The sequence below is a fragment of the Mesoplodon bidens genome (genome assembly GCF_964165515.1).
Source record: "Mesoplodon bidens genome assembly, chromosome: 7".
Lineage (NCBI taxonomy): Eukaryota > Metazoa > Chordata > Mammalia > Artiodactyla > Ziphiidae > Mesoplodon > Mesoplodon bidens.
In genome coordinates this window covers 62,857,224-63,001,402 of record NC_138164.1, presented here as the reverse complement: position 1 = coordinate 63,001,402, position 144,179 = coordinate 62,857,224, and the positions used below count along the sequence as shown (strand labels likewise).

Sequence of the window (144,179 nt, the reverse complement as noted above, 5' to 3'; positions counted from 1 at the left end):
CAGGTGACTGGCTCCGAGGCACCCGCAGAGGCAGCATTCTAACTGGGGCTCTGGGTTGCTTCTGGGAAGGGCTCCTGGATCTATTCTCAGAGCTCCCCAGGGACAGGGAGGGCCGCGTGATTCAGGTCTGCTCTGCTCTTGACACAGCTTCCTGACACGCAGTTGAGGGGCAGGTTCCTGGAGGGCGCGGCTTTCCACGCTCCACCCCCGCAGGCCCTCGACCCACAGGAGGGTCAAGGGAAGTGGGGTCTGACCCACGCCTGAATTATTCATCAAACAGCCCCAAAAAGCCAACAAGAGACGCCCACGTTAATAATAAAAATAACAATTCCTTAAATGTGATCAGAAGCGTGGGAGCTCAATCTGCACAGGCCTCCTCCCCGGGAGGTCACTCTCATTACCCTTCACACACAGACGAGGAAACTGAGACTCGGGGAGGGAAGTGGCTCCACTGAGGCCAATCGTACCCCCAAGGTCATCTGTGTGTACACCGTGGGGATGGGGGGTTGGGCAGAGCAGGGAAAGGACCCCTGCCCGGGGACAGTAACCCAGTGGGTTCCCCCAGCCTTGGGAGGGGCGAAGAGGGGTGTTGCTGGGCCCAGGGTCTCACACTGCTTTCCCCTCGGCAGGAGCAGTGAATTGGAACAACGTGCCGCAGGCGAGTCAGTAATATGGCAGTGAGACCCGGATGGGGTGGGCCAAGCTTGGTGTGGATGCAGTGGAGGCTTGCAGGGACCAGATGAGGGAGACGGGCTCTGAGTGGTGAGATGGGGGCAGGTCTCCTGGGCAGTCTGAGGGCGTTCCATGGGGAGACTGAGGTCCAGGGAAAAGGGGACTGTATCCCAGGCTAGATTAGAATATACCAGCCCAGGTCTGAAATGAGCTGCCTCTCCCCTGTGGCTCTGAAACCATCCCACGAGGGGTCCTGAAATGTGAGCATCCCAACCTCACCACTGGCATAAGCACAGTGACCTCCCAAGGGGACTGTTCCAGGGAGCGAGGTGCATTTGGAAGGATGCATCCTAGTTGTGCTGGTGACACCTCTGATATTCCACCTCACTCAAAAGACAGGGACCCTTCCCCCCACCCAAGGGTAGGGCCTGATTTGCCTGCTATCTGAGCACAGATTGTGAATAGACAGACTGACTTTTGAACCCCAGTCCCTGCTAGACCCAGCTCTCCCCTTTGACCGGCTGCTCTTCCCCTGGTCTGGCAGCCAGAGCCACGCCAGACAATGGTTGGTTGTTGGACCACTCCCAGGAGTGTCCAGATTTGGCCTGCCAGGCCTTTCAGGGCCAGAGGGGACCTTCCTGCATGGCTCTGACTAACAGGCCCCTGGTTCTGTGTAGCATCACAACAGAGTCTGTTGCCAGAGCGACCTCCAGACCTGGTAGTCTGGGACCTGGGGCTCTGGCCACCCCACACGCAGCTGACATGTGCAATTCCGGTGCAGCCCTCCCTGGGTCAGCTGGGCTGTATAGGACAAGGCAGGAGGAAGCCCTGTCTGGGTCTTTGGGGCTGGCTCAGCCTGCGGGGAGAGCAGCGAGGAAGTGGAGTCTCTCTCTCTCTCCCAAGGCCTTGGTCTTCTGATTTCTCCAGCAGGGACCCCACATGGTCACCTCATCACATGGACCAGGCAGCAGCATGGGTGCCTCTGGAGCTCTGTCACCCCCTCTTTTCATCTATTGCCACAAGCATTCTCCTCTCCCCATCCGCCCTGCCTTCAGCCCAAGGCCCAGCTCAGGCTCCCTCCTGAACCCAGTCTAGATCACAGTCCAACCTCCTATCTAGACGCCAGGCCTCACATTCCCAAAGTGGCCTCAGTGGATCCAGCCTTTACCTCCAGAATTCCTCCCTAGCTTCCCCATCACAGCCACAGATGAACCTCACCCTTCCATCAGTAAAAGCAAAGTTCATGCAACCTAACCAATATATGTATGCATTTATTTGTAAAGTATATACATATGCCACCATTCAAACATATTAGATAAGTTATAAAATATATACCAAAAAATAGAAACTGAAAAAAGAATGAAAGAGTAAACCAGTCATTTTATGTTTTGTTTTCTTTTTTTTTTAATGGTCTAAAATAATCTTCTTTCTCTGATTAAATATATTATTACTAAAAATTGTGCTTAAGTGTGGTTCATTTTTCATCGAGAACAGACTTGTGGTTGTCAAGGGGGAAAGGAGGTGGGGGGGATGGACTGGGAGTTTGGAGTTAGTAGATGCAAACTATTACATATAGAATGGATGGACAACAAGGTCCTACTGTACAGCACAGGGAACTATGCTCAATGTCCTGAGATAAACCATAATGGAAAAGAATATAAAAAAGAATATTTGTGTATAATTGTGTCACTTTGCTGTAATTAACAGAAATTAACCCAACATTGTAAATCAAGTATACTTCAATTAAAAACATAAATAAATAAGTGTGGTTTATTTTAAATAAAATCTTGGTTCAATGATGTGGTGCACGCATTGACTGAGAATCTGGTACTAAACTCCATTTATTTTGTCACTTGGTTTAATGCCTGTTGTAGTTGAAAAATATACATACTTCACAAAGAACAGAAGCTCCACGTGGAAGAAGAACGTTCCTGGCTGTGCTTACCAAATCACAAGGTGTGATTTTTTTTAATTCTGTGCAGAAGGTTTTGGGGTTTTTTTGCAACTTTGGTTAAACGATGTCAATCAGTTGTTGTTGGAAACTAAACAGAAGGTGTTATTTAAAAAATTTTTTTGACATATGAGTTCAAAACCTACTGAAACTCTTCACTTAGAAGATTTAAAATAGGTTATAAAATTCGATTATATTTTTAACGTGTAGATGCAACGGACAGATGATGCTCAGCAAAAAAGTCATTACAAAATGTCTGTCTGCAAAGTGCTCTCTCTGTAGCGTGAGTTCCTTTCCAAAAGTGGTTACTTTCTAAATCTTAAAACAACATCTTATCTATTTATTTGTTTTAGCATCTGCTGGATAGCATACCCTTGTCGTCAAAGAGCTGGCACAGGGCTTCCCTGGTGGTGCAGTGGTTGAGAGTCTGCCTGCCAATGCAGGGGACACGGGTTCATGCCCCGGTCCGGGAAGATCCCACATGCCGCGGAGCGGCTAGGCCCATGTGCCATGGCCGCTGAGCCTGTGCGTCCGGAGCCTGCGCGTCCGGAGCCTGTGCTCCACAACGGCAGAGGCCACAACAGTGAGAGGCCTGCGTACCGCAAAAAAAAAAAAAAAAAAAAAAAAAGAGCCGGCACATTTGGATCGTCTGTCTTTTTGTAAAAGAAAAAAACCTCATCTTTAAGGCGGTAACTCTTTTAATGACTTTGCTCTGAGACAACCAGCAAATTTCTGTATGGTACAGAAGATTTTTATGGCCCCTGCCTTTGTCAGTAAGATGTTTTGTAAGGATTCTATGATTTAAAGACTTTGCTTTTATAAAGTTAAGTGCCTGGATGAATCCTGTGGCAGGTTAACTGAAGGCATCACAGCGGGGTAGGGCACCATTGTCAGCCAAGCCTGTACGGTGGACCACACACCACTTTACTCAGGAGACTTGGGATATGGGACATGTGACCTAACAGGGTGTGGACAACGTGAGGGCACCAACGTCAGTCTATTTGGTTAATGTTAGTAGAGCTTAAGTTTTTCTTCCTTCTTTTCTAAAGGTAAAAATAAATATAGATAAAAGTTCTAGAATATTCTGTCTACATGAATGGGTCACCTTGTGGACACCATTTTGGACACCTCTGGGCTGCACAACAGGGTCCTTGGCCATGTTCACAGCCTCTCGGGATCTATTCCAATCTTCCTCCCACCTTGATTCCCACATAGAACTAGATCCAAGGCTCCTGAGTACGACATACATTTTTTGCAAGTCTTTTTGCCTGATATGCCCATCCCCCGTGGACTGGCTCAAAATCCTATCCTTCGTTCAAGAGCCCTCCATAAAGCCCATTCTGATTCTCTGGGCAGTCATTCATTCAGTTATTCAACAAATATTTATTGGTCACGTACTTTATGCCAGGCACTGATCTAGGGGCTGCTGGGCATATAGCAGTGAACAAAACAGACAAAAATCCCTCCTTCTGGGAACTTGCATTCTAGTAGGGTAGATGATGATGTTCAAGGTTCAGTCCACATGCCATTTATCCACAGGTCTTTGGCCATTTACAAGTTCGTCTCCCCAGGAAAGCATCTATCCCTAAGAGCAGGGACTTCTGAACCTGAGCTTCGAGCACAAGTCCTAGCCCCGAGTAGGGGCTCAATAGATAAGGTTGGAATTGACAAATAAGACTGGGGGTGATCAATGCCATGACCCCTGCCATAGACGGAGATCTGACACCAGATCCAGACTGAGGTCCTCCAGGTGCCTGAGCCGGGCACTCAGAACTGTCTCATAAACCTTGTTCCTGAGGGCCTCCTCCCAGCTTCTGGGAGAAGGAACTGTATGGCCCCCTGCAGCCGGCAGGAACCACTTCCACCTCCGAGTGTCCCTATATTTAGCTGTGTGCTGTGACCCTGCAGCCCTCTCTTCTCCATGGCCGGAGGGAATTACCAAGGCAGCTTTGATGGCCTGTTTTCCCAGGCCCTGCTCCTGCTTCCCAGACCTTCAGCATCCCTGCAGGAGGTGGAGCCCCAAGCCCAGTCCCCAAGCAACTGTCAGGTTCCGTATCCCAAAATAGCATTAGCACTTGGCAAGGAGAGATGGCCACCTGTAGGGACAGTGCTGCCTTGGGGAGGGGAGGAAGGGCAGGGCCAAGTGGGGGCGGGGGACACCCAGGTCGCACACTCCTGTGTTCCCTGATCTCTTCCGAGTGCTAAGTCCTCGGCCCCTAATTCTTCCCCTTGGCATAAGGCTAACTGCTGACAGCCAAGACAAGGCCGTGAGCTCACTTCCCACCACTCACCCCCCACCCCTACACACCCAATCTGGACACTAGCCACACTGTTCCTCATGGGTCCCCAGCTCTGAAACCCAGCTTAACCCGGTCCAACTCCACCCCCAGGAACGCCTTCGTTATCTGTTGAAATCCAGTCACTCTGTGAAGAGTCAGTTCGAGTGCCACCTGCGTCCTCGAGCTTCCCCCGGTGCCCTCGGACGGGCTCAGGGGCAGTGGTTACGCTTCAGTGTTCTCTGTCCCTGCTCGCCCCAGCCTGCCTGGCCTGTAACTTCTGCCTGGTTCAAAACCCCCAGACTGATGGCTGGAAGATGCAGGTTCTAGCCTCAGCTTGCTGTGTGATTTTAGGAGTGTGGCTCCTCTGTCTGGCCCTCAGTTTCCCCAATTGCGAAATGTTGAAGTTGTATTACGTGATCTCTAGGGCCCTCCCAGCATTCTGAGCCTGTGATTCACCACCTGGGGGAATCAGATCAATTTGGTGGAGAGAATTCGCTCTCACCCTCGAGCTACTGGAGGTGTGGTTTCCTCCTCCCCACTCCTCACCCTCCGCCACAAGGCCAGGTGTGGGCTCCCGAGGGGGCTTCTCCGGCTGCTGCCAGTGGGATGGGGCGGGTGGCAAGGCAGCCTCCCACGCCAAGAGGCCTCCCTCTCCCCGTCCATCTGGTTCAGGTTTCTCTGTTTTGTCTCAGCTGGAGCACTCAGCCCACAGGTCTTGTCAACTGGAATGAAACATCCCAACCACAGCATTTCCACGTTGTTTACTTCAGCAGGGCACAGGCCAAGGGGTTCTGTGCAGACCACCGGGATCCCGGCGGGACAATAGGAAATCCCAGCAGAGCTGCTCCGGAACTTAGCGAGAGAGCCAGTTCTTGCTGGGATTCCAGTGAGGCAAAGAAAAGTCCAGAGGATGTTTAGGTCTCACCAGGTTGGTGAACCCCAATGAATTCTCAGGTGTGCCTACTCTCCTTTCAGTAGAGAATGAAGGCAGCTTCCAGGAACTTCATCATTTAAAGAGAACTGTAAGAAGCCATCTAAACCAGACTCTACGTCCCACCAGGGCAAGGAGGGTGATTATTCAATGGAATCTATTCAGTAAATGTCTACTGTGTGCCAAGCACTATTCGAGGCACTGGGGTACAACAGAGAGTAAAACGGACACAGTCCCTGCCTTCATGCAACTGACATTCTAGTGGAGGGAAATAGACAAATAAATATATAATATTCTGGGCAAGTGGAAATAAGTGCTATGAGGGAAAATAAAATGAGGCAAGGGGACTACAGGCTCGTCTGGAAGGCCTCTCTCTGGAAGTTGACATTTAAGACCTGGAAGAAGTGAGAGGGAGCCATGGGGACTCTGGGGGAGGAATGTTCCAGATAGAACAGCCAGCGCAAAGGCCCTGAGGCAGGAGTGTGCCAGGAGTGATGCAGGAACAATGAGAAAGTCAGCGAGGCTGCAGCAGAGTGAGCAAGGGAGAAAGGGAAGAGAGAAAGTAAGCAGATAGCAGGGGCTGGGGAGCAGGGCACGCTGAGCAGTCTTTTATCTTTTGTTGATTATAACCCACAGTAAGAAATAAATTCTATATTGCAATCCAGTATAAACACACATAATACAAAAATACCACTGAAGCAAACATTTCATAAAATATACCTTTACTATATATATGCACTCTTATATATTTTATTTTATTCTATTTCATCTAAGAAGATAACGCTGGTCACGATCTTTAAATTGATTTCCCAACTTACTAAAAAGGTCGTAGCCCACAGTTTGAAAGACGCTGATATTGGGCCTTACGGAACATTGTAGAGTAAGTTGGGAGCCACTGGACAAGTCTGTGCAGAGCAGTGACATGACCTGATTTGCCTTTTTGTTCCATTTTTCAAATTAACACATAATTTACATATGGTGAAATACACCCTTTCTCATGCTAGCTCTTGCTCCTCTGCCTTTGGCTGCTCCTGGTGTCTATGCCCTGGGCGCCTGGCACTACCCACTGTGCCTCGAAGAAGCGGTTTGGCAGCTGCAAGACTCTGGGTCTTTGCTCTTTGCTCTTGGGCTGATCAGGGCTCCCCAGGGGCTCCTGATCCCTTACCCAAAGTGGCCAGTTTCTTGAGGAATCTGTCGCCATCTGGTCCCCATGTGATGCCTGTAGGTCTTTCTGGGGCACTGGAGGATTCCATTCCAGCCAGGGTAACTGTTACCAGAGGTGGGTAAGACTGGGTTGCAGGGCGTGGCACTGCCCAGAGCAGCCAGCAGGGCCTTTGGTGACTTGAAAAGGGGGAGCGTGAGACAGAGACAGAGAGAAAATCAGAGACTGGAGGTGACAGAGAGAGAGACAGAGGGAGACAACAAGACAGAGCAGGGCAAGACAGGGAATGCGTTAAAGCAGACGGGGACCGACGGAGGTGGAAGTGACAGAAGGGGACAGAGTCAGGTGGTGTGACAGGGACAGAGCCAGAGGGGAGAGAAAGCCATCAAGAGGTGGACCTCAGAGGGAGGCAGAGAGGCCAACATCCAAGGAGAGACCAACAGAGAGGAAGGAGAGACCGAAAGAGAGAAAAGAAAGGTAGAGGGGGAGGAGAAAGATGGCAGTAAGGGGCAAAAGAACAAGGCTGAGAAAATGCCGGGCCACGGGAGCTGGTGAGGATGGCGGCTCGAAGGAGGAACGTTTCTGAGCAACCGGAGCTCCCAAGCCCAGGTCGTGCCCATGCCCCCCGGTCCCAGGGCAGCCATGGTCACGCCGGGAGAGGTTGGCTCTTGCCCACTGGCCTCTCAGAGCCCGGTCCCTACCCTGTACAACCCATCCAAGGACCCCAACGCCTCCCTCCTGGGCCCAGGGCCTGCCACCAAAGTCACTTTCCCACTTGGCTCTAGGAAACCCCTTCTCCTCTGAGGGTGGTTTGGGAGGTGGGAAGAGCCCTGGAACATGAGCCTTGGTCCCGTCCCTGCCGCTATTCACCACACAACCTCTTGCGTCCTCCCTCCCTCCCTCCCTGTGCCTCAGTTTTTCCATCTGTAGAAAGGGCTGGGCTTGCCCATCCAGCTCTGTGCTCTGAGCCCGCAGCAAAACTGAGCTCCGTAGGCGGTGGACTGCCCATCGCATGGCCTCGCCTCACACCCCCTCGCTCACTCGGTCACTCGTCCTTTCATTCACTCCTCCCCTCTGCCAGCCCCTCTCCTTTAGCCTGCCGTCTTTTCCTTCCTCCTTCCCTCTGTCCCTTCTTCCCTTCATCCCTTCCTCTTCGTCTCTCTTTGTCTTCCCTCCCTCCCTTCCTTCCTTCCTCTTTCTTGTCTCCAAGTGCCCGCTTTGTGTCAACCTTGGACTGGGCACTGATGCTTCAGAGGTGGATCTTACAGGATCCCTGGGTCTGGTGGGCTCAGCCCAGGACTGAGGCGGAAGGGATGGGGCCAGTAGGGGCAGATCAGACTCCAGACTCCACGCCCCTACCCCAGGCCTGCTGGCCGTCACTCATGTCACTTGGCCCAAGCCCCATGTCTACACAGCTCTGCTTTAGGAGTTCAGCCCTGGACACTGACCCCAAGATGCACTAAATTGTTAGAGGCTAACACTGGCATAATCAAACATGTCCCACGTTAGACTTAGGGGTGGCCAGAGAGCCCAGAGAGGGGACAGGGACTTGCCCAAGGTAACACAGCCAATCATAGCCTGATTCACTTCCTCCTTTGCCTTCGTCTGTCCTGGGGGGCTGGAGGTTGTACAAATCCCACACCTGGGGTGAGGGCAGCCTCAGCCAGCCCTCTGCCAGGCCAGGGAAAATCGGGCGATGGCCAGTCAGAGTGAGGTCACTGATGGGATCCATGTGTTCAGGCCCTGTCCCACCACAGCCCTTCCCACCCAGCTCCAGGAGGCCCTGGGCAGTAAGGGGGAGAGGGCTGCGGTATATCAGTCAGGCACTGAGCCCAGAGATGATGAATGCTGAGGTCAAGGCCGAAAAACAGGAGAGAAAGTGGTCCCCACCCTGCCACCTTACATCTCCTGATAGGGGAAAGGGGTGAACAGGTAGGGGCTCTGGAAGGATCAAGCCTCAGACTGGAGTGGTATCAGCCTGATGTTGCTGGGTGCGTATAGTCTCCATGGCCTCAGGCAAGCCTAGACGCAGTCCTTCGAAGTTGCCTAGCCAGTCCCCAAACTCTATAAGCCAGTTCCTAGCAATAAGTCTCATAATGTGTATCTCCTACCGGTTCTGCTTCCCTGATGGAGCCCTGACCATCCATGGTGGAGACAAGGTGCATGCACCATTTTTAAGTAACATTCCTTCCCAAATGCTTTTCCATGTTGCAACCATGTTTTCGTTTTTGGCTGCAGAATACTCGTTTTCGTTTTTGGCTGCAGAATATTCTGTCTTGTGAATGCACCGTAATTTACTAAGCCAATCCCCTCTTGCTGGACATTTATGTTACTTCTAAATATCTATATCTATATCTATCTATATCTAAATATATTTCTAAATATTCTCTCTCTCTCTCTCTCTCTCTACCTCTCTATTTTTTTTTTTTTAACTTTCATGAACATCGTTGTATAGTTTAAAAGTTTTTCTCAGGAGGAATTTCCAGGCATGGGGCTCTGGCTGTGTGGACTCCCCGCCCATATCAGCCCAGCTTCAGCCTCTCTCTACTCCAGGGCTTCCTCCAGTGCCAAGGGAGCCTGTGCAGGGAAATGCCAGAGACTCCATATCCCCCATCCTCAATCGTGAGGGGTGGAAGCTGGATCAACACTCAGCCTTCAGCTCCCCATTTGAAAAATCTGGTGTGTGTTCTATACACCCGCTCAATAGGCACCCGGTGGGATTGAGCTCACGTGCCCACAGCAGTGACCTGCTCATCAGATGCACTTTCCTGGGCTCTCTCCCTCCTCGGTCTTGTTTCTCTGTCCCTCACTGTGTTTCCTGGCCTCACCTCCTGAAGGAACTACCTGTACCTGTGTTCTTGGCGCCTAGTCTACTTTAGGGGAACCCGCTTCAGGATGGGAATTTTGGACACTTTTAAAAGACCCAGTGGGAAAGGGGCCATATCAGCTCAAGTTTCTTCTCAAACTATCTTGAATCCACTTGCACCACACACCATTCTCAGACTTTGGGATGCAGTGTAGGAGAGAGAGCCTGGGCTTGGAGCCAGGCAGCCCCAATGACAGCCCCAAGTGCCATCCTTGGGCAAGTCACTTCACCTCTGTGAGCCTCGATTTCCTCATCTGAAAATGGGTCAGCAGGGCTGTTATGTCAGGCCACCTATAGCTCAAGGTCTAAAAGGAACTATAGTCCCACTGCCTCCTTCCCACCCCTGGCCCTGCTTCCTCTTCGTGGCTGGCTGAGTGAAGCTGTGGCCAAAAGCCACATCCTTAACCCTTTCCTGTCCTTGAACAACTACCACTTACGATAACCCAGGCGCTGTGCTAGGGCCACACATTGACAATGTCGTTTAATCCCCAACAACCCCATTAAAGCAGGTACAATGACTGTGCCCATTTCGTAAATGAGAAAACTGAGGTGTAGAGAAGAGGGGACTTGCCCAGCCATGCGGTTGGTGCGAGGCAGAACCCTGATTCACATCCAGATCTCTCTGACTCCTGAGTCCATATTCTTGAGCATCACACAGCCTGCCTCTCACCCTCATCCTCTGGAAAGGAGAGGGGATGCCTTGGAGCTGACTCAGGGCCCAGGGCAAGGAAGCCACATCCCTGGGGGCTGCTGGGAGGGAGAAAGTGATGCCGGGCAAATTCCCACACAGCGTCGAGGTTCTAGGCAGCTAGACAGCTGGGGTTTGGAGGGAGGGTCTGCAGGCTTTGCTGCCACATTTGGATCGTTGGCAGGGTCGAAGCTGCCTGGGAGGCTGCATGACGCATGGGGAATTGGGGAGAAGTGAGTGAGGCCACCCTGAGTGGGTTCTGGAACCCAAGGGCTGCCTGGGAAGCAGACATTCTTCAGTGGCTGAGGTTGAGTGGAATTCAGTGGGAATTCTAAAAGCTGCTTTTCCTGGGAGCCTCCAGGAAGATGCCCTGGAAATGGCCTTTCCAAGTAGTAGAGCAGCGTCACCCGATAAAATGTAGTGCGAGCTACATATGTAATTAAATTTCTCTAGTAGGCACATTGTGAAAGTAAAAAGAAACAAGTGAGCTTAATTTTAATAATAATATATTTGATTTAACCTAATATATCCAAACTATTGGTCATTTCAGCATGCAGTTAATATTAATTAAAAGTAAAAATCATTGATATATTTACATTTTCATATTGTCTTTGAAACTTAGTGTAAAATAATAATAATATACAGCACATCTTGATTCAGACAAGATATCATTTCAAATGCTGAATAGCTGCAGGTGGCTAGTGGCTACGAAGGTAGAGAGCATGGTTATAGAGCCCAGGGATGATCTGAGGTTGCTGGCTTTCCACGTAGGAGTGAAGAGGGCCAACGATGGTGCCAGGTGCCGGCCAGGCTGGAAACCCAGAGCTAACAATAAGAATCTAAGTACTGGTTATATATCATTTGCTCCTCTCAACAACCTTGTGAGTTTGTACTATTAGCCTCGTGAGCTAGATGAGGAAGCCAGCTCAGAGAAGTCAAGTGACTCGCACAAGGTCACACGGCAGGCTAGGGATTTAGTCACCCCTCAGAACTGAGAGGCTGTTGGAGCCCACCCCACCCCAGGGGCACAGAAAAGCAAAGGAAAACTCCCCACCCCAGAACTGATGAACTCACTGATCTTCTCGCTGGCTCACCAAGTGAGGGACAGGCACACCCAGGGAGAGCCCTTCAGTCACCCTTCCTTCATATGGAAGTGGGGAAACCCAGAGACAGTTGGGCAGCAACAGCTTTTTCTCCTTCATCTTGCCCTGTCAAAGGCTGCTATGGGTGGTGCCAGGTGGACCCACCGAGGATGCCGCTTTTCTCCTTCTTTTCCCACTCTCCTACACACAGGCACACACATAGGCACGAACACAGCAGAGCAAAGGGTGCCATTCAACCTGAATAGGGGACTAGGTGGGCAGCTCCATTCAGCAGAGGCACATGGTGAGCGAATCACATAAGATCCAAAGTCCACTGACCATCTCCCAACCTCAGATACATAGCTTCTGTCTTCTGGGCATCCAGCCCGCTTCAAGCCCCGTATGGGTCCCAAACGTGGAATCTGGCCAGTCTGCCCTTCCCTCCCATCCCCCAGGACCTCTGCTGCTCCGGCCTGGACCTCAGAAAGGGAGGCTTGGTCCAATGGTGCAGTTTGAGGAACATGTCCCTTTTATGTCCCACCAAGCCTCCAGCATCCCCGCAAAGTCCCTGGAAATTCTAGGATCCAAGATATCAGTTGATCCTACCCCACCTTATTATTCACGTGTGGGAAGAGACCTGCCCGCTGCACAGTGTGTCCCCCCCGCCCCCGAGGCAGGGGGTGTATTTGCCACAACTTTCCTGCAGATGTCAGTAGGAGGGGAGAGGCCTGGAGAGGAAACTGAGGGTGGGAGAGCATCGTGTGAGGATTGGGTTAGCTCAGATCACTCTGCTCCTGCCAGGGCCACAGATGCTACCTTCTGGCTTGTCCACGTTGGTACATACAGCTTCCCACCTCATCCTCTTCTCACCCTGACCTAACCATGGGTACACACTGTTCAGAGCAATGCTATTCACATCCATTGGTTCAGCCAAGATTACCGGAGAGGTTAACGCTGCAGGGATTTGTGCCCGTTATACAGATGGGGAGACCGAGGCCCAGAAAGGGAAGGGACTTGGTTCCCTGATCACTACAGGATGTTGGTCTTGGGAGTCTGTCCTCGGCCTCCTACTAGCACTCACTGGACAAGTCATGGAAGTCCCCACCCCGCCCCCCACCAAGAGGGATGCAGCATTTGGTGGGCACAGAAGAGGAGGCAGATTTACAGAGCTCAGGGCCCAACCGTGGGCTCTGAGGCTGAAGCCACCAATGGTGGTGGACACAGTGTCTGCACGGGTGATTAGACTGGCGCTGGGTCCACCATTAGCAGCAACTTCCCTCCTCCCCAAGCTGGGGTGTTCTGCCTAAGCTGAAGGGGAGCTGAGCCAGTGACTTCAGCACCTGTGGAGGGAGCACCTCCAGCTCCCAGGGTCAGATGGGGTGAGGGGGCAAGAGGGTGGGGAGACGTAGTTGGCTTCGAGGTTTCTGATTTGAGCAGCTGAGTGTGGATGTTGGTGCCCTTTGCTGGGATGTGCTTGTGGCAGTGCACAAGGTAGGGAAGCTGAGCTTGGGTCGGGCAGCATGAGTCCCAGGGGAGATGCCCAGTAGGGAGCATGAACTGGGCAGGATCTGGGAGGCATCTCTCTGGAGGGGGCTGCAGCCTGGGCGGGTGCAATGGTGCCAGGAGTGTCACCTTCCCGGTGAGCCTTCCCCAAGGACCTGTTCAAACCGCCCCCCTCCATACCTCCTATGCCCCTTCCCTGCCTCATTTTTCCCCATGGCCCTTAGACCATGCAACACACTATCAACTTATATTTCACTTACCTTGTTTACTGTCTGTTCCCCACGGTGGGTGGAAGTAGAGAGGGGGTTGTCTCTGTTTGTGTGTTTGTTTGTATATTTGTTTGTCTCTCTGCTGGGACCCTGTGCTTAGAACATTGCGTGCCTCAAAGATGCATGAATGGATGAACTCCTGAAGGGCTGAGGGCTCAGGACTGGGGTGTATTGGGGATTGGCATTTAAGAGGTGCAGAGAAATAAGTACCAGTCAACAAGGTCCACCGCACCCAGGTAACCTCCAGAAAGTCACTTCGTATCTTGGTTTTGCTCATCTGTAAAACAGAGATGGGTTAGTTTGCTGGGGCTGCCGTACCAAAGTGCCAGAAACTGAGTGGCTTCAACAACATATGTGTATTCTCTCACAGTTCTGGAGGCTAGAAGTCCAAGATCAAGGTGGTGGCAGGATTGGATCCTTCTGAGGGCTGTGAGGGAGAATCTGCTCCTTGCCTCTCCCCCAGCTTCTGGTGGTTTGCTGGCATCCTTGGCAGTCCTTGGCTTGTAGAAGTATCACCCTGATCTCTGCCTTCACCCTCACATGGCGTTTTCCCTGTGCAGCTCTATTTCCAAGTTTCCCCTTTATATAAGGACACCAGTCATACTGGATTAGGGCCCACCCTAATGACCTCATTTTACCTTGCCTACCTCTGTAAAGGCTGCATCTCCAAAGAAGGTTATATTCTGAGAGCCTGGAGGTTAAGACTTCATATGAATTTGCGGGCGGGGGGCAGTGGAGGGGGACAAAATTCAACCTGTAACATGAGATAATAATAATATAAACTTGTTGGAGGCGAGGTTTGAAGCTCAATGCAAATTACTGTTCAGGCTAAGCCCCCCTGCCTGACCATGAGGACCACATTACAGCCCACTGAGACAGACCTGGCTGCACCTGGATTCCCATAAGGAATTTTCATAAAATGCCAATGCCTAGGCCACACCTGGAGATTCTGGTGTAACTGGTCTGGGGTGGGGTCCCGGCTTGGGGATTTTTTATAAGCTCCCAGGTGATGCTGACAGGCAGGTGGGATGTGTACTGAATCTGTGGATCCGTGGGCCTTGCTGCCTCGTCAACAAACCCACGTTTGGTTGGCATAGCTGCCAGAGCCCTCCCCAAGCCCGGGCTGCTCAGGCAGGGCCAGTGGAGGCAGACAATGGAACAAAGAGGCTTTGTTCTGGCCCACACCCCAGGGTGGAGCCTGTGTACCTGGGCCTGTGAGCCAGACCTTGGCTGTGGGAGAAGTGGGAATTACAAAGTTATCGCTTTCCCGCAGAAGGCCCCCAGGAAGTCCCTATTGGGAGGTCCGTGACAGGAAAGGAGATGGAGCCTTCCGGGCCTTGTGATTTTAAGGTGAAACCTGGAGGAGGTCAGAGCAGGGGATGGTGAAAGGGGAGGAGGGGAGGCCAGACCCCCAGAAGGGGAGAGAGAAAGACTGTGTGAGGCACCAGGGCGTGGTGTGGCATCCGAATCCCGGCCTCACCACCTACCAGCAGTGCGATCTTTCACGAGTGGATAACTTTTCTAAGCCTCAGCTTTCACATCTGTAAGATGGGGATTGTAGATATAATAACTAAACCGCGCGTGTGTGTGTGTGTGTGTGTGTGTGGTGGTGGTGCTATTATGAGAAGAAACATCAGAACTGGCCAAAACAGTCCTTTACCTTAGTTTCAATCCTATCCTCTGTCCACGAGTTGAGTTCATCTCTCTGCTCAGCACCGCCCCACCCCCACTGGGGACATGGGCCTGGGGTCCCGCCGTCCACCCTGCAAGGAGCAGGTCGCTTGTGGTTTCACACCTGGCTTCTCCCCACAAGACCGAGGACCTAGAGGGAGGGGCCTGGGGCTTGTGCTTCTGTGTCCTGGACCGAAGGCTTATGCTCACCAACAGCAGGTCCCTTCTGAGAACCCCAGCTCCGTGGAGATAAGCATCTCTGTAGGTTCTCAAGAAGCACCACACAGAAGCGACAGCCCATGTTGTGTGATGTCTGCCACACACTGTTCCACCAGGTGCTGGGAGGGTTTGGCTGAGGGACGGACAGACGGACATAGGAGCAGCATTTCCCGGCAGGGCCGCCCCACCATGGTCTCTGTTTACACAAGACCCTGTTCACCGAGCAGCTGTGCTCTTCTTTCCACGTGCACTCCCCTCCTCGGCTCGCCACAAAAACCTTCTGGGGCGGCTGCTTTGCAGATGAGGAGACAGAGCTTGTAGGAGGCGGGCACTCGTCCCAGCATGTCTATACCGCAGGCCACTCCCGCCCTACCCTCTGCCGGGCACAGGGCCCCAGGAATACCATCCTGTCCCTGCAGGCCCAGCACTGTACCACCCTGTCTGGGCCTGGCTCTGACCTCCCACCAGACTGGGAGCCTGTGGAAGGAGGACCTGGTTCCACACAGCCAGCCCGGCACAGGGCCTGACACAGACAAAGGTTCATTAAGCACAGGAGTGAATGGATGAATGGATGAGAGAAAGCTAGGACCTCTGTCCTCGAGGGGCCTGTGGCCTGGTGGACGAGCACGCAAGATGCTCAGGGAGCAGAGGACCTTGGGAAGCACCGGCTTCCCCTCCGCACACATAGGGAACTGCTCACCCAGCCTCCTGGTCCAGGTGAGGGGAAGCCAGAGGTTGATAACAGAGAAGAAGGGGCTTTCGGTGCCACGAAAGTGCCCTGCTGTGCACTCCTTCTGTACAAGCAGGAAGCGGAGTCCAGGAGGGGCAGGGACGTGGCCAAGGGCACAGCTAATCAATGGCATAGAATTTTCAGGGTCCAGTTTCCCGGCTCCCCGTTGGCTGGCGTCCTCTCCTTCATGCCTCATTGCCGTGGTTGTACCATAATTATCGTAATCATTACATGCAACCTAGCCCTTTAGGAAGTGTCCTTGAGGGGCTGGCCTGTGTCAATGTGGGAACAATACCAGCCACTCCTGGGTACACCCCACTTGACCCAGGAAGCGTGACCCACACCCACCTCCTTTACTCTCACAGCAAGCAGTGAGACACAGCGTGCTTCCTGGTGTGTGAATGAGCAGCTGAAGCTCAGAGGCAGGGCGCTTATGCTCCTGGGGGCACATGGCCAAGAAAAAGAAAGAACAGCCAAGAGTTTGGGATGACTGAAAAGTCCTGGAGAGGGAGGGTGGTGATGGTGGCACAGCAGTGTGGATGTACTTAATGCCTCTGAGTTGTGGCTAAAAAGGGTTAAAATGGTAAATTCTATATTATGTATATTTTACTGCAATTTGAAAAAAAATGGCCAAGGTGGGGTTTGCACCTGGGTCCATGGGGCACCACACTTGGGGTCCTTTCCCTTCTGCAGGGTGGGGAAATTTCACCCACTCAGGACACTCTGGTAACCCAGGCTGCGCTTTACCCCTTCCCTCTTCAGCAAATCTTTTCCTGGTGTTCCACTCCGTGCCGGGGCCCTGGTTGGGGGCTGGTGACACAGGGAAGAGGCCCAGCCCTCCAAGAGCTCAGCACAGAGGCCAAGCCAGGACACAGAGCAGCGCAGCCAGGGGCAGGATGGGGACTACCATGCATCTGCAGGCCTCCAGGCTGGGCTGGGAACAAAAGATGAACCCATCAGGGTAAATAAGATGTTCAAAAATGCAGCAGTACACAGCCAGGCCAGGGAGGACCACTCAGTTGGCCCCAGGGCCAGGACTCCGAGAAAGGAGATGAGGCCTGGGGTGAGGTCCCCAACCTCAGTGCAAGACAAGGCGCCTGAGCACAGGGGCCGGCAAACCTAGATCTGAGCCCAGCTCTGCCCCTCACCTGTGGCAGGTCATTTCCACTCCGAGCCTCAATTTCCTCAGGGTGAGACCTGCTTCATCTGAGTCTGTGAGCAATGTACTCGTGCACGTACATTGCCCAACTCTAAACTGAATCTTTCCGCCCTCCTCTGCCCCTCACCCTAACCCGCACCCTCTGTCTTAGCTTTGAGACCCCCTGAGCAGAAGACAGCAGGGGGCTTTGAGCAGCTCTGGCTCCGGTCCCCTGTTCCAGGACTAGTTATGGGCGCCCCCCACCCGGCCCCACCTTAGCTGCTCATATGTGCCAGGGGGCCTTCCCTGATGTGCATTTATTTCATCCTCTAGTGAGGTGGGGATTATTAACATCTATTCTACAGAAAAGGAAACTGGGGCTCAGAGAGCAACTTCCTCAGTGTGTCAGGGTTGCCTGACTCCCAAACCCTGACCTTCTCCGTCCCCACCTGTTTGGGTCACCTGCAGTGGACCCTGGGCCCCGAGGGCCACTGCCCTCCATCCTTCTGCCACATTTCGTTCTGGGAGATGGACTCAGCCGTGCAGCTCGGCCTGCTGTCCAGGCTTTTACCTGCACAAATTTCCCACAGCCCTCCTGTGTGGCTGTACTAACCAAGCACACCTGCAGAGGCCCCAGCTCACATGGACGGACACCACTGGTGACTGGGTGCTGCTGGGTCCTTAACTGCCCCCTCTGGTGAGTGAATCTCAAGGGGAGGGACTTGGTCCGTCCTTGCCATGCCGTTTCCTGAGTGTATGGCATGGACTCTGGGCTCCATAAACGTTTGAGTGAATAAAGGATGAATGACCCAGTGCAATATCCCTGGCGCCTACAGCCAACACTGTCTGTGCGGGACCACGCCACCCCCAGAGCCAGAGCCAGGGCCCTGCCCCAGAGGAGCGACCAGGACAGTGTCTGCAGCTGGGTTCCCCATGTGGGGGAGAAAGTGGAGGCCTGGAGCAGGTTCGGAGGAAGGGCAGGAGGCTGAGGTGAAACCACAAAGAGGGAGGATGATTAGAAGAGGTGGGGTGGCAGGGTGTGATCCTGGAGAGGACTCCAGAGGGCCCATTCATCCATTCATTCATTCACTAGTGTTTGTTCAACAAACTTTCCTGAGCAGTCTCCCCAGCCACACTGTGCCGGACTCTGGAGCACAGAGAGGAAGCCAACCCATGCCCGCCCCAGGGAACTCCCAGAGCCCTCCCAACATGGCTGTGCGTGGAGCCTGGGCTGGGGCCCTGGAGACTAGACCAACTCGTCTGGCTGACAGGCTACAGGGATTGGGCAGGGGGCCCAGTGATGCCCTTGATTAGGATTAAGCAGCCAGTGGATGGTGACAGCCCCACAGAGCTGGGGAACACGAGGAAGAACATGGGCCAAGGCAAGAGGTCTGCGTGGGACACATGGAATCTGAGGTGCCGTTCAGGCATCAGGGGGCCTTCAAAGAGGACGAGAGAGGTGGTCAGGAGACCCACGGAGGGCTCCAGGCCAGGAGCAGAGCCTTGGGGACTGTTGGGGTAGAGCGGGCTCTGATGCCCCCTTGCAGATGAGGGGTCGAGCGAGTGTGGGGAGAAGAGTTGACAACCCTGCCTGGGAGGAAGCCCCTCCCCCAGGGGAGCCCAGGCCACTTCCTCCCTCCGCCTGGAGCGTGGTGGATAAGGGCCGGCCTCCAGCCTTGAGGCAGTGGGGCCTTCCTGCTCAGCAGCATGTGAAGGAAATAACTTTATTAGCTCGTGGATGAAAAACAGGAAACGTATGCTGTGACTCGGGCACCAGCCGAGTTTCACTCGCATCTAGTTTCTAGGAAACAGTTATGTGGCCTCAGACTAGTGGGGTTTTCTCAGCCAAGTCTTTCTGGAAACGCCATGCTTTTCTCAGGAAAAACCATGTCCTGTAGGCCCCCCAGACTGAGGGGTAATAGCGAGAAGAGACCTCATTTCCCTTCCCAGTCCCCTACCCCCAGCAGGCCTTGAGAGACCTGAGGTTGACAATGGCTGGCTTCCTGAACACCTACTATGTGCTATACGGTAGAAATAAGTTGACTACATCAGTCATCACAATAGCAAGATGAAGATTGTTAAAGTAAGTTAAAAAAATAGCTGTAAGAACACAGAAAATTCAAAGGATGGAAGAGATAAATATTAACTAAAAGATATCTGGTGTAGCCACATTAATATCTGAGTAAACAGACTTCAAGACAGAAACATTACGAGAGATAAAGTGGGCCATCACAAAATGATTGAAGTTTCAATTAACCAGGAAGATATAAAACTCTTTAATTCATACACACATAAAAACATGGCTTCAAAAAAGGACATATATAGTGGGAGATCTATCAGGATTTGTTAGATCATGTAAAAAAAAAAAAAAATCATGAGTAAGACTTTAGTGACCTAATGCTTGCACTTAGAATCCTGCATCCAATGACTGGACAATAAACCCAATTTTAAAGCACATATAGACCACTTTTGCCTACTGATAATAGACTGGGCTATAAAACAAGTATCAATAAGTTCCAAAGAATCACATAAGCCATGTCCTCTGACCACAGTGTTCAACATTAGAAAAATCTATAAATGAATTGCTTTTATTAACAGATTAAAGGAAAAATTAGAATTATATCAATAAATATATAGAAAACATTTATAAAAGTCAACATCCATTCACGGTTAAAATAAAACTCTTAGCAATTAGTAACATAAACTTTCTAAACCTGATATCTACCCCAAAAACCTACAGAAAACATTTTACTAAATTCTGAAACATTAGAAGTATTTCTTTTAAAAACAAGAATAAGATAAAAAAGAGTTCTTATTGCCGTTTCTATTCAACATTGCACTAAAAGTTCCAGAAAACACAATAAGACAAAAGACAAAAAAAATTATAAGGATCAAAAAGGAAGAAACGAAACTGTGTTATGATTTAATATGATTTTCTACCTAGAAAAGCAAAATAATCTAGAGTCAAATTATTAGACTTAATAAGAGAGTTTAGCAATTTGTCTGATGTAAAATCAATATACAAAAGTAAATTGCAAAAAAAAAAAAAAAAAAAAAAAAAAAAAAATCTTGGGGCTTCCTTGGTGGCGTAGTGGTTGAGCGTCCGCCTGCCGATGCGGGGGATGCAGGTTCGTGCCCCGGCCCGGGAAGATCCCACATGCCGTGGAGCGGCTGGATCCGTGAGCCATGGCCGCTGAGCCTGCGCGTCCAGAGCCTGTGCTCCGCAACGGGAGAGGCCACAACGGTGAGAGGCCCGCGTATCGCAAAAAAAAAAAAAAAAAAAAAGTAAATTGCATTTTTATATACTACCATTTTTTCATTTTCTCAGTTAGGAAATACACTTTAAAAAGGATATGGGGCTTCCCTGGTGGCGCAGTGGTTGAGAGTCCGCCTGCCGATGCAGGGGACACGGGTTCATGCCCCGGTCCGGGAAGATCCCACATGCCGCAGAGCGGCTGGGCCCGTGAGCCATGGCCGCTGAGCCTGCGCGTCTGGAGCCTATGCTCCGCAACGGGAGAGGCCACAACAGTGAGAGGCCCGCGTACCGCAAAAAAAAAGGATATGACTTGTACTCACAATGAAAATATGCAATAAAACTTCATTGAAAGACATTAGAGGAGACTTAAATAAACAGAGATGTACACCACATTTATAAATAAAAAGCCTCGCTATCTTGAAGATGTCAGTTCTCTCCAAATTGACCTGTAGATTCAATGCAATCCCAATCAAAATTCCCAGTAAACTTTTTCACTGGGAAAGAACTCAATTTGCTTGTATTTTCTCCTGTTTCCTCATGATTAGATGCATACAGAAAAATAAAGGTCCAAGACAGGCTCCCACTGACCAAATATGGGGACATCTGAACCTCATAATAATGATGCATCTATTGAAATACATAAAGATCAATAAGTTCATAATAATACTTGTACTTTTCATGACTAGACTTATCGTCATGATCAGTTTGAAATGTATAGAAATATTGAATCACTAGGTTGTGTAACAGGAACTAACGTAGTGTTGTAGGTCAGTTATACTTCAAAACCAAACAAACAAACTCACAGAAAAAGAGATCAGGGCTTCCCTGGTGGCTCAGTGGTTGAGAGTCCGCCTGCCGAGGCAGGGGACGCGGGTTCGTGCCCTGGTCCGGGAAGATCCCACATGCCGCGAAGCTGCTGGGCCCGTGAGCCATGGCCGCTGAGCCTGCGTGTCCGGAGCCTGTGCTCCGCAACAGGAGAGGCCACAACAGAGAGAGGCCCAAGTAACGCAAAAAAAAAAAAAAAAATAGAGATCAAATTTGTGGTAACCAGGAGTGAGGGATAGGGGGAGAAGGAGTTGGATGAAGGCAGTCAAAATGTACAAACTTCCAGTTACAGGATAAATAACACTAGGGATGTAATGTACAACACAATAAATAAAATTAACACTGCTCTATGTTATATATGAAGATTGTTACAGTAAATCTTTTTTTTTTGGCCTCACCCCGAGGCTTGTGGTATCTTAGTTTCCCAACCAGGGGTCAAACCCCGGCCCCGGCAGTGAAAGTACCGAGTTCTAACCACTGGACCACCAGGGAATTCCCTAGAGTAAATCTTAAGAGTTTTCATCACAAGAAAAAAATTTTTTTCTATTTCTTTAATTAGGTTTCTATATGAGATGATGACTATTCACTAAACTTATGGTGATAATCACTTCATGCTATATGTAAATCAAAACATTATGCTATATACCTTAAACCTTAGAAGAACTGTATGTCGATAAAACTGGAAGAAAAGAAGTCTTATTGATCACCTTTGGAGGATGCTAGAAAACGAACTCATTATTATGAAAGCTGACAAGTGAAGGGAAAGACTCATTTATCCTGACTTGCTATTTAAACTGTACCTCAAAGAAATGAACTCCTGTATCTGATGAAAAGGAAGGTTTTAGTTTTGTTTAGAATAAAGGAACTCTAGCTAATAAACAAAGAAAGAATAATAGAATTAGAATGTCACCGTTTTGCATTTCCTTAGAAAATGCCTGATTACAGGATAGGGACAGGAAAAGTACAAGATGTGCCTGGAAGATCTTGTTGTGCCAGAAAGTACGGAAGTATTCAAGAATGACAGCGACTTTTCAAAAGGATACACAACCCAGCTTGAAGGGACTGGTCAAGTTAGGGATAATTTGAGCACGAAACTAAATACTGATAGTAAGAATTATAGCCCATTGAATAAAACAGAAAACCATTAAGTCCATACTGATATAAACAAACAAATAAATTGAAAGTTTGATGAGGAATGAGACATTTGCACAGTTTCAAAGTATCTCTCTATAAAATCACAAAGGGGAAAGGAATAACTTCACCGTGGAGAAGACTGGCAGACATCACCTTAATCCTCATCAATAAAGGGGCCAGTCAAAATCACACGCCATCTGAAGACGCCATGAGAAAACCACAGTGTCGCTTCCGTGCTATTCTTGCTAACGATGAATAATCGCAAGGAAACGTCAGACAAATTCCTACTGAGGGAGATCTAGAAAATCACTCCCAAAATGTCAAGGTCTTAAAAGTCAAAAGTTGAGGAACTTTTCCAGATTGAAGGAGAGTAAAGAGACATGACAGCTAACTACAGCGCGTGTGTCTGAGCTGGGTCCTCGGTTATAAAAGACACTATTGGGGCAACTGGTCACTTGAATGAGGTCTGAGGAGTAAACGGTAGCAATGACTCCATTAACCTCCTGGTGTTGACGGTTGTACTGTAGCTACAGAGGAGATGGTCCTTGTTTGTAGAAAACATTACAGACTCGGGGGATGATGGGAAACCAGGTCCACAACTCACTCTCCAAACGTTCACGGGAAGGAAAGTTCTTTGTAACGTACTTGTCACTTTTCTGTTCCTGATTGTTTCAAAATTAAAAAGAAAAGTATAAGAGACAGAATCAAAGGCAATGTCTGGATCTTATTTTGGATCCTTATTCAAGCAAATATATATATTTAGAGAGAATATACATATACATGAATATACACATTGAATTTACATATTATATATTATATTTTATATATATGTACATAAGTATAATACATATGTAAAAAGACAACCAGTAAAGTTTGATACGTGAGTTACTTGATTATATTAGAAAATCATTAAGTTTTAAGGTGTGAAACTGTTTACCTTTTGGAAAGACTTGCTGAAGTAGCTACAGGTGAAATTATACGAGGTTTGGCGTCTGCTTCCGATTAACTTGGAGTCTAGATGGAGCACAGTGAGCCATGAATTGGTCATTGTTGAAGGTGGTTGGGGCTCATTATACCATTCATTCCACTTTTACATATGTGTGAAATGTCCTTAATTTCTTTTTAATTTCCAAAGAAAAGGTAATAAAAAACTCATGCAGTCAATATGGGACAAAGATGGGCGGTGGATCCACAGTGTCTGTTATGTTCTTTGCTCTATTTTTACTGTATCTGTCTAGTTCTCTTTTTGAAAACACCGTGTGCTGGTGACTGTGATCCCACAGTTGATGTGCCCCAGGGCTAGTAAGAATGTAAATGACTCTAATCTTCTTGGAGGGTAATTTGTTTAGTGAAGTAGAAATTTTTTCAATGATCTGTTGAAAACATCAATGTACCTCAAAGAATTGATTGACTAGATTAGAGTACTTCTCGAGGAAAATGGGGTACTCTGTGGGCATTTTTTAAAATGGGGCCATTCTATTTTTTGTTCTTTGTCTACCATTCTGACGATGACTGCTGGGTTCAGGTCCCCAGCTGGGGAATCGTGGCTGCAGCAATTGCAGCCACAGGCCTTCTTCTGCCGGAGTCAGCTGGTTGTCAGTTCTATATTTATGAAATATATAAAGTATATTCAAGTATATGTGAAAATATACTTGACATATTTCTAAGTGAAAAAGTCAAATGGCAGAATAGTATACGAAGAATGATTCCATCATAATGCAGACAAATACATTGTATGTATGTTGGTATCTACACTTAAAAAATTTTATAAGGATATATCCCAAACTCTCAAACTCTCACTATACAAATAGCTATGTAAATTTCTCTGTTATACAAATTTTAAAGTAAATCGTTCAGATTAATAGTGATACTAGTATTATTTTAAGAGAGCTTTAATACAAATGGGTGGGGCTAAGAATTTTTTAAATGACCTTTAAAAAGTACACCAAAATATAAAAAAGACATTTCAGAAGAAGAAGAAGATGTGGATGGGGAAGTTTTGCTCTACCAGATATTAAGACTTACCCTAAATCTCCAGCAATTAAGACTAAGATATTGCTGCAGAGGCAGATAAGAGACAGAGAGTACTACAGAGCAATAAAGGATGCTGAGCGGTTGCTTATCTATATTTTAAAAACAAAACTGTTTTGTTTTGTGCCCTACCTCACACCCTACACAGAAATCAATTTTAGATGAGTTAAAGATGCATATGGATAAACTTGACAACATTAAAACTAAGACCTTCTGTTCTTTAAAAGATACCATAAAGAATATGAAAAGACTAAGCCTCTAACTAGGAAACATATTTGCAAAATACATAACAAATTTATCAGTAGGCCAACCTATCTTTCTATTTTTATATCTATATAAACATTTATGACTTCCCTAAAAGCAATAAGAAAGAGACAAATATCTGCCCAGAATGTCCATCCACTCCTTCACATATACACCCTATGATGTGGCCCTCACTCCTTGGAAGCAGCCCCTCCTGAAGACTCACTCTGGCTGGGAGTTCTTGCCCTCGTAGAGCTGAGACTGGAGCTCTGCTCTCCCACAGGTTCCAGTCTGCCTGCTTCCTGAGGAGGCCAAGGGGGACACCAGGCAGACCTCAGCTATGGGAGAGTCTACCAGGGCCACCATAACAAAGGACCTCAAACCGGATGGCTTAAAACAACAGAAATGTATTATCTCACAGTTCCAGAGACTAGAACTATAAAATCTAGGTGCTGGCAGTCATGGTCCCTCCAAAGCCTCCAGAGGAGGAGCCTTCCTTGCCTCTCACAGCTTCTGGTAGCCCCAGGCATTCCTTGGCTTATGGCAGCATAACTCCAACCTCTGCCTTTGTCTTCATGTGGCAGTCTTCCCTCTTCTTACAGGGACACTAGTCATATTGGACTAGGGCCTACCCTAACCACCTCATCTTAACTTGTTTACATCTGTTAAGACCTTATTACCAAATAAGGTCACATTGGCAGGTATGAGGGTTACGACTTCAACAGATCTTTTGTGGGGACACAATTCAACCCATAACCATACCAGCCTCATTTCTGTCTTCCTGATCAGGTCTTGGTGTCCCAGGGCCTGGGGGTCCCACAGCCAGAGGAAGAAGGGGAGAGCTCTGTGCATGAGCGAGTCCAGAGCTCATGAAATCCACCCACCAGCCTCCCTGTGGGCCCTACCAGAGCCAGCATGATGCAAAGCATGGTCTTAGAGCCACGTAATGTACAATCCAGTCCTAGGTCTATCATTTGCTGGTCGTGAAACCTTGAACTGGTCATGCCTATTCTGAGCCTCAGTTTTTTCATCTGTAAAATGGGAAGTGACAACATACCCCTCAAAGGCTTATCGTGAGGGTCAAATGGGTTGACGTTTGTGGGAGTTCCTGCTATGTACCAGGCCCATGGTTGACTCTCAGTAAATATCAGTGCTCTTTCCCCCAGGTTCCAAGAACTCCTCAAGGAGAGGGGAAGCCCCGCCATACCACCCAGTGGCTTGTAAGCCATCGAAGGCAGAGTCATGTCATATACTTAAACCCCCCTAGCATGGTCTCTGCAGCCGTCCAGTAGTGTCACCATGTCTGGGGTGAGTGACCCCTGGGAAAGGGCAGTCCGACACCAAGAAAAAGCCAGTCACCGCTGGGAAAGTTGTGGGAGTCTCTACACTCATGTCACGAAGCAAAGTCTTGACCCTTAAGAAAGGAGCTAAAAGGAGAGAAACCCGACTTCTCAGTGGGCGGCCAGGCCTGTTCTCGTTCCCTTTCCCCCTCTTTGGAGTCTGGCCCCATTGAGATCTGGGAATGTTTATTTTTTTTTGGTGGGAAAACAGAGTAGGATAAAATATTTCCTTGCGTCTGGAGAGCTATTTTGAGCCGGGCCAGCCTGGTGATGCTCCTGGTGATGGACGCTGGCTGACCCAGGCTGGGCCCCGGCCTTCCGGCCTCTCTCCCTCCCAAGCCCCAGACTCCTGGCGGCAACACAGCTTATGGGAGCCTGGGTTCCAATTCCTGCCCAGTGACTCATCCCATGGTGGTCCTGGGGAAGCCTTTGGTACTGCTTTCACCTAATCTTCCAAAGGGGAGACTGAGACCTGTACTGCCCCCTCCTGGGGATTTTGACAGGGGAACTCAAGACTGTGGGTACAAACGTGCCATGGAAATATTTAGGGAGTAGACCAAAAGGACTGCCTCATAGCCTGTCCAACTCAAGATCCCAGAGGTAGAAGGGACCTCACTGGAGCCTCCTCGGACCTCCTCTGACCTCCACACATTTAGCCGTGCCCCTTCCACGTATCTCCACTCAGTGACCACACTGTACTTCGGGAGAGCCATTCCGATCTGGTCCCAAATTTGTCTAATTCTTACCAGCTCCCACTGTTCATAGAAAAAAGTCCCCCTCCATCTGAGGTCTGCAGGCCACACCGAGGCTGGACACCCCTCCTCCGCCTGCCCCAGCCTCTTCTTTCTTTGTGCTCTGAAACCAGGCTGGCCTCTATCCACTCTTCAAACTGCTGACAAGTCACCCAGGAGTTTCACAGGCTTCACCTTATTTCATCCTCACCATGACCTTCAGGCAAGTGTGCCTTTCAGGGCCAAGGGTTGGGAGGAAGAGATGTTTGCAAATATGCCTGCCACACAATAGGGCCTTAATAAATGTTGGGTTTCTTCCTTCCTTCTGAACACACACCCTCTGTTTTGTTTTTTGTTTTTTTTAACAAAACCCCAATGGCATCACATAAATCTCACTCCAGCAGCTGCTGCTGTTGGGCAGGCATGGGGGCAGGAAAGCCCAGGTGGGCCCACACCAGGGGCAGGCGCCAGGCCCCGGGACACGAGGATCCCAGGAGCCCTGCTCACTAATGCTTCCCGGCCTTCGCCGTAGAGCTGGGAAGCTGTGCAACGAGCTCTTCACATCCTCAGCAGAGACGGGGCTCTGTCTCCTACGAAAGCCTGGAGGAGGGTCTTCCTGAGGCAAGTCCCAGCGGGAGGGAGGAGCAAATTGAGACTTCTTGATCCTGAAGGTGAAGCAGGAGGGGGTGGAGAGGAGAGTCCCAGAGAAGGGAGGAAGCGCTCCCCAGGAGGAGTTTCAGGAACCTCTGGACAGCCCGGGGTCGGGGTGCTGGAGTGAAGGGAAGGAAGCATCTTGAAGCTCCAGCCACTTACCAAAGGCCAGAGCCGGAAGCCCTTAGGGCTCCTCCAGCCTCTTGTTCTTAAAAGGTGGTCCAAGGGCCAGCAGCATCAGCAGATTCTGGAAGCTTGTTAGAAACGCAGTCTCTCAGGCCCCGCCCCCGACCTGCTGAATCAGAATCTGCCTGTTAGCAAGATCCCAGTGATTCACAAGCACGTGAGAGTCTAAGAAGCACTGTTCTTGGTGATGACCCCATTTTACACTAAAGAATGGCCTTGGGACTTCCCTGGTGGCGCAGTGGTTAAGAATCCGCCTGCCAGTGCAGGGGACACGGGTTCGAGCCCTGTTCCGGGAAGATCCCACACGCGGAGCAACTAAGCCCATGCGCCACAACTACTGAGCCTGCGCCCTAGAGCCCGCGAGCCACAACTACTGAACCCACGTGCCACAACTACTGAAGCTCGCGCGCCTAGAGCCCGTGCTCTGCAACAAGAGAAACCACTGCAATGAGAAGCCCGCAGACAGCAACAAAAAGTAGCCCCCGCTCACCGAAACTAGAGAAAGCCCAAGCACAGCAACAAAGACCCAATGCAGCCAAAACTAACTAACTAACTAACTAACTAAATAAATAAATAAATTTATTAAAAAAAAAAAAAAAAGAATGGCCTTGAGAGGAGAAATCCTCTCCCAGTTTCCCACAGCAAGTCAGTGACAGCCTAAGCCTAGAGCCCAGCACTCCTGGCCTCATCCCAGGTCCTTGGACTAGTTCTGCCTCATCCTGGCCTCCCATGCAGGAAGCTGTCCTTCCTACCTGAGTGTGTTCAGGACAGAAAAGACTGAAACTGGGGTAGAAGAGCCCTGGTTGTGAAGACAGGGACCTGGAGTCTGATCCCGGCTCTGTTAACAGATCAAGGTGTAATCTGTGCTCTTGGGGCCTCAGTTTCCCCTGCGGTTCTCTGAGATGGGCTGGAGTAGGCAATTCAACCAGGTAGTACAAACAACCATATTCATTTTCTCACAGCTGCCTGGTGAGGCAGGCAGGGCAAGAAATACCATCCCTGTTCTACAGATGGGGAAACCGAGGGCCAGTAGGTAGTGGCTTCTCCGAGGCTGCCAGTCCTGACTGCCTTGCACCGTTCTGCCTAGCCCAGGCGACCCTGAAACATGCCCCTCGAGCCAGCCTTCCTCTCTAATGGTTCTTTCAGCTCCTGTCAGTTATCAGGAGCCCTGGCTCGGCTGACAGCCAGCGTGTCTGCTGCTGATGCTTGGATGCCCACATTCCTGGGCTGTGACAGGGAGCGCACCCGGAGCCCAGGCTGGGGGCACCCGGAGGGGTTCCACTTGGCTGCAAGCCCTGGGGCCCAGCTGTCTGGGGAGTGTCAGGAAGCAAAGAACTTTCTCTCCTTCTCACTGATGGGGGCAGGGGGAGATGTCTCTAGAGGCTGATATGGCAGGAGCTGGATGGGGTGCAGGCTCAGCCGGGCCCTGAGGCAACACCCGGCCCTACGGAGGACAGACGGAGTGGCAGGGGTGGGGGAGTGCAGAGGCAGGAAGTGTGAGGGGGCAGCAATGAGGCTAGGGGTCAGTGGCTGATCAAAGGAGAGCCATCTGAGCCGCAAGACTGAAAGACCTCAGGCTAGAAAGCCAGACCTAGCTGGATTTGTGTCCAAGCTCTGACATTTCTTAGCTGTGTGACTAGGGGTGAGGCTCCCACCACCTCTGACCCTCAGTTTCTTCATCCTTAAAGTCCTTAACACAGCCTGGTACATCCACAGCAAGCCTGCAGCGGAGCCCTTCTGAAGCCAGAGACACTCAAGAGTTCACTCTCAGACTGGAATTGCATTAAGTGCACCTAAACAGATAAAGCCAATAGAATAATATATCCTTTTTAAAAAAAAAGTCATTCTAAACATTATTCAGGTTTAATATAGAGGACAAACTAGTGGTTACCAGCGGGGAGAGGGAAGAGGGGAGGGGATTAAGAGGTTTAAACTATTATGTGTAAAATAAGCTACAAGGGAAAAAAATTAAAATAAAATAAAATAAAATAAGCTACAAGGATATATTGTACAACTCAGGGAATATAGTCAATATTTTATGATAACAAAAGAATTATTCAAGTTTATTAAACAAATTTTTAAGGTCTTATAAGATGTTCAACTTTCATCAGCTTCAAGGTTTATGTTGCTCCCAAATTTTGCATATAACTGAACTTCCGAATCTAACACTCACTGAATTGGTTGCAGTCTGGATGCTAAGGCATCAATTTCTTCTGGTAAATTTTTCTTTGCTTCTTCTAACACTTCTTGTGCTCACTGTTGAGAATCGCTAACGAAAACATCGCCAATTTTAAAGCATTTTGATATCATTAAACAGCCATCGCCTGCAAGCATGATATCCCCCCAAGCATCTTCCAGGTTTCGAAGTTGTTTCTTTTTTACTCCTATTTCTTCCTTCAGTTCTGGGATTCTACTTGTAGTCTGTGCAAATGTGTCTTTTGTTTGTCTTCAAAAGTAACGGTGACATCTTCTGCAGCCACCTTCTTCATAGTAGCCGCCACCTTGGTAGAATAATCCATTCTTTACTGGATTCTGTTGAAAAGAAAACTGAATCTAAAAACACCCCATGCAATGCTCTCAGAATCCATTTTCTTCTCCTGTCCACTTCTATCCTCTGTTTAGTTTGGCTGCTCTCACCTCAAAGGCCCTGAAAACTTCTCCAACCCCAAACTATTCAGCTCTTTCTCATTTCCCTCACCTCACCCCCAGTACTTTATTATGTGGATTAACTTGGCCTCTTGTCCAGCAATAGGGAAAATAAAGGGGAAAACTGCAGGATCCCTCATAGGATTCCCTTTGGCAGGATGGGATCCTGTGTAGTGACCCCCTGTCCCATTCCAATTACTACTATTATTTGAAGTTGTGACAGGACAAAAATGATTAACATATGAGTATTCAAGAGCTTGTCCTAACCCCTGCCCACTAAATAGACTACATTTTCCCTTAAGTTTCTGCCCATCCTCGCCTGTAAGGAGGGTCTTGCAATGCCAGGTAGAATCTTTTACTTTGGGAATGGAGAACAGAGTTGGAGGGAAAGCAGAGAGGAACCAGATCAGAGGGCAGCAGGGAGGGGGAGGGACTTGGCAAAAGAAGTTAAACCTATTTACTTTCTTAAGAATACAGGAGGGAGCTTTCACTACTGCCCAAGATGTAGAAAGCTGGAAGGAGTGGTGCCCCCATCCTCACAAGAAAAAGGCAGATAAACTACAGATAAGATTATAAAAAGGCAGCTTTGGGAGTGAGGATGTTCAGGAGAGGTAGTAGAGGAAAGGTACACAGTACTGTCCCCCTGCCAAGACCCTTCTCTCATCTGGAACAAAACCCTTAAGCTACTTGGGCAAAGGTAGCGAACATTTTTGTCCCCAGGGGCACAGGCAAGATCCCACTGCTGATGAGAGAAGGATAAAAGAAAACTCCCTCTACCCTGATAGAGGGCAGAAAACTGTCCCAGGCCCAGAAGCCTGAACTAATACCACTGCTAGAGGTCCCCTCCTGCTGCAGGAGGGCAGGAAATCCTATCCAGTGCAAGACTCACCACAAATATAAGGCAGAGATTGGCTTCTATGGGGAGGAGGGGCAGGAATGTTGAGAAAGCCCCACCTCTGAGGCCCAGGCACACAGGTCCAGCCTAAGACTCAGCCAGGAACATGACAAAGAGAACATCTCCCCACTCACTGATCCAGATGTTGGGACTATCAGAGGAGGACTTTAAAATACCTAAAAGTAATATATTGTAGAATCTAGTGGAAAAGGTGGACAACACACAAGAACAGATGGAAGAATTTCAGCAAAGAGATGGAAACTCAGATTGAGCCTAGTGGAAATCCTAGAAATAAAAATCACAGTATCAGAGATGACAAATTCCTTCAGTGGCTCATCAGTAGACTGAAAATGGCTGAGGGGTGATTCAGTGAAGATAGACCAATAGAAATTACCTAAACTAAAACAAAAAGCAAACAAGAGTGACAAAAAACAAACAAGCAAAACAGAGAACTCAAGAGCTGTGAGATAATATCCAACAGTCTAACGTAAGTGTAATTGGAGCCCCAGAAAGGGGAGAGAGAGTGAGAGCAAGAGCGAGGGTCCTTTTATTGTTCAAGAAGAGGGTAGGGCTTCCCTGGTGGCGCAGTGGTTGAGAGTCCGCCTGCCGACGCAGGGGACACGGGTTTGTGCCCCGGTCTGGGAAGATCCCACGTACCGCCAAGCGGCTGGGCCCGTGGGCCATGGCCGCTGGGCCTGCACGTCCGGAGCCTGTGCTCCGCAATGGGAGAGGTCGCAACAGTGAGAGGCCCGTGTACTGCAAAAAAAAAAAAAAAAAAGAGGAGGGTAAAGATATTAACTACATTGGATTTTGGTAAATTCATGATGCTCTTTTAATGTCTAAAGAAACCACTAAGAAGATAAAAACAGAGCATATATCTTGATATGACTGCAATTGTCTTAAATTTACTGAGGCTTGATTTGTGACCCAAGATGTGATCTATCCTGGAGAATGTTCTGTGTGCACTTGAGAAGAAAGTGTAATCTGCTGTTTTTTGATGGAATGTCCTATAAATATCAATTAAATCTATCTGGTCTATTGTGTCATTTAAAGCTTGTGTTTCCTTATTTATTTTCTGTTTGGATGATCTGTCCATTGGTGTAAGTGAGGTGTTAAAGTCCCCCACTATTATTGTGTTACTGACGATTTCCTCTTTTATAGCTGTTAGCAGTTGCCTTATGTATTGAGGTGCTCCTATGTTGGGTGCATATATATTTATAATTGTTATATCTTCTTCTTGGTTTGATCCCTTGATCATTATGTAGTGTTCTTCCTTGTCTCTTGTAACATTCTTTATTTTAAAGTCTATTTTATCTGATATGAGAATTGCTACTCCAGCTTTCTTTTGATTTCCATTTGCATGGAATACCTTTTTCCATCCCGTCACTTTCAGTCTGAATGTGTCCCTAGGTCTGAAGTGGGTCTCTTGTAGACAGCATATATATGGGTCTTGTTTTTGTATCCATTCAGCGAACCTGTGTCTTTTGGTTGGAGCATTTACTCCATTCACGTTTAAGGTAATTATCGATATGTATGTTCCTATTACCATTTTCTTAATTGTTTTGGGTTTGTTTTTGTAGGTCCTTTTCTTCTCTTGTGTTTCCCACTTAGAGAAGTTCCTTTAGCATTTGTTGGAGAGCTAGTTTGGTGGTGCTGAATTCTCTTAGCTTTTGCTTCTCTGTAAAGCTTTTGATTTCTCCATCGAATCTGAATGAGATCCTTGCCAGGTAGAGTAATCTTGGTTGTAGGTTCTTCCCTTTCATCACTTTAAGTATATCATGTTACTCCCTTCTGGCTTGTAGAGTTTCTGCTGAGAAATCAGCTGTTAACCTTATGGGAGTTCCCTTGTATGTTATTTGTCATTTTTCCCTTGATGCTTTCAATAATTTTTCTTTGCCTTTAATTTTTGCCAATTTGATTACTATGTGTCTTGGCGTGTTTCTCCTTGGGTTTATCCTATATGGGACTCTCTGCACTTCCTGGGGGTGGCTATTTCCTTTCCCATGTTAGGGACGTTTTCGACTATAATATCTTCAAATATTATCTCGGGTCCTTTCTCTCTCTCTTCTCCTTCTGGGACCCCTATAATGTGAATGTTGTTGCGTTTAATGTTGTCCCAGAGGTCTCTTAGGCTGTCTTCACTTCTTTTCATTCTTTTTTTTTATTCTGTTCCGCAGCAGTGAATTCCACCATTCTGTCTTCCAGGTCACTTATCCGTTCTTCTGCCTCAGTTATTCTGCTATTGATTCTTTCTAGTGTAGTTTTCATTTCATTTATTGTATTGTTCATCTCTGTTTGCTTGTTCTTTAATTCTTCTAGATCTTTGTTAAACATTTCTTGCATCTTCGTGATCTTTGCCTCCATTGTTTTTCCGAGGTCCTGGATCATCTTCACTATCATTATTCTGAATTCTTTTTCTGCAAGGTTGCCTATATCCACTTCATTTAGTTGTTTTTCTGGGGTTTTATCTTGTTCCTTCATCTGGTATATAGCCCTCTGCCTTTTCATCTTGTCTATCTTTTTCTGAATGTGGTTTTTGTTCCACAGGCTGCAGGACTGTAGTTCTTCTTGCTTCTGCTGTCTGCCCTCTGGTGGTTGAGGCTATCTAAGAGGCTTGTGCAAGTTTCCTGATGGGAGGGACTGGTGGTAAGTAGAGCTGGCTGTTGCTCAGAGCATATATCTTTCAGACTAGTAGAGGGGAAAATGGAATGGCACCAAATAATCAATCCAAATGAAGGTAAGAAAGGAGGGAAAAAGAAATAAAGTAAATAGAATAAATAGAAGCACAAGTAAATGATAGATATAAATCCAATATATCTGTATTTAAATCAAATATAAATAGAGTAAATGCTCTAGTTCAAATACAGAGGTTTTTCTGTTCATCAAAAGGCATGATAAAGAGTGAAAAGCAAGCCATAAAGTAAGGAAAAACATGTGCAATGCATTACACCAGAAAAGAAATTACACCCAGGATATATAAAGAAGTTCTAGGAAATAATGAGAAAAACATAAGAATCAAATTGAAAAATGAGCAAAAAAACTTGAACAAGCACTTCATAAAGAGAAAATTCAAATGTTCAATAAATATATGAAAATAAACTCAACTTTAATAATAATCAGAAAAATGAAAATTAAAAATATGATTACACTCAAAATAATTTGTCATTAGAGAAACACAAATTAAAACAATGACATTCTACTACACAATTATTAAAATGGCTAAAATCCAAAAACTGGACAATACCAAATGCTGATGAAGATGTGAAGTAACCGAACTCTCGTTCACTGCTGGTGGGAGTGAAAAAAAAATGTATATACACACACACACACACACATACTAGGCTTGGAAAAACTTGTACATATACAAAAATATTTCTAGCATAGCAAAAACTAAGAACCATCCACCTTTGTTAGACTGGAAAATAAATAATGGGATGTGCATTCAATGGAATACTATACAACAGTAACAATGAACAGCCACATCCATCAACATAGAAATAACTTACAAACATAATGTCGAGTGAAAGGAGTAAATCATAGAAGGATAAATTCAGTATAACTTCACTTATATAAAGTTCAAAAACTGAAAAATGTATTATTTAGTCATGTACAAGTAGATGATAAACTATTAAAAAAAACAAAATCAAGGACATGACTATAATGAAAATCAGGAGAGTGGTTTTGTCATGAGAAGAAAAAAGGAATGTGACAAGAAGAATCACAGACTTGGAGGGTGGCTGGCAGTGTCCTATTTCTTAACTTGGTTGGCTTCTACATGAATGTTTGATTTATAATTATCCTTTAAACTGTATAAAAATGTTATATACTCTTCTGTATAGATTATGTATTTCTAATTTTAAAAATTATTAATGAAGAGTATAGAACCATCTATTCCTACTGCATTAGCCTCTTTCTAGTGCTAGCACTTTAGCCTGCTAACTTGCAGAGAGCAGTCAACCTACCCCCTCAGGCCCTGCCACTGGTAGAGGCAAGGTTGGTATCACTTAGGCATGACCTTCACCCACTCCTGCTACACTTCATGCCTTGCTCCCTAGTGCTACTATTTCTACGACCAGTGCACACTTCTGGCAATTCTCTTTGGCCTGGGTAGCTCTTATGCAGTTAACAACTATGTGCCAGGTACTGCTCTATGAACTGTGGATATAGCAGGGAACAAGAAAGAAAACTTTTCCTCAACAAATTTACATTATATTCTAGTGCAGGCAGACACATATGTCAATAAACAAAGAAGGTGGTTTCAGGTACTAAGTTCCATGGAATAGATAAAATAGGGTAACATGGAGTCAGAAGTAGGCTTTTGCCAGGACAATGTGGGAAGGCCTTTTGGAAAAGATAATACTTGAGAGGAAACATGACTGACGAGAAGGAAGCAGTTCTGTAGAAAAGACTTCGAGACAAAAGTAACAGCAAGTGCAAAGGTCCTGAGACAGGAATCAGTTTGCCATGTCTAGGAACAGAGAGAAGGCTGCTATGGCTAGAGCATATGAATGAGGAGAAGGATGAGATGAGGCTGGAGAGGTAGGCAAGGGTCAGTCGCACCAGGGTTAGGGGAAGGGATGTCATCCTAAGTGCAGTGAGAAGCCATCGGGTGTTCGTTTGTTTGATATTTAACCCAAGGGTTAGTTACAAAATTTAAAACAACTCTTTAACAACAGCTTAACTGAGGTATAATTCACAAGCCACAGAATTCCCCTTTTTAAAGTGAAAATTCAATGGTTTTTACTGTATTCACAGTTGGACAATCATCTCCACAAACAACTTTAGAACATTTGCATCATATCAACATGAAAAAAAAAGATGAAAACCACATACCTATTAGCAGTCACTTCTTCTCACTCTGAAACCCAAGCTCTAGGCAAAGGATGATCTACTTTCTGTATGGATTTGCCTATTCTGTACATTTCATATACATGGAATTATACAATATGTGGAGTTTTGTGACTGGCTTCTTTCACTTGGCATAATATTTTTGTTTTGGGTCCTTTTTTCTTTTTCTTTTGGCTTTCTTAGTGTAAAAACTTTTTTTTCCTTTACTTCTTTTCTGTCTATTAATTAATAAGAAAGAGATGTTGAAGTCTCAACATAATTGTGATTTTGTCTATTTTTCCTTGCAATGCTAGCAGTTTTTCTATAATATACTTTGAAATTATTAGGTGCATATGCTTTTAGAATTATGTCCTTTTGATGAATTCACTCCTTTCTCATTAGGAAATGATATCCTTTATCCCTGATTATATTCTTTGCCCTGAAATCTACTTTATCTGACATTAATATAGTCACTCCAACTCTCTTTGTACTATTGATAGTATGGTATATATTTTTCAATCCTTAAAATTGAAGTATAGTTGATTTACAATATTATATTAATTTCAGGTGTACAACATAGTGATTCAATATTTTTTATAGATTATACTCCATTTAAAGTTATTATAAAATATTGGCTATATTCCCTGTTCTGTAGAATCGATCCTATAATCTTGTATTATTTTATATATAGCAGTTTGCACATCAGTCTATTTACTTTTAACCTACTTATGACTTTATTTTTCAAGTGAGTTTCTTGGAGGAAGCACGACGTTGAGTCTTGGTTTTATATTTAATCTAATGCTTTATACCTTTTAGTTGAAGGTATATAATTTACATTTAATGTGATTATTTATATGGTTAGGGTGAAATCTATCATCTTGCCATTAGATCTATCTCTTTGTTCCCATGTATGCTCACCAAGCTTCCCTTAAGGACAACATCCCACATAACCATAGTGGGTTGTCAAAAATCATCACCTTCATTTTTGAGACATTTTCAGTGGGTACAGAATTTTAGGTTGATAGTTCCTTCAGTACTTTAAAATATTGTCTCACTCTCTTCTTGTTTCTGAAGAGAAACCTGTTATTATCCTTATTTTTGTTCCTTCGTGTTGCAGTATGTCTTTTTCCTCGTGCTGGTGCTAAGGTTTTCTCTTCAACATTGATTTTGAGCAGTTGACTGTGAAGTGTCTAGGTACAGTCTTCCACGTTTCTTGTACTTGCAGTTCATTGAGCTTCCTGGATATATGGGAAGCTTCATCAAATTTGGGGAAACGTTGGTCATTATTTTCAGGTATTTTTCTGTCCCCCACTCCCTTTTGTTTCCCCAGGGTACCAAATTACACACATATTAGACTGCTTGAAGTTGTCTCACAGTTAACTGATGCTCTTGTTCATTTTTAAAAGTTTTCTTCTTACTCCCTGTGTTTCACTTTGAATAATTTCTATTATTGTCATTAAGTACCCTAATTTTTCTTCTGAAATGCCTAATCTGCTGCTAATCTCATTCACCATATATCTCAGATATTACAGTTTTCATCTCTAAAAGTTTCACTTGGCTCTTTATATCTTCTATGTCTCCATTTAAAATTTCAATACATATATGTAGTTATAAAAACATTTTAAAATGCTCTCCTCTGTTAGTTTTTACATCTGTGGTAATTCTGGGCCTGTTTTGATTATTTGATTTTTCTTATGGTAGGTTGTATTTTCCTGCTTATTTGCATTTCTGATCATTTTTATTCGATGCAAGTAATTGTGAATATTACCTTGTTGAGTGTTGGATATTTTTATATTTCTATAAATATTCTTGAACTTTGTTCTGGGGTGCACTTAAATTAGTTTGAAACAGTTTGATCCTCTTGGGGTATTTCTTTTAAGGTTTGTTGGGCAGGATGAGAACAGCAATTCATCCAGGGCTTATTATTCCCCACGACTAAGGCAAAACTCTTTTGAGCACTCTACCTGAAGCCTTGTGAAATACGTAGCTTTTCAGTCTGGCTGGTGGGAACCAACACTATTCCTGGCCCTGTATGGGTGCCAGCTACTATTTCCTCTAATCCTTCCAGGTGGTTCTTTCCCCAGTCCTTTGATAGTGTCTTCATACACATCCCATCAGCATTCTGCTGAACACATGAGGTGTCCCTCTGCAGATCTCAGGAGTTTCTCTGTGATTCGCTCCTTCCCTGTACTTTGTCCTGCACAGTCTATCTCCCTTAGTCTCTCTGGACTCTTAGTTCTCTCTTCTCAAGCACCAGCTCTTCCTGGGTTCTCCTGTTCTAGGGTCTGGAAACTCTCTCCTGTGTTTGGCTCCCACCTCTCAAGAATCACTGTCCTTTGGTGTTTGCTGTCTAGCGTCTTGAAAACCATTGTTTCATATATTTTGTTGGGTTGTTGTTTTTTCAGGCAGAAGAGAAATCTAGTCCCTGTTATTCCATTTTGGCCAGAATCAGAAGACCGTGGCCTGAGGTGTCCTATTGAGGCATGTTTGTAGGTTGGAATGATCTAGGAAAGGGAGAGAGGGAGAGAGAGAGAGATGGTGCTGCAGAGAAAGGAGATAATTGAAGGAGGGAAATCCTTAAGAAGCAGGAGGATGTCATCCAGATCCCTGGGAGAGGGTGTGATCTTACTAAGGAACTGGAATACTTTCTCCATTATGACTAGAGGGAAGGCAGGCATGTAGGTCCAGCTGTAAATAGATCAGTAGGAATAGTGGTTGGGAGAAGTGTCTTAATTTGGGTTCCCCCAGCGAACCATGAGACAAAGAGTTGCGTGTAAGTCATTCTTTAGGAGGGGATCCCTGGAAACACTATTACAGGAGTGGGGAAGTGAGGCAGGGAGGGGAAAGCAGCAAATAAAGGCAACATAACCAAGCAAGTTACCACTGTGGGTAAATGGAGCTTAGTGTGGGGAAAATGCCTCTGAGTTATCCCAAATTAAGAGGTGAGAGAGCTGGGTTATTTTGTTATCAGCTCCCATTGGTCCCTGGTTGACTGGAGGGCCATAAATTTCCCAGCATTTCAGCACCTGCATGGGGAACAACAGGTCCCTGTGCCAGAGAAAGCCCTTAGGCGGACAGAGAGGCCAAAGCTGGGAGATGGAGCCCAGCCAGCCGGCCCTGAAATGGAAACGCTTAAAGGGGCGATGAGTGGGGCGCCAACAGCATCTCAGCGTACGCTGCAGACGGTCACTGCCGCTTGTGAGTCCAGGGTTTAGTCTATACAATATGAGGCAAGGTCATTGTCTGAGGGGGAGATTTGAGGGATGAGGAAATGTCACTCTCAGTTGGGGTGTCCTAAGTGAGATTGCACAGGCCCGGGTGCTACAGCTGTTGATCAGCCCTTGATTTTAATACAGGCACACACGTGTGTGTGCACATGCAGCCATCTTCCTCAGAGCATCCCCACGGCGCTGAGTCCACAGGGCTGTGCAAGGCACACAGCACAGATGTGGCGGAGGGAGCAAGAAGCAGTGGAAAGAGCACTAAACGTGGAGCCATGAGCCCTGGTTCTTCCCTTTAGTGATCTGTGAGATGCCAGGAACTGGTTTCCCAGTCAGTAAAATGGCGCTAACTTACCTCCCAGGACTATTGTGAGAAAGAAGGGGAACAGGGCACGTGAGAGCGCTCCATAAACTTAGAGCACTGTGTGCATACTGCCAGAGGCCACCTGGTACTTGTAAGACGCCCCACAGAAAGACTCGCTAAAGAAAACCACACAAAATCACAAGCAAACCTCTGGTAGGTCAACAGAAGACTTGATATTGAAAGTGTGGTCTGTGGTTCAGCAGCACTTGGCATCATCTGAGATCTTGTTTAAAATGCAGAATTCAGATACCAGCCCAGAACTGAACCCAAATCTACTGTATCAGAATCTGCTTTTTAACAAATCCCCACGTAGTTCAAATGCACAAAGAAGCAGGAGACTCACTGGTCCTGTGGTCGGGTCAGGGCCTGCCTCTGTTCCCTCACTTACCCCTCTGACTTCTGGGGCAGCTCAGCTGCCTCCACCTTAGATTTTGGGCTCTGGTCTGGATCTGCTCCAGGGAGAGACTGAACCTGAATTATGCCCCCCTCTTACTCCTTTAGCAAGGCTGTGTATTCTCATTGCGGAGCTGAAAAATTATAACTATGTTCATAATAATGATTCTGAAGAAACAAGAGATGGCAGAATCATGTTCAGGATGGTAGGATAATGTATTTCTGAAATTTACCTTCTAAAGAGGTTAAAATTAACAACAACAACAACAATGTCCTGTTGCTTAATTTATTTGAACTGTGGCAATCCGGAAAAGTCGTCACTATGAAATGACTCATTCCCTGAGGGTTCTGAATAAGATTCTAAAATCACCACCCATGGTTTTCCTGCACTTTGAAGTGACAGAACAAATGACAGCAGAGATGGGCACTGTGCTCTGAGTCCAGAGTGGCTGATATACAAATATTTCACAACAGTAACATCCTCATCCAAAAACAGCCTGCAATAAGGATGTTATTTCTGGGATTTGCTTGTGCATTTTAATGTTAATAAGCATTTGTGCAACTGTGGGCAGAGCCCCAGGACCAGAATGGTCTGAGTTTTTTTAATACAGCCAATCAACAAATTTGTTGATGCCTCATCCACGCCAGGTCCTATTCTAGGGACATGAAGAGGAATCCGACTCTCAGAGCAAAACTTTCATGGAGCAAAAATTGGGAGCCATAATGAAAATATAGAAGAGCTACAATGGAGATATAGATGAGAGGCTCAGGGGGAAAAGGTTCGGGTAAGTATCTCTGGAAGTGACCTTGGAGATGCAGGGTGAGAAGTGATTTGGTCAGTAATCAGGGATAAGTGCAGTGTAGTAGGAACACAAGGCCCAGGAGGTGAAAGAACTTGTCAGGGTTCTTTTTCCAGCAGGATAACAATCTAATGCTATGGAGAAAAACTGAACATAAATAGCCCTTTCGATCATGTAACAAACCATGGATAACTCCATAAGACACTGACAGAATGCTTTGTTGGCCTCTGGGTGTGTAACAGCCTCCAGGGGACCGCTCTGAGCTCACTGCTCCCTAGTCACTCCACACTCAAGCCCAATTTCCCATCCCATCTTTGGGTTACCTGCCTATTCCATTCTCTTACCCTCTTGCCCATGGAAGATGTCTACCCTCCTTCCAGCATCAGCTCTGGTGTCGCTAATGAAACCAAGAATTAGAAGAAAAGGAGTTGATTTTTCTTGGTTTGGGACAACTTGAGGCTGAAGTACTTATAGGAAATCCAGTTGGGGATGTCTCAAGGCAGTTTGGTTTTGGCTCAGGGAAGAGATAATGTTGTAGATACAGATTTCTGTTGAGACTCAACAGAAAATTGAAGCAAATGTTACCCACCCACCTACCTGCTTCTGTTCCTGAATATCTTCTTTCTCTTCTGTTGTAATGGATGAACCCAGCACGTCCGCAAATCCCTTCCCTTCCCACTATTCAAGAACAGTGCACGAGGGCTTCCATGGTGGTGCAGTGGTTAAGAATCTGCCTGCCAATGCTGGGGACACAGGTTCGAGCCCTGGTCTGGGAAGATCCCACAGGCCACGGAGCAACTAAGCCTCTGCACCACAACTACTGAGCCTGCACTCTAGAGTCCGCGAGTCACAACTACTGAAACCCACGCGCCTAGAGCCCGTGCTCCGCAACAAGAGAAGCCACCGCAATGTGAAGCCCGCTCACCGCAACGTGAAGCCCACGCACCGCAATGAAAGGTAGCCCCCGCTCTCCGCAAATAAGAAAGCCCGCGCACAGCAACTTAGACCCGACGCAGCCAAAAATAAATAAATAAAACAAATAAATTTATATTATAAAAAAACAATAAAGAACAGTGCACGAGCAATTCTCCTCTCCTGAACTATAAACTTTCTCCTCTCCATCGGATCAATCCCATCAGGAATCCCATTTCCTTAAGTTACAAAACTAAAATAAAAAACAAACTTCTTGACCCCACTTGCCTTTCTAGAAACTGCTCTTTACAGCAACTCATTATCTATATTCTCAGTCACCAGTTTCCTACTCACATTCTCCTCTAGCTTTTGTCCCTATCTCCACCATAACTGCTCTTCCCAAAGTCACCAGTGACTTCAGATGGCTAACTCTGTGAGTTCTCATTTTATGACTTAGCAGCTTTCTTTAGCTGTTTCCGAGACACTACCACCTCAATCTCCAGCTTTACCTCCCATCCTTCTGGCCACTCCTTCTCAGTCTCTTTTCTGGTTCTGCCTCATCTTCCTGACCCCTGTGTGTTGGGCTGCCCAGGGATCAGCCCTTGGACCTCTTTTCTTCCCTACCTATCTACTTGACTTTTCCACTTGACGTCTAGCAGGTATCTTAAATTTAATTTATCCTAAACTGAGCCTTTGATATTCTCCTTCAAAATTAGATCTTCACAACATTTTAAAGCAACTATACTCCAATAAAACTTAATTTTTAAAAAATTAGATCTTCCCACAGTCTTTCCTACTTCAGTTAATGGCTATTCTACTCTTCCAAATAGCTCGTGACAAAATCTTGTGTTGATGATGCCAGCAAAATGGTGGAGTAGTCAGCTCCAAGCTCCCATCGTCCCACAGAAACATTGAAAAACAAGCAGAAACTGTCAGAACCAACTTTGTCAGACTCTGGAATATAGTCAAAGGTTTACAGCAATAACCAAATGCTGAATCAAGCAAAAGGCAACTTGAAAAGTGTAGGATGGTCACTAGGGGCTGGGGTGGGGGGGGGTAGGGCAGGAATACAAGTTATTATATAATGGGTACTGAGTTTCAGTTGGGGATGAGGAAGAAGTTCTTGAGACAGATAGTGGTAATGGTTGCACAACAATCTGAGTGTACATAATGCCAATGAACTATGCACTTAAAATGGTTAAAATGGTAAATTTTATGTTATGTATATTTTACCACAATAAAAAAAATGAGACAGAAAAAAACATAGGAAAGCTTTATCACATTTTACTAGCCTTCAGCCTATCCTCTCCCAGGCTTGGCAGTAGTCTTAAAGATGTCCATGTTATCAGTGTAGGACCCTGATTCTTGGTTCTGGAAGGAGCACAGCAAATCTTATTTGCCAATTATTGTGTACATCTGTTCTAACCTGCCTCAGGGCTATTTGAAGGACTGATGCAAGGCACTCGTTGCTGTTTCACTTAAATCAGAACTCACTCAGGCTGAAAAAGCAGCATACATTGGTTGAAAACATGGTAAGGCTGACAAACAAGCTGTAGACACCTGAAGCAAAAGATTATGGTTGAGACATCAATAAACCACCTAAGGACTGGGAAGAAAAGCTAGGGGAGTGTTTTTTTGGGGGTGTGTTTTTTTGTTGTTGTTGTCTTGTTTTGTATTTTTGAAATTAGGGCATTCAAAAGCGCCTGTATATAAGGAGAAATTTTGAAAGCCATGCATATACTTAGGAAAAAAAACTGAGAAGACCTCAAGCTTTCACCTCAGGATGGTCTCTAAGCTCAGTGGAAGTCTGGGTAAGTGTTGAAGGGCCACAGGACAAAGCCAATCTGCAAATACAAGGAGGTGTGTGTGTTTGCTTAGCTCCTGGGGTTCAAGGAAATCTGTCAAACACTAGTTGAATACATGCTGAGGAATAGAGACTTCAGTGACCACACATGAAAAGGAAAACAGTTTCTGAAAAAAAAATAGTTAGGAGAAGTCACTAGACAAGTGAACGATAGCTTTTAACAATCAAAATAAAAAACAAAAACAGGGGCTTCCTTGGTGGCACAGTGGTTGAGAGTCCGCCTGCCGACGCAGGGGACATGGGTTCGTGCCCCGGTCCGGGAGGATCCCACATGCCGCAGAATGGCTGGGCCCATGAGCCATGGCCGCTGGGCCTGTGCGTCTGGAGCCTGTGCTCCGCAACGGGAGAGGCCACAACAGTGAGAGGCCCGCATACCGCAAAACAAAAAAACAAAACAAAACAAACAAACAAAAAACCCTGCAAACCTCAGGGGGAAAGGGAAAATCTGATGTCCAGAGTTACCACATCATAATATTCAGATCTTCACTTTTCAACAAAAAAAATCACAAAGTATACAAATAAAAAACAGAGTACAACCCATTCAGAGGAACAAAATTAATTAACTGAAAGCCACCCAGAAAGCTCAGACATTGGACTTACTACACAAAGCCTTTAAAATAACGGTCTTAAATATGCTCAAAGAGCTGAAGGATAACATGGACAAAGAGCTAAGGAAAGTGATGTCTAAACAAAATGAGAATAACAATAAAGATAAATTATAAAAAGGAACCAAACAGAAATTCTGGAGATGAAATATACAATTATTAAAACGAAAACATCATGGAAAAAGTATAAAGGTTCCTAAAACATTAAAAATAAAGCTACCATATGGTCCAGCAATCCCACTTCTGGGTATATATCCAAAGGGAATAAAATCAGTATCTCTAAGAGATATTTGCACTCCATGTTCATTGCAGCATTATTCCCAATAGCTAAGACATTTGTCCATCAACAGATGAATGGATAAAGAAAATGTGTGTGTGTGTGTGTTGTACATATATACAATGGAATACTATTCAGCTTTTAAAAATAAGGAAATTCTGTCATTTTCAACAACATGGTTGAATCTGGAGGATGTTATACTAAGTGAAATAAGTAAGACACAGAAAGACAAACATTGCACGATCTCACTTATATGTGGAATCTAAAAAAGTAGAACTCATAAAAGCAGAGAGTAGAATGGTGGTTGCCAGGGGCTAGGAAAATGGGGGAGATGTTGGTAAATAAGTTTTTTAAAAACTTCACTAGAGGGGCTCAACAGCAAATTTGAGAATGCAGAAGATGGAATCAGTGAACTTGAAGGTAAGACAACTGAAATTATCCAGTCTGAGGAGCAGAAAGAGAAAAGAATGAAGAAAAATGAACAGAGCCTAAAAGGCCAGTGGAATACTAGCAAATAGATCAATATATGCATTATGGGAGTCCCAGAAGGAGAAGAAAGAGAGGAAAGGGCAGAAAGAATATTTGAATAAATAATAACTGAAAATTCCCCAAGTCTAATGACAAACACGTGAATCTACACATTCAAGAAGCTCAATGAACTCCAAGTAGATAAAGTTACAGATCCACACTAAAACACATCATAATCAAACTGTCAAAAGACAAAGAGACAATCTTGAAAGAAGCGAGAGGGCAGCAACTTGTCATGTACAAAGACTCTTCAATAAGATTACCAGCCAATTTCTCACCAGAAACCGTGGAGCACAGAAAGGCAGTGGGATGACATATTTAAAGTGCTGAAAGAAAAAAAAAAAAAAACTGTCAATCAAGAATTCAATATCTGGCAAAGCTGTCAAAAATAAGGGAGAAATTAAGACATTTCCAGACAAACAAAAGCTGAGGGACTTAATTACCACTAGTTCTTCCCTAAAAGAAATGCTAAAGGGAGTCCTTTGGGTTAAAACAAAAGGCCTCTCAACAGTAACTTGAAGCCATATGAAGAAATAAAGATATCCAGTAACTACATAGGCAAATACAAAAGCTATTATTATTATAATTTTGGTTTGCAACTCTACTTTTTACTTCTTACATAAAAGACAAATGCATTAAAAAATTATGTTATTGAGCACACAATGTATAAAGATGTAATTTGTGATTACAACATAAAGAAGGGATGAAGCTTTATAGGGGCAGAGTTTTGTCTATCAAAGTTAAATCAGTATCAATTCAAACTAGATTGCTATAATTTTAGGATATTCGATGTAATCCCCATGGTAACCACAAAGGAAATAATTAAATATCTAAAACATATACTCAAAGGAATTGAGAAGGGAATCAAAACATTTCACTACAAATAATGAACTAAACACAAAAGAAGGCTGTAATGGCGGATAAAAAAGGTATAAGACATATGGAAAACAAACACCATATGGCAGAAGTAAATCCTTCCTTATTAATAATTACATTAAATGTAAATGGATTAAAGTCTCCATTCAAAAATATTGGCAGATTGAATTTAAAAAAGATCAAATCTGCTATACACTAGAGACTCATTTTAGATCCAAAGACACAAATAGATTGTAAGTGAAAGGATAGAAAAATATACTCCATGCAAATGGTGACCAAAAGAGAGCTGAGGTGACTAAACTAAATATCAGACAAAATAGACTTTAAGTAAAAACTGTTAAGAGACAAAGAAGCACAATGTACACTGATAAAAGGGTTGATTCATCAAAAACACAAAACAATTATAAGGATATATACACCAAACAGAGCTCCAGAATACATGAGGCAAATATTAATAAAACTGAAGGGAGAAATAGTTCCACAATAGAGACTTGTGGAGACTTCAGTACACCACTTTCAATCCTGGATAGAACATCTATGGGAATGAAGATAGAAGTCAATAAAAGAAGTAAAACTGAAAAATTCACAAATATGTAGAAATTAAATAACAGTAGAAGAAATCACAAGAGAAACTAGAAAATATCTGAGATGAATGAAAAAAATAAATAACCCAACATACCAAAGTGTAGGGAAAATAGCAAAAGCAATGTGCAGGGAAATTTATAGCTGTAAATGCCTACATTAAAAAGAAACATCTCAAATCAATAACCTAACTTTACATCTTGAGGGACTAGAAAAAGAAGAAAAGCTAAGACCAAAGCTAACAAAAGAAAGGAAATAATAAAGAATAGAATGGAGATAAATTAAACAGAACAGAAAAACAATAGAATCAATGAAGCCAAAAGTCAGTTATTGGAAGAGAAAACTGGCAACGCGTTAAGTACTGACAAAAAAAAAAAAACCTATAAAGAAGATCCTTATGCAATACAAATTAGCTCACAGTAGGTAACTAATAATAAGTACTTAGTAAACATGTTTCTCCCAAAATGCTAGAAGAACCTAGCAGTGGGGGGGGGACGGGGGGGATGAATCCTCCTTGAAGAGATCTGGACAGTCCTAGTGAAGGAGGTGAAATTCAAGCTGGGCTTTGAGAAACGAGTGAGACTTTCTAATGCAGAGCATAATGTGTGTGCGGTGGGGGAGAGAGGCAGTAGGCCAGGGTAGTGTAATGAGTTATGAATCTAGAAATGTAGGTTGAAGCTTTGGCTAAGACCCTTGAATGCCAGATTCATACTACAGTGCCGGGGAACCACTGAAGATGTTAGAGAAAAAGGACATAGGAGATGAGACTAGCATCAGAAAATAAATGTTAAATATATTTTTCTGTTCCAATGGACCAACATAACTGCAAATATTTTGTAAATGTATTAATTCATTTTATCAGCTCTAATGGCTTAAAACCTTTTAATGACTTCTCATCGTTCTTAGAAAACAGACCCAAACCTTTGTAATAAGCTGCAAGATCCATACAGTTTGGTCCCCACCTTCCGCTCCCACCGTGCTCACTGCCCTTGCTCTCCACGCTGCTGTCACACTGGCCTAAGTTCCTCTTCCAGCACAAGGTTTTTTACCTGCTGTCCATCTACTGGACAGCTGTCACCCTCCTCTATGCCCAGTTCAATCCTCTTCCTTCAGAGTACACTTTCAACAATCCTTCCTGAGGGAAACTCCCCAACTTCTCATTTATATGCTATCATGGCACTATTTCTCTGTCATGGCATTTAGCATTGAATACATTTAGGCGTGATCTTTGATGAACATATCTCCTTTGCTAGGCTGAAGCTCCATGAGGACAGGGGCTTCTCCCCCTGGCTAACAATTGTATCCCCGATGTCAGCCCAAAGAAAGTACCCAGTAACTACTTATTTGAAGGAAGAGAAAGAAAAGTCAGAAAGAACCACTTGGGAGGAATATTACTCATCTGTCTTTTTTAAAAGTAGGAATTATAATTCATTCCATCTTCTGCTGTTTTAAGCCTCTTAGAGCTTGTCCAAACTCACATGGCTTGTAGGGTTCAAACCAAGGCTTGTTGGGTTTTTTGTTTTCAAAGCAAGCACATGTTTTCAGTTAGTGTATACATAAGCAAGGAAGAGAGAAAAAGGCAGAGTGAGCCTTCTCACAAGTACAAAACCTACAGTGTTTCTTTTTTCTATATATAGGTCGTCAAACCTCGCTTATTTAAAGGCTTACAAACCTGCAAGCAGAGGCAGAAGACTGTTTTTTCACTATCCTTTCTTGGAAAGGCCTTGCTTATATGGTGCTTTTTTACTCCACTTCCTCTTGTCAGGAGCTTGTGACACATAATTAAACTCAAACTGAATTGAGCACCTCTGTGTGAGGCACGTAAGGCTGGTGAAAAGATCACGTTATAGACCAACACCAAGTTCCTCTGTCCTTCCAAAGGCCAGTCCTGTGTCTGGTGGCACACACTCCTCTAGAGGAAGCAGCAACTTGTGTGACTTGGCATGATACCTATTAGCGCCTAATTTGTGAGTTTTGGTACATCATTTTTCTCCGAGCCCTCAGTTTTCTATTTATAGAGTAGGAGTGGTATAAATACTAGACTTAAAAAAATACAGTACGTAACTCTGTGCCTGGCACTTTTTTGAGATGAATCTGCTTTTTAAAAAATGCCTGACATTTTTACATAAACTATTTCATTTAGTCTTCACAATAATCCTATGGGGTCAGAAATATTCACTTTGTATTATGGGGAATATGACTTCCTCAAGTTCATATGACCAATAAACAGAGGAGCCTGGGACTCAGACCCAGACCACCTGACCACTATTTCCTTTGCACTATCCCAGGTGCTACTGAGGTCTCCTAGCCCAGCAGGCTATTGACAAAACCTCACAAAGAAATGTATTTAAAAGCATTTTCAACTATAAAGCTCTGTACAGTTTTAAGGATGTTAAGCAATTTGTTACATTAGAGAGGAAGAACGAAAACCTGATTAAGATTTTAAGGGTGATGAATTAATTTCCAGAAAACAGCTTACTTTTCTCTTAAGAGTAGTATTATTTCTGTACTTCTCAATTTAAATAATTGAGATCTCAAAGTTCTCAATTTAAATAATAAAATAGAAAATAATTCAATTGAGAAATTGGCAAAGGACATTTCTCCATAGATGAACAGCCAATAAGCACATGAAAAAAATGCTCATCATTAGCCATCAGGGAAATGTAAATCAGAACCACAATGAGGTACCACTTCATACACTAGCATGGCTATAATTAAAAAGGCGAATTATAGCAAGTGTTGGTTAAGATGCAGAGAAATTGGAACTCTCTTACACTGCTGGCAAGGAGGTAAAATGTGTAGTCACTGTGGAAAAGAGTTTGGCAGTTCCTCACATTGTTAAAAATACTTACCATATGACCCAGCAATTGCACTCCTAGATATTTACCCAAGAGTATTGAAAATTTATGTAAAACTTGTACACAATGTTCGTAATAGCATTATTCATAAGAGCACAAAAGTGGAAACAACCCAAATGCCCATCAACTGATGAATGGATAAAATGTGGTATATCCACACAATGGACTATTACTGGGCCATAAAAAGTAAGGGAGCACTGATACATGCTACAACATGAACCTTGAAAACACTATACTAAGTGAAAGCCAGTCACAAGAGACCACATATTGTATGATTCCATTTATATGGAATGTCCAGAATAGGCAAATCCATAGAGACAGAAATTAGTTTAGTGGATGCCTAGGGCTAGGGTGGTGGTGGTTTCAGGGGTACAGGGTTTCTTTTGGGGTTATGCAAATGCTCTAAAATTGACTGTTGTGATGACTGCCGAACTCTGTGAATATACTAAAAAACCACTGAACTGTAGACTTTAAATGGGTGAATTGTATGACATGTGAATTAATCTCAATAAAGCTGCTATGTTTTTTTTAAGTTCTCTAAGTTCACCATAAACTGCATCTGCAGTACGAAGTATTTATCAATGTTTACTTTAAACCAAATGGATTTTTCTTATCACTGTCTTTAACAGTTAGGGTTTATTAATTTTGTAGCATTTGCATTGTAATCTCTAAATATCTTTCACGTGGATGACTTAAATTTACATTTAACTTATGGACTTAAACATATGAAATACTAATAGATCTAATGCTAAGACTTTCAATAAAAGTATGCCTGGAGATCCATGTATGGCATCACCATCCATCTACTTAATCAAGAAATCTAAGAGCCACTCTTGTTACCTCTTTCCTTTAGCCTTCGTATCCATTTCATCAGCAGGTAACCTTGTTTATCAACTCCATTAGGGTAGGATTTTCTGTTTATTCACTACGGTATATTCCTGGTGCTTAGAATGGCACCTGGCACACAGAAGATGCTTAACTAATATTTGTCGAATAAACTGAAATTCATGCTCTCCTTGAAATTAACAATTTTAAAAGAAAAAAGATTATATCCCACACTTGATAGTTTGTTAAAATATATACTAATTTTTAAAAATGAAGACCATGGAAATTTCATTTGCCATTTCAGTTGCTGAAACATATTAAGGCTAAATTCTCAAAGGGACACAGGTATGCTATGGTGCCAGAATATGTAGAAGTAGAACATAATGACTTTATTCAAGTTTGCTCTTGTTACCTGATGCATGAATATTTAAAAGATATTTTATTTTATAAAAACTTACATCTGTAAGTAATGGACTGACCATAACAGAGGGCTTAACCTGGAATACATGGATAGGCTTAGGGGCCCATGAACCCCTAAAAATGTATGCAAAACCTAACATGTATATTGGCATGTGTATCTTTTTGGTGAGAGAGTTCATAGTATAATTGGATTTTCAAAGAAGTCTATGACCCAAGAGGTTAAAAAAAATTACTTAACTAGAAACAGTCACAAAGTCTTTTCAACGTGAATTTGTACAACAAAATAATAACCAACAGCTCCATCTATGGGTATAAGTCATTATCGCGTAGTAGAAATAATGACAACTACCAGAGATCAGTGCATCTTGTGAATGCTTGTGTTTAAATCTTCAGTGTCACTCCAGTGGGAATTTATTAACTACAGGATCACAGTTTTTTTTTTTTTCCAGATATAGATGTAAAAATTAGGAGACCATTGATGAATTCTACTTACAGTACTTCAGCACCAAAAAACTGGGCAGTTATGCTGATATATGTATGTACAGTTCAACATTTGTCAGTCTTAAAATGCTTATTTATAGTGAAATCTATATAAAACCGTTAAAAATTTTTCTATTTACATTTTAAAAAAATGAAAAGTATAGTTTCCTTTGCCACAACTTGTCAAAACTGACTCTTACCCTCCCACCCTCTTACCCCTCACTCTACTTGTGACAGACAGTGATCACAAGACCCAAACATATTGCTTTAACAAATCGTGTCCTAAAAAGGTAGAATGTTTAAAACCATTACATTTAGAACTGTAAATGAACTTTTTATACATTTCAAAGGGGGTTAAACAAAAGTATGTAAAAGTTATTTTCAAAGTCTCAGTCCAACATGAATGTGCAATTTCAATGTTAAGATAGCATCATATGAATAATTTGTTTTCCTGAACGTAACTGAACATTTCCTTTGGATCAGAAAATGTTTTTTTCCCTCTGTTTCACAATGAAACATTTTCTCATTAAGTTTTCTTAAAGGAGAAGGGGGAGGTTTGGAGATGGAAAAGGTAGGCAATCCCGGCTTACAGGAAATTTGTCAGAAGGAATATGGCCTGCTTTGAAATGTTTACATTTAAATAAATAGAAGGCAAGTGTGCTGCCTAGAGCACAAAGGAACAACAACACAATAAATTAGCATACAATTGGTGAGAATGTACAAGCCACCCAAAAAGTATTTCCCACGGGTTAGGGACCTGATATTTACCATCTAACAAGGATTCTTTAATGCCAGTATTAAAGAACTAGTTATTTTATAAAATATGAACTGAGCAGATGTAAAATGTTAACCAATTCAGCACTTGCAGGGATTTGCAAAAACATACAAGATTAAAAAAAAAAACTGTTCCTGACACACTGTTTCAAAATACAAACTATTCACATTCTCCTTTTTTGATGGTGCTTTGCTCAGTAGAAACCAGCTGAGGAACATTCACAGGAAAAGTCTCTTTCCACTGCAAGACAAACTTTTCCATTAGCCATGGTCCAACAGAGAAAGAATATCATGTTTCACGTCACTGTAGATGTGCATCTTTTTCTTTTTTCAAAAAAAAGTACATTCCCCTGTGAGTTTTATCTTGTTTTAAAATGCTACTCCTGCAGCAATTCTTGTTCAAACACTGCTGTTTCAGGGTCCACAGCCTAAGCATGGGCAAAGTGCTCTCTTTAGACATCAAAATACAAGGGCTTCCCTGGACACTTGGTAACCAAGTAGGTTTTAAAGTGCACTCCTGTGTCCAAAACACTAGGACCGTTCAGCAGAACTCTGAGAGGGGCTGGGTTCGGGTCCCTCTTCTGTGCTACTGTCTATGTCCTGCTCCATTGCCGTCTCATCGTCATCCAACTGCTGACTGGTGAAGTTGTTTAGCTCAAGGAGCCCGCTGGGCTCTACTACCACATTGGAGCTGGAGTGGCAAGGAATAGCATACTGGGGAATGGCCTGAAAGAGAAGACACAGGAGAGCTTTACGGTTTAAAAAAAAAAAAAAAAAAAAAGGTGACAGAAGGATTTCCTCAACAACAATAAGGAAGGAAAAAAGGAAACTGACATTAATTGGACAACTACTAGATGCCAGGCACTGTGCTAGACGCTTAATATTATTCCCATTTTACAAATGAGGAAATTAAGATAGTAAGCGACTTAATCAAGGTCACACAGTTGGTCAGCGTTAATGCCAGGATGCCAAGATTCAAATCCAAGTCCTCTACAACTCAAAGTGATCTTTCCACTCCTTGATGGTGCCTCTTCTAACAAAGGAGGCTGAAGTCTGGGCCTAATTCAAGAGACAGACTTTAAAGGACATTTTTATTTGGTCATTAAGCATATTTTAAATGTAAATGTAATCAGATTTTGCTTATTATTATCTGTAAGATGAATGATTAATCTGCTGATACCACAATATATTTTAAGCCCTTTGGTAGTTCAAAGGGGAAGTTATTTGTTTGGGTCACATAATAACAATCTTTATTGAAAATAAGACTAGGGAGGACAAAACTGTCTTTTGAACAATAAAAATGCCAATAGATAAACACATATTAGGCCATATTGCCTTGTCAGATTCTTTTTTCTCAACTTTATTATATACCTTCTTAAAAGGTATATCAGTTCATATCATACCCCTACTTAAAACTCTACAACTGTTTCCTATTGTACTTGCTATGAAATCAAAAGCCTTACCATGGATGGCTCCAGCCTTATGCCAAACTCACTTGTACCATAGGGTGTTTGCACTAGCTCTTCCCTTCTTCCTGGAATACTCCTCCTCCAAATCTTTACACGGCTGGTTCCATCTTGTCATCTGCATCTTAGCTCAAATGCTTAGAGTAAAAGGCTTTGAAAAGCCTTCCTTCTATGAAAGGAAACCAGAGTATTGGCTCGATCCCACCCCCCACTCCTATTATGTTCTGTTACATTTTCTTCACTGTATTTATCATCTCTTTGTTTTCTTCTCACCCTTAGAATGTAAGATCCAAGACAGTATGGACCAGAGCACAGAACTCGACTATCTTTTTCAATGTTAGATGCCCATAACTTTAAACAGGGCCTGGCACACATTAGATGCTCAATAAATACTTTTCAAATGAATAATGTATCTTTAACATAAAAAACCCCAGAGCAAAGCTGAATATCAGCACTTTGAAAATATACCTAACCAAAACAACCTTCTTCTGAGGGAAGATGCAAATTTAATTTTAATACTATCAAGAAAATAGTGTAAGATGCCTAGGCATTGATTCTAGAGTGCTGAAGTTCTTTTTGTTTGTCTTCCCTCACCCTCCTGCCCCTGTTCCATATAGCTAATCATTGTGAAAAAGTCTCAGGTAGGGTCAGAATCTTAGTTCAGCTCTGGCTCTGACTTGCTGTGGACCTCTGAAAAAGTCACTTCACTTCCTTGAGCTTTAGTTTAATCTTGTGTAAAATAAGATAATTAGAGAAGATATGCTCTAAAGATCATTGCAGTTCTAAAATTCTATCAATTCCACATATATAGACTCCTTCAGAACAGAAGATACATTCATTTTGTTTACTCCTCTATCCTCACACCTAGCACAGTGCCTGGAAAGACAGAGGTTAAATAATACATGTGGAATGAATGAATGAATGAATAAATGAAATACAGATTATCTGTCTACAAAGCATTTAATATTAAACATGCTGAAGTATTACAGAATAGTTTTTAAGGAATCAAAGAACTTCTGCAGACTTCCTTCACTCATGTCAATAGGTACTTTACTAAATCAGTAAAAATCAATACTTTGGGTCAAAGCTAAGCATAACTAGTGAGACCTGAAAATGTTCTAACAGTATATTAGTGATGATCATAATAACAGAAGCTATCCTTATTGAGTATTACTCTATATCAGACACTTAACCAGCTGCTTTATATACATTTTCTCAATCCTCAAAACAACCCTGTGAGTTAAGTGTTATTGTTTCCATTTCATCACAGGGACAGAGGTTAACTCTGTTGCTCCAAGCCACAATGTGGTTAAGGAGTACAGGTGAGATTCAAATCTAGGCATTTCTGACTCCAAAAGCTTGGTTCTTAATCACTATGCTGCTCTTCCCTCTGGCACAGCAACCCAGCATATGGTACATGCTAAAAGTTAGTTGATATTCTTGTAGAGAACCCACTCATTAGCAATCATCCTTGATACTTGAAGCAAATTACATTTTCACCCCTTTTCACAAAGTACAGAAAATAATTTCTAAATAAGTTATTCAAAATTATTTTCAATTTAGTGAGTATACCAATTTAAACTCCCAGGAGCCACAGTAAATTTTAGTAAAAATAGTAATAGCTACCATTTATTGGGCAATCACTACAAGCCAGGTACTGTGCTAGGTGCTTCATCTCAATTTTGTGTAATCCTTATGTCAATCGTGTAAAGTAGGCATTCCTTACTCCCAGTTTACTGATGAGGAAACGAAGGCACAGTGAGGTTAAGTAGTCTTGCCCAAAGTCACACAGTGAATGGCAAAGCCAGGAAACTTCCTTTTCCACCAAACCTTACCTCTTCAGGTGGAAAGAAAACGTAACAAATCCTTCGGTCAAGGATTATTTAGTTCACTAATATTTGTTCTGACAGGAAGGAACAAATTATTTGAATAATTTAATGGCCAGATCTATTTGCACTTAAGCATTTCCCCCATATTAAGTTAAATCATATTTGGATTAATATTGGTCAATTTGCATTCTCTCATGGCTTGGCATCGCAGGAAAGGCAAAATTTACTATAGGAACACCTAAGTCACACAATAGTGAGTCTACGGTAAATACTAGACTATCCACGTTTCAATAAATCCAAATTCTCAATTAACTAAAATGTGCTGCTCTGACACCTTCCAAGCAAAAATTATAAATGTCAAGAGAACAACCTGATACCTTGCAAGGAGAGAGGGAAATAAAACACAATTTCTAAAAGCTACTCTGGAGCCAGTGTAACTTTTCAGTCTGGATCTGTTATACAAGATGATAGATGAGTTTTAAAATGAAGGGAATGTGAGGTATAGTTAGATCTACTGTCAATGAATAATCCATCATGTTCACTAGCCTGTACTTACCAGGGCAGGACAGTAACCATAATAAGATTTTTCAATAACACAGTGATTGAAATAAAAAGCAAAGCTTTATGGTTAATCCCAAGTTAGACATAAAATTAAATTACTAAGAAACATTCTCTTACAACATGTTTCTCCAGACATTTCAGTTAATTAAGGTTTTATTGTCCTGAAAACCATAAATTTGGATCAAGAACTGTGTTTCTGCAAGGAAAGGGTCCCTGAAACTAACCTGAAATAGGAGTACCATCCAGTTATATCCCAGAAGTACAAACTACTTATATTCTTTGGGCAAAGACTGGGGAGCCCAAAGTTTGACCTGGGAAGTTGCTGATCTTGTAGGTTGACTTGCTGAGTCAACACTGGCAAGTGTGGCTTGCATCTATGAATCAAGCAGACACATGGGCTCAGGGCCCTTGACTGCCTCTAAGGTGTGCTGTTGTGACAATATCTATCAATTTTCTAGGACTTCGTTTCAGAAAATAAGTATAAATTTGTAAATTTGTAACAGGTAGTAAACCAAGTTTGTCATATGTCATCTCAAAGATAAATCTCTTTCCCGTTTTGGCTTGACTTTTCCTGTGACATCCCAAAACACACCAAACCCACAACCCCCAATATGCTCAAGATTTCTGGTGTTCCTTCCGATTCTTACCTGGATGATAATTTCTGCTGGGCTCTCTTCAGCTTTCTTTTGGACTACATTCTGAATACGCATGAACTGGCCTGTCGTAGGCACTCCTGGTGCATCGATTTTCCTTGTCGTTAGGGGAGGGCCAACAGCAGATGGACTTGAACAGGACTCTCTACATTTCTGTTGCTGGGGAGTGGAATTCGCCATCCCTGCCACCACCACATGGGTGGAGGGTAATGATCCTGCTTCACCAGTGAGCATACTAGTGGCAAGAGCCTTCTTTGGGGGATCCACTACCATATGCTCTACATTTGTATCAATCTGAGCTTCCATCAAAGACATTTTCAAAATGTCTGACACTGCTGTCTTCTCAGAGGCCTGAATGGGAGTTATGCTTGTAACTGGTGATGTCAACTTAGGCACAGAACTGCCACCAGTTATCTTTGTAACTGTGGGAGGCTGGCGCCCCTCAAAAGTTATCTTTGTAACAGAGGATCCTTGGGTTATAACTGGCTGCTCCACCTGAAAACAAATTGGGGTTGTGTGTGTTACAGCTACATATCTTTGAGAAAACCTATCAAACACCCCAGACAATATGGCAAAAGAAACATTCGTGCGGTATACTAGGAAGATATTTTGGAGCTCGGTGTTTTAAAAAGAGGGCTGATGGGAAAGTATCTGATTACTTGTCAGAAACCTAGTAAAAGAGGAGGGGTCAAAAGAACCTTTGTTCAGCCAGCCAAGGTTCATAACAGTAAAGGAAAAAAAAGTCACAGCAGCCTTGTTTTCCTTTGGGATTTACATCCCCACACAGTATACCTTCAACCGATCTCAAATTATTTCATATAATCTTCAGCTTTTTAAAATAAAAAGTAGGGGTTTTTTCCAATCTTCTGCTTCAAAATACATTTATACAAACATATTCTATATATATGTATTTATAATACACACATACATCACTTCAAAGCCACTGATTTTCCGTAATATAATTTTTTTTCAATATTCACAGATAATTCCTCCAAAATCTAGAAGATAAATCTAGAAGATAAATTTATTAACCAAATGGTGATGATGTAAAACTACAAAGGAAGACGGTCAATGAAGCTCCTTAAAAGACTATATTTTACTTAGCATTATTGCCACAGAAATAGAGTTTACAGGCATGGAAATAAATATTTTATACCTAAAAAATAAAAATAATTTAGGGATATCGCTTCTAGGCACTGTTGATCAATGCTGAAGTTATTTCATTAAAAACTGCCTGGAAAATCAAGTTCTGAGCGCTATGCTTTTTTTTCTTCCTATATTAACGCGTGCATTTCTTCCCTAATGTCAACCTTCTGATGGGGTAAAGTAATACCAGTGTAATGAGGCTTTTGAGCTTCCTCTTGCCAGGAGAATGCATTGCTAATCACGATAGGGCCGTGATGTTCTCATTTTTTCCGTGAACAGAGAAGTTTAACTTTGCATGCTATCAATATTCCGTTACCTGGCTTGCCGGCTGTTTCTCTGACGAGGCTGGGAGCGGCATTTGGCTCTGGGGGGTTTGGGGCTGCACGTAGATTTTTGGTTGGTTCGGAGCCTGCTGCAGTTTGGGGAGCTGCTGCGTGGTTTTCACTGCAAGCACCTGTACTACAGTTTGTGGGGGCTGTGCCATTAAGGTAGGAAGCTGCCTGTCTTTGGCCACCATGGGATGCTGTGTGTGCTGTACATCTGGCTTGGGCTGTGCTTGTTCTTGCTGGAGAGGGGTGAGTTTTTGATGCCTGATGGAAAGCTGGGGCATTTGCGGGAGTTTGTGCTGGAGCTGGTCTGCCTGCAGGTGGATGGTCTGCTTCTGTTTAGTCTGGAAGCACTGCAGAGTTTTCACTTGCAGCTGAGTCTGTTCCAGCTGTGGCTGGCTAAGTTTCTGCTGTTTAGCTGACTGTGACTGAGTCAGGGCAGATCGATAAAACAGACCTGTCTGAGGGTCTAAAGTGTCCATCTCTTCAACCTCGCCCTCCTCAGTTCCAAGTTCCTCGCTGTGTTTGGTAAAAGCAGTGTGACTGCTTAATGCCTAAGTAAAAAAGGCACAAAGTAAGAATGAAATAAGAAAAACACCTATATTGCTACATTTTCCTCAAATTGGAAAAGACTGGATTACAAGAATCATTCAAAAAAATTTCAGAAGGGAGAACCTAAAAAGACCAAAAAACCTCAAGGTTTCTAAACCTAAAGGGGGCCTTAGATTGACTCTTATAATTTCAACTCTTAGTACTTCAACATTAAGTACTGCAAAAACTGGCCAACTCACTGCAATAAGCAACGTCCTAGAGGGCCCAGAACTTATAGGTAAGAGAAATAAGGATGCCCTGCAAGCACAGCACGACACAGAAAAAGAAAAGGCTCCCTGGTTCAGGACACAGCTCTCCGGCCTGGTCATCAGAGCTCTTCACCTGTCCAAAGGAAGAACGCAGCAACCCAGGAGTGAGGCAACCAGAGAAAAGCCAAGGTTCAGAGAAGCCCACTTTGGCCGTGCGCCCATCCATCCAGCACGGTCCAGAAGGTAGGCGTTATCTGAAGGCCGTGCCCATCCCAGTCCCCACAGAGGGCCTCTCGGCTCCGAGTGGAGACGGTTCGTCAGGCTTCACACCAAGGTCTGCGTGAACTGCCCTCTGCCCCAGCCCTCCTCGCTCTTTGCTTGGGTTCCAGGCCCACCAGGCAATGGCTCCCCAGAGACCTGGCTCCCAGGAGGGAAGGAGACTGGGGAGGGGACAAGAGTGCTCCTGTCAGTAGAAAGGGAGATGGCCTGGTGTCAGTTATAATAGTGTTGGGAGGAGGCAGCGATCTTCAGTGACATGGTTAGGGCCAGCTGTCCGACCTCCCTGGGTGTCTTGAGAAAGGTCAATGTCAGGACAGCCAGATAAGGGCCAGACTCCAGGCTGAGAGCGGACACCCAGCAAAACCTCTGGCCATCTGGCTTCCCTCAGTGACAGAAGATCCACCCCAACCCCATCCTTCCCACTGCCTTGTCAAAGGCTACACATCTACTCTAAACTTTAAAACTTTGAGATTCAACTGAAACCCTCCCCTATCTCATAATGACCTTACGCATATAGGTTTTTAATTCAACAATTTCTTCACTGCCTTTCCAGTAGTTTGCCTGTAATTAGGGTCAACCTCTACCAGCTGAGTAATGATAATTTATGTGGCTACTAATAATAAGTCATGCTTAAATCTGATATTTATGACATAACTTTATAATAGAGGCAGGATGCTTTGGGTTTAAATCCTGGCTCTGCCACCCAGAATAGGTTATTTAATTTCTATGAGCATGAGTTTCCTCATTTGTAAGAGAGATAATTCACCCACCTTGCAGGATCATAGCAAGAATTAAACAAGTTAAAGTATTTAAAGCTCAAAGCACAGTATCTGGCACAAAATCAATGTCATCAATATATTTTTTCCTTTTCCCCATTACCCTTGGTACCAGATTTTCTGTTTCATATTAATTCATTCTCCTTCCTGTGAGTCTCTTCCTCAATTGATCACATACAGTAAAAGAAGTAAAATATTCAATAAATATGTTAAAAAAAGAACGAAGTCAAATATTTATTTACCTACTTATTCTTAATGTTTCCATAAGGATTCATTATAAAAGCAAAGAGTAGAACAAATGAAAAACCCAGCAACAGCAACAAACAGCTAAACAAGCCAACTTCTGTTTCATCTGAAAATCTTACCTCAGTGATAAATCCTTCCATAACAATAAAATACATAGAAACAGTGACCAATTCTGATGTCATAGATTTATCTAGATAGCCTCACCCTTCTGAAATGTTAAGAGTTCACAGAAGATCCAAGAACACTATTTCTTAATTACTTTCTGGTGTTAAGACTCAGTTCATTTCCCTTACTCCTCACAGATGAAAGAACTATATAAACACTCCTCAACTCAGTTATTTCCCCTCTTATAAAAGGAGATGAAACTAAACCTTATTTCAGGAAGGAGGCAGTTACAGAAGGTAGGAGGAAAAAGAAGAGATACAACCTGCTGCATGATGTGGGTGATTGCTCCAGGGGAAGATGCTGGGATGGACTTCACCACCACCGAAGTCTGTGTTGCGGTCTGTGACTGAGCCACGTGCTGGAGGAGGGTCCGCTGAGGCTGGGAGGGCTGTTGGGGCTGGGAGCGATGGCTGACTGAAAATAGAGGAGGTGATGATATTTCTCCAGAAATCACCACAGCATCTGTAACCAGTAGTCATTTGAAACAAATGTCTGTGAGATTGCATCACAGAGAGAAAGTGTGGTACTAGGAGGCAGAAGACCAGAGTCTGCCCACTTATGAGCTGTGTGACTCTGAAAAAGTCACTTATCTTCTCTGTGTCCTCATCTGTAAAGCGGGAATAACAGAGCTATTAGAAGGATGAGATGAGAAATGTATGTGGAAGCACTGTGAAAACTATTATCACAAAGGAGGAACAAATCCCTTAAAGTTATATCCTCTTGTGAGTTGTACTCTTTCTCCAGTGACCTTTACCCCATTAAGGTAACAAAACAACAATCAGTTTCTGCAATCAAATCCCAGACTATAAGGACAGTGAGACAGTACAAGTTCTTTAATCTCTTGGTCCCGGTTCCAGACACAATACAAAAACCAGAAGCATTCACTCCTTTATATACAAAGTGACACTGTCTCATATCCTAAAGATGTAAGAGGTCAAGGTGATACTGCAGAAAGAGAACTGGACCAAGAGTCACAACTGGATTCTGTCCCGCTCTGCCACCAACCAGCTATGTGAATTTGAAGAGGTCACTTAAACTCTATGTTATTAACCTCTAAAATTTAGAGGTTTTATTTTGTTTGTTTTATTTTTGTTTTTTTATTGGGATAAAAACTTATTTCTTAGAAGAGGACCAAATGAAGTATTGAATTGAAAATGGTCCTTAAATTGTTAAGTACTAAAATATAAAGTTAACAAAGTAACAGAAAAGTCAGTGTTCTTTCTTTCATCTATTCAAATTTAGCTCATCTGACACAAATGAGTGAGAGTATAGTTTAGGAAACAACCCCACCTCTTAGTCTCTTGCTACAAGGTCCCATGGAGTAAACTATACATTTATATTTACATTTATATACAGATGCAAAACTATACATCTACATTGATGCCAAACTACCATTTTTAATCAGCCTCAATTTCAACTTTTTTTTTCTTTTTTAAATGTATTTATTTATTTTTGGCTGCGTTGGGTCTTGGTTGCTGTGTGCAGGCTTTCTCTAGTTGTGGCGAGCGGGGGCTACTCTGTTGAAGTGCGTGGGCTTCTCATTGTAGTGGCTTCTCTTGTTACGGAGCACGGGCTCTAGGCGCGCAGGCTTCAGTAGTTGTGGCATGTGGGCTCAGTAGTTCCGGCACACGGGCTTAGTTGCTCCACGACGTGGGATCTTCCTGGTCCAGGGCTCAAACCCGTGTCCCTTGCATTGGCAGGCGGATTCTCAACCACTGTGCCACCAGGGAAGTCTTCTCAATTTCAACTTTTTAAACAGTATAAACAATCATCACTTCTTATTCTACAGACCTTTAAAAATGCTTATGGTCACTAGGAAGCCAACTTTTTGAATCAGGAACAGATTAAAACAAATCTGTAAAATTAGCTAAGGATTTTGAGAATATCAAAACTCTCTCAATAATCCGTGGTTCTAATTCTCATATATCTTGATCTACAATTTCAAGTAGTAGTGGTTCCATACTTAGAAAAGTCATAGTGGGGTGCCCAAGGGTAAGATGAACACTACAGAAATCAGTGTAAAAGTGCCATTTATGTGTTATAGTACAGAACTTTAAAACTAGCCAGTGAAATAAAAACAAGCTTTATTTTTATAACACATTCTATCTAAATTCACAAATGCAGTTTTTCTATTGTTGTTATACATATGCCTACATGTGATATGAGGTTATAGGTAGCACCAGCAGTACTCTTTTATAAATGTACTACAGTATCTTACTGTATTCCACAATATGCTTTATATGTACATTTTAAATTATATGTGTTAATAAAATCTTTCATATGTGCTCAACCAAACTGAAAAAAAGGTTTATATTAAAATAAGTATTGAATCATTTATAACTGAAAAAGAGAAAAAACAAATCATACTAATAATATTAAAATTGAGCAAGCAAATTAATGAAGTTTTTTACTGATGTAAGCATCATCAGAAATGAATGACATTTGAAAAATAAATAGTACATAAATATAATTTCTGATGAAATTATCAGATTATATGGCAGATTTCTGTTGCCCACACTAATTTTCATAATTATTACATTAAATTTATTAAGAAATGAAATGGATTTAATAGATGATCAACTAAAACCATTTAAAAATAATCCTCATTCAAGATACTATAAATCTCTTCATAGTAATTCCCCAGAGTGCAGAAAAGTTAGAGAAAAATAATATCCACTGCAGGATGATACAAGAGGCCAGGGCCAGGAAGCTGGCTTTGAAGTCAAAGAAAAAACTCAATGAGGCTGAGGATATGATGGGAGGAGATTATGGAAGGGAGGTCACAGAGTGCATATTTGGAAAACAGCTGAAGTGACCTTAACTGGGCCATGTAAACACCATAAAACAGTCACTTATTTCTTTAAACAACTCATTTTTCCAATGTCAAACTGCTCATTTCTGAGAAAGAATCCTAGTATTCTGCAAAAGGAAAGTCTCTCTCCCTTTCACTGAGTAGAGCTTACCTTTCCTCTACCAGATCAGAGTAGAGCGCATCCATTTAAGTGGTTCCCCCTCAAACAATCATATTTTACCTTAGGTTATACTACAAATGGATGCACACCACTTACCTAGAAGGGGAAAAGCAACCTCTGTCCCCTCATCAGTGCGTTCTGAAAAGGATAAGTAAGGGAAGAAATCATAGGTCTTTTCATCTATTTACTGTTTGATAATCTAGTCTATCCCCAGAGGTTATTATTGATTTCCCCAACATACTACGCTCTGCTTTTTGCTAAATAGCTCTAAAGAAAGATACTAGATGGCTTTCCATAATCTTTAATTGGATTTTTCCCTTTAGGCAATTTTAACCCATTAGTCTTAACAATATCTCCTAAAATGATGCCAAAGAATTCCTTTTCCACTTTGTTATTTACATCTTTCAAATATCAAATATTTGTAACTTTATGTTCTTTTTTAATCACTGCTAAAGAAAACGTAAGACAGGTATTCTTTACATGCTGCCCCATAAATTATCTCTCCTAACCCCTAGTTATTCACATTACTACTCTCTGAACTATTTCAAATCTCAAGGTAATGAAGTGTCGAAAACAGAAGGCAGTATTCCAGGTGTGGTCTCACCAGAATATGAAAGAATCTATTATCCTTCCTGCGCCACTTCTCTACATATGCCATCCAAAAACCTCATTAGTGTTTTGCTGCCAGGCCACATTTTAAACAAATACCTAATGTGCTTTCCACCAGAACTCCTAAGTATTTACAGGGATTTAAAATTTTCCACATTTTTTTCTTTACATTTTAAAAAAAGGGTTGGCTTTTATACCTTCTTTCTCCCTTGACCTACCTCCCCTTCCCCAAAACTAAAAAATCCAGATGCATATGAATATTTATTCTTATATAAAAGATATTCTATCCTCTCACTGCAACTATTGCCCTATGTTCACAGATGTTATTTATGGCCAACTTGCAGTTTTATATTACTAGCAAACTTTCTAACAACCTATTGATTTTTTTTCCCACTAGTCATTAAAGACAGGGTAAATCCCAAGGACAATGTGAATTTGCTCTCAGAGAAAACTGGAAGAGATCTAGAAATATAAAAAATATATTCTCCCCAAAACAACCATCTCATGAAATCCAGAAATGTAGCTCTCCTACCTTAATACTGCTTTTTAAGAGGACACCTACCAGTAGTGATGTATTCAGCAACTAGTTCGGACTCTACCACAGCAATTGATGGACTCTCAGGAGAATGTCTCTTTTCCTGGGTCATCTGAATAGGCACTGCCATTTGACTCAAGTCAATAGTGGGTTGTCTTGGTTTAGATTCCAATTTTTCCTTTACTGTATAAAAAAGTCAGGGGAAAAATTAACTTTTATTACAAACAAGTACTAAAACCAGAGTTGTCCTCAGGAAAAATGAACAAGACCTCTGGGGTGCCACATGGGCAGTGACTAAGGAGTCAGTGAATTGAAAACAAAAGAGCAGACTGCTATGTATGGCTGTAGAGTGCACAACTTGTGCAACCATACCCAGCAGCCTAGCAAGAACTCATATGCAATCAGACTAAAATCCCCCCCTATTATCACTAGGCCAAACAATTGCATCTGTTTCCCTTGTACATACTCCCCTTAGAACATTTCCTTTACCCTCCTTCAAGGCAGTACCTGGTATTGTGGAGTTCACCAACCTGAAAACAAAGGGTGAGTAAGCAGTACACAGCATGATTTGCTCTAGGGCACACCAGTATAATTTGATCTATTAAAAATTCAAGATAATCTCCAAAGAAATGTTACAATATTTTTAGTGACTCTTAAAGAATAAAAATTTTCAGTGTCAGGAAAATATGGCCTCTCTGTTCCTGCAAAAATGTCAATGGAATGGTCTAGAGTCAAGAATGGTTTCCATGGATAGAATAACTTTCTATATTATCACTTTTTCTACAAAATCATTTGGTTTCCACCCTCTATAAGGCTTTAATGGAAATAGCTGAGTATGTAAAAGATAAGGAGCTGAGGAAATGCCTAAAGCCAAAAATAACACCAATAGAAACATTAACCAAAGACTTACAATAAAAGCTAGTATTCTTTGGGTAGTGTAGAGTGGATGTTACAAACAAATAGTAACCAGTAATTAAGTACACTGAATGATCATTCAGATTATTCTCACCAAGCATATAATGTAACAAAATCAAGATAATCATTTAAACAAAGAAAGCAAAACAAAACCAAAGGAATACAAAAGTCACCCCACAAATAGAGAGGACATTGAACTAGGAATCAAAAGACATGGACTCTCACTCTGCCACTAACCAACTGGGTAACCTCTCTAGGTCTCGGTTTGTTTATCCATAATGAAAGGGTTGGATGAGATCATCGCTAAGGTCCCTTAAATACTCTGACAATATTTGACCTATTATAATAGAAAAGTCAGTATAACTAACACAGTTTTGTCTAGAGTTTATCAAAGATATTTAGTAACTAGAAATACTGATTGGATCTTGTTAAATAAGAATAGCTTTGCATGGAAGCTCAAGTTGTTAAATTACACAAAGAAGTATGAAGATAAAAAAAGAAATTAGAATGCTAGCAAGACCATTAATGGTGTTTTAGGACCACAAAACTGCCCCACCAATATCAAGGAGGATGGCAGGGGCCCTCCAATCTGCCTCCTACTATTCTTGAATAGAACTGGCAACTGTACTGCATTTATCTTCATGCTTAGAATTGATAGACCTACTCCTTTCTGGTGACAAAAGGCAACAGGATTGTCCATTTTAAGCAGGAGACAGAGAAGAAAGAGCTCTGCCATTTTTTTCTTCTTTCTACTGACTATAGTCTGTCTATCCTTCAGTACTCCTGTGAACATCTTAATGAACTGACAAGTAAACAGACTGCACCAATGATTATAGACAAGTCCAGAGGGGGGAAATGTGCTCAAATAATAACAAAGAAAATATAACAGTAGTAGTATTTTAGCACAACCCATCTCTAGAGAAAACATGCTTCATTCAGTTGAGCATGTGAATTCATACCTGTTGTCTGTTGGAGTTCTAACAGAGCTTTGATTGTTGAAGTAGCTGATTGTGATTCACTGGATACATCCTGATAAATTATGGTGGGGCTAGTCTCCATTGCAATCTCATGTTCTGACCAATCCTGACGCCGGGAAGCAATTACATGAACTACAGGCTGGGAATCTGTTTTATATTAGTTAAAAAAAAAAAACCCTATAAACAAAGTTTCTCTTAAAAAAAAACAATTTGTTTTTTTTTTAATCTTTGTTTTACTATAAACTTCATGCTTTATCTCCCCAAGAAGACTGTAAGCCCCCAGAGGGCATAATGTCTTTCATGTCTGTATTCACTTATTCATTCATTCACTGATTCAACGGACTAGGCACCTATGTGCGTGAGTCGACGTTTGGCACTGAGGATATAAAGGAGCTCACAGAATAATCAAAGGATGCTCAAGAAGCACACAATCTGGTTGGAGAGACAGACATGTAAAGAGACAAATTACAATTCAATGTTATGATTGCTATAATAAATAGGTGTGCGTTTGTGTGGGTGGGTGCATGTTTGTGTACAGTAAGAACAAAACGCTGTATGAGTCTTGTTTTCCCCAATGCACCTAAAAATGTGTTCTGTATTATAACCTGAGCATTCAGTGAACACTTATTGGATGGCTGAGTTACTGAAAGGAAATCCTGTCCATTGACAACAAGAATGGATAAATGACCTAGAAGCAGCATGATGTGGCACGTATAACATTTGGAGTTCAAAGGCTTATGTTACAGTCCTAGCTCTACCAATTATCAGCAAGTTAATTCTCTGGGTCTTAGTATCATTATTCCTAAAATGGCAACACTAAAATTACCTCTCTACCTCACAGGATTTCTGAGGATATAATGAAATGATGTACATAAAAGAGCCCTATAAACTATGAAGGACAATAGAAGTGTTTTATTTTGTTGTTGTTCTGGTTGTGGGCTGAAAAGTTCTAAGCCTTTTTGTTAGTTTCCAAATAAATTATAGCCCCAACTCAAGGCTCATTATATTCATGCTATATAAGTATGCATGTAAATACTAAATACACATCAAATCAAACAACAAATTATTTATTGAGTTTTCCATCTACAGAATAAGTAGGTTGTATTAGACTATTGTTAAGTTCCTAAACTCCTTGGTCCAAGATACCACACAGGAAATTATACAGGCTATAAAAGCATGACTCTTACTCCCAAATTTAGATTATAATAGAGGAGACATAAAATAAAGATATACATATAGCTTTGTATTTTGGGATAAAGTCAAATGATTAGGGCAAACAGGGCAACTATATAGAAAGAAAAAGACTACTGTGAATTGGAATGGTCAGTGAAAGCATCACAGAAAAGAATTCATGCAGCCCTAAAACCAAGAATAAATACAACTTAAGTTCAACCTTCTATGAACTTTGTATTTTTGAAAACCACAAAGTTGTCCAAAAAGGTGAAGCGGGGGGGAATGACTGTTAAAAAAACAAAAACAAAAAAACTGTCTTCCCAAAGAAAACAAAATCAATATACAAAACATCTGGAATTTTTATTTACCATTAACAAATTGTATTTCCGCTCCTCACCCTAGCCTCTAAACACTAGGTAGAGTATATGCTACACCAGGGATGTATAATTTCCATTAAACTTTCAAAAAAAATCTAGATGATTGAAGGACAATATCCTGTAGTAATATCAAATGCCACATGAGGCATATAACAGTTTTTCTTTACTCATTCTAAGTTTGATATATAGAATTTAAACTTAAGAGAACTGATTATATTAGGGAATCCTTAGTTTTATATAAACTAAGTTCTCAATTTTAAGAATTTCTCATGATGCTATAAGTACCCCTGGCTAGGTGAGAGGACCTATAGGCAAAGAATGACTTTGCAACCCAACTCTGTAAAATACACATACTGAATACCCAGAAGAAAGCAAAAACTGCACTGGTAGAGAGATAAGGTAGAATAAGACTGGAAAAGGAGAACAGATTTCCACATGGGACCACCTGTCAGAGACATCACCCCACATAACATCATCCCATAGGGACTGGGTAGATTGGTCTTTCTCTTTCTGCCCATACTCAGAAAGTGTAGCTGACCATACAAAGCACCAATGCAGCAACCCCAACTGCTGTGACACAGAATGAGGGTGTGAACCTAAATGTGAAAAACATTCCTTGAGTGATTTTCCTCTCTACTTTTGGCTTATGCTTAGACTAGATAAATCTACTGCCTACCAAGTCTGATGCTGGGGTCAGAGTGCAATGACTGAGACACCAGGAGCCTGATCTAACAGTTCCATTTGATTATGCAGTGTGCATCCATCTAGACTTTCCTATGTCTCTTGAGGATGATGGCCTACTGACCCTCAGATATCTTTCCCCACAGGTCATTTAACAAATATTTATCGGGCATCTACTACATGTTAGGTACTAGAGATAAACACTGTATTGCTATAGCCAAAGGCAGATTCAGGCATCTCTGTGGAAGAATGTCTCCTATGTCTTTACAATAAAAAGCCTATATCACATTTGCAAAGAATCATAAGATCTCTCAGCTAGAAAAGACAATCGAGAAGTATACTATCATCAATGATAGTATGATCATTGATAGATGATGATATCATCAACTATCATCAAGTAACACTATCATCAATCCTATGCTAAAATCTTCAAAATATCCCTAAAAATCTAGGAATCCAGCACCACAGAACTCACTGTTTTCTAAGACAGTTTCTTTCCATCTTTGCACTGTTAGGACAATTAGAAAATTTTCTTACATAGAGTGGACGCAGGTCTTCTGATTGCTACTCAATGGTTCTAGTTCTGTCCATGCACCTACCAAAGACCAATTCTTTTCCCTCTTCCATGTCACAGCCCTCAAGATAACTGGCAACAGTTCTGTGTCCCCCACAACCCCACCCAATTTTCATCTTCTCTTCTCCATGATAAATGTCCTTTCTCGACCTACCAATTCTTCATATAAAATGGTTCCCAGATGCCTTATGCATCTAAACCACCTTTTCTAAACTAAACCCAAGATGTCTATATCCCTTCCATGATGTAATAGGTACCTTCCCTCTGAAGTACTGTCATAAAGCCCAAGGCCTTCACAGTATTTAACTGCTTATACAGCTTTGCCCCACATGTTCCAGAGAACATTAATTCCTCAAGATGTTCTGCAAAAGGGACTTCCCTGGTGGTGCAGTGGTTAAGAATCCGCCTGCCAATGCAGGGGACACGGGTTCGAGCCCTGGTCCGGGAAGATCCCACATGCCGCAGAGCAACTAAGCCTGTGCACCACAACTACTGAGCCTGCACTCTTGAGCCCACGAGCCACAACTACTGAGCCCGCATGCCTACAGCCCGTACTTCGCAACAAGAAAAGCCACTACGATGAGAAGCGTGTGCACCACAATGAAGAGTAGCTCCCACTCGCCGCAACTAGAGAAAGCCCGTGCGCAGCAACGAAGACCCAACACAGCCAAAAGTAAATAAATAAATTTTTTTAAAAAAGATGTTCTGCAAAAGAAGGGCTCCATGGTCAAAAAAGTTGGGGGCATTTTACATTATATCCTTCATCTTTCCCAACATATATTAGTATATAATGGCTCTGAAAAGTTCTGCAACAAGTATGTTTTGCTTAACCTCGATTTATTCCTCACCCTCACCATGACCTACCAAGATCATGAAGCTTCTGGAAAAATCATCCTAGAAACCAAGTTGTGGCCTACTTAAAGCAATGTCTTTACAGGATGCATTTTTATATTTGCCTCATGCCATGTTCCATCTTAAATCCTTACCCTTGGTTTTGTCTCCTTTTTCTCTTCCATTTTACTTCACATAATCTTATATTCTAGCTAATCTACCTTAAAACCTTTTGGAAATAAAGAGAATATAAATAAAGAAAACTTTTAACATTTTTTCTTTCTTTTTTTAAAAAAATCTATAACCCAATAAGCCCAATAACCCTATTCCCAAGTGAGAAAGGGAAAATAAGAAGATCCAAATAGGAAGGAAAGCTCAGGAGCTATGGAAGGCATACGGTCCAATCTTCAGTAAGTGATCTAGGCAAGTATGACCTTGAACTATTAGGGTTGGTCATCTAGCTATCAGTATGTAAAAATACTTCAGGGGTATACAGCTTAAAAGGCCCCCCACTAGGTTAGGGGAAACGCCAAAAAGGAAAAAATGTTTTGGACTCAGGCAACAAAAATTAGTTTATAAGGCTGAAGTTTAACTCTGTACCACAGTTATTATGGTTGCTATTCTGCTGTTTGTTCATTCAGGGACTTTTACTGGTGTCTACTTAGAGCCAGCTAACCTCTTCGCTAAATATTGAATATATAGAGATGAATATGATCCTTGCCTTTGAGAAGCTAGTAGCCTAGTGGAAAGGAAAATAATTATATTAAACAAACAAAAAAAGTACAAAATAAAATGATCAATGATAAAATAGCTGGTACTACAAAGCAACTTCGGAAGCATAGTATATAGAAGGAGGGATGAACCTTCCTAGGGTGATCAAGGAAAGTGCCACAACAAGGTGAAGATGAAGGTCTCTATTCTAGCCTGTGAGGAGATAGTTCAGAAATAAGGTATAAGGCCTAAACTGCTCCTCCTTGTGGGTGGGGAATGGTGGGGAAAGTTTTGAAACCACAAGTAGAATCAAGAAATTCCTTGGCATAAAAGACATCCTTATTCTAAGACTTGTGTAAAGGAAGTCACCAGAAAAAGGATATGAAGTCAAGCAAAGTTGATTCATTATTACAGTAGAATGCCAACTATCAACTATATAACAAATAATGGGCTTTAGAAAATTATCAATGGATGCTTAAACTAGTAGATAAATGTTTTATGAGGAATATGATATTTATATAGTCTCAAAGCATCTCCCATAAATTACCATTAATCTCAGAGGGAAATATGGTAACTTCATAATGCAAAAAAAAAAACAGGAAGACATCACCTTAATTAACCAAGAGATCGACATTAACATCATCAATATTGGGACAAACTGACATCAGTGGCTCCTGATAAGACAAAGCTAAGGATATATCACATCTGTGGAATTCCTGCTGAATCAAATGATAAAGAAACATCAGACAATACCAAATTGAAGACTATTCTACAAAGTAACTGATTATTTCCTTCAAAAATGTCAAGATCAAGAAACACAAAGAAAGGCTAGAGGATTATCCAAATTTAAGGAAAATAAAGAGCCATGACAATTAAATGGAACTAAATGTAATGCATGATCCTAATTTGGATTGTGGACTGGTCGGGGGGGCGGGTGGTGGTAAAACTACAAAGAACATGACTGGACAGCTGATGACATTTGAGTGGATTGTAGATTACAGAACTGTAACTTCATATGTCTTGATTTTGATAACTGTATTTTAGTTATGAACAGACTAACCCTTAAGAAATATAAACCTACAAATGTAAGTATTTAGAGGTAAAGGACATAGTATCTACAACTTGCTCTCAACTGGTTAAAAAATTTAAAAATTATAGACACATGGGGGACCGAAAGAGAATCAACAACAAAGCAAATAGGGCAAAATATAAATAAGTGGTGAATCTAGGTAAAGAATATACACAGGAGTTCTTTTTAATCTTCTTGCAACTTTTTGTAAGTTTGAAATTACATTAAAAGTTACTAAAAAGAGGTGCGCTAAAAACTACAAAAGCAATATAAAGAAAGAATGGACTCTTATATAGTGCTTCTATTCCCCATTAAGTATGACCCTCTTATACCTTGAAAACCAAACATGAGTCTTAGACTGATCAAAACCTTTATCCCTTTCCCTGGCGGTCCAGTGGTTAAGATTCTGTATTTCCACTGCAGGGGGCGTGGGTTTGATCCCTGGTTGAGGAGCTAAGATCCCACATGCTCTGAGGTGTGGCCAAAAAAACCCCCAAAAACCCAAAAAAGCCCTTTTCTCTCTCTCTCTTTTTTTTTTATCCCTTTCTCTTAAATCATAGCACATATATATTCCCAGCCCCTTGTACTAAGGAACTATACAAGGGTATGGTGAAAGGAGTAAATGCGGATTATAAAAACTGGCTTTATAGGCAACTATATTACATATACCTACTTTGAATGGTGAATTTTTTCTGTATTACAGAATATCTTAAAAAGAAGTAATATGCAATGAAAGATAAACAACAAAAATAAATGATGCCATGTATAATAACAGATCAAAGAGCAGAAAACTTTACACTCAATCAGTTCCAAAAATAGCCAAATTTTTGTCCCTTTCTTAGAATGAAAATTGAAGGCTCACTAATAAAATGGCATGTTAGGGAAGTAATGATTGGCTTATAGCTCTCTTAGGAAAAAACTAGCAATTTCAAAAGATAACCTGAGATTATGTATACACAGACATCTACTGTTCGGGTCCCCATTTCAGCACCAATTCATAACCTAAACATTTTACCAGCCCACTATGAAAATATTTCTCAAGGGAAAAAAAAAAAGGCTGGTATTATTCAAATAACTACAGACTTAAAAATAAAAGAGGAAAAAAAAATCTGATGAGTTAAGCTAAGAATGGAATCTATACATATCAAAGCAGAAGGTCTAAAAGAAATAAGAGAATAAGCATCATCTTACTATAATTAGACATAAACTGATTCATAATCAATACAGAATGATAAATTAAATCTTAGCAAATTGATTCAGAAAATATTACTATTATTGATAATATGCAGAAGAAAATTATCCATTTTCTAAAATGAGTGCCATATTGTTTGTTAAAATCAACATTTTAATTTTTAATTGATGAGTTTTCAAAGACCATTTCAAATGCTACCTCCTTCATGAAGTTTTCTCATGAAGTTTAATATATAGTATAAACTAATAAATAAATGTCAAATTGAATTAATGGAATAATCAGCAATTTGAACCATTAGTAAGACTAACCTAGGAAGATTCCACTGAAGAGTTAAAATAATAATTCCTGTACAATATGAAGAAGCTGTATTGAAGGTGAAGGTGCTAAGAAAGCATTCCAGAGACAATAATGGAGAGGTGAGGAGAGGAAATGGAGTAAGTGAGGAATGATCAAGAAGATAAACAGTTTTGTTTGGATATATCAGAGCTTCTAAGTACAGGCATAAATATGCTACCTGACAATATGGGTGGTTAAGGTAACTGACAAACATGGGTACTAGATTTGTAGAAAGTCTCAAAGTTTATGATCATGAGTCTATTTCAAGTGACTTCCTAGAAAAACATAATTAAAATAGCACTAAGGATAATGATTTTCCCTATTATGGAGTCTGGCTTCATAGCACCTTCCTTATAGTTAGGACAACCGTATAATTATCATCTAAACTGGAACATTTTTGAGAGAGAAAGCGAATGCTATTAATAATTATTCTAGAACAGAAATAAACTAAGACTTGTCCCATGCAAACTGCAATGTATGATCACCCACTTACAGCCCACTTATGGCCCCATCTCTGACCACCTTGATCCTTTCTCAAGATTCAGCAACAACCATTTCAAAAGGTATATTCACTTTCTTGCATACTTCTACTTACTCAAAGCAAACAGAAGGAATCACAGCTCTATCCAGTTTGATAATACCTACCTGCCAAAATCATCATCTAAAATTTACCAATTACTTGATGAACATATACCAGGCAGGAAAGAATGGTAATAAGCCTTACCAAAAACAAAACTTCAGCTCACTGATTACATATCAAACAAAAGACAATAAAATCAAAAGAACTAACAAGTCAAAGCATACATGTTTGTTTGGGATCCCTAGGTTCAACTATTTTAGAACTAGGGCACTATGTCAGCAGTAATTACATAAATCAGAAGTAAAATGGATCTTACCTTGGGAACTTTGGGAGGACTCCGTAGAAGAGGAACTACTATCTGTATAACTCTGTGGTTCTTCTTTTCCCTCCTGAATAGATGAATTACCAGCCTCTGCCACCCTGGATGCTTGCTGTAATGTTTCCGTGACCAGCTGCCTTGTTTGTTCACTAACAACTGTGGCTTGAAACGTCACTGGTTTAGGTTTAATAAGAACCTAGAACACAAGCAAAAATACAACCAGTATAAATTTAGAGCATTTAAAAAATGCTTAACTTCTAGGTCACAATGAAACAAATATTTTCCTGACACAGAAAACGGTACTCTGTACATTTATTATACTTTGGGCACAGCACTGTTCATCAAAGACGAATTCAATCTATGAACAAATTATAGCAGGCCACATACAAAATTTCAAGCGGTACATGCTACATTACAACAGCTATGATTCTAACAAGAGCCTTTGACCCTGTTTTTTCTTGCCTGTAATGACTTCAGGAGTCATTTTACAGTCTGTAGGCTATACAGTAGAATGATAGTCACAAACTAAGGATGGCAGAACAGAAAGACACAAGGAGCCTAGATTCCCAGGGGAAATTTTGAGTCACAATAACAGTCCCAGGATTTCCTCCCTCTGAATATTTATCAACATAATAAAAATAAAACCCTAATTTGTTTAAGCCACTGTTCTTCAGGTTTCTTTTCTTTAGCAACCAAATGAAATTCCTAATTAACACAACTGCACAAAGTAAAATTGCTAAGGACTTAAGTCATCTTTGAAGAAATCCCCAGAGGAACACTAATTTAGACAACTATTAGAATCCATAAGGAACATGTGATAGATCAACTCTTGGCAAAGGTCAAAAACCACAGACACTACAACAAGTGAAATGGGAGAAAAGTTTCACAGTGAACCATTCCACTTCAAAATTTGGACTCTGGGAGTTAACTTCAATTGGGTGCATGGAATAAAAGTATTACTTCACCACAATTATTTTTTATTTCTCCCATATATAAGTTTCTAAACCTTTTCAGACTCTTTAAGTCACCATTTCTAAAACTTCAAGAATGAAAACATGGGTTATGACTTAGATGATGGAGTAAATGGAACTGTTACAGTTGAAATTTAAAGGCAATTTGAACTTATTAGAAAATCACAAAACTTATTGTTTAGATATGTAAACTATTTGGCTATAATACTGAGGGAACTGATTCTAAAGGCAAATTATTAGTTTATAGGTAAATTAGTATCTTTTACAAAAATTCTAGAATTTCTCAACCAAAGCTGACATCGATTCCTTTGATATTCTCAGAAAAGTAAAGTATCTGCAAAATAAACAGTAGCCCAGCAACACAGGATTAAATCCTGAGCCTCAATTTCCCAGACAAATCTCCAGAAAAGCTCCCTTATCATTTACTTGTCGAAAAATGAACAGATCTCCAGCTTCTCCAATATTTAGGTTTCAAGTAAATCAAATTTTATAATAACCAAAGTGCTTTCAAAGGCCATATAAGCTTATAAAAAATACTTTTCTTTGAGAGATTATGAATAACCATCATCCCTCAACCATCTTCTTCTCAAAAAACAATATATACCTTCAGGAAATTTTATTCCAAGGGGATTCTTTTTTTTTTTTTCAAAGATTTAATTTTATTTATTTTTTTGGCTGTGTTGCGTCTTGGTTGCTGTGCGCAGGCTTTCTCTAGTTGCGGCGAGCGGGGGCCACTCTTCGTTATGGTGCATGGGCTTCTCCTTGCAATGGCTTCTCTTGTTGTGGGGCACAGGCTTCAGTAGTTGTGGCTCACGGGCTCTAGAGCGCAGGCTCAGTAGTTGTGGTGCATGGGCTCTAGAGCACAGGCTCAGTAGTTGTGGCGCACGGGCTTAGCTGCTCCGCGGCCTGTGGGATCTTCCCAGACCAGGGATCAAACCCATTTCCCCTGCACTGGCAGGCGGATTCTTATCCACCGTGCCACCAGGGAAGTCCTCCAAGGGAATTCTGTTCTCTAACCTTTGCTCATGACATGACACAAATATTTAAGATATATATATTTTTAAGTACTGAAAAGTACTATTTTGAAAACAGATGATTATACACATTCAATCATAACTTTTAATAATCTGATTCTTTAAATATTACTGATCTTTTCTAGGAATTTGAAATATACCAGAGTCAAGAAAAATCACCATATCTTAGCATACCTGTGTTTTCCCTTGCTGCCCATAAACAATTTTTGTTGGGATGATTTTAGCTGCTGGTTGAACTGTGGAACCTATTCCTTTTGGCTGAGTTACAATCATTTTGGTGATGGGTCTTGTAGCAGTGATAATAGCTGGCTTTGCTCCTGTTGGTACCGTCTGAATAGTCTTTTCTCCCTAAATTGAAGTCAGTAAATATATGAGATTTATATGCATTTTTTCACTGAAAATCACAGCAAGGTTTTACCAGGATGATGGGCAGAGGGCTGTAAACTCTGCAACAAAGTACAATGTTTCCAGGTGATCAATAATCTTAGACCTAGTTGAAATGATCTCAGAAGTTCTCTGACCAACCTTCTGTCCTATGAAGGCATTAAATACTTCTTGGTGAGTGAATTTAAAAAATCACCTTATGTAAGAATACTTATTATACTGTCTCATTCACAGAATATGTATATAAAATAGAGTCAAAAATTATAGAAGAATATATACTAAAATGCTAACAATGGTTATCTCTAAGTGCTGGGACTATAGGTCTTGTGCCCCCAACATTCATCTTTATTGACAGTTTATCTGAAATGAACATTATGTGTAATAAAAAAATTACTGTGCATTTTACCAATAGCTAAATGTTCACATACAAAATAAACTGCCTCAGTTCCCCAAACATGAAATTATAAGGATATATAGCAGAATGCCTATGTGAAACAGTATGGGCAAGAGATGAAATCAGCAGAGATATTAACATTCTTTCTGAGGTTACATGGGAAAATACAAAGAAAAAACTTAGGACTTTTCCCACATCAGCATGTTACTAATATCACTTTAGTCTATTAACTAGATAGTTTAAGCCCATTAACTTTTCACCATTTTCATCTGCTTTATTCTTAAGTACCATTTCTAGTCATTTATGGAGTCAATACTTGAGCTAAACTAAATTAAATTCAAATATAGTCATTTTACTAAACTATTAAAATTTTAAAAATTAAGATCCATAAAATTAAAAAGCAAAGGATCTGAAATTTTTTCATCTTATCAGTTTTTCTTTTTAGTCATCATCACCTACATGTGTGGCCATCTAAACTTAGCAGCCAGTAAAAACAAAGCACCCAGGTGAGCTGGCAAAAAGCTAATCACTCTGTGAATTTAGAGCTAAATGATTACAAAATTCACGTTTAAATATCTGCCGCAGTTATCTAAGGGAAACATGGAGTGTCTGCCACTCATGTGATTACTTATTTTAATACATGTACACCCTTCACAGCAGCATCTCTGGAAAGAGCTCTAGTTCATTTGCCAAGAGCTGCTAGTGTGCAAGTGGGCTTGCCCTTCTATTAAGTAGCTCAATGGGCCCTGTCCAAGTATAATTAAAGACCATTCAAAACCAATCAAAACCAACTAGCAGGCTATTTTTTTGAAAAAGCTCTTCTGGTGTGTGTGTGTGTTTATACATGCACAGGTAAGCAAGTTATGAGTACAGGTACATGTACATATGTGGTTAAGCGGATGGTCTTATACTCTGATCTGCTTGTTTGACTATCATTTCCTGTGTCAAACTGTTACTATTAGATGTATATAGCAGCTAGTACTCACACACACTATTCTTAGATCTATGTGACCAGAGGACCTAGAGTACATGGCACTCCCCTCTTTTAATATCAAGTTCCATGAAATTACAAACCAAAAGATAAAGCATTCTGAAAATCTGAATTCTAATCCTGGCTTTACTTTTGGCTTACTATGTGAACTAAGGCTAGGAACAATCTATGTTTTCCCACGTGATGAAAAATCTAATACTAGACCCCTACCAACATTGTAAAGACTGTGATGCCTAGGAAGCTACTAGAGATCAACTACAATGAAGTATAGCATTTTTTTTTCTAGCAAGTAGGGACACTACCAAACCTAGACAGTTAAGTACAAAGAGTAATAACAGTAAGAAAAAAAAATTATGGAGGACTTCCTATGTGCCAGGCACTGTTCTAAGCACTTTCAACAGCTACCAGTTAGTTACTCAACAAATTCACTGGTAGAGATCATCATCCCCAACGTACAAATGAGGAAATTAAGGATGAGAGAAGTCGAATAAGTTAGCCAAAGTCAAACAATTATGATACCCAGAGACAAAGCCTAGGTTTGGCTAACTCCAAATCTCTTAACCTCTTAACAAATGCCTTCAGAACTATAAATGAATCTGTTATTTATTTGATTTTTTTTCACTAGCTCAAAGAAGTAAAAATGAAAGTAACAAATTGTTGTCATTAATTCAGTCTTAGTCCCAAATATTTCTCTTTGCCTAACCTAGGTGAACTACTAGATTGGTATCTATTGGCCAAAAGCAGGAATAAACTGTCCTCTGACAGAGGTCCCTCTGTAGTTAACCCAGTGGAATCTTCCATCTGGACTGAGCTAAGTATCTAAATCATGGTCATAAGCAACTTAGCTATGAACAACATGTTTTAGAAATTACTATAAAAAATGGCATCAGTAGGCGGTGTTTTTTAACAGTTATTACATCACAGCAGGGGTAAATCAAGCCATTCTGGCCATTGTGGGTTCTGAAGTCCTTAGACAAATATTTGTATAGCTGGTCTTTAAAATCCTTAGTGGACTGCTGAGTCTGCAGTTCAAGCTCTTACTTACTCCAGCATTTAGCAATGTTGTGACAACGTTTTTGCCCGGGAGGCCTTGAATGGTGGTTCCTTTTCCTGTAGTCTTTTGCACAACAATCACATTGGGCTTGGAAGTCATTGGGATTGTAGTGATTTTGGTAGTCGTTCCTTAGAGAAGGGGGGAGAAAAGGAGGCCCGAGTTAAGGACTAGTGATATTTGGTTACTTCTGTTTATGTTGTATACAATTAATACGTGTAGTTGATGTCATCCCTAGATGACGTGAAAGCTGTCATGAGGATGAAAATGAAGGCCTGGAATAATAAGTTACAAGTTGTCCTAGAATGAGAGAATATTAAGAATTGACTCTTACAGCATTCATCTTTTTGGAATCTGAGGGCCTACACACCAAACTCAGAATCTAAAAATATCACTATCTGCTTCCCCATCAATATTCCCCTCCTGACTAGTTAACTGAAACAAATTAGAAGCTCTATGCCATGACAAACATTTCTCCCAAACTCAATGGTATTACCTATGTGACTAGTGTGATAGGAAAACTCTTCAAAAAATAACATAAAAAAGAGGTAAATATGTATCAAAATTCTCATATAACACTAGACTATAGAGAAAATTGATGAAATGTCATTTATTTTTATGTGACAAGAAAAAGACAAAATAAACACACTCACAGACCAAGTCAGATGAAACGTATACTCATCACCTGCAACACTCTGAAAAGTCTGAGGATGAAACCCTAATTTATATACTTATATATATAAACTTATATTTTCCATCATTAACATCTATGTAGTAGATCTATATCTACTGATCCAAACATATTATTATCTTACCCTCTCCCCCACATCCTTCCACAAACTGCTGCTCTTCCACCTATCAAATCTATCTACCTATCAAATTTATATCCCATATTCTTCTAATTGTTCAAGTTGGAAATCCTGGTGTCAATCTTTGCTTCTTGCCTTGTCTTCACTCCATGAAAGCCCCTTAGCTCCACACTGTATCTTTTCACGCCACTGACTCCTCAGTGCTTAGCACACACCATACGGCAATTACTCAAGTAATCGTTCAACGAGTATGTGAATGAACTAAATTTGTCACCAACATATGTCTTCTTTCAAAATGTTATCAATGCCAGCTCAATAGACAGGCCCACATCACTTTTGGCTTCCCATATTTTCTCCCTATTTCAGGTTTCTCTATCATTCAAATAGCTCTGATGCATCCTGCCATAGCGAACATCCTAAAAAAACAAAAAAACAAAAAAAACCCTCATTCACCATATCAAGAACCAACAACATGTTAAATTGGTCAAAAACCTTCCAAATCCCCATTGTATTTAGTCCCAACTTCCTGTCTTGTGTTTCAGAATCCTTTATAATCTGGCCTTAAATCCACCAATTAGATCTTATTTGTTCCTACTCCAAAATACACACCATAAACTCTAGTTTAACAAGTAACTCCTTTTACTATGGCTTCCTATTACCTACCACACAAAGACCAAACTCCTCTGCTTAGCCCTCCAGGTTCCATCAGACCTTAATTTTCAGGATTATCCAATATATACCTCTCCTTCAATGTGCTGGTTTCCACACTGGTCCTTGAGCACACCAATCCCAGTGCTACTTCTGCACCTATAATTTTCTCTGCCTATGAAAACAGGCAAATCATATTTTTCTGCTATAGGCTTGTGTATCATTTATCAAATGACTAAGCACAGAATGGGTACACATTAAAAACACAACTGATTAATATACTCTCAAGAATAAAAGTTAAAATTTAATCTCTAAAACCTTAGCATTCCTTACTAGTTTTAGAAATAAGATTGCACAAGAATAAGAATATTCTAGTTATATGTCAGTTTTTGGCCATCTTGTTACAATATCTTTATAATACACTTGCCATCATCTAATGCCTCATCAGTCCAAGGTAACATGCTCAGGTAACATAAAAAGGCACTTTTATCCATGGGCCAGTTTCACAAATGTTTTTCCCTTTACCTGCAGTCTCTGAATAGTGAACTGTTAAGAGCCACAAAAACCAAGCTGCCTCTTATCCACTTACATCAACTTTAACTCTTAATTAACTCCAGTCCCTCATATGTGATTATGATGCCTCCTCTGACAATGCTCCCTCACCAAATAATTGGTTAATAAAAAAGTGTTCTTAGAAAGTAAGCATTAAAAACTATCTCAAGGAAATGTGAACCAAGATTTAACTCCATACCAAAGTACAAGGATCACTTTTTTGACAAAACTTGCTTAACAAATGAATTATATTTATAACTATGAAAATGTCAAATCCTTTCCATGACAGGTGTGTCAATTTATGAGACAGTTGCAAACCAAGTTCACCAGTTTAACAAAATGGGAGGTGGGGGCAATGTTAGAAAATAGAAGAAAAAGGCATAGCATAAGGAAAAGCAAGTACAGCATTATATTACAATTATGAATAAACTAAGAATACAATTTATGACTAGAATTATCAAATTATAGAAGTTTAAAATTTCAACAGCATGTTTCTATATCTCAGGTGACATCTACATTATATTGAAGAAAGAAGTATTACTCATTTAAAAAAATGTCTTCCCCGGACTTCCCTGGTGGCGCAGTGGTTAAGAATCAGCCTACCAATGCAGGGGACACGGGTTCAATCCCTGGTCCAGGAGGATCCTACATGCCACGGAGCACCTGAGCCCGTGCACCACAACTACTGAGCCTGTGCTCTAGACGCCGTAAGCCACAACTACTGAGCCCACGTGCCACAACTACTGAAGCCCACATGCCTAGAGCCCGCGCTCCACAACAAGAGGAGCCACTGCAATGAGAAGCCTGCGCACTGCAACGAAGAGTAGCCCCTGCTCACCCCAACTAAAGAAAGCCCACACGCAGCAACAAAGACCCAACACAGCCAAAAATAAACAAACAAATAAATAAATAAAATCTTCCTCTATGTTTTCATAGTATTCAGTGTATAGTTCTCATGTTACAAGAGACTATACAAGTTCACCTGTTTAGCATTCTTTAGGGCAGAGAATGCACCTCATGTACATCATGGTGTATCACAGCATCCGACCCCATATCTAGTTCATAGCGTATTAGAGAACTCACCTATACATAGTCTTTACTTATAAAGAGTCAAGATACAATGGGTGCAAGTAAATGTAAATCATATTTGGATCATGGGCCATGATACTGATGCATTCCAGAGATTCCTATTCAAAAATAAGATGCCTGTAAAAGTTTGAGCATTATGGTAGGTAGGCTTAAAGAACACAAATTTATTGGCCCAGATTTTACTATTCACAGATTCTTAAATCACTCTGACAATCTTGGTTTTTTGGATAATGTTTTATGTGTTACTTTGCTCAAAGAATGAGCAAACGAATGAACAAATGGACAAGTATATAGATGCAAGCCTTGCCTGGACATTGTACTAAAGATCAAGGGAATCAAAATCAAGTCCTGCCACTGTCAAAGGTTCTCATAATGTCTTTAGAGTCAAGATAATGAGTTTATCTCTGAAGGAACGCATCTTCTGCATAAAATAGGCATGATTTTTCAACCAACCTTCAACAAAGCTCTCCAAAAGACTTACGTATCTAATAGTTCTCTCTATATATACACATATAAGTAAATATTTGATTCCATAAGATATGAATTAAATAACTGCAAAAATAGTCATGCCTTCCACTTAATTGCTTATTCTAATAAAAACTTGACCTTTCTAGAAAGCAATTTGAAAGCATGAACTTGCCTTCCAAGATATTATACAAAGAAAATAAGAACTTCACCTAATAATTTATGTATAATGATGTTTGTCACAGGATTATTTATGACAAAAAAATTGTTAAGTAACCTAAAACATTCAACAATGAATAAACAGTTAAATCATGGTGCATCGTATGAGAGAACACTGTATAGTAATTAATCTGGGGCGGGGGTGGGGTGTCAAAATACATTTAATGGAATGGGAAAATGATATTATATGAAAAAAGATTAAAACTGATTGTATTAGATCTAAATTTAATTTTAAAAATATACATATATACACAAAAACATTTATACAAAAATCTAAATAGAAAAAGGAATAACAGAAATATATACACTTAAATTTTAACATATTTCTCTAGATGGCGAAAATTACAGGTTTTTAATTTTCTTTGTATACTTTTCTGTATTTTCCAAATTCCCCACAATAAAGGGGAAAATATCATTTTTTTAAAGCCTTCTATTCTTACAGCTAGGTGTTTGAGTATATTTTAAGAAAAGCATTTCTTTTTGGTTGTGGGGTGGTGGGGGCATGGACTCTAGTATCCAGTATCTGATCCTGGATGAAGGCAGAAAACTATCTAAATTCATCCAACCAGGCTTATCAGTATACTGTAAAAAGACAGGGATTGAAAACTACTAATAAACTAACCGATAATCCCAGTATCATGGAGCAACAAGAGTATTATAAAATAAGAAAACTATCTTTATAAAGAATATTGATATGTAACATAAGGATCAGTTTAAAGCAGTCAGAAATGAGAGAAGTTCTTTAGAATTAAAGTGTCAAATAGTGAAGCAAACAAAGGTTGAGGCAAAATGAGCTCCATGCAATGAATAAAGCTATTTCAGCTATGAGCCCAGTACATCCTATAGTGCTGAAAAAGTTTCAGAACTCTTCCTCTGTATACCCATACACTTGAAATAGCGACTAACCATGAGTTACTTCATATTTAAAAACAAGGGTGGATGAAATGTATACACGTGTAGGGTATATATCTCACCGCCTCTTTGCTTCTAGGGCAATGTGCTTGCCTGTTATTGCTCTAACCTCATACAAAGCAGCTAAATCATAAATAAGGTTTGAAAACAGAGGCTTCATGATATGTAGACATTTCTTCAAGCTACATGGTATTAAGAATTCATATGTAAGTAAAGAAAAACCCTTATGGTCATAAAAAGCTATACACTAATAAAAAACATGATTACTTTTTGAAAAATGTTTAAGTATGTGCTCTATACTATTTAAAGATATTGTCAGGTAATAAATTATAATTTGAGTTTTAACTGTGTTATTTAAAATATCCTCTTAAAAGCTGGAGTATGATGATTCTTTCCCTACTGGTTTCACCCTCCTCAGTTTGGCAAACATTGAAACTTACACTTAAAAAGTAGAGCCAAAATGAGCAGCTTTAAATATAGTGCTTTATGCCAATACCATGCCCTGCTTTGTTTTTTTTTTCACTCCTTGAGTTATCAGCAATATCATATTACTGCCAGGAACTTCAATCCCTTCACTTTAAAATGTTAGAACAATTCACCTGGGGCATACAAAATATGGCTAGTCTACAAAAATGGTAGACAAAGTCCACAGGGCTTGCTTGGTCAGAGATTATTCACATCATTTTAATTAAAAAATATAATCAATGAAAATGGATACCATGTTAACATTCCACTTCAGGGTACACAAGGCAAATATCGCAGGAATAAATGAGCCAATAAAAACCAGGTAAGGTTCCAAAATACCAATAAATATTAGCCTTCACTATCTGAGTAAAACATTTTTAAAAAGTAAATAGCTAATATAAATGGTGAAAAGCAAATAAAAATATTCAAGTATTTTTATTTTTAATATGCTAAAGTGACATTAGTAATTGAAATTATGAGATACGATCCCTCAAACATATTTAGACTAATAGATACTAGTTCTTTCTCTATCTAGCTTGTATGGTTTTGGACAGGTCAAGTTCATCCTCTAAACTTAAATATGTCTGTAGACTGGGGCTGATACCAACTATTTCAGAGTTATGAGGTATGAATGAATTGATAAATGGGGCAATATTCTGTAAATGAAAAATCTCTATGCAAATGTAAACCATAATCCTTCCATTCTGATTAAATGCAACTAAATGTTCTAAAACTCTCAAAAGCTTAACATATGAAGATTTAATACTAGAATTAAAAAACTGTACTTAATCACTAAAACATCAGGACTAAAAACAAAGCTCTAGATTTCTAAGCATAAAACTGCGATCAAACAGAATCCTTCAACAGTGAAATGTTTTTTCCTCTTATTGGTCACCTATACCTTTAACGTATTTCAGATATACCTACCAGAAACTATATTACTGCTAATTATCTTGCCCCCCAAGGTAGCTAATGATTTGGGTACTACTGTAATAATGCTACCACTGGTAGTTTTCACGTAGGTTGCAGCTCCAGGGGTTGCAGCCATCCGACCTATAGATGGGCTCACTGTTGGCCGAGTATAGGTTGCCTGTGTGCCTATAAAAGGGAAAAGCCAAGAGAAAAACTTGTCATAACTTTTAGAAGAATGATGATTTATACAGTTTAACTAAAATTCAACATAATCTACATTGCTTTAGCTTGAAAATGGAATTTCAAGGTGTCAAGCCATTAAGTAACAATTTATAGCCAGTTTTCAATGCACATAGCAAGAACTATAGCCAACTCAATTTGAATTAATTTTACACGTAAAATTTTGTGGTGTGTTGCATCAAATTACTAACCCCAAGAAAAAGTATAACCAAGTCTGTTCCCTTCTTCCATTACCCTTCTTCCACTAGTTTGATGCCAAAAGAAACTTAAATTTAATCATCTTTCCTGCCAGAGCATTTTAGATATTTCTGTTATAGATTTCAAGGTCTCTGCATCTGTTTTAATGTCGTCTCAGTGCCAAACCCAACGGCAGCACTCAGCAAATAAGGCAGGATATTGTTTGCCTAAAATTTTATAAATTTTTACTCTTTTGTACTCTGCTACCCTCTAAATATATTTCCATCTTTTAAAGAGTTATTCCATCATTTTACTAGAGATTAAAATTGAAGCTGCCAGGAGTTACCAGGAATATTTCTTCTTAGCCTAAAAAGTTCACTATTTACATATTTCCTCTTAACTGACCCATTAGAATATTTTTCTTCGTATCTCTCAAAGGACTTTACATTCTTCCCCACTACTTCTAGAACTTTTTCCTTTTCCCAAACAGGAATTAAAAATTAACCAGATAAGCCTGTTGCAGTTTGTCACAGATCTGGTAACTCAGAAACACTATTCCTAAGCACTGTTCCTAAATTCCTAACACTGTTCCTAAGAGCCGTTAGTTTTGGGGAGAATGAAGATAACTCAGGTAACACCTTCTTCAACTAAAAAAAATTTTTTCAAGATAATTAGATTCAGGGGTCACTGTGATAACTATTTCAACAACCCCCTCCCCAAAATGGTTTTACCCAGTTAGTATTTACCGTTTTAAAATATAATCACTACCCAAAAAAGGGAGAAGTGGAAGAACATTAAGTAGAATTACTTTAAATTGATTACAAACATACATCTAAATCAGAAAAAAATCTAGTGCAAAATAAATATGCTATGAAGATACATAGTTTGAATTAGTTAATAATAGCTGGAAAATATTCCAACTTAAGCTTCTGTTTTAAAATTAGAAACACTTATTCTAATATATATACCTAAGCACAGACACAATATTATTTTTCACTACCATTCCCTAACATGAGGAATCATATCTACATAACACTACTATCTTTGTACTAAATGGAGAAAAGCTCTGGGTGAAGAATGATAGATTTAATGCAAGAATAACAGTGTTTTTAAAGCATAGGCTTTGCAAAGAGACAGAAAGTAGAATGGCAGTTACCAGGGACTGGGGGAAGGTGGGAATGCAGAGCTATTGTTTAATGGGCACAGAGTTTCAGTTTGGGAAGATGTAAAAAGTTCTGGAGTGGGCTTCCCTGGTGGCGCAGTGGTTGAGAGCCCGCCTGCCGGTGCAGGGGACAGGGGTTCGTGCCCCGGTCCGGGAAGATCCCACATGCTGCAAAGCGGCTAGGCCCGTGAGCCATGGCCGCTGAGCCTGCGCTCCGCAACGGGAGAGGCCACAACAGTGAGAGGCCCGCGTACCACAAAAAAAAAAAAAAAAGTTCTGGAGCTAGATGGTTGTAATGGTTGTAAAACAATGTAAATGTACTTAATGCCAATGAACTGTACACTTAAAGATGGTGAACATGGTAAATTTCATGTTATCTATGTTTTACCACAGTTTTTTTTTTTAAAGCAGTTTTGGGAGTCAAACAGATCTGGATTCAAATCCCAGTCCTGTCTTTTATTGGCTGTGTGGCCTTGTGCATATTACTTAACATAAGCCTCTGTTTTGTCTCTGAAAATGAAGATAGTAAAGCCTAAGGGAGATTAAGGGTAATGCTTATATATACTTCTATATAATGGCCAATAGATGATAGCTTATAAACTTGAGAAAGGAATCATTTTACACTCTAGATTCTATTATCTCAATCTGGCCCTCTTCAAAAAGTTTTGTAAGAGTTATACAAATTTAAAATAATGGTACTGGCTAATTCTAACATTAATTAATAGTAATGGCTATTAAGCACTCTGTTGGGGACTTTACATACCTGATTTAACACTTACAATAGCTTTATGATCACATTGAAATAGACAATGGAAAAGACTAAGAGGAATTGAAGTAAACTGCTCAAGGTCACAAAGGGTGGTACTATTTAAAATGTTCGGGCTTCCCCGGTGGCGCAGTGGTTGAGAGTCCGCCTGCCAATGCACGGGACACGGGTTCATGCCCCGGTCTGGGAAGATCCCACATGCCGTGGAGCAGCTAGGCCCGTGAGCCATGGCCGGTGAGCCTGAGCATCCGGAGCCTGTGCTCCGCAACGGGAGAGGCCACAACAGTGAGAGGCCCGCATACCGCAAAAAAAATAAAAATAAAAATAAAATAAAATGTTCTACACTGTCACTTCCTTGGACATAGCCTGGATGCTCTCATAACTGGATAAAATGGCATCCTATGCTTTTCTCAGTCTGAGTAATGCTTACTACACTGTAATGTAGTATAGATTCTCAACCTCATCAGAGTGAGATCCTTGCGGGCTGGGACTGTGTTTTCATTCACTCAACAAATCCTGACTAAACACCTACTTACAGACTCGCTCTACATATATATGGTGAATAAAACAGACAAGGTCCCTTATCCTCATGGAGCTCATGGTCTAATAAGGTGAATAACATTAAACAAATCGACAAAAAGTAGCTAAGTAATTAGAAATTACAGTATGTGTTATAAAGGAAAAGAAGAGGACCATGATAATAGCAGAGAGCTAATTTCAGTTGGGAGGAGGGAAGAGTCAAGAAAGACCTCTTTGAAGAACTGTCTCATTAATTTCCATATTCCCAATGTCAAGTATATTGCTAGTACAGAGAAATTACTCAATAAGTATGATGAATGAATGGACTGACGCTCAAGAAAACTTACCAGTAGGAGTGGTTACAAGTTTAGTTGTCATAATTGCACCATTGCTGCTAACCACCATAATAGGAGAATTGCTACTGGTGGGCAGAGTTGCTGTCACTGGTTTGGGTAAGATTTTACTTGGTTGAACTTGTTGTGTGATGATTTTAACACCTTTGAAAGAAGAAAGATAAATCTCAGTACAAGTTATTTTTAATAACATGTGCTTTGTATCAACCCAAGAGGGCAGGAGTTACACACATTTACTGAGTCTTGCCTAAAAAGAGGCTTTTGTTCATACTGACGAAAGATATTCTTTTAACTTTTATTCCTCAAATTCCTATCTTCCCAAATTCCTCTCATTCAGAAATATAATTAAAATACCACAAAAGCTATTAACAAGTTTTAATGAAAAACAATTTTTCTTTTGTCTATGATCACATCATATAAGAGCTTTCAAACCAAATTAGCCATTGATCTGAACTTTTACAGACAAATAACCTGTGTTCCATGCAAATACTTGGGATGAAAGGATTAGGATAAGAAGTCAAAAATAAATGCAGGGCAGGAATAGTGATGCAGACGTAGAGAACACAGGTGTGTGGACACAGGGTGGGAAGGGGAGGGTGGGATGAATTGGGAGATTAGGATTGACAAATATACACTACCATGTGTAAAATAGATAGCCGGTGGGAACCTGCTGTATAGCACAGGGAGCTCAGCTCGGTGCTCTGTGATGACCTAGATGGGCAGGATTGGGGGGTGGGGGTGAGGGGTGGGAAGGAGGTCCAAAAGGGAGGGGATATATGTATATATATAGCTGATTCACTTCGTTGTATAGCAGAAACTAACACAATATTATGAAGCAATTATACTCCAATAAAAAAAATTAATGTAGCTTTTATATATTCTCTACTCTACCAAAGATTTCTCTAACCTCTTAAGACTATGAAGAGCAAGAACATTTTCTTTTTGAACATTTATTTTTAAATTGACTTCTTTTAAAAGTATTTAAATAGCTCACTTTGTCAAAAGTAAAGAATGCACTATTATTGCACCTACATAAAATATGTGGACAAGAACTTGAAGGCAGTATATAAAAATAAAATTAAAACGTTAGGGTGGTGATGTTATGATATTTTTTACATTTTTCAAATTTTTAATTTAAATGTTATAAGTGTTACACTGTCTTTTCAAATGTAAGATGTCCATTTAAAAGAAATCTCTCATGTTAACTACAAATTTAAGTACTAATAATTGTTAATTAAGGAAGGAAATTTTTGGTAACACTTTTTCCCCACTAAACTTCAATGAAATAATTCATGGGATAGAATACATTTCAGCAGACAACTAAAATTTTTATTACTTTTTTGGATGGTGATTTAGGTTAAGACATTAGGAAGCAAACAAATTTATTTATTTAATAGCCTTAAATAATTTTAAAATACTTGTAGCCAACAAAGAAGTTAAAATTATGACATCCAGGCAAATTACTTAATAATCTCTATGACTCAGTTTTCTCATCTATAAAATAAAGATATTATTAGTATATACCTTCTAGGGCTATGTGAAGATTAATTACATCACAGTTGTGAAGTGCCTAATACATAGCAAGAGTTCAATAAATGAAGTATTATTATTGTATAAATAAATTCTGATTACAATAAATCATAAACTGTGAAGTTGTAGGGAAAAAATGATTTCTAATATTATCTATTAATGAATTACAATAATGCTTAAGGTACATAAAAAGAAACCCCCGAAGAAATAACCACAGAGAAAAAAATTAAGGAAATCATAAGACGCTACTTTGCTTAGTGCTACACAAACAAGTTGAAAATTTGGATCAAATGGATAATTTTCTAGAAAAACAGTATTTAGGGCTTCCCTGGTGGCGCAGTGGTTGAGAATCTGCCTGCTAATGCAGGGGACACGGGTTCGACCCCTGGTCTGGGAAGATCCCACATGCCACGGAGCAACTGGGCCCGTGAGCCACAACTACTGAGCCTGCGCATCTGGAGCCTGTGCTCCGCAACAAGAGAGGCCACGATGGTGAGAGGCCTGCGCACCGCGATGAAGAGTGGCCCCCACTTGCCACAACTGGAGAAAGCCCTTGCACAGAGGCGAAGACCCAATACAGCAAAAATAAATTAATTAATTAATAAACTCCTACCCCAACATTAAAAAAAAAAACAGTATTTATCAAAAATTGACCTCAAAAAAGATATATAGACAAGTTTCCTTGAAACAAAATTTTAAGAGATCCTCCCCCTTCCCCCCACAACAGAGCAGGCCCAGATAGTTTCACAGGACAATTCTATGGTCCTTTAAAAAGAAAATAACTCCAATGTATTTAAAATCATTCCTCTCATCACAAGAAAAAAAAATGTAACTATGTGGTGATGGATATTAATTAAACTTATTGGGGTAATCATTTCATAATATATGCATGTATCAAATCATTATGTTGTACACCTCAAACTAATACAATGTTATATGTGAATTATATCTCCACTTAAAATAAACCAACAACAAAAACCATTCCAGAGATTGATTTCTGACAAGAGAGCATAAGGAGCTCTGCTAACCTGCTAACCCAATGAAACTGGCAAAAATGATTTAAAAAAACAACCAATGAAAAGCTCTGGAAATGGTCCTAACACCAAATGAAGAAACATCTATTCAAGAATACACAGAGGGCTTCCCTGGTGGCGCAGTGGTTGAGGGTCTGCCTGCCGATGCGGGGCACGCGGGTTTGAGCCCTGGTCTGGGAGGATCCCACATGCCGCGGAGCAACTAGGCCCGTGAGCCACAACTACTGAGCCTGCGCGTCTGGAGCTTGTGCTCCGCAACAAGAGAGGCCGCGACAGTGAGAGGCCCACGCACCGCGATGAAGAGTGGCCCCCGCTCGCTGCAACTAGAGAAAGTCCACACACAGAAATGAAGACCCAACACAGCCAAACACAAATAAATAAATTAATTAATTTAAAAAAAAAAGAACACACAGAAATATTTGCTAAGAAGAGTGACATCTATGACATTTAAACTAACACCTGTTCCTCCTCCCTCCCTACAGGTGAAGTAAGGACTGCTCTCCAGACTGCTGCTGCAGTCAAGAACACAGGGTTTCCTCCTACTCCAGCTCCCAGTTGGAGGGCTTTCTTCTGAGGAGCAGAAGGACTTCAGCTTATCTCTTTCTGCTCCCAGGCACCTGTTTTAAGTCCCAGGCAACTGCAGTCAATAGGTGGGTACTCCCTTCTTCTGCCCAGCCCCCAGTTCATGGAACAAAGGCTCTACCTTGGGCACAGAGCCTCTGAGAATACTGGGGTCCTGACCACCACTGCCCTGGCTTGTGAGGGAGTGGCTCCACCAACCAGGGGAAGCAAGCTGAGAGGATCTCAGGCTGCTTGCCCAACCTCCCGCACTTGCCTTTACTGAGTGCTCAGCTCCTAGAGCAGGGGTATCATTCAGAGAGAAGTCTGCCATTGACCCTACCCCCAGAGCTCCAGAGCCGCCTGGGGATAAAAACATGTCCTGAAACAGATAGCTCTTAGCCTCTTCCCAGAGGAACTGACTTCATATGTAACAGAGCATGGAGAAGTTCAAGCCTAAGGGTGCTCTCAAAAACAGTGGAGGATGTGATGAAAGGCAACTAGAAGGAGAATCATGGATTTAATTAAGATACCTTCTAGACTATAGGCCAGATAGTTTGCAGGACGGAACTGAATAGTAAGGAAGCTGAGAGGAACACTCCTTTGGTCAGAACAAATATCAAAAATGGACCTTTGAGATTATTCCTTCAAAGAAGCCACAATTTGGATGAGTTCGTAGAGCAACTTATGCTCCAAGAATTGTTGAAAAAAACAGAGCAATCAGTTAGTGGAGTTTAACAGCTGGGTGTGGTCAGGAAAAGAGGAAAAAGCCATACCAATATCACTGTCACCTCAGAAGGCCTGGGCATACCCAGAGCTGTACCTCCCTGAGGAACAACAGCAGAGGCTTAACTTCAGCAAAATAATTGATCTAGTCACTAAACAACAAAGAATCATGCCAGTAGCAATAACAAATCAGGGGTGGGGGTACGAGAAGATCAGTACCCAGCTACAATATATAATGTCTAATATCTATATATCTAATATCTAAAACATCAATGTAAATATCTAAAATGTCCAGTTTCCAACAAAAACTTGCAAAGAAACATGAAAATATGACCCACACAGTGGAAAAAAAGCAGGCAATGGAAACTGTGAGAGCAACCAGATGTCAGACTTAACAACAACAAAAGCACTTCAAAATAGCCATTACACATATGTTCACAGAACTAGAGGGAAGCATGATTACAGAAGTAAAAGAGGGTATGATGACAAAGTTGCATCAAATAGAGAATATTAATTAAGCAATAGAAATTAGAAAAAAGAACCAAATGGAAAATGCAGAGTTGAAAAGTACAATAACTGAAATAAAAAATTCACCAGAAGGGCTCAAGAACAGATTTGAACTGGCAGAAGAAAGAATTAGCAAATTTAAAGACAGGTCAATTAGAGATTATGCAAGCTGAAGAATGGAAAGAAAAAAGAATGAAGAAAATGAACAGAAATGTGGAACACTATTAAGTACACAACATATGCAATGTAACTACAAAAAGGAACAGAGAGAAAAGAGAAAAAGAAGTATTCAAAGAAGTAATGGCCGAAAATGTTCCATATGTATTGAAAAGCAATAACTTACACATCCAGGAAGCTAGACAAACACTGAAGAAGATAAATATAAAGAGAACCACAAACAGGCACATCATACTAAAAATGCTGAAAGTCAAAGACAAGGAGAAAATCCTGAGACCATCGAGAGAACAAAATTTCCATTTACAAGGGGATTTCACTAAGGTTAGCAACTGACTTTTCAATGGAAACAATGGAGACCAGCGGGCAGTAGAATAACGAATTCAAAGTGCTCAAAGAAAACCTGTCAACGAAGAATTCGATATCCAGCAAGGCTATCTTTCAAAAAATGCAGATGAAATAGTCTTTACCAGATAAACAAAAACGGAGAGAGTTTGTTGCTAGCAGACCACCTTACAACAGACACTCAAAGAAGTTCTATGAATAGAAGGAACAAGAAACAAAACAATGATATCCACTCTTGCCAGTTATATTCAACATTTTGCCAGAGGTTCTAGTCAGGGAAATTAGGCAAGAAAAGAAACACAAGGCATCCAGACTGTAACAGAAATTATCTCTCTTTGCAGATGATTTGATCTTTTATATAGAAAATCCTAAGGAATTCACTATAAACTACTAGAACTAAAAAGTGAGTTCAGCTAAGTTGCAGGTACAAAATCAACAAGAAGTCACTTGCATCTCTATACATTAGCAATGAGTAATCCAAAATATGAAATTAACAGTTCCACTTACAACAGCTACAAAAATAAAATACTTAGAAATAAATTAACAAAAGAAGTGTAAAATTTATACACTAAGAACCACACATTTCAACACTGTTGAAAGAAATTAAAGATCTAAATAAACACAAAAAATCCCATGTTCATGGATCAGAATATTTAACATCATAAAGATGGTAATACTCCTCAACTGATCTACAGATTCAATGCAAACCCCATGAGATTCTCAGCTGATTTCTTTGTAGAAATTGACAAGCTGATTCCAAAATTCATACAGAATTGCAAGGGACCCAGAATAGCCAAAACTATCTTTTAAAAAAGAACAAAACAGGAATACTCACACTTCCTGATCAAAACAATGTAAATCAATGGTAATCAAATCAGCATACAAATAGACATATAATGGAACAGAATTGAGAATCCAGAAATAAAGTCATACATGTGCTCAGTGGATTTTCAACAAGGGTGTCAAGACCATTCAATGAGGGGGGAAGACAGTCTTTTTAACAAATGGTATTGGGACAATCGAAGAGCCATGTGTGAAAGAATGAAGTGGGATCCTTATTTCACACCATAACAAAATTAATCAAAATAGTTCAAAGACCTAAATTTAAGACGCAAAATTATCAATCTCTTAGGGAAAAAATAAGGATAAATCTTTATAACCTGGGATTTGGCAAAAGATTCTTAAATACAATACCAAAAGCACAAGCAACAAGAGAAAAAATAAATTGTACATTACCAAAATTAAACATGTTTGTGTTTCAAAGGACATCATCAAGAAAGTGAAAAGACAACCCACAGAATGGGAGGAAATATTTGTATTTATGTACCTGATAAAGGTTTAATATCTAAAATATGTATAGTAAAAAAAAAAAACCTCATACAATTCAATGATAAAAAGACAAATAATTAAAAAGTGGCAAAGGATATAAATAGATATTTCTCCAAGGAAGATATATAAAGGGCCAATAAGCATATGAAAAGATGGTCAACACCATTAGTCATCAGAGAAATGCAAATCAAAACCACAATGAAATGCCACTTCACACAAACTGGGATGGCTAGAATCAAAAAGTCAGAGACTAGCAAGTGTTATCAATGGACAAGTGGATAAACAAAATGTGAATTATTATTTGGCCATAAGGAGGAATGAAGTACTAATACATGCTACTTCATGGATGAACCTTAAACATTGTTAAGTAAAAGAAGCCAGTCACAAAAGATCACATATTATATGATTCCATTCACATAAAAATCCAGAATATAGAAATCTATAGACAGAAAGTAGATTAGTGGTTGCTTAGGGCTGGAGAGGTTGTCATGGTGAGTAGGGAGTGATAGCTAAATGGTACAGGGTTTCTTTTGGAATTGATGAAAATGTTCTAAAATCAACTGTAGTGATGGTTGCACATATCTGTGAATATACTACCTACCACTGAACTATACACTTTAAATCAGTTAATTGAATGGTACGTAAATTATATCTCAATAAAGCTGTCCTTTAATAGAAAAAATTCCAGAGTGTTTTAAAAAGGAAAACTTTACAATTCTTTCTTGGAAGCACACATACCATTGAAACTAAAGCCTGACAGAGACTGCAGGCAAAGAGAAAACTATAGGGGCTTCCCTGGTGGCGCAGTGGTTGAGAGTCCGCCTGCCGATGCAGGGAACACAGGTTCGTGCCCCAGTCCGGGAGGATCCCACATGCCGCGGGGCGGCTGGGCCCGTGAGCCATGGCCGCTGGGCCTGCGCATCCGGAGCCTGTGCTCCGCAACGGGAGAGGCCACAACAGTGAGAGGCCCGCGTAACGCAAAAAAAAAAGAGAAAACTATAGACCAATTTCCCTATGTTTATCAATGCATTACTATCCATACCTCATACTAGGTATGAGGCAGTGGTGAAATGGTACAAACTTCCAGTTATAAGATAAATAAGTGCTGGGGATGTAATAATGTACAGCATGATGACTATAGTTAACAATACTGCATTGTATATTTGAAAGTTGCTAAGAGAGTAAATCTTAAAAGTTCTCATCACAAGAAAAAAAAATTGTAACTGTGTGGTAATAGATGCTAACTTATTGTGGTAATCATTTTGCAACAGATACATATATCAAATCATTATGTTACACCTAAAACTAATACAAGGTTATGTGTCAATTACATCTCAAAAAATAATAATAAAATGTTCCTATCAAAAAATAAAACAGGTCTTCCCTGGTGGCGCAGTGGTTGAGAGTCCGCCTGCCGATGCAGGGAACACGGGTTTGCGCCCCAGTCCAGGAGGATCGCACATGCCGCGGAGCAGCTGAGCCCGTGAGCCGTGGCCGCTGAGCCTGAGCATCCGGAGCCTGTGCTCCGCAACGGGAGAGGCCACAACAGTGAGAGGCCCGCGTACCACAAAAAAATAAAATAAAATAAAATAAAAATAAAACAAGGGACTTCCCTGGTGGTGCAGTGGTTAAGAATCCACCTACCAACGCAGGGGACATGGGTTCGATCCCTGGTCCAGGAAGCTCCCACATTCCGTGGAGCAACTAAGCCTGTGCGCCACAACTACTGAGCCCACATGCCACAACTACTGAAGCCTGTGCACCCAGAGCCCATGCTCCACAACAAAAAGCAGCCACCGCAATGAGAAGCCCACACACCACAACAAAGAGTAGCCCCCACTCGACGCAACTAGAGAAAGCCTGCGCACAGCAACAAAGATTCAACACAGCCATAAATAAATAAACAAATAAATAAATAAAATAAAATAAAACAAACAAAAAACTGAAAATGTCAGCATCTCCCAACGTCCTTTTCTATCACCAAATAAAATCCAGCTTCAGTGGAGGAAAAAAATCCATTTTCTTTTCTTAAAGATATTAAGTACGTTAATAGGCTTCTTTGTCTCCCTGTATCTAAGCCTCCATCCTACCTGCCTTTCTATTCAATACTTTTATGATTCGATAACTTAAGAGTAATTGCCTCCTACCCCTGCGTTCCCACTGTGCTAGAGATGCTTTCAATAAACTGTTAAATTGTTATACCACAAACTTCTTCACTGTACACAATGTCTTTTAATCTTAGCACCTCTGCCCATGACAAATTTATGCCAGATTCACAATATGGCCTCTAACACAAGACTCCCCAGACTAATTTTTCCACTGCTCACTTCCCATAACCCCAATGGGCTCCAAAGTATAGTTCTAAAGTCTGGGTTTGTTTCCTTTATCTCTTCTGAGAGTTCACTGAAAAAAACCTCTTCCTGCTGTGCAAACAGCTTTTTCTCCCTTCTCTATTCCCAAGAACCAGTTCTCTCTATGTAAGTATTTCCAACAGGAGGGTCTCAAAATATATTTTGGAATTAAAACTCTAATGCTTGAGGAAACTGTATGTGGAAGTGAATCCATATATATCACAATCTTCAGAGAACTGGTGACTGGGGAAGAATTACCATCTCCTGAAACATTTTCCATTTACCTGACTCCTGTTTGATTTGAATGGTAGGCTTGATACCAGGTGGCAAAGGAGACTGCTGAGGCTGTTGCTGATGAGATACTGGAGAAGGCTGGGCCACCTGTTGCTGTGTCTGTTGCTGTACTTGATGTAACTGCTGCTTAGGAGACTGTTGATGCTGTTTAGGAAACTGTGCAAGAATCTGAGTTGGGGCACCCACTAAGCTTTTGGGAGAAGGAAGTCTGGTTGATGCCATTTTGATTGCTGATGTAGATACACCTATAGAAGAGTAAGGATTAGAACATTTAATAGTAAAACATAATTAAAGCTACTTCTGGTTATTGTAGTAAGTAATAGTTTAAAACTAGGTAAATCAACAAAAATAATGATTATTAAGCACCTAGTAAGTGTCAGATATAATGTCTATGGTATTTTACATATTTTATATTTAGTCCTCAAACTTTGCAAGGGAGGCATCATTGCTCTAACACTCAAAAAACTAACTGATTTTCCCTTGGTGAAGAGTCAAAACAAAAGAAACAAAGTATCAGGCAGGATGTTCTCACACATGTCTCTCAATAGGTTTTTCTCTTTAAAAACATAGGTTCTCAATGTGAATAAAAGAACATGGGTGGGATAGGGAGGGTGGGAGGGAGACGCAAGAAGGAGGGGATATGGGGATATATGTATACATATAGCTGATTCACTTTGTTATACAGCAGCAACTAACAACAATGTAAAGCAATTATACTCCAATAAAGATGTTTTAAAAAAAAAAAGAACAAAGCAAACTAGGTTTTGAATCTTATTTGTAATACAGTTTTTCGAATATTACTTTTCAGGTTCTAATGAGTCAATTTAAACATAGCATTAGACAAAATAATTCACACTGAAACATTCACCTTTTGAATTATTCAGCATGGCAAAGAACAACAGCTTTTCTATGTCTCATTTCCAATAATCTATAAATAAAATCATTTCTTGAGAACTGGGTCATTAAATAATCATGTGAAAAGTTACAAGTGGGCATACTACTCAATATATCCACAGCAAAAAAATTCTCGTGATACAAGGTTTTAAGACACTTCTTTTCAATGCAATACTAATATTAGCAAGCATGTGTAGGTAGCAAATACCAATAATTTTCAGTAAAGATGTGTAAGTCTGACAGAAATTCTTCCCTCTCCAAGATTTTTCATCAGTAATCTTATAATTCATCAACAACACAATAGGACTATTATCTGTAACTAAATTAATACTCCTCACAGAAAGAACCTAGAATATAACTCTCCGTATCAACTTTTTGAGCACTGATAAAACAATGAAAAGAAACTGATAATTTGATGGCCTAATTACCAAGTTCCAATTATCAAATAGGCTATTTCACTCCTTCCTCCACCACAGCCCCACTATGACATTTACATTGTATTACAGAAAAAATTTTAAATAATATCACATTTTTATGTAAAATGTTTCTGGAGAATAAAATGAAGAAGACTTGAGAAGTCACCCTGACTCTCTCAGGTTCCCCATATGTTGAATTTTCCTTGCCCTATAATTCTCTAAGGGTTGCTATATGTATCAGGTAAAATCATAGATTGAGGAATAGTTTGAGAGAAGACAAAAGAAACATGTAGTCAGAATCACCTGGAGGGCTTACTCACATTACTTACACATTCTCCTGCCTTGCCCACTCCCATCCCTCCCTGAATGCTAGGATCTTGGTGACATGTGTATGTTATACTGCTTAGTTGTACTGAACTAGATTATCTCTGGAACCCTTTTCAGTACCAACATTTTATAACTTAATGAATATAAAGTGCTACTCAAGTAAAAGACACTATTTTTAAACTATTTGAAAACTTTAACCTTTATATTGCATTCATAATGAACTCTTGTATTAATTGGGGTAAACTGTGCACATGAGTAACTCCCTAACTAATCTACGTTTTCTATATCCTTTTATATAGGAAAAGTATCTAATGTAAAGGCAGTCAGGGTGACTTCAGAATCAGAGAACTGTGTTCAAATTATGTCTTCAGGGCTTCCCTGGTGGCACAGTGGTTGAGAGTCCACCTGCCAATGCAGGGGACACGGGTTCGTGCCCCGGTCCAGGAAGATCCCACATGCCGCGGAGTGGCTAGGCCCATGAGCCATGGCCACTGAGCCTGCGCGTCCGGAGCCTGTGCTCCGCAACAGGAGAGGCCACAACAGTGAGAGGCCCGCGTACCGAAAGAAAAAAAAAAAAAATTATGTCTTCAACACATAAACTCATAATAGCTGTGTGATCTTATTAAAGTACTTAATTCCTTCAGATATTTATTCATTCAATAAAAACTTACTGAGCATATACTTTATGCTGTATCCTTGGGAAACTCTTATATCCATGAAACAGTCCCTACCTTCAGGAAGGTTAGAGAAGACAATCAAATGATCACACAAATCTATCATTACAAATTGTAATAAATGTTATTTTTGTTTTAACAAATAAAAAGCCCCCTTCTTCTTCCTTTTGCTCTTCGATTCACAAAAATTTAGCGCTAAAGCCATCAGATGCTGCAAAGCACAATGGACAACTAGATGGCTAAGCAGAATAATGGCTAAGCATGGGGTGTTGGAACCCACTGCAGAGACTGACTGAGCATGGGAGTCAGAGTCCAAGTAGGTTGAGGAGGGAGTACATGCTGTGGGAGCTCAGGGTACAGTCCCACATATAGAGTTAGAACTCAAGTAGGATAAAGAGGGGCTCCATGAATGTGAGCCACCTAGCACAGGGTCTCAAAGCTTGAACAGGATGTCCACAGGAAGGGGTGGGATCAGAGTCCAAACTGGGTGAAGAAGACTTCTGGGTAGGAGGGTGGCCTGGCACAGGTGTCAGAATTGAGCAGGGTGAGAAAGACATCATGCAAAAGGGTGACATGGGGAAAGTGTCAGAACTCAGGTGGAGTGAAGTAGAAGTCTGCAAAATGTCAGAACCTGAGTGGAATGAGGAAGGTATCTGCTTGAAGGTAGAGGCAACAGCAGCAACAATGACAGATTGGTTATAGAGTGGGGAACTGATAAAATAAGTAAGTATATGAAAGATAATGGAAGCTAGGTTTTTGAAGAAGAAGGGAGAAAACTAGAATTAACAAGCAGAGTTTGAAATTGGACATATCAGTATGGACCCAAAAGTTTTCAACATATAGGAATAAATATAGATGTATATACATGAGTGTGTGTATAAATCTACATGCAGACACACACAAACACACACACACACACACTAGCAATGAGCGTATCTAGCATCCAAATTTTCTTCTAATTATCACTTTCCACTAAAATGAATCAGGGCTCCTTAGAGAAATGGCTACACCAAGGACTAGAGTAGGAAAAGTACATGAGGTTGGTAAATATAAAAGATTCCCCCCCACCTTTCTGTAATTTCTTTAAAAGAAAATTGACTGCTTAAAGCAAAAGCAGTAACAATACAATGTGGGGTTTATGATATATATAATTAAAATGTATGATAACTGGAGTGCAAAGATGAGAGAGCGGAAATAGAAATAGAAGTGTATTATTCAAAGATTCTAACACAATATGGGAAGTTGAAGACAGACTGTTACAATTTACAATGTATAATGTAAGCTCTAGAGCTGAGGTCTTAACCAGGGCAATTGTGTTCTCCCCTTTGCCCCTGGATATTTGGCAATCACTAGACATTTTTTATTGTCATGACAGGAGGGCGTGCTACTGGTACCTAGTAGGTAAAAGCCAGGAATGCTGCTGAACATCCTATAAAGCACAAGTCAGCCCCTCACAACAAAAAATTATCTGGTCCAAAATGTCCATATGTGGAGGAGAACCCTACCCTAAGCAATTATTAAAAAAGAAAAAAAAAAAAAAGTAGAGCTAATAAGCCAATGTAAGAGATAAAATAGAATCCTTTTTCTTAAAAAACTCAATAAATCCGATCGAAGACAGTAAAATGGGAGAAAAGAAAGCAAAGAATACAGAAAACAAATAAAAAACAATTATTAAGATAGTAGACATAAACTCAATCATATTGATAATTATGTCAAATATAAATGGACTAATAAACACTTCAATTAAAAGGCAAAGATGGTCAGAATGGATAAAAAAGTAAGCCCTGACTATACAATGTTCATAAGAGATGTATTTTAAATACAAAGGCACAGATGGGGTAAAAGTAAACAGATGAAAAATATGATGCAAACCCTAATTATAAGAAAGTTGGAGTAGCTACATTAATATCAGAAAAGGTAAACACCAAAATAAGGAGTACTGCCAGAGAAAAAGAGCAATGTTTCATAATAAAAAGGAAGTCAATTCATCAAGAATATACAACAATCCTAAACGTGCATGCACCTAATAACAGAGCTCAAAATACGTGTGACAACAACTGACAAAGTGAAGAATGTACAAACCCACAATTACAGCTGGAGGTTTTTACACTCCTCTCAATAACTGATACTACAAATAGACGCCGCCCAAAAAAGGAAAATTTGATCAATTTGTCTTTTGTGATTGTGTCAAAAGAATTTAGAAGCCAACTTGAAGAGGCTCCCACTGCAACAGATTGGACAACTTGAGCACCAAAAGAATATTTGTGATGGACTGACAGACATCAGAAATCTTAATGATATGGGGAACAAAAATCTTATTGGTCACTGAACCATCTTATTATCTGAAAACATATAAATAAACGGAAATAATTCCTATATGAACTGTACCTCAGGATAACCCATGGTAGTAAGTTAAAGTTCTTTAAGAATTCCAGCTAATAAATGAAGAAAATAAAGATAAAATTCATTTCGCAACTACCAATAAAATCATGATCTAGGGAAAGATTACCAATAGCTATAAAAACACTTGGTAATACTTATATCTACCGATTAATGTTAATATCATTAGCGACCAGACATGTGCCTCCTAAAATGATGCACAGCAAGTACACTTAAATACACTTATAGGTATACATCAGGAATACCACTTAACGAACGTTCATTCCCCATATCTCCAAAAACAATCAGACTTGAATCTGATCAAGTTTCTTGATTTAACTACCAGTTTTATGGAAATATAAACAGGAGAGGGGCTTCCCTGGTGGCACAGCGGTTAAGAATCCGCCTGCCAATAGAGGGGACATGGGTTCGAGCCCTGGCCTGGGAAGATCCCACATGCCTTGGCGCAACTAAGCCCGTGTGCCACAACTACTGAGCCTGCGCTCTAGAGCCCGTGAGCCACAACTACTGAAGCCCCATGCCTAGAGCCCGTGCTCCACAACAAGAGAAGCCTGTGCACCTCAAGGCAGAGTAGCCCCCGCTCGCCACAACCAGAGAAAAGCCCGTGCGCAGCAACAAAGACCCAATGCAGCCAAAAATAAAATAAATAAAATAAATAAATTTAATAAAAAATAATAAATAGGAGAACTTGTTAAACCATGGGAATTAAAATCAGCAAAACCCAGACTACGGGAAACTCTCAGGAAAAATGACTGATTTCTTTAACAAATAATTTGAAAAGAAAAGAAAAAAACAGAAGAGGGACCCATGAGTTAAAAAAGATATAACCGTATCAATCAACGTGTGGACCTTATTTAGATCTTACTTTAAAAAAATTTTTTTATGACATGATCAAGGAAATTTGGATACTAACTAAATATTTTATTATATGAAGAAATTGTTTAAAATTCTAGATGTGATAGTGGTATTGTGAGTTGTGATACATACTGAAGTATTTGTAACTGAAATTATATGATATTTGGGATTTGCTTCTACACATCAGTGACCCTGATGTGTAGAGGAAAATAGCAGGTACAGATGAAACAAGACTGACGATGTGTTGCTCATCCTTCAAGTTGGGTAATGGGTACAATGAGGGTTCATTTTACTATTCTATCCACTTATGTGTTTGGAATTTTCCATAATAAAGAAAATTTCAGTTATCCTGTTTCGTGGATGACCAATTCAGAATAAACATTCTAATTGGTAGAATTTAAGACTTCCTGTATGAGCCAACCATACACAATCCCCCTACTCCCTACCTCTGGAACCATCTCTAGACTTACAAACATGGAGTCAGCCACGAAGTTATTGCTACTAAGACTCTTCCCCCTCTATGACCAGCTGCCCCTATAAGACTAACCAGAGACAGATACATCAGATCTAAAACAGTCTGTCTCTAGTCCCCAACAGAAGCAGACACTGAATGTCCTTGTCCCCTAGGCACCCACACAAGAGCTGCTCAAGAAGCCCTGCAGTCAGAATCACAACTGCAGTTTATATATTAGCACTTCCACTAACATTTACCTTTTTAAAAGAAAATGCCTTAATTTCCTTAGCACTTATATCTAAATTAAATATCTCAAACAAAAACCCAAAATAATCATATAGTTTCCTTGAGTATCTACATTCGGATAGTTTACTTTTACATCTTTCATGCTGTATTGAATTTATGAGAAATTTTGAGATGTCTAGCTCCCCTAAAATGACGTAGGACGACTCAAAGAGATATAGGATGCTAAGAAACAAAGAGAAAATAGGGAAGTCATAAGTTCCCAAGAGATTCAGAAGATAGTTGGAGAAACATAAGAATGAAAAACAGAAGCATGGAATATTCATTTTGCTTAAAAATATTTCAATAGAAACTAAGAGAAATACCCCTCTTATCTCAAATAATAACAATTTCCTTGGAAGAACAGTAATCCTTCTAGTACAGCAACACTTTGGCAAACTGTGTGATGAGCACTAGAAGGGAACAACAACTATCAGTGGATGATAACTTTGATACAGGGGTCAGTCAGGTGAGGAAACAGGTGGTCTTTCCTTCTCTCATCACCTTGAAATTTTGAAATGGTGAATTTGGATCATGTTTGCAACCAACATTTATATAGATTTTCTATATAAAAATTATTTCTATTTTTAATAATACTATGTTGTAGTTTACTGCTGCACAAACAGAAAGATTGGAATGGTTTATTTAAATTACTTAAGGTAACAAATAAAAGAAAACTTCAAGCCTACTATTTCCTATCATTGACTGAGACATTAAATGGGTATTGGAGGCAGAAAAGGACAGATACTCTCACATCTTACCCGTTAGACCTGCAGAATGAATGAATACTGACTGCATCTGCATCTACGTAACCTCTTCCTTGCTAACAGTTATATGGAACACACTAAAATTACTAAAGCAATTATGAAAAACACTGTGTTCCTATTTGAGCACCTGCATCACCACTAGTTCATAAACTAGGATATTTCCAAGTCTCAGCCTATCTTAAGCTATATATTGTGCAAGTAAAATTCAATGAAAACGAATACTAAATACTGTTCTATATTGCTCTTGTGCTCCCTTTGAAAGACTACACCATGGCTATTAATTCTGTATAATAAATGGCTCCCTCTGATTCCCATCTTAAGACTTACCAACACTATAAAAAGAAAATTCTGACAGTGTGCTACCTGCTCTTTATATGAGAGGAACACAAAGATATGGAAGAGAGCTCAAGTGATTTAAGCTAACATGGAACTGAGGTTTCCACATTTCCTTTCCTCTGCTATTAAGCAGCAATTGTCCTTCAGTTCAGCCTCAGTTCCTCTCAATACTTTCCATCATCCTCCCATATAGAAAAATTTAGAAGCCTGAAGAAAAGGTGAATGGCATGTCCTTGAAATCATCCTCTTCCCCCTACTTCTTATCATTGGGTAACTTACTTTGAAGAGGTTGTAGACAGTATATTTAATGTTTCTTCTGAAAAAACCTATAGTAAAATAATTTCAAGTTCCTCACTTAAAAATTTCATTATATTACAGATATTTGTATATGCCTTTGTAATCTGTGGTGACAAGATTTAACCTACGTAATTGTCTAGGTGACTAGGTACTGTGCATTTGAAAAAAAAAAAACTCAGAGTAAGGATATTAATATAAGGAAACTGAGTAACCCACTATCCTGACATTCTCAAACTAGGGGAGGGAAAGTGGTAATCTCTGATATAACAGATGGTACTCTCACACCCAAAGCATACAAACACACCCACGAAGTCTTCTTCAAAATTCCCACACCCTAATGTTCACTGCAGCATTGTTTACAATAGCCAAGACATGGAAGCAACCTAAATGCAACCTAAATTCGTCAACAGAGGAATAGATAAAGAAGATGTGGTACATATATACAATGGAATATTACTCAGCCATAAAGAAGAATGAAATAATGCCATTTGCAGCAACATGGATGGATCTAGAGATTTTCATACTGAGTAAAGTCAGGCAGAGAAAGACAAATATCATATGATATCACTCATGTGGAATCTAATTTTTTAAAAAAATACAAACAAACTTATTTACAAAACAGAAAAAGACTTACAGATACCGAAAACAAACTTATGGTTACCAAAGGTGAAACGTTGCAGGGAGGGATAAATCAGGAGCTTGGGATGAACATACACACACTACTATATATAAGATAGATAACCAACAAGGACCTACTGTATAGCACAGGGACCTCTGTGATATTCTGTGATAACCTATATGAGAAAAGAATCTAAAAATGAATGAATATATGCATATGTATAACTGAATCACTTTGCTCTATACCTGAAACTAACACACTATAAATCAATTATAATCCAATAAAATTAAAATATTTAAAAAGAAAGAAATTCCCATAAACACAGGGACAGAATTACCTGATGAATTACCACTTACCTTGTGCTACTGTTGACATGACCACAGATGGTGTGGAAGAAACCACAGCTGTTACTGCAACTGTATTAGGAATAGGTGATGGTGTAGAACTGCTGCTGCCACTGCTGCTACTACTGACCAGAGAGGACTGTGAAGCAGTTATAACCACTGGTGGCTTCTGAGTTGTGGAAGCAATGACTGATGTTGGTACAAGCTTAGTGACTGCTGCATAGTTATGGGATTTGGAGAGAATGTTGGGCACGAAGGTTGAACTTGGTGATGTGGTCACTATAATAACCTAAGGAAGATAAAATAAGTTATTTTCATGTACCTACCATACTACTAATGTATCCAGACTCACAGTTATATACAATTTAAAAATAGCTTATGAAACATGATGAAGCAATTCAAGAAAAAGAAATTTATAACTAAAAATATACAAAAGCTCTCCTTTACTAGTAATCATCAAAATGTATTTAAAAGAAACAATTTTTACCAACCAAACATTTTAAAAGACAATATTCAATGCTGTACAAGACCCAGTAAAGTAAGCATTTCAATATACTTCTTAGGGAGTATAAGTTGGCACAATTTTTCTAGAAAATAATTTGGATAGTCATTCATTTATAAATATTTGTTGAGCATCTACTATGTGCCAGGCATGGTTCTAGAGGCTGAGGATAGTGGAATGAACAAAACAGACAAAGTTCTTATTTTCATGGAGCTACATTCCAGTAAGGGGAGAAAAACAATAAACAAATAAAAAAGTAAATATATGTCATGTAGAGATAAATGGAAGAGACAATAAAGCAGGGTAGGAAATAAAAGAAAATGGAAGTGGTGCATGATTTTTTATAAAACGTTCAATGAAGATCTCTCTGATAAGGTGACAACTAAGCAGAAACTAGAAGTAGGGGTTGATCCATGTTGCTACCTAGAGGAAGAGCATCCAATGGAAGAGGGAGTAGCAAACACAAAGCCCCTGAGGCAGAAGCAAGCTTGGTATGTTCAAGAAACCTCAAGGACCCTAGTGAACGAGACTGAAATTTATAAGGTAGACAGCAGTAGGAGACAGATTTAGCAAAGTAATGGGGGATTAGGTGATGTAAGATCTTGTTGATAGCATATCAACATGTTATGACGAAAATGGCACTTTATCTCTGTGGTCTTCCAAAAACCCATAACCTTAGTCTAATCATGAGAAAAACATGAGATAAATTGCAGTAGTGGGGCATCCTACAAAATACTTGACTAGTAATCCTCAAAACTGTCAGGGTCATCAAACACAAGAAGTTTGAGAAACTTTCACAGCCAAGAGGAGCCTAAGGAGACATGACGAGAAAATATAATGTGGTATCCTGGAACAGAGAAAGACAATAGGTAAAAACTAAACAAATCTGAATAAACCATGGACTTTAGTTAATATTAATGCATCAACATCGGTTCATTAATTGTAACAAATGTACCATACTAATATAAATTGTTAAGAATAGGGGACACTGAATACAGGGTATATGAGAACTCTCTGTACTATCTTTTCAATTTTCCTATAAATCCAAAACTGTTCTAAAAAATAAAGTACTTTTTAAAAAGCATTACTCGATCTGCTAGGTGAAAAGTACAGCAGGGCAGAGACAGTAGAAACAGGCAGACAAATTAGGAGGCTCTTTCAATGACCAAAATGTTTGTGGTAGAACTGATGAAAAGTGAACAGATTCTGAATATATTTAAAGGTAAAACCAACAGGATTTGCTCATAGATACACAGAATGGAGGTAAATAGCGGCAGGAAAGAGACTTCAAGGTTAGCCAGTATGACTAGAAAAGTGTAGATGATACGGGACAAAGCATTTCAGACGGAGAGAACGGGATGGAGCAAAGGACCTAAGGTAGGAATTAGCTTGATGTATTTAAAAACAGAAAAGAGAACCAGTGTAGCAAAAGCATATAGGGTAAGGAGGGGTTGCAAAAGTAAGCAGAGTCCAGATCAAATTTGTAAACCAGAGTAAAGAATCTAAGTTTTATACTAAGTATAATAGGAAGCCATGAGAGGATTTTAAGTAAGGAAACAACAAAACTTGATTTATATTTTAAAAGATCATTCTAGCTGCTATGTGGTAAGAGGTAAGAGCAGAAGCAGTGAAACTAGTAAAGAAGCCACTGCAGTAGACTAGGCAAGAAATGGTAGAGGCTGCTTGGACTGGGGTGTTAGTAGTCAAAATAAAGCGAAGTGATCAGATTCAGATTATTTTAAGAGGTAGAGTCAACAGGACTTGATGTATGGAAATGGCAGGGTTGAGGAAAAGAACAGAAACAAGATTAGCTCCTAGAGCTAATACACATTGGCCTATTTAAATCTCCCAACAATCCTATGACAGAGATACTATTATTATCCCCATTTTACAGCTGAGAACACAAAAAGTACTTATAAATCTGTAGTATCAGTTTTATTCTGGGCAAGTATAATGGTAGTTTAATGATACCCCAAACAACACAGAGTGTCTTTTTCCTCTTTCACCAAAATTACTTTCACCTACCTAGGAGAGAAAATTGTTTTGAAAAATCCAAAGAATTTAAGGGAGAAATTCTTTTTCATTTTTTTATCAGTCCTAAAGAAGTTCTGAAATTAAATCAGTCAGTCAAACTTACTGAGTATGTCTGTACTCAGTACTGACATCTCAAAGAAGCTTTGATTATATCATTATTATTATATATTTCAGTGTTAGAGAATTCTAAGTATGTATCCATTACTTTAAGGAGTTTGTTGATTATCTGAGGAGTGAAGAGAGACATACAAGTCTTGACCAGCAAACACCTCTATAGAGTTGACCAGCATACTTCTACATAGACTCAACCAGTAAACACATATATAGCACTACTACAAACACAACCATCAGCCATCATATAAACCGAGAAGTAGACTAATATGGCAAAAAGACCAGAAGTTAAGGGTCAAATGAACCTGAGCTGAATCCTGCCTCTGCCACTAACAAATGGCAGGGCCCTGGACATGTTAAAATCTCTGGGTTCCAATTTTCATCTATAAAATAGGGATAATAATACCTACCTTGCAAATCATTATAAGGATTAAATGAGATAATGATGTGAAGCATCTAACATAGTGCTAGGCACATAGCAGGTGGTCAATATTTGGCAGTTCACAAATGGTACTTATTAGTATCTTGTTATTACTACTTAATAAATGTTAGAAGGATATCAGTAACGGTGTTAAAGATCAAATCAAACTGGAAATTTATTTTAATGTACTCTATTTTTGTTTCATTAAAAAATTTTATATATCTTTTTCCCAAATTCTGATACCCTTGAGAATCCAAAGAGCTCACAGTTACTAGCACAGCCAAGCCAATTAAGAGTAGTAATAGCAATTAGGTTTCAAATTTGCCAATTCTGAACTAATAGTAGTGCCTTCCTAGAGTACAGTTTTTATAAGGACTCTGTGACACAGATGAGGACTCACCAAGGCTTGGCAGGAAAGTAGGCCACAGTTAATAAACAATCTCTGTCATGGGTAGGGAAGGGGAAGCATTCACACTTGGGTCAAATATTTGCAATTTTAGAACTAGACTATGCATGTAGACTTCTAACATTAAGACAATAACTTCAGCAAAATAAATCTAGAGTCTTTGAGAGCATGTTATTAGGTTACAGGTACAAATGATAAAACATATTTTGAGATTTCAGTCTACAAGCTAATTTCTGATCTGAAAAGGGGTTATCCAAAATTAGAGATCCACCTTGAAGAAAATTTACTTGCACTTTAGTTACATGTTACAACAAGGGAAACAAAGGGATTTTGAAACCAAGTGAACCAAACAGTGTTTATTCAGGCCATAATTCAAATTACTGACCTTCTAGCACTCACAAAAACTCCTTAAGAGTGCTGGGACTTGCACCCTAAGGATAAAATGAAAAATATCAATCAAGCATGTGAAAGCATAAAGCTATATTCTGTTGCTTTGTTTATATAAGTGTTGTACCAACGTTATACTCAAAATGAAGGCACCACATTAACACAGGTGGAAATTTGTCTACCCTGAAAATATATGACCTATTTGAATTTGAATCAAGTCCACAAATTCAGAAGTAATTATACTTAATGTAAAAGTAACTTTAACTAAAGTAATTTCCTAAGTTGACTTCCAAATGATTTGTGAGAAATCCAAGGTGAATGCAATAATGGCAACAGCCTTACAGAGATTTCAAAAAAAATCCAATTATCCAGCAAAAGGAAAACAAAAAACATACGAAAAATCCCGAAGAATATCTATTAGTCCTACCCACACTCAGCTTGTCCAAGAAATAACAAAAGTAATGGCACTGAGTACACATGAAGTAAGAGTACAGTTTTACATCTAGAACATAATAGATACTTAGCAAATATTTGTGGAATGAATGAGTCTTATTTTTAATTTAATTTGTTTTAAATGTTTATTTTTTAAAACACAGTAGGACAAATCTAAGGTTCTGAGCCTGGAATCTCATGGTATGACTCATGTATGACTTTGGAAATAAATATGTCCTCTTATGAGCATTGCAAGTCTGACAATCTCAACTATCCACTCTCAACTGACAATTCAGAAGAAAAGAAAAAATTAAAATATGGTAATGTCAGTGAATCAAAAAAAAAAGTTCACCAATTTCACTTACAGGTGAGCCCCCATCTACTACAAGTATTTTTACATAGGTCAACTAAGAAGATTGGAAAGTTAATAATGTTAGGTGACATTTACTGAACACTCATCATATGCACTATGTTAAGTACTTTCCATGAATCATCTCATTTAATTATCTAGTAAGCACTATTATTATCTTTGTTTTATAAGGAAGCTGAGGCTCAAGAGAGGTGGAGAGCCAGTACTAGAACCAGATATACTTATTCATTTATTCATTCATTCATTCAACAAATATTAGTCAACACCTACTGCATGTCAGGCACTGTTCTAAACACTATGGAATAGTGATGAATAAGACAAAGTCTCTACCTTCAGTAACTTATACTCTATGGGAGAAATAGGAAATAAATAAATATAATGTCAACTAGCTATAAGCAAAACAGAATAAGGAAATAAAAGGACATGAATTTGAGATGGGTGCTCTTTTAGCTATAACTTTGCTACATTATTTCTCAAATGTCAAATTAAAAGAGCAGATGAGAAGGGGGAGGAGAAGAATTACTGATAAAATAGATCCAGCAAAGAAGGTAGTAAAAAATTACAAAAGTAGATTTAAAAATTCTTAGAGTATAGCAGGCTGAAGACACCTAATATACAGCTTGCCCAGAAAGCAATATTATAATAATATATAAAAATTGATATTCAGAAAGATTACCTTGGAGTCATTAAATACAAAAATTATGTTCAGTGTAACATTTAAGAAATCACCAAAAATAGTCAATTTCTATATATTAAGGGGTAAGTTTCAGTGAACTGATAAATTCATTATTTGGAACAGCGCATTCTCAACACTGCAATTAATTTTTTTTTTAAGTTCACTGACTTCACTTATAGGTTTACCCCTTCTATTAAAATATTTTTATATAGGTCTACCAAAGAAGACTGGAAAGTTAATAAAGTTCGGTAACACTGCTTTCCATAAAATACCTGCAAGGGAAGGGACCTAACATTTTCTGAGTACATACACTATGCTGTACTTTAAAATACCCAATCCCATTTAATCCTCACAATAGCCTTATAAAATTGGCATTATTCTCATCTCACAGATGGGTAAACAGATTTAGAAAGACTAATTTATCTCAGGTCATACTGGAAGACCTGGGGTTCTAACCCAGGCCTCTTTGACTACAAAAATTCTTATTTGATTTTAACACTCAACTATAATGCCTCATCCTAAGACTGAAGCTAGAATTATATTACACAGATCAACTCACTGTCATTTCTAGTTTGTTAAGAAAATTATAATTTTTTATATATTATATAATGACATATTTCCAAGAAACTCAAGGAGGTTCTTTATATGAAAATTATCATGGACCTCAAGTTTTAAAAGTAGGAAAGACCGTCTATTGAAAACAAGAATTCATCTCTACTCCTTCCCCAAAATCCCTCTAAAACAGTATGAAGGGATTTTTTAGAAGAGGCACATAAACCCATAAGGTCAAAATGGAAAGGAGACAATAGCTATCAACTTCTGGAAAGTGGAAAACAAACAGACAAGTAGTAACTGATCAAGCATACTCAAGAAAGTGGAAACCTAAGACAGCAAACAGAAGAAAAAACAAGACAGCTTTCAGAGAACCGCAGAAAGACCCAGTAATTTGAGAACACCAGATACTTCTGAAGTGGGGATAAAAGAGGGACTAAAAAGATGTAAATTAGTTGAAAATCTGTTTAAGCAGCATTAAGATCCCCAGCTATCCTCTCTTATCCTCAAGGAAGACTTAAAACTTATTCTCTTGAGGAAGAGATTGAATCCAAGGGAATTTGATGATACCAGGCTGAGGCAGGTAGGTGCTATGCTGAAAACAGAGAGGTTAGGTAAAGTCTATTACTGAATGATGAGACTATCCAGCCCACTCCCTGCCTTTACTCCCAAATACTAGCAGACAGTCTTACTACTGTAGGCAAAAGACTGGAAGATTCTTCTCTGAGGAAACTGTCCAGTCCATGAAAAATCCCTAATGAGAATGACAACTGGTGGAGGTAAAGGGGTAGCAGGTGTTCATCAACAAAACAGCCCAGCTAGGTCAACCTACAATGAAAGTCACCAGCCAGCATGTCCCACCCTACACACAGAGCCTCCTGTCACCTTTTAGTGTCCGTTTCCACAACCAGCATTTAAGGAAACTGAAATGGAAGAGATCAAAATGAAAAGATAAAGGAAATTTACAGGTAAGAGAGAAAACATAAAAGAAGAAAACATCAAAAAAAATGATCATGAATATCATCAGAAAAGAGAAAATAGTGACTATGAAAGAGCAGGATGCTATTTGAAAAAAAAATAAAGAAACTTTCAGAAAACCAGACAGAGTTACTAGAAATTTAAAATAGGATAGCAAAAATGGAAAATTCCAGAGAAGTAATGAAGGATAAAGTTAAAAGATAAAGAAAATAATACTTACAGAGCATTTACTATGTGCTAGGCTCTGTTCTACTGGTTTGTATTTATTATCTCATTTATTTACACCCCAAAACCCTATAAAATAGATATATTATTTTCCCTATTTTACAAGAGAAAAACTTAGGTCTAGAGTTTAGTTTTCCCAAAGTCACATAGTTAGTAAGTAGCATAAAATGGGATTCAAATTCAGGAAGTCTAGTTCTAAAATCCAGGCTTTTAACTGCTATACTACAGTAGAAAAAGCAAACAAATGGAAATTGGGGGTGAGAAAGGCTGAAAAATTAAAGGATCAATCTAGGCATTCAACATCCAGAATAACAGGCGATCCAAAAAGAGAGGACAGAGACAAATCAAAGAAATAATTCAAGAAATTTCCCAGAATGGAAGGATATGAGTGTCTAGAATAACAGGAGCCACTGAGTATGTAACCCAATGGATAATATAAAGACCCACAACAAGGAGAATTACCTTGAACTTTCAGAACTCTGACTTTTTCCAAGAGAAAAAGAGGATCTGGAATTAGAATGGCATTATTGGGCTTCTCAAAAGCAATACTGGAAGCCAACAGCCCATGAAGCAATATCTTCAAAATTCTCAAGGAAAATGACCTCTCACCTAGAATACTTACCTAGTTAAACTTACATCAAGACGGTAGGAGGGTAGAATAAAGAAATTTTCAGTCTACCATGCAAGGTCTCAAAAACTTTACTTTCCATCCCACCCATATACCAAGAAGCTACTGGACGATATGCTCCAGCAAATCAGTAAATAAACCAAGAAAGAGGAAGATCAGAATGATAGTGAAGGGAGATCTCCGACACAGAGGTATATAACAAGCCTAGGGTGCCATCAGCATCCAGATCAGTGTGGCAACTAGAGGGTTCTAACAACAAAACTGACAGAATACTGATGATTTGAGCATACTGAGAGGAGTTTAGAAATGAATTAATGATAGCATTTAAGAATTAAAAAAGAAGATGATAACAATTATTCACTTAGTCATATCCTTCCTTTCGTCTATGAAACACCTAACTATGGCAACTTCATTACTCTGGCAATATAAGAACTAAGTTCCTAAAGGTAAAGTTATCCAAATACAGGCTGAAAGAATCCTTTATATTTTAATTTTTTTTCCCAAATGGAATCACAATAGTAAAATATAATGAAAGTCTTAGAAGATCTGCTAGCCGTGTCATATTAGAGTCATTTAGCATCTCTGAGCCTCATATACAAAAATATATACGAAAAGTGAAATAATAATACCTAACCCAAAGCTTTATGTGCAGAATTAAAGAAAGAGATGTGAACATTCCCACCATAATGCCAAGCACATAGTAAGCACTCAGTGCATGTTTGTTAAATCTGAAGCATATTGACTGAAAGAGAGAAAAACCGCAATTGGCAGACAGACTCCCTCCACCACGTACCTTCTGTGTTGTTGTGTTTGTTGTCTGTGTTGATGGTTTGGTGAAGGTTATTTTCACAGGAGACATATGGGGTGGTAAGGAGTTGGCAATGCTCTGCATGATGTTGCTCATCTTAGGACTGCCACTCACAGGTACAGTGATCGTCTTTGAGACTGGAACAACAGCCTTTGGAACTTCCTTTAGGACAACGGGGGAAGAGCTAGAAGAGTTTGTTCGCCTTCGTTTTCTGGGTTTTTCGTCTTCATCTGAACAGCTAACACCTGTAAGGCAGTGACAATATTGCTACATTTATAGCAATATAACCTTGTATTTTATACTTTATTTTTAAATCATTGCATCATCAGTCATCCTTGACCTCTCCCTTTGCCTCATGCCCAATCAGACAGTAAGTTCTATCAATCCTCCCTCAGAGAAGCTGTCTCTGAATGCCTTCCCTTTTTTCTTTAACCCTATAGCCATGTCAGGCCTTCTTATCTCCTGCCTGTATTTTAGCGACAACCTCCTAAAAGGTGTACATGCTTCTAATCTCTCCACTTCCATTCTACCCTTCATCCTACTACCAGCTATAAAAATCTCACACATCTAATAAAGCCAATGCCCTGCCTCAAATCCTTTAGCAGTTTTTATCTCCCTATAAGATGAGGCACAAAAATCATTACTTTATCATTCAAGGTCCCATATCTTTCTAAGAACACAATACCCTATTCCACCCACCTTATAATCCTGGCACACTAAACTGCTCACCATTCCCCAAAGCCACCTTATCACATATTCTATCCATCTGGAGTCTCTATATACTACTGTTCTTTGGGGAACACCACATACATTCAATGACCTCTTCATCATCCAGCAATCATCATCCTGCAAGCCATCTCCTCGGTGAAGCTTTCCCTTACTCCTCTAAGCAAAGCGAATTCATGTCTCCTCTGAGCTTAGAAAGCACTTTGTACATTCTCTTCTGTATCACTTACCCCATGGTAATGTGGCTGTCAGTCTGCACATCTCCTTTTATTAAGGGGCTCCCAAAGGACAACAACTAAGTCTTATCGGTTTGTTTCCCTGGTATAGTGTCTTGCACATATGAAGTTAGGTGAATGAATAATTATATCTCAAACTAATGTTGCCTGTGTGACTTCTGAGAATGAAACAATAAACTTCCTGTTACTTCAAACTATATATTGTGTGAAATGGTTTCTTCATGTCTGGGATTCACTTTCAACATTTTTTAAAAAATTTAAAAATAGACCTCTATGGTTATTTTAAAAGATCATCTTGGCTAAATCCACAGAAATCTGATATAAACTAATACTCCCAGATTCTTAGTTTTTTCTTAATGCACTAAAGCCTCAACTGTTTTTGTACTTTTTAAAAAAATCAAGTGAGAAACATAAAACCTTGCAATATACATAGGAAATCTCTATAAAGCAGACATTTAAAAAGCATACAGCATGACTCATGGAATTGGTAATAAAACATAACTCCTTATACCCTCAATTTTTAAACCCTAAACAAGACTGACAATGACCTAAAATCATTTGTCTAAAACAACTAAGTCCACCTCTAAAAGCTACAAAGAAATCAAGTTTATAACTATACTGAGAAAAATGAAAGTCAAATATCAATGATCTCCAGTTGATACCAAAAGCAAATCAATACTGACATAACAGACATTAAAAACAAAAAATGAACTGGACATTAAACTGCTTCACAGCGTAGAATCAAAGGGGTTAAAAACTGCAAATAAACTTAAAAAAATTACAGTCAGCTAGAAATATGAAAGGAATCTCTAGAATGCTTCACTGAATTTAACAGTCAAATGATATGGTACCTAAATAATTTTTTAAAACACTACAAAGATTACATTATAGGAGTAAACACTAAATAAATGACATAAGCACATTCCTTTAGTTTCTATTCACATTTCTATTCCATGAAAACCAAAACAAGTGAATCTTAAGAGTATAGCACTGTTCAAGGCAGATTCCCCATAGAAAACAAAAAAGAAGTAATTTCTCAACCCCCAGAACTGATTAAAAAGCAATATATACCTAGTCACATGTAAAGAAAGGAATTCTTTACAACCTTCAAAAACTAACCACTGCTAATAGCCAGTGGACCAATGAATTATCAGGAAGGCAGATCTAATCAGAGCCTATGCTGCAGCTTTTAGTCAAGATGGCCCTGATAACACTGAGAGTATCACTTACTTTTGACATAAACAGTACTTCCACTTGGCAAGACAACTACATTGGAGGCAGGACTGGCAGGTCTTGGAGACTTAACCGTTGCTATGCTGCCACTTGGAACAGGGGTAGAGGTTGGGGTTGACGTGGTACTTGTGTAGGAATAGCAAACCACTACTGAAGGGACGATAAAAAAGTCTGCTGTTAACTTTCACCAAAACTGTCCATGCACACAGTAAAATTATTGTTTTTTCTGCAGGCTAATTTTAACATTTTTATATAATCAGAAGTTAGAGGCCAGTACTAGGTTAAAACATATTAATAAGCTTTCCTGAAAATCATCACTTAACTAGGTTTCCCCCAAGTATTTAGCAGCTGTGTACAGGTGACACTGACAATGGAGAAGAGCACAGTTACAAAGAAAACAAGTTTAAAACTGAGAAAAATGAAAATCATTTTTCCTTCATGGCAGGAGTTGGACAAAAAGCATATACTTGTATTCTTTTTTAATACTAATAGCAGCATCAATGATGGAGTGATGGATAATTTTTCCCTAACCATAGCAATTTCCAACTTGGCTCCTGGAGAGAAACAAGGTAAGTTCCTTTTATCATAAACAACTTAATAGTCACTTGCCATCTAAGCAGTGCAATAATAACTAAGGTAATGACAACTTCATATTTCAATTTCTTGAATAACAACAACAAGAAGCAGGAGTAGCTCACAGGCACTATTTACAGGCACTGAGTACCATACATTATGCTAAATCCTTTCCATATATTATCACTAATTCTCACAACACCACATCCTCATTTTAAAGATGAGGAACCCAAGGCTCACAGAAGCTAAAAAGACTTGCTGGAGGTCACAAAGCAAAGAAATGGCAAACTAGGATTCAAACATAGATTAGACTATTGAAAATTCTATATTCTTTCCAGTGAACCAGAGAGGTGGTAAATAGAAAAGACAGAAGTGGGAAGAGAAGAAAGATAGCTCTCCTGCAACAAAGAAATCAGGAACTCAATGGAGGCCAAGTTTGCACACTGATAACTGTCTCTCCCTAAATATAGCTTCCTTCCGTGTAAAACAGAGTCTGGCATGTATGAAAGGAGTGTCTCATTCTGCTCCACAACCCATTGCTAGTCAAGAAAAGAACAATTCTGCAAAGTAATCTGACAACTGCATTATTTTCAGGGTCACTTTCATGTAACACCAAACTAAGCTACTGAAGTCAACCCAAACATGCGCTCTCAAATTTAATATTACTCTTGGTGACCTCAGGAGACTCCAAGGATTTTTAAAGCATGTATCAATTATTAGATTAAATAACAATAAGAAAGCCATCCCCATCGGCCACGTAACTGCTAACAGATTCAGCACATTGACTGGAACAGAGAAGCAGCATATACCACTGATTCCAGAAGACAAAAACAGAGCTTTATTTTCTAAAGTATCAGTTCAGCATCTTTCTTCAGCAGATAAATGACTTCTATCATCTTATTAATTTTCCATGTCACCTGTTAAGGCCTTTTATCCACTTCTAACAAGACACGCTCATTTCAAAAATTCAATCCAAGAAGGCTTTTTGCAATTTTGTGATAAATATAATTCACACTTTGAACAAAAGGGATATTTAATTTTGGTTGAGACTAAAAACTTGGCAGTTTCTCGTTTCAGAACAAGTGTTGCTCATTATGTTTCACAACTTTTAAACACTGGACAAAAACAGATGAAAAACAAGACAACTTTTCTTGAAGAATGTGAGAAAAGTCATTTCTACACACAGAACTATTTCTCTACTCACCTTCCTTGCTTCCCGTTTCTGCAGGCACTGGAAGAGATGCATTGTGCTGGATAGCTGCATTGGCAACAGCATTAGCTGTTACAGTGAAGGCAGTTTGGGGAACCAGCCGAGGCATCAGGGGTACCAATCGACGACCTTCAATGGACCATTCTGAAGAGCTATTAGGTCCAGACATACTAAACAAAAAAGAAAACACTGCTACAAGAGTTCTCAATTGCTAAAAATGAAGCAAATATATACACTCAAATTTAACTTTTTAAATTATAAAAAGTGCCCTGAGTGAACAGGAGAGGAGTTATTTTGAGCAAGCAAGATCAAAATTATGAATAATAATCAGAATTCAAGGAATTTCACACACACTTAGATTTTTACACACTTTATTCCATAATCTGAATCTTATAATGAACAAAATTGAAACTATCAAAAACTGTCCCATGCCTTTTAAATAAATATCAACATTATTTTCATTAGTTTAAATCTGGTATTGCTAATGAAAACTAGTATTTCTACTAACTTTCAGAACTTAATGTTATAATTAAGCTAAAAAGGTAAAAAGTACTCATTATTTCAAAAATCAGATTTTCCTGAATAATTAAGGATGGAATTCATTGAACTTTTGCAAAATTATCCTAACTGCCTGCATGGCCAGAGGTTCTAAGGCTTTTAAACAAGGGAAACTGAGGCAGTAAACGAGGGAGACTAGGTACTGGGGGATAGAAAGGAGCTGTATATATCACTGCATGTGTCACTGACAATGTGTTATATTATTATCCTTCCTGTTAAAAAAAGTATACTAGATGTGAGGACACTGCAAGAAACCTGCCACTACTTGAATTTTACTTATTTATAGCATTCTTCACTTTAAGGAATGTTTGAGGCAATTGAATTCTACCCCTAAGCAGACATTATTATCAGTTTTACTCAATTTCTTGAGCAAATTTTATCCTAGGAATCCAAACAGAGGTTGAAATATGAAAAGACAGTTGTTCACTTCCCTTGGCTTGGCTCCACAAAAGGTAGTGGTATCATTTTTCCTGACTAATGATTAGTGTCGAGGTTTAAAATTCACCCAGAATCAATCAATCATCCTCTTCAATAAGTCAGAAATATTTCTGCACCTTTTTCAAAACCAAAGATTCTACAACCCAACCTAGAGTTTAAGATTCTGTAGGTCCACTGATTCTTCAAATTTAGATAGAGTACACAAAAGCCCTTGTTGGTGGATAGTAGAATAATGATGATGATGATAATGATGATAATTAACATCAATTAGCACTTAGTATATGTGAGGCATTGTTCTAAACATTTTACATGTATTAACTCATACAGTTCTTTCAATCTTATGAAATTGGTAATATTATTATCTCCATTTTTAAGATGGGAAAACTGAATTACCAAGAAGTTAAATAACTTGCTTATGGTCACACAGCTACTAAATGTCTCCTTCAACAAGCATACATCATGCTACTGAAATTAACTGCCACATCACAAGTGGAAGGTATAAAAATTTTCAAATGTGTTTCGTCTAACTTCTGCCTTTGATTTATACTAAGTGGGCACTGATGTCTAATCACTAGTAACTTTCACTGAATGGAACAAATAAATTACTTTACAACTTGAGAAGAATTTACACTCAGTCAAGAAAGGAATTTCTAGGAGTTGATGAATTCAGTTGAGTTACAGTGGGAAATCTGCAAATTCCTTCATGGTATAACATAGTCCTACCTAAGACATGGGAAAGAGGGATTCTTAAGACCCCAATAACCTTCACAAATTTGTTATCACATAATCTCCAAGTTGATGCTAGTTCTGAAACAGAAAATTCGTACAAACAAGAAAGAGAGACAGAAATAGACCTATTGCTAATTGTCAAAGGAAAAAATTCTAAAAGCTATTCAGCATTTTCTTGGCTTACTCCTATTTTGCTATCATTTTATTAGAATATCACTAATAAATTTGCTTGGTGAGAGTTTACCATACAAATAAAGTGATGTCTACACTTACCTGGTACATTGTTAAATGGTGGCAGAAATTATGGAAGATTAATAATTCAAAATACATGAATATATATGCTATTGAAAAGACAGAATTTGCAGTGCAAAAGATACAACTGCAACTTTTAGAAAGATCTATAAATCTTCCAAATTTCTACTCAGGCAAACATGCTCAAACATTTTTTAAGTGAATGAAAAATTAAATATCATGTTAGAATTAGATCAAAATTCCTATTTTGCTTACTAATGAGGGTGTATATATGCATTAGTTGCACAAATCATCTAGATAGAATTTTACAGGTTTCTGTAAACATCTTATTCCAGGGTTTTCCTGAGATTCCTAAGTTCCAAAGAACTCCTCTCTATTTATACTAAATATAGCAAGGGAGGGTGGAAACCTGGCTCCAGCCCCTTTTCTGAGAAGTCTAACAAGATACTAGTGGAACTACCTTGGCCCTCTCATCCTTTGGTATGCAGCACACCAGCATGAAATCCTCATCCTCACATAGAAACTCAAACAGTATCCCATGAATGTCTGGCTGATGGAGAAGGAGTTAAGAGAACAGTAATTCTGGATAGCCACTTTATTTAGATACAATGCTGGCAAGAGTGGCCCAATTAAAAACTGTGAGGCCCCTTGACATTCCAGGCTTTAATACTATAATATTCTGACACGTTTCGAAACTGAATTAGAGTATCAAACTTAATAAATGGTCTCGTGCCAAATAATAAACACGTGTTATGGTTCAAGCAAGGCTTTTCTTCGATACTAGACACTCCAGTCCTTTTGTTTCCATCTCCTTTGTGCTCAATCTTCTTGGCTTTCTCTTTACCTTTCAACCACATTCCTTCTGGCCTAAGCTGCTGTTTTGAGTGGGGGAGGGAAGGGAGTGGAGAAAGGGAATGCAGTCAGTTCAGATGCATTCCTCCTTGGCTCAAATTACTTATTTCAGGCTCACAGTTTGAAGGCCTCCTATAGATAATCTTTAGAAGTAGGTTCTGTTACTACTTCTGAGGGAAAGAGGGCAGAGGAGACAGACAGAATGAGGGATCTATGTCTTCCTCACCATTCCCCACTCATTGACCCTTGGGCTCAACAAGTAAATACGACGTCTGGTCAAACTAAAACCACAATATAAAATATTAAAACAGGAGTATGGAAAGACCTAAGTAGCTTAAAATTATACACTGAAGTAAACGGTTTTCAAAAAATTAAATTTATGTGTTAAAGAAATCAGAAAGGAGAGGAAAAAAAGAGGAAACAGGTAGATAGAAGCCAACTCTCAATTATCCATGCTAACAGAGAGAGGAGGGAAAGGGAGAGGTCAAACAGATCAAAGAAGCTGACATATTATCCAAAAATACTTTGGCAAATACTTGTAAATTCTTCCATCAACCTCTCCCAGGACAACTAACAAGTAGTAAAATGAGTAGTTAAAATTTTCACCTCCTCTCCCTTCCCACCCTCTGACTAGAGGTACTTTCAAGCAGCAAAATAGCTAAAGGGTGGGCAGTATTAGGAAGAGGAGGAGGGGAAGAGAAGTAAAAGCAAGGGGCATGGTTAATTCATAAATGGAATATGTGCCCCTGAATAATTGAGAGCTTCAATTTTGAAATAAATACAAGAAAAAGCCTGAAATAACAATAACCTATTTGCATACCTGTAACTTGGTCTTTCACCCAAATATAAGGATAAATTCATTCTTTAAAGGGGAAAAAAGGAAAAGGAGACTAAATAAATGTTATCTTTAAGTATGAAACTGATGCATCAACTTACAACTAATTGCCCCACAATACTGTTCCAATGCTTTTAAGGTACTACTTTTGTCTCTAAGTGCCTCTGAATGCAAACTATTATTTACTACTTTATTACCTAGCACATAAGTTCCTATTACAAGTTCTCAAATTAGAATCTAGGCTCAGTTACTATTTTTAGAGTATCCAAATTTAAAAGTTTAGAGCAATTTAAAGAAGGAACACAATATGTGAATGTTTTAGCCATGTTGGCCTAACAAGTAAATACTTAATGATGCTAGAGGAAAATTTTCAAATTTCTACAGTGCATACATACCAACCACTGAAAAATCTCCAAATTCAAACAGCTTAACTTTCAAACTACGCAGTTAAAAAGGCAGCACCCCATTTTATCAGTCAAGTAAAATCAGTAACATTAAAGCACCACACGAAGCTAATGGATCTTCAGGGTCAATACAATACTGCCAATTGGGTTAAAAGCATTATTCATTACATTATGGAAATGTACTGAATTTTTTCCTTTAGTTTTATTTCACATTAAAACATAAAAATAAAAAACAGATGAATATTCTATAACATACCTTATTTTATAAAATGTTCCTACCATCTTGCATTAACATTTAAAGGATAATTTCTGTTCTTTTCCGTTTTTCAGGAGGCACTGTCTCCATACATACTCTGTTAATGCTCAGTCTGTCTTCCACCACCCTCCACCCCATCTATCAAATAGTTATAATGATCTGAAAACAGTTTAAGAATCCTTTACAATTTTATGTTGCTGGCTTGTCAAAGTAAATTAAGGTATACTGTAGTCATATTTCTCAAAAGCAGAACATATATTTTACAATCTTTTTGCTGAATCTCAAAATACATGAAATATTAGTCAGTTATCAAAAATTTTATAATGCCTATTTATAAAGCAATATACATATCAAATACTATTACAAAGTAACTCTAAGGGGCTGTCAAATTTGGGGAGCACACTACTTTCTTATTGAACTTTGCTTCAAGTAAAGGAATCATCTGCTAAACTGTGGAGGCCTTTAGCTATACAGAGGTTACATTGCAACAGGATTTGACCTGAGTACTTAAAGCTTGCCTAACCAAATGCAAAAACATAACCAATTGAATAAATAGTTAACACAGCTATGGTCAGGATCCCTGAGTACAGAGATATTACTATCAAGATAAAAGACTCAGGAATCTGCTACACAATAGGAAGACTTTCAAAACTACGGTATACTACGTCATGAAAAATCAGGGGTGGTATGACTAATGGCTTACTTATGTGCAATTGTTGTTAACCGTTCATCGTTTACTGCTCTCCGAACTTCAGCACGGTGGCGCTCTGTTGAGATGCTATGAAAAAAAATAGCCATTATAGAACTCTGCCAAGCAGGCAGCTCTTTTCTATACTTTTATTAATGTTTAAGTCAACATTTTGCTTGGGGGTGGGGGGGCAAAATTGATTTGTAAAAAGATATAGACAGGGGCCTAATATATATCTTCAAATGCTTTAATTAAAGTCATAGAAAAGGATTCAGACTGATTCTGTGTAACTGCAGAGAGAATTAGTTACAAATTAGAAATCACAGGAAGACAAATTCAGCTTGATATCAAGTCATTACGTCCAAAACTCAGAAATATCAGACCATGTTCAAGATTAGCAGAGGTTCCTGTTATCTAAATGTAAACAGCCACTGAATGACCCCTAATCATGGTTACTGAGAAGAGGATTTTGGCACTTGGAAGAAAGTCTTCTAAAGTCCTTTCTAAAGCTTAAGAGTCTATAATTTTATGTTTAGTGAATATAATAAAGAAATGAAAGTGGCAAGATAATGTTTCCTATAGCTATATGCTATGAAACTTGACACCAGGATATTATTCCTTTATTACCCAACACTTGAGCTGTATGTCTTCTACATTGTATAATGTTACCACTATAGTAAAAATGTACTTATGTTGATGCTGATTAAATACATGTAAAGTTAAATCTAAACAACTGAAAAAAGGCTATACCCATTCCATTCATAAATACTCAATAAAGTGAATAGCACTCTTAAAAGTGTAATTTTTATTGCTAAGTTAAATCTATACCACGGACTAAAATATTTAAGGGGCTGGAAAGCAGAATTTATGAGGCAATATAAACAACAAACAAACAAAAAATATAAATTGTTAAGTATGGAGGCAATAAGACTGACAATTTGGCTTAATAACATCCCTATTTTAATGTTAATTAAATGCAGGGAAAAAAATCTCTTCCCTATTTTCACTTAAAAAAAGAATAGGACAAAATGGTCTTAAATGTAGAAAGGAAACTTCAGTTAAAACAGAACTGAATTTTCTGAGAAAGCTCAAGATGTTAAGAATGGATCAAGGCAAAGTATCAAAGAATCCCTTTCACCAGAATTTTTTTAATGAATTTTTTTAACTCTAGTGGGAAGCTGAAGGGATAAACTATCCCTAAGGCTATGACTATTAATCACCACCCATTTCTGTAAATTAAGACAACAACTTCCTAGTGTCTCCTTCTACCCCCTAACAAATGCCACTGGGCCACTCTAGATCTTCCTATCCAGTCGCTGCCAGCTCTTCTTTCCTTCACCCAGGTCAAAAATACCTCCCTTTTCCAAGCAGCCCAAACCTAAGATAACCTGCCTTAAACCTTTTCTGATTAGATTACAGAATAAATGGTAAATTACATAATTTTCCATAACAAAGAACACAACTGGGATGGGATCTCTAAACACCAACAACTTGAACACCTATGTCTTCAGCTTAAGAGTGAAAAGTATTGAAACACCTCAAAATGATATTTCTAGACTCATCTCTCACAAACTTTTATGATAATTTACCTAAGAACTTTTGAGAGTTCTCCAAGAAGATCTTTCTTTTCCTTGGTGAGATCTCCCTGTGCCCGAAGTGCACTGATAACTCCAGCATATGCCTCCAATTCTAGAAGAAGAAAATTATTTTATCAAGATAGGCCATCAATATTTAAGTACTATGGCTACATAGAGTGAAACTTCAGGGCAGGAAACCTAAAAATCAATATGCGAATATTTCATTAATGTCCTCTCAAAAATTTTATCTAAAACCATAGGTTAAAATGTGGCTTTTACGAAAGAGAGGCATGGACATATATACACTACCAAACGTAAGGTAGATAGCTAGTGGGAAGCAGCCGCAGAGCACAGGGAGATCAGCTCGGTGCTTTGTGACCGCCTGAAGGGGTGGGATGGGGAGGGTGGGAGGGAGGGAGATGCATGAGGGAAGGGATGTGGGAACAGATGTATACGTATGACTGATTCACTTTGTTATAAAGCAGAAACTAATAAAAAAAAATTCCTTATAAAAAAATAAAAAATAATAAAAATAAAATGTGGCTTTTATAATCTTATTTTCTTTTTTACTGCCTCACAGAAGTCATGTATATAAAAAGTTTAGGTAGAAAAATCTAATGGTGGGTTCCCCTGGTGGTGCAGTGGTTGAGAGTCTGCCTGCCGATGCAGCGGACGCGGGTTCGTGCCCTGGTCCGGGAAGATCCCACATGCCGCAGAGCGGCTGGGCCCGTGAGCCATGGCCGCTGAGCCTCCGCGTCCGGAGCCTGTGCTCCGCAACGGGAGACGCCACAACAGTGAGAGGCCCGCGTACCGCAAAAAAAAAAAAGAAAAATCTAATGGTAAATATTTCGTCTTACGCATCATCCTGAAGAACATTCAACTCAGATGCTACCAACACTTGGGAGCAGGTTCCAAGTGATATAAAAAGGCTGATAAGAGAAGTTTTTAGCATTATTGATAGGTACCTTTACTGGCCAAACTTTGAAATAATTCCTTAGGCTTGCCTAAGAATTTGACCTATATTCTATCTGTGAATAGTGTGCAAGTGAAAAACTACTGGATCAAGAGTCAAATGACCAGATTCTGGCTCCAGTACTGACACTAGTTGTGTGACCTTGGACAAGTCCTTTCTCATCTCTGATCCTCAGTTTCTTTATCTAGAAGACACTTTGAAGGTACCGTCCATTTCTATGATCCTCTGCATCTATAAAAACCACCAGCAAAATGACTAAGGCATATTAGCATACATGAATTGCTCTTACAGCAATCAGGACATAATACACTGAACCCTAATGCCAGACAGTTTCATTTCACTAACTTTCCACAGCAACAACTCTTATTTAATGAAACTGTCAGTCCCTAGTAGTGGTTAAAATATAAAACCAAAAAGCCCTCAATGGCTCCCAATGAACCATGCCTGCCTCTCAGTGTACTGCCTCGTGTACTACCTTCCAATAGTCCCTCCCACACTGACTCTGGGCTTGGCATGTGACTTACTTTGGCCAATGGAACATCAGTATACATGATGCAAATAGCAGCCTTGGACACAGGACCTTGCCCTCTTGGAAGCTTGAGATCACCAAGCTATGAAGAAGCCCAGGATGAAAGGTCACATGGAGAGAGAGGCCCAGCCACCTCAGCTGAGCCCAATTAACCAGCTAAGCTACCAGCTGAATAGAGCCACATGAGAGAGCTCAGGCAAGACAAAAAACCCATAGAATCATGAGAAATAATAAAATAGTTGTTTCAAACTATTAACACTATGAGACAAGTATACCTGAGCAAAACAAAATGATGGGAAATAAGTGTCCAGACTACAGTTATCTTCTTACTCAATTCAAGTTGCTACCAGTATTTGCCAATGCCTTACATACAACAGATACTGAATATTAGCCAAATAATTAAGGCATGCATACCTGCATCCAAGGTACTAAACCAACAATAAAACAGTAGCCTCATTCAGTTCATATTATTCACAGTTCTATCAAAAGAAAAGACTTTATATAGAAGAGTGAGCTTAAATAGAAATGTCTGGTCCAACTGAATTATCCCATATGTAAACATCCTGCATGTTCAATCTAGGCTGGATATTATGTAGATGTTTCATGTGGTCTCTCTGGAAGGACAAACTCTGCTTCTCTGGAGTAGTGAAGGAAATACTTTGTTCCAGGAAACATATATTTCAGCTTTTATCAGAACCTAAAGTAGAGTTCAGAAAGACACTGGGGATAACTAAGAAACCACTATATCTAAATGTTTATGCCCCATTTATGGAATATTTTATTCAACAAATCAGTATTGAGTCCTATTATATATACCAGATAGTATGCTAAATCCTGCCCTTAAGAAGTTAACTCTAGAATAAAGCTACAGTGAAACAAGTCATCAGACAATTCTGATACATTTACAATACAGTGATAAAGGCACAGAAGAAAAACACATCATCTAGTCTGGAAGCATAAGCTTTAATCAGAAAGAGAACTGTGCTCTAGGCAGGCAGGGGGTGAAATGCAAATGTGCAAAAGGAACAGAGAGAGTAAAAGAGCACATAATGTTTCACAGAGACATTAAACTTCCAGTAATAGTCAGAGGCTATTTTGAGAGTTTTACACTAGGGAAATATGTCCGTACTTGGTTAGTCGCTAATTCAAACCAAACTACTAATTGAACACTACTACTACAAGGTACCATGGAGAATCCTTATATGAACAAAACAAAGTCCTTATCCTCAAGGTGATTAAAATCCAACAAGGATAAAAATGGAAAAACTGGGCTTCCTTGGTGGCGCAGTGGTTGAGAGTCCGCCTGCCGATGCAGGGGACACGGGTTCATGCCCCGGTCCGGGAAGATCCCACATGCCGCGGAGCAGCTGGGCCCGTGAGCCACGGCCACTGAGCCTGCACGTCCGGAGCCTGTCTCCGCGACGGAAGAGGCCACAACAGTGAGAGGCCCGCGTACCTCAAAAAAAAAAAAAAAAAAAGGAAAAACTGTTTGGGGCCAGACTAAGAAAAGCCACCATTTCCAGTCTAAAAAGTTTTTGATAGAACTCAGTGACTGATTAAATGTGGAAGGAATGGCAGAAGGAAAAGAATCAGGTTTTTCAGTTTCCAAGATATTTAGTAGAATGGCAATACCATAAAAAGAAATGGAGAGGTCAGAGAGAGGAAGTGGTTTGAGGAAAAACTTCACTTTTGGCCTGTCGAATTTATGGTGATCAAAATTTCACTATTTCACAATATTTCAAAAAAAGTGAAATTAACTAAAGAAAGACAAAAATTCTTGACATCTCAAGTCTCATTCCAAGTCCAACTAAAAAGTCATGCACAGAAGAGGTGGTTGGGCTTCCCTGGTGGCGCAGTGGTTGACTCCGCCTGCCGATGCAGGGGACGCGGGTTCGGGCCCCGGTCCCGGAGGATCCCACATGCCGCGGAGCGGCTGGGCCCGTGAGCCATGGCCGCTGAGCCTGCGCGTCCGGGGCCTGTGCTCTGCAGCAGGAGAGGCCACAGCAGTGAGAGGCCCGCGTACAGCAAAAAAAAAAAAAAAAAAAAAAAAAGTAAGAGGTGGCAACCTCACACAAAACTGTAACTCAGAACACAGTTCTCATAGCTACACAATCCAATGCATACCTCCCCCCTTCATTCAATGAGAAACTCACTCATTGTAAAGAACTTTTACTAGCTTCCCAACCTCATTCACATTTGTGGATTTCATTTGATGAGAATCCTAAGATTCTGACAAATATCAAACTCAGTTGAATTTCTGGTATTATTTTTGGTACCATTCTATTACAGTGTTAACTCTAATGATGCGTAAGTATAACGAAATAACACACGAAAAAACACAGAAAACAGAAGATTTGCCAAACTATTTTTATAAAGCCCTCAACCCGTTCCATTTAAACAAACCAGCCATTCAATTATACTATAGTTCATAAAGCCTCATGTAAGAGTTACAGTGCAGGAATGGTCATAAAAAAATAGGGCAGGGGAGAGGCAGGATAGAGGGAAGGAAGCATTTATCTATCACTGGTATGTTCAGTGTGTCATAAAGAAATTCTCTATCCCAATTTCTCTACATTTAAGTAAAATGTAATGTTTAGCATCTGTTAAAATAATTTATAACATTTTTAAAAAGAATTTTTTTAAAGCTAATTCTTTTTTTTTTTTTTTTTTTTTTGCGGTACGCGGTCCTCTCACTGTTGTGACCTCTCCTGCTGCGGAGCACAGGTTCCGGACGCGCAGGCTCAGCGGCCATGGCTCACGGGCCCAGTCGCTCCGCAGCATGTGGGATCTTCCTGGACCGGGCACGAACCCGTGTCCCCTGCATCGGCAGGTGGACTCTCAACCGCTGCGCCACCAAGGAAGCCCCTTAAAGCTAATTCTTAAAATATTTTAAACTAATTTTTAAATACAGTACCTTCTCTAAACTTTGGACCTAGAGCTAGTGTTTGAAAGCAATTCAAAGGTTTCACTGTTATGATAATGAGCCAACGGGTGGGGAGGAAGTCTTTCCGAAAATCACTCTCTAGGCTCACCTCCCAAAAGAAGGGTCATTGAAGATGACGTTACCCTCTCGGAAGGCTGTTTTCTTTTGTATAGAAGCCGCTCTTCAGCAATATTACCCACACAATTCTGACTAAAATTAAGGATAAATTTACACTTAAAGGTTACAATTTTTATATTCAAACATAATCTCTTGATTCAAGGTCCCAAAAGCCCAGAAACTCTAATGCAATCAACTTCAGTTGTGATCTGCAATTATTTCAGCTGTGAAATAAATAAAAATCCAACTTTATAACTGGTAGCTAGCAAGTTAGAGCAATTGCATATAAGTGTGTAGAAAATCACCCTCGAATTAGTACTAAAAGTTTGGATATAAGGTTAAAAAAAAAAAAGGAATAACTGACCCCCCAAAAAACCAACCCACCCCAAAACAAAACAAAAAACCTCTCTAGAGGTGCTAAAATACAATGCTAAGAAGTAGTTTAAAATATAGAAATCCTCATAGTGGCCTAAGGGGAAATAAAAAGGGCAAAGGTTATTAGCAGGCAGGGCCAGATTTGCTATGATTCAGATTTATGCATAGGAATTCCCAACAAAGATTTCCTTTGAAGAAAAGATTCACCTGCAAATAAATAAATGTCTGAAAGCAACTGCTTTAAAACGTTATATACTCAGATGTCAGGCACTGTGACAGGCCCTTTTTATATACACTTAATCCACATAAACTTATGAGGCAGATATTATTGTCCTTCATTTACAAAAGTGTCAATAGATTTAGGGAGATTAAACAACTTGTCCTTGGATCATGTCGGTCGTTAGTAACAGGACCAAGACCCCAGGTCTATCTGAATTCAAGGTCCACACTTTCCCCTTCAAAGTCATAGATATCTAAATAATTCCTATCCACTGCCAAAACATCTAATATTCTTTTTCAAATTATTTTTTCATTTACTGAGTCCCTACTATGTGCTGGCCTGAGACTATAGTGGTAAATAAGACAAAAAGGTTCCTTCTTGGACCTTAGAGTCCAAGGCTGCATTTCTCAACCAAGGATACTCATGTAAACCACAGAATACAGAAAGTGATTTGAGTAAATCTTTTTTTCTCAGTTTTCCCAAGGATAATACATACCATTCTAGATGCATGAAGAAAAGTTAGTTCATTACATACAATGGATAACTTAGTATTAGGGCTTAATTCTCTCCCTAAATGTTAGTTGAGAAAGGCTGCTCTAAAGGAAAAGAAGCACTAAATAATTCATTACAGGCATAAATGGTGTTTTATTACTGAAAGTAAAATATAATTTGGAAAAGTCAGCATAGCTTACATTAACTTAGAATTCAGAAACAGTATGTAATTCACACATACATTCATGAAGGTTAAAAGTATGTTAACATGAGACTGGAATCCTATTCCCTGGGTTGAAATTCTGACCCCATGACTTACTATCAGCATTACTTCGGGTTCTAAGCTTCAGGTCTGTCATCTGTAAAATGGGGACAAAAGAAGAAACACACCTATCTTTTTGGTTTGAATGAGGATTAAATGAGATGCTGAATGTAAAGGACTCAGAATAGCCCAGTAGCCCTGAAGAACTTTTAGCTGCTATTATTATTAATATGATTCATGCATCTACTGTGTACAAAGCACTATACAAAGCACTAGGGAAATAACAGAGTAAGACAAGAACTATACCTCAAGAATTTCTAACCATCATGAAATATGATATCCATGCAAACAGCCATGACCCAAACAGAAAGGGAAAAGGATCATAGGGAGGCATGAAACATCAAAAATGAAAATCATACCCAATTTTCGAAGAATCCTTTTGCATTCATCCCTGCTGAGATCCAAAAGTGTTGGCCACACAACAGGCATTGCTGCTTCTTTTTGGTAGCCCCAAAGAGCTTGTCCTCCCTACCAAAACAAAAACCAAAAACTCAAATTACGAAAGTACATTCAAAAGCCCACTCACGTGGAGATCCACACGCTAAGAAGCAAAACCAGTAAGAATATCTCACAATCCTATTTCACCTCCATGCTTTCCAACTTCTGACAAATGAAGAATTTAACCATGTGTGAGCTTAGTATTCCAGCCTATCATAGTGGAAAGAGCATAGGCATTGGACACACATAGGTTCTAATTCAATCTTTCAACTTACTGGCTGTGTGATCCTGGGTAAATTGGCCTATCTGAACATAAACTTTACACATCTGTGAAACAGAGAGTTTATCACTCAGCTTGTTATGAGGATTAAATAACAGTGTATGTGAAGTTCTTATCCTAGTGGCTAACACATTATTTCATAAATAGGTGCCACTACCTGTGTAACCTGGGCAAGTCACTTGACTTCTGCCGGCTTTCTCACTATGAGCTACACGAAATAAAATAAGTAAAGTTCCTAGGATGTTAAGTGGGTTAATGGAACTTAATATAGTACTTTCTCCTCGAGTCTTACCAATGAAACATGAATTTACACCCAGCAGTCCTCAAAAAAACATTTACCAAAAGTTTAGATGTCAGGAACTTGGTACTGGGAATTCCCTGGTCTAGAGAAAAAGACAACAGCGCTGGGCCCTTGCACTATACCTGCTTAGCACACAGCAGATCCGCTGCAAATATCTGTTAAATAAACAGATGAATGACTGAGAAGAGCAAGTAATATGAATGAATGAATGAATGAATGAATGAGCGAGTGAATGTATGAATGAGCGAGCTCAGTGTCTCGTCTAGAAGTCAGGCATCGACCCGTAATAACTGCTATCTCCCGTTCCAAGAGCTGGGACTGCTAACTCCAACTCCAAGCCTGAAGTTGACCCCCCTCCCCCTACTTCCCATAGTCCTCTCATCTAAGAACCAACCCAGAGCAAGGAGAACTGGAGTGCGCGCCCCAGCCGGCAGAATGACATAAAGAAAAGGGGTGGGGAGGAAGAAGAAGGGGCAGAGCCAAAGGAATCCGCTCCCTCCACAAGCCAGTCCCCGCCTCCCGACAGGATCTTGGAGGCGGCCGGCGACCGCCGGAATCAAGCACCACGTCACAGCATCCCGACGCGTCCCCGCCGGCGGACCCCATTGCGGGGCCGCATCGCACTGGAAACCTGGGCAGAGGTTGCCGGAGCCCGCTCCGAGAACCGGAATCCTGTCTAATCCTTCCCCCACTCAAGTGTCAAGGAGGCAAGCCCGCCCCGCCCCCTCCCCAAACACGCACTCTCTCGCAGCACCACAACAAGAGCAGCCCGCCCACCCTCCTCACCGGTGCCGCTCAGCGCTCACCCCAATGTCAAGCTCACGACCCAGGCCCTCTCAGGACCAGTAGCCGGAGTCAGGGGCCCCGGCAGGCATCAGCGCCTCTCTCCCTCCTCAGCGGAGAGGACAACGGAGAGAAAGAGTAGACGCTCGGACAGCCAGGCAGACGACCGAGACTCACCAGGAGGCCCCCAGAGCTGGACCCCAGCAATTTCGGCACCAGGCCTGCCAGAGTCCCCCTCAGCCCACCTCGGGAGCCCCACGATCCCGTTAGGAGACAACGGAGGATGGGGTTGGGCGCCCCAAGCCGGGCTCCGAATGCTTGGCCCGGCGCTCTTCCAGACTGGCTATCCTGCCAGTTCTTCCCAGCACCCTGTCTAAGATTCACCCACCTGCCCGGCCTTTCTGGGCTCATCTAAAAGGCTCCTCCGCCAAGACTAGGGGACACCAGGAATTGGGTTTGTTTGCTGTGCCTCAGAAGGGGCAAGATGGCGACAGGTATCAGGGCGCAGGCGCAGCCGCGCGCTGCCAGTCGGGAGGTGTAGTTCGCCTTTCCCGCCTTTCGGAGAACGGACACCAGAAGGCCTCCATTTTTCTGTCCCTCTTTTCCTACACGTTTTGAAAGGAAAGGAGAGACATCGCGAGGGGTGCTGGGAGTTGTGGTCCGAACCCAAACTCCCTCCTCTTTCGCTCTTGGTGTGCACGCGCAAGGAAGGCTGGGATTGTAGTTTCCTTGGCTTGTCCTCCACACCCTCCTCTCCGGCTTCGCGCGCCTCGCCTCCGCCTGCCGTCTCCCAGCCAATGGGCTGCGCTCTCCGCTACGTGCGGCGTCACACGTAGTGGTCAAGATGGCGTTGGTAGCTGGAGCTGATGGTTCTCTGCGATCTTTATTCTAGGCGGGGGGGTGAGGGACGGTGGGAAAGCACGTTCGTCCCCGAAGCGCCGTTGAGGATTAGGATCGGATTCCTCAAGAGTCTTGGGAGCAATTATCAGCGGCCTCCAGCCCCGCCAGACGCAGCTCGAGGAGAGAGAATACACGCTACGACACCTGACACAGTAGACATCGCAGTTGCGCGTACCCGATCTGGGGGTTGCGGAGTTGCAAGTAGAGAAGAGGAACCCGAGTGTTCTCGACTTTGGGTTTCCCTGCGTGTGAAATGGGAATGATAGTGCTATATCTGTCAAAGGCAAGAAGGAGAAGGGGTTTATTTGAGGCCCTGCGACGTGGTAGGTTCACCCTTCAGCCTTTGTTCGTGTTTAATCACAGAACAGTTGTTTGAAGAGGGTATTGTTGCCCCTGTTTTACGGATGAGAAAAGGGGCCCAATATACAAATAATCGCGGCCATAAGATCGAAGCCAGTATCTGCTACTGTTGAAGATCCAATCAAGTTTTGTGATTGCTCTCCCTTTTAAATTTTGTACTTTGGGAGACATCGGATCTGGTAAAAATACTCAAATGGAAAGGAGTTTTTAATGTGCTTTATGATATTAACAAAGTTTTCTTATAAAATGTTAGGTTAATATTACCCTATAAGGATGTTGTGATACACAAAGTAGAGAAAAGTTATTTGTAAATTTTGGACCACTATACAAACGTGTGAGACTGTTCATGTTCTTGAATCTCCATTGTAGGTCAGGTTAGGAAGAAAAAATAAATAACGGCATTTGTGTACTATTTGCCCATTAGCTAAAAATCCTCTCTGAGGCCCAGGAAAATTGTTATTGTTGAAACCCAAGTCTGCCCCTTCAGAAAGTCAGGAAGTGGGACAAATAGTCTCCAGGCTTTCCCACCATTCCCTCCCTGATCTTCCAATGCATTCTTTTCCATCTATTTCCTACTGAATTGAGGTACCACTGCTTTCTGGCCAGATACTTAACTCTTGGAAAGATGATAAATGAAACTTTAATAGAAGATTTTGTAGTTGAACATATATTTTTTGATTTGAGCATCTTAGTGAGGCAGGTATAATTAAGATTACCACCTACTGGGAGTGAGAAAAACACAGATATTCAAGAACTCACCCAATTGAAGGGAGTTGGGCTTTATAACTCCAGATCTTCGATTGGAATTCACCCAAATCCTATAGATCTGGGTGAATTCTCTTCTTGCAGTCCCCCAAATATCTTAGAGTCCTTCCGCTTATCCTTGGGCTTGGTAGGTGCCAAGTACTGTTCTAAGCATTTAAAATATTTGTTCCATCCTTAAAACAACTTTATGAGGTAGAAACTATTATCTAATTACAAATGAGGAAACTGAGGCATAGGAAGGAGGTGAAATAGCTTGCCTAAAGTTACACATTATAAGTAAATGGTGGTTATACTCCAATAAAGATGTTTAAATAAATAAATAAATAAGTAAATCGTGGGACTTCCCTGGTGATCCAGTGGTTAAGACTCCTCGCTTCCGCTGCAGGGGACATGGGTTCCATCCCTGGTCGAGAAACTAAGATCCCCCATGCTGCAGTGGCACAACCAAAGAATAATAATAATAATAATAATAATAATAATAATGATAAGTAAATGGTAAAGCCAGGATTTAAACCTAAGCAGCTTGGCTCCAGTGTGTGCTCTGGACTAGTGGTTCTTAAATTTCAATGTTCAAAGAATCACCTGAGTATCTTGTTAAAATACAAATTTTAATTGAGTAGGTCTAGGTAGCGCCTAAGAACCTATATTTCTAACAAGCTTTCAACTGCTGATGCTCTGGCGTCAACTACCTCTGATCTACCACACATCCTCCCTTTCCTTGGAACCGTATTTGTCTTTTGCAGCAAGAAACTGCCTTCCCCATGCTGTCGGTTACTACTCCATATTCCCAAATGTTCCCAACATTGAATTCTCTTCTTTAAGAATCAGACTCAAACTTTACCCACAAGAATATTGTCCTGCCCCTTCCTTTCTCTCTAGGATGAGACAGGCATTCTTGCCTCTGCTGCTACACCACTTATTATACATCTTGTTACAGAACTCAGAACACTGAGTTATGGTCATTTGTTTGAAAATATTTCTGACCAGGCAGTGAGCTCTTTAAGGAGGCACAGGAGTCTGTACATTCTTGTGCCTAGCACATAAGAATAATAGCTAATACTTATCGACGGCTTTCTCTGTTCCAGGTGCTGTTACACACCTAATAAACTTGTTTAATCTCCACAATAGCCTTATGAGATATATTATTACCCCCATTTTATGGATGAAGAAACTAAGGCACAGAGATTTCAAGTAGTTTGCCCAGTGTAACAAGCTAGTAAGTAGCAGAGCCATGAATTCAAGTGAAGGCACTTTGACTCCAGGAAATGTATGGTAAATAAAGTGAGAACCACTCTCCTCTACCTCTGGTCTGGGAAAATGCATTGGAATACAATACCTATCTCAAACTTTATTCCTCTATTCACAAAGCAGATTAAGCAGGTTTCTTGGAACAAACTTCATGATGCCTACCATCCACCATTCTAATTTTGTAGTACTCTGTTGGAGAAGGTGGATTTCACCATTATCATGAAAATATCTGAAAATAGCTCCTATGGTGTTGTACAGGTAGGCAAATTGAAATGGATAAGACCTTAGAGATTCATTTTCTAAATTAAAAAAAACTGAGGGCCAAAGAAGAAATGAGTTAACCAAAGTCATACAAGAATTTCATGGTGGGATTGGGACTGGGAACCAGCCCTTTTGACTTATAGGCTGTTGCTCTTTCCACTGTATCACACTGCCCTTAGATTCTTACCATCAGAAAGTTTTATTACCACACTGGTATAGCCAGAAAGTGTACTAAAGGGGAATAGCAAGCCCCAAATTTTTTTAAAATATACAAGTAGAATATCAAATAGTAGATCAAAATAAGTGGATTTGGGGGACAGAAAAGAAAGAAGGAAAGTAAACTGGAGATAACTGGCAATTACATATCCAGGCTCGGTAGAGGATTAGAAGTGCTTGGAACAATCTAGAACAGGTTCAGAAAGGTAAAAGATCTGGCCACTGCCTTGTCCACTGCGTCCCTTACTCTCCCCCACTGTCCATTCAATTCTAGAGTCTCTGCTTCCTAGGTAGCTGACCCCATTGTTTTAGTAGGCTGATGATGAGGCCTCATCACCTGTGTGAGATGGACCTTTATACCAACACTTTTTCTCCAAAGGAACCTCTCTGTATTCCTTGCCAGTACATCTACCATACTGCTACTACTGTCAGGGTGAGTTTTCTGAACTTCAAAGCACTTGTCAGTCCCCTGCATAAAACTTGGGAGGCTCCCAGATGCTAACAGAATAAAGTTTTAGCTGTTTTGTAAGCAAACCCATGCTAATTCAAAGAAACATCCTTACACGTCTAACCTTTTCCTAGAGCACTGTTGCCACCTTTTAATCTAGTCTAAAATCTAATGTTTTCCTTAAGTTCACTGCTTCCCTTGAAGCCCTTTCAAATGGAGTTCTTCCTTCTCCCCCCCATCTTCAATATCCTGAACCAGAAATAAAGGCTGGCATTCTCCTAACTTGTCACTACATCTGTATTAAGGTCAACTACCCCTGTTTTAAGGCTTTCACCATTAAGCCATTCAAACTCCATTTCACCCTCATTCCATCACTCTAGGGATGAAAGGATCTTAAGGAGAAGATTTTTTTAAAATAAATGTATTTATTTTGGCTGCATTGGGTCTTCATTGCTATGTGCGGGCTTTCTCTAGTTGTGGTGGGCAGGGGCTGCTCTTGGTTGTGTTGCGCAGGCTTCTCATTTCAGTAGCTTCTCTTGTTGCAGAGCACGGGCTCTAGGCACGTGGGCTTCAGTAGTTGTGGCTCGCAGGCCCTAGAGGGCAGGCTTAGTAGTTGTGACGCAGGGGCTTAGTTGCTCCACAGCATGTGGAATCTTCCCGGACCAGGGCTCGAACCAATGTCCCCTGCATTGGCAGGTGGATTCTTAACCACTGCGCCACCAGGGAAGTCGTGTTCCACCTTTGAATCAGTAAGCAAGGTATTCCACATTCAAAAAACAAAACTTTCTTTTTTTGCAGATTCTTACTCCTTTACCCTCACCAAACCTGCTCTTCAGCTTCGGCGAAATCTGCAGTTTACAGTCTCCCAGGTCCAAATCTGTTCCCTCATCTGGTTTTGCTTTCTTCCCTTTCTAGCCTGGATTCCATGATGATTTATTGCAAACTCCGTCTCATCAACACTTTCAAGTCCATTCAGCCATCTCTGTCCTTCCACATTGACCCTGAAACAGCCCTCAACCTTGAATCAGTTTCTTCCCTGCATCCCTCCTCATGATGATTGATCTATTAGTTAACTATTAGTGCATAATACGTTATCCCAAACCTTAGTGACTTAAAACAATAATTTTTTTTTAAATTTCATACAGTTTTTGCAGTTTCTATGGGAATCAGGAGTGGCTTAGGAGGGTGGTTCTGGCTTGGGATCTCTAAAAGGTTGCAGTCATCTGAAGGCTGACTAGAGCTAGAGGATCAGCTTCCAGGTAGGTCACTCACATGATTGACAAGTTAGTGAGGCAAGAAGTCTGTTTCTCACTATATGGGTCTCCTTATAAGGCGGCTTGAGCATCCTTATGAAATGGTAGCTGGCTTCCCCCAGAACAAGTGTTCCAAGAGAGCAGTGTAGAAACTGCGGTATTGTGATGTGCCTGTGTGTGTATATACAAAATCAGGTTTTATATTTGTGTGTATGTGACACATACCATGAAAGGGAATTTGTACAAAGCAGTAAATCTAGAACAACTTGACAGAAGTAAGTTGAAATAATATTAGGTAGCACTTGTTTAAGTCCCATTATAAAAAGAGCACCTTGTGTGTATTATCTCATTTAAACCTCACAACATTCCCATGATGTAGTAATTATTGTTCCATTTTACAGCTGAGGAAACCAAGGCCTAGAGAGAAGACATTATCCAAAGTCTGATATCACCAGAAGACTTCCCAAGAACACACAGATACTACAGAGTCCTAGTTATCTATGGTTGCACAACAGACCATTGCTGTGGCTTAAACGATTTATTTTGCTCTCAAATCTCCAGTTTGGGTAGGGTTTAGTGGGAACAGCTCACCTCTACTCCTCTGGGCAACTTGAAGACTAAGAGCTGGAATCATCTGAGTGCTCCTTCATTCATATGATTAGCAATTGATGTTGGCTGTTGCCTGGAATCTTTGCTGGGGTTATCAACAGGAACATCTGTATGTGGCATCTCCATGTGGCCTAGGCTTCCTTACAACATGTGGCCAGATTCCAAGGGTGAGTGACTGGAGAGAAGGAAACTATATCTACTTTATAATCAAGCTATGGAAGTCATAGCATTATTTCTGCCATACTTTTGATTGGAACAGTCAAGCCCACCCGGGTTCAAGGGGAAGGGAAATAGATTCCATTGCTAGATAGAAGAGTGGTAGAGTTCTGAAAGAACATGTGGGAACAGAAATGTCGCTGTGGCCATTTTTGGAAAATGTCCTCTGTCCACAGCAACTCATATCCCTCTCCCATGCAGAACACACTCACTCCTTCCCCGCAAAACCCAAAGTCTCTTCCCATTATGACAGCAGACCTGGGCTGTTCAGAGACGAGGAGGTTGCAGTCATACTGTGAAATTCCATTGATGTAAAGTCCAAAAGCAATAAAACATTATCTGTAGTTACAGAAGTCTGAAGAATAAATAGCTTTAGCGGAGCAACTACTTGAATGGAGCTTGTAGGAATGTACCAGAGTGCTATAAATGGTCTATATCTTGATCTGGGTAGGGATTATATAAATAGATATGCACATGTAAACGTTTACCAAGCTGTACATGTAAGCTGTACATGTTTACCAAGTGCACATGTAAATTGTGTCCTTTCTGTAGATTATACCTCAATAAAAAGTAAAAGGGCACTACAGTGGTAGATACAGGCCGTTACACATTTGTCAAAACCTGTGGAATGTACAACACAAAGAGTGAACCCGAATGTAAACTGTGGACTCTGGGTGATAATGATGTGTCATTATCATATCATAATCAATGTGTAGTTTCATCGATTGTAACAAATGTACCACTCTGGTGTGGGATGTTGATAGTGAGGGAGGATAGGAGGCAAATGAGAATTTTCCACTCAATTTTGCTGTGAACATAAAACTGCTCTAAAAAATAATTAAAAAAAAAAAAGCCGTAAGTTAAAAGGATTGAAAAAAACCTATCTGTGCCAGTTAGGGGCCGTGTGTGTGTGTGTGTGTGTGTGTGTGTGTGTGTGTATGAGACAAATGATAGATGAATGAATATTTGGATGGGTGAATGAGTGAGTGAGTAAAATGATTTAAGGAACAATGGAAATTTTGGGTTCACTTAAAAGTAAGTGCTGGGGTAGTTCTGGCTTTAGGCATTACTGAATGCAGGATTCTAACAGGGCCAGTCTTAGTATCTCTCCATCCCTCAGCTCTGTCTTCTACTGTGTTGGCTTCATTCTCAGGCTACACGTGTTGGCTCCCAGCAGTTCCAAGCTAATATGATCCCCCTGCTTATAGGCTCAGAAGAAAAGAGTACATGTCATTTCTTCCAGCAGTCTTAACAAAAGTCTTGCTCTGTTGCTGTTGACTCCATCTGAGTCACATGCCAATCCCTGAACTGTGGCCAGGGGAATGTAATGCCCTGATTTGCCAGGCCTGAACCACGTGTTACTCTCTGGGAAAGAAGGAAGGGTGTGGGTAAAGTCAGTTATTCCCAAAGCACAGGGAGTGGGTGTGAGCGTGGGCTTGGTTTCCCTTAGGAAAGTTAGGGTACTATAATCAGAGGAAAATTAAAGAGTGCCGCACAGCAAAATCACAGATGCTTACTAAAGTAAACGATAGCAATGTGATAAGAGTCATAAAAATGTTCCTACCCTTAGATATAGGATTCCCATTTGTGGAAATAATCCAAAATATGGGAACACTTACATATACAAAGATTTTAATTTCAATGCTATCTAAAGAAATTGACAACTTAATTGTCTTAAAATAGGAGGGTATTTACATACCCCACACATCTGTTTCAGTATGTAGTCATTTAAGATGAAACTTACAGATAATTAACATCAAGGAATATGCTTATGATAAGTGGTAAAAGCATGTACATGTAAACATCAAAAAAATAACAGTAATAATGGAAGAAAAACATGCCAAAACAATAGCATACTAGAGTGGTAGAACCATGGATGATCTTTTTCCCTTCACTGTATTTCCAAGTCTTCTTTTAGTATTTACATTATTGTTATGATTTAATGTGTTTTGTACAACTCCTTAGTGTCTTACCAAGAATATTTCCTTCTCTTAAGTATGGAGTAGAGCCAGAATAAACAAACTGCCACATCAGTTGGCTAGTGATTGTGGTTAAGGGCATAGATCCTCAGAGTTAGAAGAAACCTCAGAGACATTCAGTTTAACTCCCCCATTTTACAGGAGAGGTGTCTGAGACCCAGAGAGGTAGATTGAACCAATCAATTAAGATTTGGATTTTGGTGAGATTGTCTGCTTTTCTGAAAACCCATCCTCAAGTTCAAGTTGATATCTAGCCTTCTATTACTAATTCAAATTAAAGCAGTTACCGTGTTTGTTGGGAAAGTGATGTTCTTAAAAGAATATTAAAAACTAACATCATGGTCCTTTAGGTCCTTCCCTCTCACATCCTTGCACTCTTTCTTTGTAAACAACTTAGTGAATGAATGCAAAGCAAGCCCAGATCTGGCTAAATTTAATGGGCCTATGTTTACTTCTTTTGGGTATCCACTTATTCATTCAATGAATGTCAGGCCATGAAATTATGAAGATGAATAAGATACAACAGTTATCCTCCTGGAGCTCACAGTTGAGTGGGGAAGTTAGACACATGCAGATACCTCTATATACCATAGGAGAACGTGGTAACACAGAACGTTCACAGAGGCATTTAAGGAGTGCTATGGGATCAGGGAGAAAAGGATTGTTTCCATCACAGAAGGCTTCTTAGCAGAGGTAGCATTTGAGCTGGGCCTCACAAAGAAACAGGATTTTACCAGGCAGAGAAGTAAGGAGAGGGTATCAAGGGTGTCACGGCAGAGAAAATAGGAGAAGCAAAGGCATGGAAGCATAAAAGGACACAAGTGAAATGAGGGATGTTGGATTCTTAGTGGTCCTCAACTGGGAATACCTGTCAGAACAACTTGGGGAGCACTATCAAGTTTCAGAAGATTGTGATGTACACTCTTGGCTAAAAGCCTTAGGTGGCCACTGAAATCTTGTCCGTACCCTAAATAATTACCACAGTACCTCACAAGAGAGCACCAGACCTAATAACACAAGTTATTGCCATTTAATCCTCGTTGGATCCCAAGTGGCAAAAATATTGTCTGTGCTCTGGACGGTGATTTGACACTGATTAATGACTTGATCATTAGAAAGCCAAAGGGAATTGCAAATGAAAATAGAGACATAATCTCACACATTAAGTTTTCCCTAGTTCATTTTTGAAAAAAAAAATTCAGGTTCACCCAAGTGCTAAGGTGCCTCAGGTGAGGAGCTGATTATAATCAGTGATTATCCAAGGTGAGATCCAAGATATTTCATGAAGATGGAAATAATAGCCCTGTCGGAAATGGAAATCAGCTATCATGGGGGAGGGGGCTATAAATCCAAACATAATATTCAACTTGTCTTCACCTCAGAGAGCTTCCAGCTGTTTATGACATTTGCTGTGATTTGCCAGAGACGAAATGCATTTTTTAAAACTCTGCTCCTGCCAGCAGAATGAAAGCCTTGGAGCCATAGTCTCTTTCAAAAAGTGTTGAGCACTTGTGAAGTCTTCAGAGAAATGGTAGAAAGTGTCTGCTTTCTTGTCAGTTCCAGTGAAGGTTTTTTTCCTGTAACCCTAGGATTGATCATTATTTTCTAGGTGAGCTAGTGGAAGACCAAGTCAGGTCTCTCATGGGTGAAAGGGCATTTATTGAGATGCTATGGGCTTTAAACTTATCACACGAAAAAAAAAAAAACCAAACTTACCACATCAAGGCCAGCAGTTCAAATCCAAGCCTTGTTAAAGGCAGAGAGATAATAAAGGAACACATGCTTATGGAGAGCCTGGGAAATGTATGTGTTGAGAAATGATTGTGGGAAGGAAATGGTCCAAATAACGCTTGTGTGAGTGTGCTCATGTGCGCACGCGTGCGCACACACACACACCCACACACACACAGACGCACCCTGAGCTGAAGTGTACAAGGCAATCAGTGCTGATAGCAGTTTTCTCACCAGACTCTCACTAGATTGGAGACTCCTTGAGAGCAAGGACTGAGGTTTTTGGCTTCTGAGTCCCCAGCACTGTTGACTGAATTACTGAATGGTGTGTTGAACCCAAAAGGACAGTGGTGTGGGCATGTGGCAATGTCTTCCCACAGTCACCCAGACTGCCTAAGTTTCCCCAGGCAGGCCTTACACCTTCATGCTCTGCCCTGGGGCTGTTCTCCTTCCATTCTTCCTCTGCCTGGAATGCTTTTTCCCTGTCCCTTCATCCACCCCCTTGCCTTTTGAAGCCTATCAAAATCCTTCTTATTTATTTTATTTTTTTGCGGTAGGCGGGCCTCTCACTGTTGTGGCCTTCCCGTTGCAGAGCACAGGCTCCAGACGCGCAGGCTCAGCGGCCATGGCTCACGGGCCCAGCCACTCCTTGGCATGTGGGATCTTCCCGGACCGGGGCACGAACCCATGTCCCCTGCATCGGCAGGCGGACTCTCAACCACTGCGCCACCAGGGAAGCCCCCCTTCTTATTCTTTTTTTTTTTTTTTCGGTACTCGGGCCTCTCACCACTGCGGCCTCTCCCGCTGCGGAGCACAGGCTCCGGATGTGCAGGCCCAGTGGCCATGGCCCACGGGCCCAGCCGCTCCGCGGCACGTGGGATCCTCCCGGACCGGGGCACGAACCCGTGTCCCCTGCATCGGCAGGCGGACCCCCAACCACTGTGCCACCAGGGAAGCCCCCTCTTATTCTTTATAGTCCATCTCCAAATGTCTTTTGAAAATAATTCTCCAAGCACAGATAGGAGCAGGGCATGTTCTTGGAAGTCAGAAAGACTTGGGTTTGAATCCAGTTCTACCTCATTCAAATTCTTGAACAAGTTACCTCATGTCCTTGTGCCTCTGTTTCCTCCAGATGGGCTTTGGGGAAGATTTAACGTGATAACTTATGTACGGCGCCTGGGTCAGTGACCAGCACAGGATAGAATATCAGTAACTGTTAGCTCTCTGAAACCCAGCTCAGTTCTTTAAAAATGTTAGTTCCCTCTGCCTATACATTCTTCAGGTTTCCATTAGACTTCTTCCCCCTCCCCAACCCCAACTCCCTCATCAAGAATAACTGCTCCCTCCTCTGTACTGTAGTGCTTTGTTTATGCCTGTTTTCTAGCACTTAGTATAAACTGACTTGTGCTGTAACTCATTGTGTTTCCCTCCCACTTTGGCTGAAAATGCCTCAAGGGCAGTATCTCCAGCAACTACATTAGGGACTAGCTTAGGACAGACATTTCATAAATGGTTATCTAATTGAAACAACATTTAACCCAGCTTTCTAGGAGGCAAAGTGAGCATGTAACATGTCTTCTCTCAACCAGCGTTGAATGGTCTAAGTAGCAAGGAGGAAATTCCCCTGCAATTAAGTGGTTCAGAGTTGATTGCTGTCCGTCCAGCCCAAGTGAGCAGAGCCTCCACTTCCAGATGTCTTTGTTTCTCTCACTTCCAACTCAGCCCGGCCAGAGGAGCATTCCCATAAGGGTAACTCAATATATGGTTGTTGGTTGTTTTTTTTTTTTTTTTTTTTTTTTTTGCTGATCTGATTAGAGTGTGAAATATTTTCTTTGGAGAAAATGCACAAGAGTGAGGTTTTCTTCTTTTTCGCAAGGGATAGAAGGTGAGGGAGAAAGAGGAAAATTGAAGCCA

The 144,179-nt window shown here is 40.5% G+C and overlaps 1 protein-coding gene across 11 annotated transcripts; it reads right to left on the bottom strand.

Annotated features, from left to right (window-relative positions):
- Positions 1–50,826: 50,826 nt before the first annotated feature.
- On the bottom strand, positions 50,827–134,817 carry EMSY (EMSY transcriptional repressor, BRCA2 interacting). 11 transcript variants are annotated; one of them, XM_081238763.1, is made up of 22 exons: positions 132,668–134,817; positions 130,837–130,945; positions 124,539–124,638; positions 122,965–123,039; positions 121,587–121,628; positions 117,932–118,107; positions 116,152–116,304; positions 113,945–114,204; positions 105,442–105,718; positions 96,755–97,009; positions 87,911–88,060; positions 84,715–84,885; positions 78,623–78,759; positions 75,983–76,156; positions 73,801–73,999; positions 65,943–66,107; positions 64,096–64,251; positions 63,021–63,062; positions 60,215–60,414; positions 57,677–58,240; positions 56,209–56,709; positions 50,827–52,431 (listed from the first exon to the last, which is right to left on the bottom strand). In XM_081238763.1, exons 2-22 carry the CDS (start codon positions 130,904–130,906, stop codon positions 52,237–52,239), a joined length of 4,062 nt encoding a protein of 1,353 aa, XP_081094889.1. In that variant the 5' UTR covers positions 130,907–130,945; positions 132,668–134,817; the 3' UTR covers positions 50,827–52,236. The 11 variants fall into 11 exon arrangements, with proteins under 11 accessions (XP_081094889.1, XP_081094895.1, XP_081094893.1 ...); XM_081238769.1 differs by having other exon boundaries at positions 60,215–60,366; XM_081238767.1 differs by having other exon boundaries at positions 116,152–116,301.
- Between the last annotated feature and the right edge of the window lie 9,362 nt (positions 134,818–144,179).

Coding starts and splice junctions, on each gene's coding strand:
- EMSY (XM_081238763.1), bottom strand. CDS start 130,906: ATGCCTGTTGTGTGGCCAACACTTTTGGATCTCAGCAGGGATGAATGC. Junction 114,205..116,151: donor AAGTACTGTTTATGTCAAAA/GTAAGTGATACT, acceptor ACTGCCTTACAG/GTGTTAGCTGTTCAGATGAA. Junction 66,108..73,800: donor GTCCTCCCAAAGTTCCCAAG/GTAAGATCCATT, acceptor AATATAAAACAG/ATTCCCAGCCTGTAGTTCAT.